Source organism: Eschrichtius robustus, chromosome 19 (genome assembly GCF_028021215.1).
Source record: "Eschrichtius robustus isolate mEscRob2 chromosome 19, mEscRob2.pri, whole genome shotgun sequence".
NCBI lineage: Eukaryota > Metazoa > Chordata > Mammalia > Artiodactyla > Eschrichtiidae > Eschrichtius > Eschrichtius robustus.
In genome coordinates, this window is record NC_090842.1 from 29927233 (window position 1) to 30071411 (window position 144179).

Here is a 144179-nt window from a genome sequence, read left to right on the forward strand (position 1 = left end):
AAGACCCAGGCCCCATCTCCAAGGACCTCATGGGCTGAAGGAGGGAAATAAATTATATTCCTCGCTCTGACCTAAATATTTGCATTCCACCAACTCTTTCATTGATTCTAGGTTATTTGAGGGCAAGGCTGGTCCTGATGCTGTTTATACAATGGCAGATGCTACCATCACAAGTCTGCCAGGCAGGGCAGATCCTGCTCACCTGTGAGGGCGGAGACTTCTCCCCTCCTCCATCCACTCCATCCAACCGTCGCGCCCCACTGGCAGCTCCCTTTACCTCCCCAGCTCCTGTCTGTCCTCCCCTGGACCACAGAGCTGGCTGCCTGGAAGGTGACACTGAGGGCTCCCCACCCCCAATCTGCCCCCCAATATTGCTGCTTATAATGCATTAAAGCCCATAGTTAATCATTTGTTTTAGCTACTACCCTCTTCAAGCTAGAAACCAACTAGAATATGTAGATATAAGAGGCTTCCTTTATCTTTTCTCTTTTTCTTCTCCCATTCTTCCTCCCTCCCTCTTTCCTTCTTTCCCACAAGTATTTCCTGAGCAACTATTATGCATCAGGAATGGTTCTATGAGCCAGGACTGTAATAATACAGAAAACAACTGACAAAGGATTAATCTCCAAGCTTTACAAGCAGCGCATGCAGCTCAATAACAAAAAAACAAACAACCCAATCCAAAAATGGGCAGAAGACCTAAATAGACATTTCTCCAAAGAAGATATACAGATGGCCAACAAACACATGAAAGAACGCTCAACATCACTAATCATTAGAGAAATGCAAATCAAAACTACATTGAGGTATCACCTCACACCGGTCAGAATGGCCATCATCAGAAAATCTGCAAACAATAAATGCTGGAGAGGGTGCGGAGAAAAGGGAACCCTCTTGCACTGTTGGTGGGAATGTAAATTGATACAGCCACTATGGAGAACAGTATGGAGGTTCCTTAAAAAACTAAAAATAGAACTACCATACGACCCAGCAATCCCACTACTGGGCATATACCCTGAGAAAACCATAATTCAAAAAGAGTCATGTACCAAAATGTTCATTGCAGCTCTATTTACAATAGCCAGGACATGGAAGCAACCTAAGTGTCCATCATCGGATGAATGGATAAAGAAGATGTGGCACACATATACAATGGAATATTACTCAGCCATAAAAAGAAACGAAATGGAGTTATTTGTAGTGAGGTGGATGGACCTAGAGTCTGTCATACAGAGTGAAGTAAGTCAGAAAGAGAAAAACAAATACAGTATGCTAACACATATATATGGAATCTAAGGGAAAAAAAAAAGGTCATGAAGAACCTAGTGGTAAGACGGGAATAAAGACACAGACCTACTAGAGAATGGACTTGAGGATATGGGGAGGGGGAAGGGTAAGCTGTGACAAAGTGAGAGGGTGGCATGGACATATATACACTACCAAACGTAAAATAGCTAGCTAGTGGGAAGCAGCCGCATAGCACAGGGAGATCAGCTCGGTGCTTTGTGACCACCTAGAGGGGTGGGATAGGGAGGGTGGGAGGGAGGGAGATGCAAGAGGGAAGAGATATGGGAACATATGTATATGTATAACTGATTCACTTTGTTATAAAGCAGAAACTAACACACCATTGTAAAGCAATTATACTCCAATAAAGATGTTAAAAAAACCCCACCAAAACAAAAACAAAAACAAAAACAAAAACAGATGAGGTCCCTCTTAAACTCAAGCAGGGGGAAGACTAGAAACAAATAAACAAGCAACTAAATCAGCTATCAATAGATATTGACAAAGCCTTGCAGACAATACCAGAGCGGTGGGTTAACTCAGAAAACCGGGGAAGGGCCCTTTAGTTGGGTGCTCGGAAACGCCTTCTCCAAGGCCTCCCCAATGAGACCAAAAGGTGAGAGGGACCTTGGTCGGCAGGGAGCAGGGAGGGATGACTCAGGTAGAGGAAGCACCGTGTGGGTTGGAGGGAGAGAGCAGCAAGGGGCAGTGCCTCCCAGGGGTGTGGCCAAGGGCAGGGAGAGGAAGTGGAGAGGTGGACGGTGGCCTAATTTTAATCTGCTTCTTGGCCGCCCTGAAGAGGATGGCATTTACTCAATGCAGTGAGAAAGCCATTGAGGCCTTTATACAGTGAGCAGCACAGTCAAAGTTGTATTGAAGGGGTCTGTCCAACACTGTGTGCAGAGGGGCGGGCAGGGGTGGGGCAGAGGCCTGGTCAGGAGGTCCTGGAGGCAGCGGAAGAGAAGAGGGGGCAGTGAGGAAGGGGGGCTGAGGCCTTCCTCAGAGGCAGGCGGAGGAGGACAGCAGGAGCAAAGGGTAGTTTTAACGACGGAGTCTAAATCACACCCCAAAAGAACAGTCTGGGGACATTTTCTGATCTTGAAAAAAATGTAAAGAAATACTGAAAGAGTAAATGGACCTGCTCTCTCTAGTTCCTTACGCATGTGACTGCCCCGGCTCAGAAAACTGCCTAACCTTCCCAGTCCTGCTGGGAACCCTGCTGGGCCCCTCTGTGTCTTTCAAAGTGGGCCAAACAGGCTCCATGCCCCTGGACCACCCGGGGATGGGCCGGCTCTCTGGATGGGTCTGTGAACAGGGCAGAACACAGAGCCTGGTGGTTCCTAAGAACATCCCCAAACCTCACCGTGTCAACAAAAACGTGACTTTTAGCGTGTGGGACAGGAGAAATCTCTATTCCTCAGAAACCAGTTATTGAGTTGGAGAGACTCTCATATTAATCTCCAGAGATGACATTTTTGAACGCAGAAGCGTGAGCTCTAACTTTAGCACTGTGAACTTCTTTTCTATTAATTTAGGAGAGAACCTGAATCGGCTCTTGCACATCTCAATCTTCCCTGTCGCACTTGGTACAGGGACCATTCTTTGGGCCTCCGCTTTGCCTTCTGTACGACGCGTGCAGTGTTTCCCAACGTCTACTTCTGTTCTGATGTTCTGTGTCCTTACTGAGGGGGAGTGATGAAATGGACTGAACAGCAGTATAAGTGGACGTGAAGGAGATCCCTTGCGCAAATGGTGAGCCCCCGGTCTCACTGGGTCCTGGGGTGGTTGTGAGGGCTGCTGTTGACCGGGAAGGAATCCAGTGATAGGGGAAGGCCGGAGCAGGACGGTCTGGCTGCCGCGAAGCACTCACCTAGCAGGGTGGAATTAACTTTTCCTGACTTCTCCTGTTGTGTTGGTCACCAGGGGTCTCTGGAAAGCCTTCATTACTCTCCAAGTGTCTGATTTTCTTTTTTCCATTTCTTATTTTTTCCTGTTACCTTCAGACTTGGAAATTATCTCAGTGACTCAGCCATTTGACTTCTTATTAATTCCAGGATCCCGTGTCCTATCTGCCCATTTTCCTTCCTGTTTCTCAGAAGCCTGGCTTGTACTTTAACTCTTCCCGGCAGCCACAAATTAAGGCACAGTCAGTGACTGCCTGCTACCTTCGCCTCGAAAGTATCGTGGTCCCGGCTCACTTTCCACTCGTCATAGTTCCTGTGCTGAGAGTTCTGAGTCCCATTTCTAGAGTAGAAAGAGAATTCTGAAGTTTCTGCATATCTTCTAAAACGAAACAAAATCAAACCCCAAACAAACAAAAAACAAGACCCCAAATAAAGCAGGTCAATTGAACTGTGGCTAGTAAGATAAATCACAGGATTTCTAGGATGGATGGCACTCCAGAGCCTGTCCAAAGTGATGCTTCTCTCCACCATATAATCTCCAAACGGTGGGCACTGAACGTGTGCTTGGATGCCTCCCGTGATGGAGTGCTCACTTCTTCCAAAGGCAAGCGACTCCACCTTTAGACCTCTGATTGCTAGGGGAGTCGTTTCCCTATAACTTCCACCTGCTGACCCTGGGTTTAACCCTTGGATCCTCACAAAAGAAGCTACTTCCCTCCAACTGTAACAACGGGGCAGGTATTTGAGGACAGGGACAACTACTCCCTCTCCCTCCCTTTCACCACGCCCACGCACCTTGGGTTTTCTCTTCTCTGGGCCAGGCATCCAGCCCCAATGCCTTTAAGTGTGTCTTAAGAGACTGATTCCAAATCATAGCTCCTGGAATTGCCTCTGGAATTCAGCAGCTGCTAGGGACATCAACGCTAATTGCTTAAGAGGCCACAGGGACACATTTCTTCCCCTCCCAGCCCTTGACTTTCTCAGGTTTCCTTGATCCAGTTTGTAACGATCGCATCCCAGTGAAATGCAAACATTCACACTGTTTCATTGCCCCAGAGAGACCTGCCCGTTCTCCGCACCAGAGAAGGCCATAACCCTTTGTGATCACTTAGGAAGGTGCCTAAGGGCCACTAAAGCAGCTGTGGCCACGCACAGCCAGATGTCAGGGTGGATGGTGGAAGGAGTTAACCTCTGTTACAGAGCGTCACCAACCAGTGCCTTTATGGGCCCACCTTGAGGTCCCAGTGTTTTACTTGGCCCACCCAGTGCTTCACAGATCAGGAAATTTCACATAAAAATCTAGGTCTCTGCAGAGAAAACAAACTTATTGTTATCAAAGGGGAAGGGATGTGGGGGGAGGGATAAATTGGAAGTATGGGATTGATAAGATGCACACTACCATATATAAAATAGATATACAACAAGGATTTACTGTATAGCACAGGAACTATATTCAGTATCTTGTAATTAACTATAATGGAAAAGAATAGAAAAAAAAATTCGGATAACTGAATCACTTTGCTGTACACCTGAAACTAACACAATATTGTAAATAAACTATACTTCAATTAAGAAAAAAATCTAGGTCTCTGGCTTCCCATAAAGCTTGGGGAGTTATGTCTGGCCACCCTGAGTTTTGGAGAGGGCAGGAGCTCTCCAGTTCACTCCAGACCCCTTATTTCTTGACGGCCGTACTCACTTCCCTCTCTGCAGAGCCTCTGTGGTTTTTGAGTTTGCAACCATGGCCCTCGGCCCTTCCACTTCTTTGTCACCAGTGTTGACCCTGCGATGTGGTGCTGCCTGGGAAAGAGTTATCGCTTTGCCTCTACACGGGGCTTTCCATGTGCACTGACCTCCCCAGTCATCGCTGGCCCTCTGTCTGAATTCCTACCTATGTCAGTGTTGCCAGGTGATTCCTGACCAGGTCAGGTGCCTTTGGTCCATCCTCCTGGTCTAGCATTTGAACCTGACCAGATGTTCTGCTGAAATAGGCAGGAGGGATGGGGAAAGAACCATGGGTTACCAGGCTAATCTGAGTGTTAATTAACCAGTTGCCCTGAGAACGTGTGGTCACGTGCTTCTCCGGTGGAGGCCTGGGAATCTGAAGGGCTGTTGCTGAATCTTGTTCAGCGCCATCTTTGGAAACAATACATTTACCAGAAAGGACTGTATGAATTTCCTAGGGCTGCTGTAACAAAGTACCACAAACTGGCGGCTTTAAACAACAGTTACTGTCTCATGATTCTGGAGGCTGGAAGTCTCAAATCAAGGTGTCTGCAGGGCCTTGCCCCCTCTGAAGGCTCCAGAAAAGAATCCTTCCTTGCCTCACATCTTCCTGCGTTTGAAGGTAATCCTTGGGGTTCATTGGCTTGGAACTGCATGGCTCCAATGTCTGCCACCACCAAGTGGTTGTCTTCTCGCTGTAGGTGTCTGTGTCCAAGTTTTTCTCTTCTTATAGAGACACAAGTCATAGTGGTCTTGGGCTCACCCTAACGACCTCATCTTAAATTAATTACATCTGCAAAGACCCTCTTTCCAAATAGCTGCACATTCTGAGTACTTGGGGTTAGGACTTCAACATATCTTCTTTGGGGGACCCATTCAACCCACAACAAGTACCAAGATCTCTTCCACTTCTAGCCATTGCTGTCTTCAATCCAATGGCTGAAGGGTGTCCTCAATGACAAAGGCAATTGAAATGTTGCCATGAATGACCCAGGACTAACAGTGCCCGTCAGCTACTCTGGTCCACCCAGAGGTCCTTTAAGGGGCAGACAGGGATGCCAGCTGCAGTGTTTAATCCCATTTAATCTGTATGATGCTGCTCTGACCGGGATGTCTGTGCACGCCTGGTGCTAGAGAACGCACGAGCCTACCTGGGCAGTACGAGGTTGGGTTCCAAAGCTCAGGACCCTGAGAGTTGCCATGTACTTTTTCTTCCCTAGAGAGGAGTAAATATTCTGAGTTGTTCCAGATGGAGGCTGAAAGCTTTCTGGTGGCTTCTCCTGATCGGGCTTAGGTGAAGGACCCTGGACCTCTGGTGGCGTCTGAATTGAAGGTTGGTCTTCTTTCCTTATGTGACACAGCCTCAGACCAAATACATTCAGTTCAGATGATATAACGATATTTGGATTTTTTTCCTAGTACACTAGTTATAAAAAAAATGAAAATTTGACTGCTATTGGAATGGCTTTATTCGTGGATAATGGGGACAAGCGGGAAGCCACAGCTTAGCTTTCCTTTATGATTCAAGGGGAAAAAATAACTGGTTTGATTCAAGCTCTAGAATATGATCTTGATTTTTTTTTCCAGTTTGGAGTTCTGGTTCATGTCACTGAAGTATCCCATTGGGCAAGACTGAAAAGCATGCTTGTTCTGAGGAAAGGAATTTATATTCCTCAGAAGTTGTCAATAGGGTGTTGAGTACCCAGCACATAGTAAGCACTCAACACACCCCCACTTCCCGCACCCCCAAACCCCCAAACTGCACCATCCAAACTGCATTAAGAGCTATCATTTGACCACACCTGGGATGAATCAAAGAGTGTCCCTTCTCTACTTCTTCTTGGCTGCCTTTTCGAGGGAGAATGAGCACCCGTCTCACCTATTCTCCCTGGTCTTACCTCTGCCTCTCCCCATACATCTGCAAAATGGGTGTCCCAGGGCATGAAGACAACTTAGGCAAGTTCTTTGATAAGCTCTGAGATCCTTGGGAGAAAAATACCAGATTATATCCACCTGAGTCTCCAGCTTTCCCAAAGCTCAGACAATAATGTCAACTTTCAAGGAAATTACTTTATATTTGCATGGGATATTACACTTTGCAGGGTTTTCTCTCCCTCTCAGTCTCTCTCTGTCTTTGTCTTTCTCTCTCTCTCATGCCCACTCACACGCATGTGGTCTCTCTCTGTCACACACACACTCACTCACTCACACACACTCACCACACGAGGTTGGCCTGAACTGACTCACAAAATCTCAGTAACGTTATGTAAATGAAGTAACATCACCATTTTACAGATAAGAAAACCGAGTCCCAGGGAGGGTAAGGGATGTGGCAATAAGTCAGAGGATGAACACAGGGATCAGAAGCTAAGTGTCCTCACCCTGGCATTCTTCCTCCTGCATTACCGGCCTGCTTAGTGGGCAGTGAGCTGAAGCAAAAATGGAGGGTGGGATGGGGAAGTCTTGAGCTCTAGGAAGGGCCCCTCCTGGCTTCTTTCCCATGCTGCCACACTCTGCAGCCTTTTCTGCAGTGTGCAGAAGTTCCCACGTCCCCCATCCTGCTCAAATGTGCATGGAAGACCTGGCCCCAAGCCTGATTAAGCTCTCTGGGAATAAACAAGTCTTTTCCTCCCACCCCCAGATCACTCCACCTCCCCTCTCCAAGATGACCCCACCCTAGAGACCCAAGCATCATTGCTGTCAATGGACTGGGGCTGGGGGACCTCTGCAAGAACTCATCCATAAACACACAGACCATGGCTGAAGAAGTATGGGCCTTTGGTGTGTGGCTCAAGGGCTGCCATGTGAGGGATCAAAGCAAAGGAGGTCTCCATTCAAGGTCACAGTACCACTTCTACCCTTAGGTGGACTTCACGAGCATCCTGAGCCCTCTCCCATCTCGTCGCATCAGCTTTCTCCAAAGGCACTGTGTGGTCGACAAAGCCATGATGATGATTTCCTTTTAGAGAGGCAGAAATTGAGCTCAGAGAGATGGAAGTGGCTTCTTGCTGGCGTGTGGGAATCAGAGTTGACCTATGAGTTAGGGGACTTGGAACACTAAGCCAGCTTGGTCCCCAGAACTGTGGGAACTCTGCCCCCAGAGCTGGATCCAGCAGTGACTTCGCCTCATGGGGTCTCAGCTTCCTCATTTGTTAAGGAGGCCTAATGCTTCTTTTGAGACACCGCTAGTAGGATCCAAATAGGTAGCTTCATTTTGATAGTACCTTGAGAATCATTAAAAAAAAACAACAACTTTCTGGACCCATCATTCAAATGATCTACTGATTCAATGAATGAATGGAGACAAAGTTAAGGTATATGTGTGACTATTATGAGTGAGCTCAAGGCAGAAAACAAAATCATTCTCCAAAAATGTTCTCTGAGGGTCAGGACCCATGATCTGGTTCCTTCACTTCTGAGCCATTTATGGTTTACGTTTGAATGTTCCCACAACTGTTCTGCATTTGCCAACATTTCAAGCAGGCATTGCAGGGTGATGATGGGGAAAGGGGCAGTTCTGGCAGATTTAAAAGCAGCTTACTAGCAGGTTGGGTTTCTGTTTACACAGAATTTAAACAAAGAGCCAAACTGTCACTGGGGAAAGTGACAGTGCTTCTCTCTCAGGATTTCTGTGTTTTGTTTCTTCACCAAGCAACTCTGAGGTTGAGAGTATTCAGTTACTTATTTGTCCAGAAATATCATGGCAGAGTTGAGGAGATAATGCGAGGCCTATAAATGTGGCAGAATTTGGATGAAGAGGAAATGTGCTATGTAAAGACGACACTGATACGGTATGATAGGGTTGGGGGATTATTGAACAAATGATGGATTCTACTGCAGGTTGAATCTATTGCCTGAGAAAACACCTTTGTTCAAATAAATTTCCTGTATCGGAAATCCGTTTTAGTCTCCTAAACTTTTCCCTGTTCATTTTATTTGACAAATCACTTGTTCTCCTCCGCCCTGTGCGTCTGAAAGGAAAGTAACCCTGAATGGAGTGAAAAGTGATTTCAGCAGGCCCCATCAATGCTGTTCATAAGGCCTGTGTTTACCTTTCAAAGGAACTTGCTTTTCCGTAACAATTGTGCCGAGCACAGAGATTTTGCTTCAATTATCTCAATTTAATTTGGAGCGCCTTCTAGTTTAAAACACTGACAAGCAGGTGATTGAATCTAAGAAACCTGGAAAAATTTGCAAGTTTATATTATGAATGTTTTTCAATGAAGAAAACTCTGTGTGTGTGTAAAATAAATTTAGGGGAAACTTCAGGCTTTTCTACTATAGAGAAGTGGATTACAATTCAGCAATGCTATTCAAACAACCACTTTGGAAGGGATTCTTTCCTTCCCCCACCTCCCCAAATTATCCAAATAATTATCCAAATAATAATACTCCCCAAATGAGTTCCCCAAATTATCACTCACTTGAACTTTCTCCATCGGACACATATGCTTCATCTTTCTATATGGCAAAAATGCATCCAACAACTTGTGAAGCTTTCTACTGGGAAAATCGGTCTGGGTTAAAACTTACTAATGTTAAGAATAAGAAAGTATATCATTAAGATTGTACAGACATCAAAAGGATAACACAGGAATATTAAGAACAAATTTACTGTAATAAATTCAACAACTTAAGTAAAATAAATAAATTCCTTGAAAAATGCAACCTATACTGACTCCACCAAATGCTAGTGAGAATGTAGAGCCTTCAGGGTTCTTATCTATTGCTGATGGGAATGTAAATTGGTACAGCTACTTTGGGAAAAACGTTTTATAGTCTTAATGCTTTTGGTGTCAAGTCTCAAAACTCTTTGCCTATCCATAGAGCCCAAAGATTTTCTCACACGTTTTCCTCTGAAAGTTTTATAGTTTTGCATTTTACATTTAAATCTGTGATCATTTTGAGTTATTCTTTGTATAGGGTGTGAGGTTTAGGTTGAAGTTCATGTGATACTCTGCAAGTAAATTAACTACCTGGCAGAACAAAACTCAAAACTCTGTTAAGGATGATAGCCAAATCTAGACACTCAATACAGTGGCATCTATAATGTACAGGATATAGTACAAAATTACTTTCATAAATAAATTGTACACATTTGTGTACAAAATAATTTGTATAAAGACACGTGAAGAAGGAAAATATGACCTATTACCAGGAGAAGAATCAGCCAACATAAATAGACCCAGGAATGACAGAGATGATGAAATAGGAAACAAGGACTTTAAAACTACTATTATAAGTATATTCCAGAAGGTTAAGAAATCTATGAACATAATGAGGGAAACAAATAAGGATTTCTCATTAGCCAAATATAAACTAAGAAAAGAACCAAACGAAAATTCTAGAAGCAAAAGTTGCAGTATCTGAAATGAAACATCTACTGTGCAGATTAGATGAAGAAGAATCAGTGAACCTGAAATAAGAGCAACAGAAATGACCAAAACTGAAGCACACTGAGAAAGACTGAAAAAATATCCCACCACTTGAGGTCCCACTCAGTGACCTGTGGGATAATCCAAGCAGTCTAACATATGTGTAATTGGAGGAGAGAAAAGAGAAACGTGAGGGGCAGAAAAGTTATTTGAAAAATATAATAGCTGAAAAATTTTCCAATATGATGAACTCTAAACCTACAGATCCAAGAAGTTCAATAAACCCCTAGAGGATAGCATGAAGAAAATCACACCAAGGCAAATCACAAAATTTCTCAAAAATTTCTCAACGGTAATAAAGAAAAAATGTTAAAAGTAGCCTGATGGTGAAAATACATTATATACAAGAGAGCTATGAAAAGAAATATTTCTAACTTTCATCAGAGACAATAAAAGGAAGAAGACAATGGGATCTTTAAAGTACTGAAAGGAAAAAAAAAGTTAACCTAGAATTCTGTATCCAGCAAAAATATTCTTCAAAAAGGAAGGCAAAATAAAGACATATTTAGACAAAAGAAAGTTGAGAGAATTTATTGTCAGGAGACTTGCACTACAGGAATTGTTTAAGGACACTCTCCAGGCTTAAGAAAAACGATGGAAAGGTGGAATTACAAAGAGAAATAAAGGGTGCCAGGGACAGTAAATATGTAGATAAATAGATCTCTTTTTCTAAATTTTTAACTTGACTATTCAGAGCAAAAATGATAAAAGTGTCTTGTGGGATTTAAAACACATAGAAGATATATTACAATAGCACAAATGATGGGATGGAGTGAATTGGAAGTATATTTGTAAGGTTCCTATGTTATAAGTGAAAAGTATACTGTTATTTGAAAGTAAACTATATTAATTTAAAGATATATATTGTAAGCTCTGGAGCAACCACTAAAAATAAATAAGTACAGCTAAGAAGGCAAAAGAAAATAAGATAATAAATTACCAAAAAATATTGATTAATCCAAAATAAATCAGGAAAGGAGGAAAAAAGATCAAAGAAGATCAAAGAAAGTCAGACAAGATAAAAAAGCAAGACCCAAACAGACCACAAAACACTTATTTAAGAGATGCATATTAAATATAAAGTAAAAAGATAGGAAAAGGTAAACATGCAAACACTAAGAAAGTTGGTGTGGTTGAAGTGGATATGTTAACAGAACAAGTATTACTGGAATTAAAGAGGAATATTCATGATGATAAAAAGGTTATTTTATCAAAACTATGTAACAATTGAAAATGATTATAAACCAATGGCAAACTCCAGACAAAATGACAGTTGCTAAAACCACAATTACAGTTGGAGATTTCAACATCCCTCTTCAATAATTAATAGAACAAGTAGACAAAAAAAACAGTAAGAATAAAGAGGACTTACACAACACTATCAAATAACTGGATCTAACTTATGTTTCTAAAACATTACACCCAACAACTGCAGAATACACATTCTTTTCTAGTACACATGGGACATTCACCAAGATATATCATAGGCTGGGCCATAAAATGAGTCTCAAAACATTTAAAAGAATTGAAAGTTTTAAAAAAGTTATCAGAGGAGGATTTTTTCCCCCAACCTAGAACCCAGGCCACGACAGAAAAATTTCCTCATAGTCTTCCTTTACCAGAAGATGAATTTTCGCAGTTCATTCTTTTACTGAGGGTGTAGCCCTTCAAGTGTCTTTTTTTTTTTTTTTCCTCCCCTGAGATCTCAGTTCCAAATCCCCACATCATATAAAAACCTTGTAAAAAAAAAAAACAAAAACAACCTTGTCTTTTGTTTCCCATAGCCACAAAATATAACCCTTTTTGTTACTAAGACTGATGAATGTCCCCAGGTCAACTGTAACTTACAGTTTTGTGGCCAGAGGGTTCTCAGATTATCTAGTTTCCACGTTTCTGGAACCTGAAGCTTGTCATATAAGTTTTTACTTACTTTATGGGTTCAAGTTACCTTGGCCTAATCAAAAGTCCCTTCACTTAGAGCCAGGCAGCCTTGGGTTTGAATTCCAGCCCTGGTACTCACCAATTATGTAACTCTGAGCAAGTGACAAAACCTCTCTGAGCCTTATTTTCTATATTAGTTTTAGGGATCATAGTCCCAGGTTTTCAAGTTTGTTGTAAAGATGATCTCTATTCTAAATACAATACAAGGCACAATAAGTGAAAGATAATGTTATCATTATTCATTCTTCAAATACTGAGCATTCACTGTCAGGTACACCCTCTAAGTGCAATGAATAACAGACAATAAATACACGAATAATACATTATATAAACATATTTTAATATATAAATATATATTTGTTATATATATATATATATATAACAATAACAACAAAAACCCCAGAAGTTTAAGTGCACTACCAAAAAGGATAATGGGATTGAGACTGCCCATAGAGACAGAGTGAGCTTTTTGATTAGGTGATAGGAGATTCCCATTTGATGGTGTGACATTTGATTTAAAATCTGAATGAAGTCAAGAATAAAAAATTTAGATGAGAGGTGATGGTTGCACAACTCTGTGAATAATACGCTAAAAAAGCTGAATTGTATACTTCACACGGGTGAATTGTATGGTGTGTGAATCATATCTTGATGAAGCTGTTTTTCTTTTTTTTTTTTAAGTCTGAAGGAAGAAGAGAAAACAAGGTGAAAATCTTTGGGAAAGAGCACTCCAGCTAGAGGGAACAGCAGTACAGAGACCATGAGGCTGGAAGGGACTTTCATCAGTTGGAGGAAAAGAAAGATGGGGTGGTGGGAGTTTAGTGAGGGAGGAGATTGGAGTTGGTGGAGATCTAGACTATGGTAGGGGACAGACCAGGCAGGGCCTTGTAGGTCATGTTGAATACTTGAGATTTTATCCAAAGTGCAAAGGGTAGCCCTTGAAAACATTTAACTGGAGAAGTGATATCTGGTTTATGCTTTCAAACAATACTTGTGCTTTCTGTATGGCAAGAGGATATATAGGAGGGCAAAAAATATAAGCAGGGAGACCAGCAAAGGGAATGCTTCGCAACAGTTAGAACGAAGGTCCTAAATATTGGAATTCTGGCTTTGTCCTCGGTCCCTCAGACTCTCCTTTATTGATCATATACTTTATTCTGAGATGGAATTTATGCAGAGATGTGACGGAAAAGGCTACTGCAGCAGAGGGACCCATGAGAAGTAGAGAATTCATGCTCCACCACTACCCACAAAGGAAAAAGGTTACTGTAGTACCCTGGCATTCACCTCACCTTTGGTTTACAGTAACTTGGACTATTCCTACAGGAAAGTTTCAGGGTTTTCAGCTGACTTATCCTGGGCCACAATGAAGAGGGTCAGGAGGGTTCCCTTTTCTAGGCTGGGGTTGGCCAATCTTTTTCCCCATCTCAGCCACTGCTTGGAACCATTCTGAACTACCTCTGTCTCTCTTTAAGAACTAAGTCAAGGACTCCCCTGGTGGCACGGTGGTTAAGAATCCGCCTGCCAATGCAGGGGACACGGGTTCGATCCCCAGTCCAGGAAGATCCCACATGCCGTGGAGCAACCGTGCGCCACAACTACTGAGCCTGTGCTCTAGAGCCCGTGAGCCACAACTACTGAGCCCCCGTGCCACAACTACTGAGACCCGTGTGCCTAGAGCCCGTGCACCTCAACAAGAGAAGCTACCGCAATGAGAAGCCTGCGCATCACAACGAAGAGTAGCCCCCACTCGTCACAACTAGAGAAAGCCTGCGCGCAGCAACGAAGACCCAACGCAGCCAAAAGATAAATAAAAAAAAAAAAAAAAAAAAAGAACTAAATCAAAATTTCCCACAAGTAGAAAAATACACGGGCAGATGCTCAATCTATAAATTTTATAAATCAGGCAGCTTTGCTGCTTTATATAAGTGATTAGAAGCATGGCCTTTGGAATCAGACAAAATTAGGTTTAATTGCAAGCTCCGCCACTTAATGAGTAACTTAGGGAGAGTTCTAAATTTTGTTTAGTAAAACTAGGGACAACAATACCTATGCTTCATTGAGTGTTTAAATGTGTTGATGTCTGTAAATCACTTAGCACAATGCCTGATACATAGTAAGGATGCCAGATTGGTAGTATTATTATTATTACTTATTGTAATAATTAGTAAGTCTGTTACTTTTACAAAGGGGAAAATACCTTCAAAAAGATGAAGTCTACTTACCTTTAAAAGACATGAACCTGTTAACTACTACATGAGGTTAAAACTATAGAATCAAAAATAATAATTTCAATTTTTTCCTGTAATAAAATTAGTTTAAAATAAAGTTAATAATTATAAAATCTTTAGCCAAAAAACTTTTCATTTTGGAATTCAGTAAGTATAAATAAGCCCCTTAGCAAACTATTCATAATTATAAACTATTATGGAGTATGGAGTTGGTTATTTTTAACAGTCCCAAAATGAAAATCAAACTCACAGTTTCAATATTTGAAGAATGATCACATATATTATGTTATAGCTATCTGAAGGAATATTAGGTATACTTTAAAAAATTTACATTTCCAGGTAATTTTAATGATACTGGAAAATGTTATATGGCAAGTGAAAAAGCAGTATATAAACACCCTCTACATTGTTTATGATATGTATATGTGATATGTATGTTGGATATATGTCAAGAACTTTGTGAGGGCCTTTGCCTCTATCAACTCACAGCATGGCATCGATGGAATACTCTGGTATAACAATTTACCAAAAATGGAAAAGTCCATTCAAGTGAATAGAAAAGAAAAAAAGAATTATAAATATGTATGCTTTCCTAGTGAATGGTTTCTTACTAGTGTCTTTTAATCCTCTTTAGGGATTCCTTTATAAGAATTCCACAAGGACCTTTGTGGTCGAGAGCCCACTTGTTCCAATACAGTCAATGGTGTATCAATTAACTGCCATCAGCTATCCACCTTGCATCTGTAACAGTCTGAAAGGGAGAGCTCCTGAGTCTGGGAGCCAGATATCTGTACTGCTGTGCCTCATGCAGACAGCAGACCATGTGTCTTCTAAAAGGGGCTCTTTTAAATATCCATTAGAGGTAGCACTACTAGCGATCACACTCAGCCTTCCAACACTCTAAAAGCATTGGCAAAGGAGAATTAAATATGCATAATGCAAGCAACTTGTTCTATAAGCATTCAGTATGTCGTTATCCTTCAATAGAACTGTTCTGATGGAAATTTTTATGGTGTATAGGTCTTAGGATCTAGTATTTCTCATTTCAAAGAGTAACCTCGTTTTTTCAAACTATTATATAAAACCACAGTGCATTTAACTGACTTAGTTAAATTTAATTTCTTACTTTAAATTCTAAGAGGAGAAAAAACTCTTTGAAGGAAATCTTTGTTTAGATGGCATAAAAGTAGAGGCCTAGTTGGTAGTAGTACTGACGGTCATGACTTGTGTTATTACATACACCCTACCAGTCAAAAGTCAACTTCTTTAGGAATAATAACTATTGCTGCTTTGGTTAAAATTTGAGTCTTTCACATTAGAGTAAAATTATGTCTGACATTTCATAAGGCTTAAATGCAAACAAAAATGATTAATCACATTCATAAATATACAAACTTACGTTCAAACCACGATATTAAAAAAGGTATATTACATTTGAGACAAAATGGCAAAACCAGAATTTTTAATTGCCAAGAATTTTATGTAGCAAGTTTGTTCAGTAACATAATAAAATAGGAATATTACATTGGCATAAGTGGAATTAAAGAACATAAAATATTACTTTAAAACAGGAAAACAATGGGATCACTTTCAAGAGGCTCACAGAAAGCTTGTAATTTAAAATGTTACTTTTTCATGATAAATGGGATTAATATGTGGGTTTTCTATGATAAAAATCATGGTACCTGAGTAATACATACATTCAATTGCATATGAGAACCAATATTATAAAGATGTACTTTCCTAATTACTTAAGAAATTGTTTTCAGCTTATTCAATGCTTTGTCTAAATAGCTTAAGATATGTAAAAAGCAAACAATCATACTGTTTCATCCTTCATACTTAAGGATGAAACTTTTTAGTAAGCATGCGTGACATATGATAAAATGGCACTTGAGGGAAATTATTGCTTAACCTAAAGGAAAAAAATATCACTGTTAAATTCCTGCCTGGGGGTTAAATTGTGGTCTTGCATTAATAAAGTAGGTTTTTGGATTCCTTAGCTTTTGGTGATACTTTGGAACCTTTCGTATTTTCCCTGTAGATATTTCAGGCAAGCTCTAAAATTTGAGAGGACACAATAAAACTCCCACTTAGATGATAAAATATATTAATTCTAATAATATATAAATAAAGTAAATCTGATTCATTTACTGGGCAAGGGCTACATTCTAAACTACCCAACTCAAATTAAACTAAACTCTGTGGCAAACAATTTTTCTCATTAGGCAATTAATGTTACCTTCAATAAGGCAATTCCCACATAGCCTTTGGCCATAGCTGTTGTCTTTAAAACAAAGTTCTAAATCTGTAGATCATGCAAAAGGTTATGATCTCCTTAGCAGGTGGTTAAGGAAATCTACAATAGGGATGCATGGTCAAGAGAATATGAGTTTTTAAGAAGTCTCATCTAATTAGCGGAGCTCTCCCTTCCAATCCCCCCATGTTCAGTGATCCAAGAAACTGAAATGCAAATGGAAAAAATGAATCTGTGAAGTTAAAGGTATAAAATTCTGCAACGTTCCTCAGACTCTTCATTCTTATTTCTAGAATGGGAAGGGATTAAAGCTAACCTTATTTCTTTAGAGGAAAGTAGATGAAAAATTATTTATACTTCTAAAACTTTTTGCAGCATTGATTAATGCTCATCAGTAAATAAGGGAGACCATTTCATTCATTTGGATATGCAAATTAACCTGGAAAATCCATAAAAACATCTTTATCACCAATAAGCCTATCAGTATAGCAAAATATAATGTAAAAGAAAATGAATATTACTTGATAAACACATGTGAATAGAAGCATTTCAGTAAGAAAATCTATCTTTTTTTATAAAAAAGCTTTCTATTTTAAACATCATTACTCAATCACAAATAAAATACTATCAATAAACGCCTTTGAAATTTCAAGTAAAAGCCACTGCATTTTCCTTATTAGGAATGTTTGCTTTCAGTCGTCCTTTTTGTCTGAGGTACTCTCTTCATGACTTTCAGGGCTGACTTTATTACTTACGACTGAGGGAGTTGCTTGGACTTCTTTTGGTAATGAAAACACATGGCACGTCTGGAGGTCTAAGTAGGTTGTAAATATCTTAGCATATTCTGGATGCTTTAGGGCAAAACTTTTAAATTCCTCTAAAAGAGGAGAAAAAACAAAATCCAATAAATTGAGGTGAATCTTCTTTTGGCATGATGCAGATTAACATATGATCTTAATAATACAATGATTGCAAAAGTCTATTACCCAACCCCTATAAATTATACAACCACTTTGGGAGATAGTTTTTTCCATTATCTAGTCAAGTTGCAGACATGCATACTTTATTCCAGGGTATATAAGCGAGAGAATTTGTGCATATTGTGTTCTGGGAGACATGTATGAGAATGTTCACAGCAACATTATTCATAATAGGTAAAAAATGGAAACAATTCAAATGTTTGTCAACAGTTGGAATGGCTAAGTAAATCATGGCATATTCGTGGAACAAAGTGCTACACAGCAATGAAGATGAATGAATAGTTGTGTTGTAACAATGTGGATGAATCTTAAAACCATAATGTTGAATGAAAAAAGCCAGATGCAAAAGAACACATGTTGTATGAGACCATTATGTAAAGTTCAAAAACTTAGGCAAAACTATAATATATTTAAAGATGTGTACTTTTGTGGTGAAATGCTAAAACAAAGCAGGCAGAGATTCCTTTTTAAGTCAGGTCAGCAGTTCCCTCCTTTAAGACCGAGGAAGGGGTTCTATTTGGGAATAGGCACATGGAGGCTTCTAGAGTTATTGAAAAGCTCTATTCCTTGACCTGAGTGGTAGTTACACAAGTGTTCATTTGTAAAACTTTGTTGTGCTCTATGATTATGTTTTATTGTTTTATGTAATTTTATTATTTTTTTGTAATAAAAAATGTTAACAAAATTTATTACCCAGGACTCTCTATTACTGGCTTTTAAAACTATTTTAACCTTTAACTCTGGTAAAGAAATAAACCATCTTGAAAAGCTGAGCCCTGACTTATGACCAGTAAGGGCGAGTAGAGTGTACAATATTCACTAATCATATCACAAGACCCCTGAGTAGTAGGCCTCCTTTTATCTCAGATGTTTGAGATTTAGGAAGTGAGGTAGAGTATAGCAGGCTTACAAAATTAACCATAAGAATTTGAACCCCAAGCCTCCGGTAACCTGGAGTTTCTGAAATATGATGTTACCCTCAAGTTTGACATTTCTCTCTCCTCTTCTGTTTGGATGGAGAAAACTTTATTGAGCTTATATAGCAAAGCGAGCCTGGTCTTCGAATCAGCTTGCTATTTGACTCTATAATAAAAGGCTTTTAACCCAATATCCTATTTCTATCCATTCACTAAAAAAAAAAAAAAAAAATCCTCCGATAACCAATTGTCTACTTCACGGCACATTAGACTATCTAGCAACTCTTTAAGATAAAAACAGGTCTTAGTGATGAGGAAGTCACCAGATAGAGCCCAGATCATTCTTTGCAATTACAACATTATTTTGCATTAACAGAGCACTTTATATTTCCAAATTAGGCAAGCTATTAATTGTTCTTTCTTAACATCCAAAATAAAGATTTATCTGCATGAGTCTATTTCAATGACGGAGACACAGAGGACGTAAGTGACTTCTAAGATACGTGGGCAGGAGTGTTGATCTACTGAAACCACGAGCTTTAATTTTAAGACTTGTGCTCTGGTCAAAAGATCAAGGCTCTCTATCCTCTTCGGGGATGCTAGTGGCATTAAAGAGTAACTCATTTCTAGAAGTGCTGAGAGCTGGCAATAAGTGGAATTTGGGCATTAATTTGGCTAAAGGAAAACCAAGAATGAAAACAATTTAAACAATAACATTTAAATAATGTAAATGTAAACATACATGATACATTTCTATACCTATTCTTTCATAAAATCATACTTAAATACCTCAAACATTCCTGCAAAAAAAAGTGGGCTTGCATAATATTGGGGAAAGGGAGATATTCTGTGTATTCTAAAAAGAAAAAGGTTGAACTCCAAAAAACAGAGTAGATTTCCCTAAAAACATATTAAAACTGACAGGTAAAAATATGACTACCTACAAATAATTCTTAGTATTAGCTTCCATTGAAATAGTTATTCCAAATAGTTTTTCAAAATTTGTAGTTTGGAGTAATACAGAGTATTAACTATGCAATGAAAATGGTCAGAGAATTAGTACGCATGGGGTTTATGACTCTTAAGTTTTATATCAGTATATACTTCCCATTTTATCCTTTCTTTTTTTTTTTAATGAACTTAATAGAGTAAGTGCCCTAGGCACTTAATTACCTAAAATAGAATAAGGACAGCCAAAATGACAGTAATTAAAAACAGAAGAGTAAGAGAAGTCTGTGAACTAATTCCCCCATCCCATGAAAGTTATCAGGTTGAAACTCTTTGAACACCAGAAGGAAAAAGGCATTCAAGAGGAATCCCCCTCTGGCCCATGAGAGAAGACTGGGGAAGATAAGCCACGCTGACATCTACGATCACATCAAAGCTAAGGCAGGGGCCTCTCCACTGAGGTGTGTTTCCCAAGGACACTGTGAAACTGATGAACCATCCCTTCAGCCCTTAGGGGACTTGTCTTCATGTGTGGACTCGAGCCATCAGGAGAAAGGCTGGTCACTGGTGGACGGACCTGCCATTGGCCACAAGGTCTTCCTCCACGATAGTCCCTACCTCACAGGGGTGCCATCAACATGATGTGAGATAATGAACGTGAAAGCTCATCTAAGCCACTAACAGGAAACATTAATAGATGGTTTAGCTACTGTTATTACTGTGGGTCCCTCAGTCCATATCCCTCTACCGTGGCTCCAACTCTGACATTCTCTAGGAGATGATCTTAGGTAAGTCACTTAAATGCTTTGCATCTCAGTAACATAAGAATAATGAAGAGTACTGATCGAATAGGCTTGCTATAAAGAATAAATGAATTAATATATATAAAATGTGTGAAGAGTGCTTAGCATATGGTAAGTCCTCAATAATTAGCTTCTACCATTACACCACTACTACTATTATTAGTATCATCATCATTGTTACTATTAATTCTATTGTTAACATATTAGTGGGGGGAAACAACACTCTTGTATGAGGGTCAGTCATAGTCTGGATGTACGCTGTACACTGTACAGTACACCGAATCAGGAGCCAAACTGCCTACTCACCATACGAAACAGAATCCCCCTGGGCTATTTCCTTGAAGAGACCAGAAACATCAAGGTCAGGCACTCCAAGGGAAGCCTGCAGAATGGTGGCGAACTCTTCCTCTGTTATGAAGCCATCCTCATCAACATCAAAGAGCTGAAGGAAAAAGAAAATAAAGTCTAAGAATGAGCTCCTCCAGAGCAATGGTGGTATGGAATAATCTTAAAAAATAAACTCTTTAGTAATTCAGACATTCATTGTGCCGAGGGCTAGGGATATATGTCCATAAGTATGGTATCTGATGCCTTCACAATACTTATAGTTTAGTGGTAGAAAGAGACAGGATTAAAATAGGGGCTACAGGGACTTCCCTGGTGGTCCAGTGGTAAAGAATCTGCCTTACAATTCAGGGGTTGCGGGTTTGATACCTGGTCAGGGAACTGGGATCCCACATGCCGCAGGGCAACTAGGCCCATGCGCCACAACTACTGAGCTCTCGTGCCTCAACTAGAGAGACCCCATGCCACAAACTACAGAGCCCATGCACCCTGGAGCCTGTGCGCCACAAGTAGAGAGAAGCCCGTGCGCTGCAACAAAAGATTTTGTGTGCTGCAGCCAAAAATAAATAAAATAAATAAATAAAATAATAAATAAATCTTTAAAAAAAATAGGGGCTACAACCATAGTAAGTACAAAAGCACATGGAAAAAATAGGCGCTATAACCATAGTAAGTACAAAAGCACATGGAAAAAATAGGCGCTATAACCATAGTAAGTACAAAAGCACGTGGGAGTCCTGTGTAGAACAAGATGAATCCTACCTGGAGAGATCAGGGAAGGCTTTATGACATTTGAGTTGGGTCTTAAAACATGAAGAGATATTCCCAGAACATACAAGGACTGGCAGGCAATTGCCTGGGGCTCAAGTCAGGAGAGAGAAAGACAAGCAAGGATCAGATCATGATGGACATACAAGGCCTCATCTACCCCTGCAGGATTATGATGGGAAGGGCTGTGGGGTGACTGCCTGTGAACTGAGGGAGCTCTCTGAGGCAAAGTGTGGAGGATGGAGAGAGGGCAGAAAGTTGAAAAGACTAGAGGCAGGAAAAACAATTAAGAGTCTGGGGTGGAGAAGCAGGAAGGGCAGGAAGAGACAGAATTTATAAGGAAGCAAAGACAGGACTTACATATCAATTAGAGGTCTGTAGTGATGGAAAAGAAGGAGCTAAAGACGGCTGAGGGATTCTAGCTTGGGCAAGTGGGTGAAAGTGGGTTACGTTACCAAGCGTGGGAAAACAGGTTCCCAATGAGATCAAGGGTTAGACCTGGAGAGCTTAAATTTGAGTCAGAAGTGCCAGGAGGAAGTAAGATTCAGCACATCAGCTCAGGAGAATGATGACGCTTGAGATATGAATTCAGGTAAGGATTGAAGTGAGTGTGTTTGAGCTTCTCTGTGGAAAATGCACAAAGTAAGGCAGAGCCCTGGGAACAGCAAGAGTTGAGGTGTGTTCAGGGAAGAGGAACCGGTCAAAAGAACTCAGAAGCAGCAGCCAGAGAGATGGAGAAGCAGAAAGAAAGAGCATGCATCTTGGAAGCTAGGGAAGGTTTTCAGGAAAGAGGAAGAAACTCTGACTGTGGTAATGGCCAACAGAGTAAAATGGCATAGGAAGGCCAAGCAAGAAGCAAGAAGGTTTGCTGGATTTGGCAATTAGGAGATCCTGGCGACGGATGGTAACGGGAATCAAGCAATGACTAGAGAGGTGAGGCATGGAGGCAACAGGCATGGTTCTTCTTTTAAGAAATTATGGAATAAAGCACAGGAGATAAATGGGGTAATAGCCACGTACAAAAGGAGGCTGCCTTCAGGAAGGGAGAGACTGAATATGTTTATAGGCAGAGGGAAAAGGGTGGGATAGACTGAAAGTCAAGCAGCAAAGCAGGGGTAACTGATAGATAATTAATATGCCATATTCATAATCCTCTCCAGTGTATTAACATTTTTTCATGATATCAACACGGACTCTTTGCAGGCACTGAACCAACATGTTCAAATCACTTTACACACTCATTTAACCCTAATAATAGTCTTATGTAAGGGAGGTGTTGTTATTAGCCCTATCTCACAGATGAGAAAGCTGAGGAACAAGGAAGCCAGGTAACTTTCCCAAGGTCACACAGCTTGTAAATGGTCAAGCTGTCGCCCAAATGCAGGCAGAGATCTACAGTTCCTGCTGTTAGGGTATCCACTTCTGACCAAATACACGATCAAAAACAGGCATTGGATAAGGTGTGATAATCATGAAAAGAACAATAAGCAAATACTGAATAGCGTTTTAATTGTCCACTAGGGTGGGAAGAGAAAAATATAATTCGAACTTGTGATTTGCTGCCCCCAGATAAGAAGGCACAGGACTCTTAGTCCATTTTCTACTACTCAGCCCCTAAATGGACGATAAGATAGCTGGAAAGTGCAAAGTGAATTAGCTAGCATTTGTTTTCACAACAGTAGCCCCGGGGCTCTTTATGGGCCTTGGACTTCAGACATTAACTGCCAGGATTCAGTCACAACCTCCCCCCACCTTCTCACAAACTCTAATTTTTCTAAAAAAGTCTTCCATTCCTAAAGAATTCTCACCAACTTATCCAATCATCTAAATCTGGTGCTTTGATGGCTCTTCCTTCTGTATAAGTTTCCTTCACACGTCCATCCTGGGGACTTTTACTTCCTCTCCATTTGTCCTTTGTCACAACTACCCCACAAAAACCCCTCCATTTCTCTCAATTCCTCATCGCTCCCAATAGCCTCCCTACTACAGAGTTCCCAGATCTAAGGTAAATCTCATGCTCTGGGCTCTGGTAGAAGGTTTAACACCCCACTTTCCTTGGAGAATGGGGGAGCGATATCTCCCCAGTGCACGGAATGCTGTGGCACTCTGCATCAAAACATCCTGTCTTTCCTAGCAAGCACATGGTCCAAGACCGTTTGGACTCTGCCTGGAATTTGAATGATGAACAGCGTTGGAGTTTGCTCACTCTAACGGCAGTGCCCAAGGGAGATGTAGAGCAGCTCCCGCAGCTGGGACCTCTGGAGCTGCCTGCTTTGGAGTCTTCCCTGGAGCCTGCTTGCTGTCCTCACAACTGATTCCTCCGCCAGAGTCTATGCCTACTGCTTACAACTGAAGAATGCTGACTAATATTCTACCGCTAAAGGTCACCGTGATGATGAAATATGATCAAAGATGGGAAGTTAACTGTGAAGTGTTATCCAAATAAAAGGGTGTGAATGCATTCTGTATATATACAAAATGATACTACTAAATGAAAAATAGAAGCATGCCAAAATAATTTTCAAAAACATCATACAGGGACTTCCCTGGTGGCACAGTGGTTAAGAATCCACCTGCCAATGCAGGGGTCACTGGTTCGATCCCTGGTCCAGGAAGATCCCACATGCCATGGAGCAACTAAGCCCGTGAGCCACAACTACTGAGCCTGTGCTCTAGAGCCCGCGAGCCACAACTACTGAGCCTGCGAGCCACAACTACTGAAGCCCACATGCCTAGAGCCGTGCTCCGCAACAAGAGAAGCCACCGCAGTGAGAAGCCCGTGCGCCGTAACGAAGAGTAGCCCCTGCTTGATGCAACTAGAGAAAGCCTGCACACAGCAACGAAGACCCAACACAGCCAAAAAATAAATAAATAAAATAAATAAATAAAATAAAATAGGCAAATAGACACTTAAACAAAACAAAACAAAAAACCCAAAACATCATACACGCCTGAGAAGGTTAAAAAAATAACCAAAGTAAAACATGACACTTGCTTTACTGAAAAAAGAGCTAATTATAGTTTTAGGTCCTTCTTTCCTCTCCCTGTCCCCCCTCAAAACCAAGGTCTAGGCTAGAGAAAAATCTCAGGACTTCTTTAAAGACAATAATTACTATGATTAAGGGCCAAATTTTCTATCAGGTCTTTCATTGGTAAACCCAAAGTGACCACTTGCCCAGCTGACCTTGTAATCACACAGACAATCCCAGAACAGAAACAGAAATGTCTGGGTGGGAATAAGTTAGCTATGCGTATAATTTTAGGTTTTATGATGAATAAGTCTGTAAATGTTTTCAGCTTGGAAAGAGTTCTGGCCCTTGCCTTGAGACCATCTGCTAAGCATCAACCTCTCAGGTTCTTTATAGACCTAGCGGTTAACTCAGTTGAAACCAATCTGAAATAAAAAGTCAACCTGGGGACGCCTCTGTCAAGGATAGAACACATGGAAATTCGTGAGGCTATCCCAGGTGGCCTCCAAGACGTAAGAAAGGACTCTGGGAGGAAGAGAGTCTTTCTAGATGATAGAGGGGAAAACACTTGTTGAGGACACAGTGGGATATTCTTCTCAGAGAAAATCAGGAAGAAATAAGAGTAGGAAAGAGGCATGCGGAAGGTCCTCAGCTGTTATGGTGGATGAAGCAGAGACTCAAAGAGCTGTACGATAAGATTCCACATACACAGCTTGGTAAGTGAGATCAAGTTTTTGTTTTCTTCAGAGCAGATCATGTAAGATTAGAATATGGAAGGGAACATCCCATTCAAATACTAATTAGATAAAGCACCTTTCATCTCCAAAGAACCAAAACACACTTTGGGAATGTATTCTTCCCTCTCCTTTTTGCATATGTAAGTGATAAAATGGAATCTGAGTTCTCATAATTCAAACCTCCATTAAGTTCTGCTAGGGATGGGGGACATGGATTTTATTCATCTGCCCCTCAACCCCCCATACTGCTGTGACAATATATGTGATATACAGGAAAACACAGAGGGTGGAAACTTGAGACATTTATGATGGTATTCACCTGACACCACCACAACAAAATAAACTCCATCGGGAAAAGATCGCCTAAAATATCTCTGACATACAGAGTGAGAAAATAAGGATGGATCAGAACTTTCTGCCTGGTGAATTGGGATGACTATAGACAGGTGGTGTTTATTTATAAACCTCACTTTGGGGCTCCAAAATGGGGAGGCTGAAAAGAAATAATTTTTAAACTAATTTATGAAATCACCTGCTCTTCAATTTTAATGCTGTTAACTAGGCTGCTTCCAAAGACTTTCTTTTTGCTTAAATGGATGCTTGCCTTTTCTTTATTCTCGGTAGTGATTGTCTTAATCACATTGCCCTCGTGTACATGTCACAGCAGATCTATAAACACTCGTAATAGATGCACTGATTTTCAGATAATACACTTAGAGTCAACACTTGTTTACGAGACAGACCAAGATGATTTCAGTGGGGCTGACAGTACCTTAAATGCCACCTGGATGATCTCCTCTGTGTTGGCAGGGTTACACAGGACAGCCAGGCCAATTACATACTCTCGGAAGTCAATACTGCCATCATGGTTCTGTGAAAGGATGGGAGAAATCAGTTAGCAGGGCCACTGGTTGAATGACTATTAATCACAGCCCACAGGGCGAAATTCAGACATGCCACGAAGCTCAGCCTCATCACGCACTGAGCCGATTTGGAAAAAGTTCGCACTGAGATAGAACAGCTAGTGAGTGGCCCACCCATTCCCAACTCAGAAGGAAGAAAAATATATTCCTGTTGAGCAATCAATATAAACATTTTATCACTGAGGCTCATTTAGAGTGGCTCTATGGCACTCATTGTGGGTTCCTGAGCTCAGCCTTGATGGGAACCTCTCTGGGAAGCAGGATGGGGGATTTCATCCTAGGTGGGACTGAAGCCTTCATTCCACCATCGATGGTGGGCCTGCCATGATGGCCAACACCAGTGGGTCATCACTAAGAGACTCTCTCCATGTAGGAGATAGAAGGGAAAGGAAAGGGGCAAATTGAGGCAATAATCACAGCTACATTCTTTCACCTTTCTGTGCTTACTCTGCAATAAAGCAGGAGAAAGTAAGCAAACCTGAGCAACTTCAAGGGCCCCTTAGTGATATTGGGCCCTGGAAGATCCTGCACTTCTAAGCCTTGGAAACTAAACTTAATTTGTATGATGTTTATATCTATACACTTCAGCAGGTATTTCCTGATGGTATTATAAAAGAAGGGGTTGATAATTCTAATCCATGCTGACCGAATACAGAGTTTTTCCCACACATGAACTACTCACCTAGATGGGAACACTGAGAAGATGAAATGGGGAGAAAGGAGAGAGAGCTTAAGGAAGAGAGGAAGAAAGGGAGAGAGAGGCAAGGCAGAGAAGGAGGGAGGATGGACGGAAGAGACAGAAGAGAGAGAACAAGAAGGAAAGGGGAAGAGGAGAAAGGAAAAGTGAGGTGGAGAGTGGAAGAGAAAGATGGAGGGGGAAAGAGAGGAGGAGGAGGGAGAAAGGAAGAGAACAATAAGCACAATGATTATAATCCCAGGTGTGGAATCATTTTGGCAGCAAGATCTTCATGTTGCCAGATAAACTATGAACTAGTAACAACAAAGCTAAGTGTGATACTTGACAGGTTAGCAGACGTTTGGCACTGATAAGAGCGCAATCTTTAACTGTGACTAAGTGTCTACATTTCAACCATCAAGAGTTCCTCTAGGGCAGGGATTGCCTTCCTCTGTGCAGTGTATTCCCATTGCCTAGCACACACAGGTAGGTGCTAAAAACGATGCTACCTTTTCCTCACCTACCCTTACCTACTATTGATACTTTGGGTTCACCTTAAGACACTTTGGCAGTGTTTTTCACTGGGGTTTCATAGATGAGCTTGAAAGGGAAGGCTGTGAAGCCCCTGAAAGGGTGTGCCTTTTTTTTTTGTTTTTTGGTTTTTGGCCGAGCCACAGGGCATGTGGGATCTTAGTTCCCTGACCAGGGATCGAACCCGTGCCCCCTGCAGTGGAAGCGTGGAGTCTTAACCCCTGACCAGGGATAGAACCCGTGTCCCATGCAGTGGAAGTGTGGAGTCTTAACCCCTGGACCGCCAGGGAAGTCCCAGCCCTTTTTATATGTACATTTTTCTAGGGAAAAAAAATCTTGTAGCTTTCCTCAGCTTCTCAAAGCAACCAAGACTCACTGTCACCATACTACTTTATCTTGCTGCAGGGTGGGAACTAAAAAGGAATAATTTACCTTCACTTTCTCATCGGAGAAAGTAGAAACAGAGGATTCAAGATTTCCCTAAAGTAACAGGGTTTCTTCCTGGGATTTAAAACTCAGGTCATCCGACTTCCATTTTTGTCTGATTACCAGCCCCTAAGACAGCTGTTTTCTGCCTTTCCTTTAATCGACTTGATTGAGGTATCAATTACAGTCAATAAAAAGCATCCATTTTAAGTGTACAGTTTGATGTTCTTTGAAAAAATGCAGACACCAGGGTAACCACCATCACAATTGATGGCTATGATATTTTCATCCCCCCAGAAGTTTCAGAGAAGGTAGAGTTTTAAGGGACATAATTTTCCTTGTTGTGCCACTAACGTTTAAGTTTCTCCTATACTATGGAGGGATGTTGTTCATTAGGCCTTAGAGGCTGAACAGCTTATTGAACCGTGAATATATGCTCAATAAAGGTAAATTTATTCTGCAATTGGTTTTCTCCACTAAGCAACATAGAAGTCTTGAATAGAAGTTCTGAAGTATAATGAACTGGTTTGCAGGGCAGAAATAGAGACACAGATGTAGAGAACAAATGTATGGACACCAAGGGGGGAAAATGGAGGGGAGGTGGGTGGTGGTGGTGGTGTGATGAATTGGGAGATTAAGATTGACATATATACACTACTATGTATAAAATGGATAACTAATAAGAACCTGCTGTATAAAAAATAAAATAAAATTCTAAAATTCAAAAAAAAAAGTTCTGAAGTATAGATATAAGAATGACCTATGGGAAAAAAAAAAAAAGAATGACCTATGAATATATTCAATATCCTGTGATAAACCATAATGGAAAAGAATATGAAAATAAGTATATATGTGTATAACTGAATCACTTTGCTGTACAGCAGAAATTAACACAACATTGTAAGTCAACTATACTTCAATTAAATAAATTTAAAAAAAAGAATGATCTATGGACACTGAAGATACGGTCATAGGTAGTATGATTGGAAATACGCCTTTGATTTATTGTGAGGCATCCAATTTTTATCTATATTACCGGACCCTATGTATAATACAGGTCAAGCATTATAGCTTATTTTTCAGATGGAGAAAGAGAAATGTAAAAGACCCTTAGTATTACTGCTATTCACGAATAAAGGTAATATTCTGGACCCCTGGTTTTCTTTAACAGTTTTATATGAGTGGCTTTGACCGACAAAAGAATATTAAAGCAGACTCTTGATAATCAATCACATGGGAAACTATATGTAAGTTTTCATCCTAGTAATGTGAAGGAAAAAAGGCAGCATAGAAATTATTCTGAGAGATTTCATTATAGGACTAATAAAATAATACATTTTAAGGTTCCAATTTCAGAATAATAAAATTTAGAACTGGAAGGAATCTTAGAAATCATCCATTCAACTTCTTAATTTTTACTAATGAAAAATTGAGATGTAAGTTTTACTTGAGGTCACAAAACTCACTATTGCCATAATGACAATTAACACTTAGGTAATCTGACTCCCAATCATTCAACTTAAAGCAGGCAAGTTGATAAAATATATTCAAAAACAGATAATAAAAAAGTATACAGCAAAATACACTCCTTTAAGTTTTCAAATTCAAATCAGTCCCATGGTAAAAAATTATTCCTCAAAGCTGTGGTTCTTTCCTTTAAAAACCAATGGAAGTCCTCAGGAAGAGTATTATTATTCAAATTCAATAAATTCTCAGTTATCCAGGAGAGTCCGGGAAGAGGTATTCTGTTTACCTCAATATTCTTATTAAGAGCATATTTCTACCCACCTGCATAATTGTATTATCAATTTTCTAGGAATTAAATTGTTTTAATACACTTAGCATTAAAAATAGACATTAAAAAAAAAGTAATTCTGAAAGCACTTCAAGATTAATAGGTACATTAAGTATCAGTGCCCTGCAGGTGCCTCAGCAAATATTTTTTAAGGCCTAACTATGGGTTAGTTGTGCAATATTACTAATGAAATTTCTGATTGAAGTTGAAACATAAATCAACTTTTAAATCACATGCACTATTACTCAAAAACTATTTTAAAAGTGACCTTTAAGATGATATACAAATTTTGAATGTTTTTGGACATCTGCTGTTCTTAGGTACAGAACACACAGTTCTTTTTCCTGCTATTATAGGTTATAGAAGTCAGTGTATTATATCAAGACTAAGGTGTTTTTCAAAATCATATGGGATATTTTGAAATTTAAAAATGTAGATGTATAATTTCACATTTAAACAAAATCATTATTATTTTCAACTTACCACATTGATTGTATTGCTTTTAGAAATGTGAAAATGAGATGGAGTTATATTAATGAAAGCCCTTCATCTTAGGCTATCAGTAGTCTTCCATGTAGAAAAGGCAACATTTGAAAAAAAATTATCAGGTAAATACTCCCTCTTACACTGAAGATGTGCCTTTAAAACACCAACTAAAACAAACAAACAAACAACAAAAAAAACCCATTGGATGGAAATTAAGAAATTCAATCACTTGTTAGGCTATTGGTTCTACACAATGCCAAAGGTTTGTTTACTTGGAAAAATCCAGACTTTGGACTAAATTTTCTGGGATCCACTCTAGTGCCTGGGGTTATTTGTCAAATTTTACACAAATTCAGAAAAGAACAAAAGAGAAACTTAGGTAACTTCAGGATGTTTTGCCCTGCGCATGCAGGAGGAGAATCATAAAAGTAGGTAATCCCTTAACTAGAAGAGCAAGACAAATACTTAATACCACCCCTAGTGTGAGATAATTGTCTAAACTTTCATAAAACACTTAAAATGAAGTGAGGGGAGAAAAGTGGGGCTACATTTTCTTTTCCCCAACCATCATGTGGAAAGGTTAAATTATAAACTTAATATTCTGAGACCTTAAAAGGCATCTTGGCAGATTTCCCCTTCCCTGGCTATATTATTACAGCCATGCCTAACAGACTAGTGGCCATATTCTAAAACAGGGATCCTGATATTAATGTGTGGTTGCTGGCAGCAGCCTCATCCTTATATAACCACACCTGTTTTAAGTAGCTCCCCAGACCAAGTTTAAATTACAAGTCCCTTGAGGAAAGCGGACGTGATCTCTGGGCTTGGCTCAATTCAGAATTACACGCATGTGGTATTTCATAAATATTATATGATGGTGATAATGGTGTCCACAGAGGCTAAATGCCAACCTCTTCTATTTCCACTGGGGATCTCTAACAGGCAGCTGAGGGCTGTTAACAGGCCAGTTACATCATTTCAAGAGTTACAGCTTTCCTCTAAATGAGTCAAAAAGGAAGGATTTATCTTCAAACTCAGGATGATCCTCCAAAGTAGAATGGGAGAGAGGGAATGCATTAAAAACCAGAGAAGCAGGAGGGGTAGAAACCAATTAAATAGGCAGATGAACAGAGCACTTGAAAATGCAGCCTGTCTAGCTGAGTCTACTGGCCGGGAATTCCTGGATTCTGTTTGCCCCGTTATCACCACCTGAATCAAAATGAAAAAGCCAAACCAAGGGCCGTTCACAAGAAAGGCACAACTACCCCTGCTTTTTGGGTGGCAGTTTCTCCATACTCCTATCTTCTTTCTTTTGGAAGCTGGCAACACTGACTCCTGTGGGGGGGGGCCTCAGTTTTCAGCTGAGACTAATATGAAAAATACAGTGAGACAGCCTAACCTTAAAGCTGTGGCTGTCAACCTTGGTTGCTCTTCAGAATCACCTGGGGAGCTTTAAAAAATACTCATCTCTGAGCCCCACCTCTAAAGATTTTTATTTAACTCACGTGGAGTGGGACTCAGCTCAAGCACTCTCCCGGTGATTCTAAATTGCAGTCAGGGCTGAGAACCACTGCAATAAAGACGCAGCAACATTTACATATATTTATACATCTCTCTATCGCTTTAGATACCAAATAACTGGTTATGATTTGTGTACATTTTCTTTGTTTACTTTTTTTCCTGTCTGCAGTTTTCAAACAAATGAAAGAATATTCTTTGCTCTGAGGCAGGGCAAGACATGACAAGAGCTGGCTAACATCAGCAGGGCATGCCTGATTTTGTGTGAAGTACATGTAAGAGTGATCACTTTGATTCATTAAGGCAACCAGAGACATTTCAACTATAAGTACACTCTTTCATTCCCCAGTGCCCTGATCCTCTTTACAATTATATCAAAACAAAACTGTTACATGCTTATTTTGCTAGAGAAACGGGACTAAAGAATTCTAGATTTTAGATAGTTGTTCCACCATTAAAAAAAAAAACTACCTTTTATAAAACTGCTTAATTTCACATTTCTGAACCTGTTTCTATACAGTTAAGCAGATTTCCAGGAAAACACTTTTTTTTAAATAAATGTAATAGAAAGACCAGATGTGAATTGAGAAAAACAGGTTTTGAATTTCCTGCCTCCTCACCTTTTTTAAAGGAAAAAAATATATCTCCTGAGAGCTTTCTTCATTTATTCCAGGATTTTTTTCAAAATTTCATTCTTAACAATAACAACAACAGCTTTCCTGCTCTTTGGAATTCATTCACCAAATAAGAAATGACCTATTAAAATCTACTCCATTAGAGCCTGCCCTGCACTCCCATCACATAAAGTCCATATAAATCCCGTGTCTCAGAAAGCCGACATACAAACCACTCAGAACATTTTTCATGAAAAATCTGTTTAATTTAGCAGTAAAGGGCAGCACAAGTTCAGAAATAGGTCGGGTTATGAAAGAACTCAGCAGGAAATGACAGCTTTGGATGGGGTAACCGCAACCGTGCAAGAGCATGGCTAAGCTTCCAGCACTCCTGTCCCCGGGGGTAGTCCTGACTTAGTGCCCACTTTAGGAATACATGGTCAGCTGCAGCCATTCTTGGGTAGACACCTGAATCAGGCCATCCGCATCTCTATCCAGGGATTTGAAGGCACGAAACATGGCATCCAGGCGAACCAGGCAACCGATGAAGTTGTTAAAATCCGTACTTCCATCCTCATCGGCGTATCGGCGGACAATCATTTGGTAAAGTTGTTCCTTTAGCTGGAAGCCTGCTGCCTGCAGAGCCCCCCGCAGCTGAGAACTTCCCAGAGACCCAGAATGGTCCCTGTCATATTGCTTATAAATACGCTGCCATTTCTTGATGTTGTTCCAGAAATACTTAAATTCTTCGAAGCCCAGCTTTCCAGTTGCGTCATTGTCCATGATGGACACGATGCTCCGGCAGGTGTCAAGACTAAAGCCGTCGGACTTCAGATCCTTGTGCTTAGACAGGACTTTGTTGAGAATATTCATTAGGTCAGTGGCACCTACCTCCATGTCTGGTCCAGCCAGCTGTGCAAATTGTTGCCGAAACCGCCTAACTTCCTCACTTTCGTTGGCCTCCACGTTGGTGAAATGCTGCTCAGTGGGTGGTGGTTCCGGGGTATACTGAGCAGCTGCAGCCTCACTGATAAAATTCACAAGTCCTCCAACTATCCCTCCAATATTTCCTCCTCCTCCTCTTCTCTGACCGCCTCCTCCAAGAAGGTCTCCAAGAGCTTGTCCAAGACCTTGACCTTGATCTGCTCCTTCCAATACAGCCTTTGCAAGAAACATGCTTTCGGTTTACCAAGCAAGGGTAAAGGCTGCTGAAATCTTGGAGGTGGTGTGAGAGAGATGAAATGGAGTCTAAGTAGTTTACATGTGGAAGAACTGGCTTTTCTGTACTTGCTTGCACTGTACCACACCCTGGGTGCACCTCCTACCCTAGTTGCCTGAATTCCACTGTAGTTGCCTGAATTCCACTAGGTCCTAGCACCTGCCATTTTTCAGAGGGCGTCAATAAAATACTCCTAAGTTATAGTATGTCTGACAGATTAGAAGAAATCATATTTTTAAGTGTAATATATTAAACTATACATTTCTATACGCTGTTAACTATTTTTAGTTCTCTTTCTCAGCACCTGAAAGATGACGTGGAGTTTCCTAACAGGAGAAGGTAAATGACTCAAGGATATCAAGAATTTCTTTTCTAAGGAATATTTATTGTTAGGGTACAATTGAAGAATTCCGGGGCACTGGAAAAATTTTTACCTAATTCTCTTCCTTTAGCAAAGATTTGCAGCATCCAATGTTCTTAAGAAAAACTTGGAAGGGGGATTTTTAAAATGCAGGGTCCCCAGGTCCCATCCTCAGAGATTCTGATTCTGTATAGTCTGCTGTGGGGCTCATGATTACGTTTTTGGAATCTTTTGGAAGTGTAACGTTCACATAGAAAACTGTACAAATCACAAGCATATAGCTCAAAGAATTTCACAAAATGTATATACCCATGTCATAACACCCAGATCAAGAAACAGAACACCACCAGGACTCCCGAAGCCTCTTCATGCCTCTTTCCAGTTATTCTCCTCTCCCAAGGGTAACTAACCATTGTCCTGACATCTAACACCACAGATTCGTTTTTGTACCTTAAATAAATGGAATCATATAGCATATACTTTTTTGTACCTTGTTTTTAAATTTTTAATTAAAAAATTTTAAAATTGTGGTAAAATACATGTAATGTGCAATTTACCATTTTAACCATCTTTTAAAAAATTTTTATTTATTTATTTGGTTGCACTGAGTCTTGGTTGCGGCAGGCGGCTCCCTAGTTGGGCTCCTTAGTTGTGGCACGTGGGCTCTTCAGTTGCAGCTCGTGGGCTCCTTAGTTGTGGCAGGTGAACTCTTAGTTGCAGCACGCATGTGGGATCTAGTTCCCTGACCAGGGATCGAACCCGGGCCCCCTGCACTGGGAGCGCAGAGTCTTAACCACTGTGCCACCAGGGAAGTCCCCCATTTTAACCATTTTTAAGTGTACAGTTCAGTGACATTAAGTACATTCACATTGTTGTGCAACCATCATCACCATCCATCTCCAGAAATTTTTTCTTCTTGCAAAACTGAGACTGTCCCCATTAAACATTCCTTCCTCCCCTTAGGCCCTAGCAACCACCATTCTACTTCATGTCTGTATGAATTTAACTGTTCTAGGTATCTCATATAAATGGAATCATACAGTATTTGTCCTTTTGTGACTGGCTAATTTCACTTAGCATAATGTCTTCAAGGTTCATTCATGTTGTAGTATGTGTCAGAATTTATTTCTTTTTTAAAGCTAAGTAACCTTCCATTGTATGTATATAACATTTTTTTTTATCCATTCGTCCATTGGTGGATGCTTGGGTTGCTTCCACCTTTTGGCTTTTGTGAATAATGTTGCTATAAACATGGGGGTACAAATATTTCTTCAAGTTCCTACTTTCAAATCTTTTGGTTATATACCCAGAAGCAGAATTGCTGGATCAAATGGTAATTCTGTTTTTAATTTTTTAAAGAACAACCATACTATTTTCCACAGTGGCTATACTATTTTACATTCCCACCAACAGTGTGCAAGGGTTCCAATTTCTCCACAGCCTTGCCAACACTTGTTATTTTCTGGGTGGTTTTTTTGTTTGTTTGTTTGTTTTTTGATAATAGCCATCCTAATGGGTGTGACAGGATATCTTATAGGGGTTTTAATTTGCACTTCCCTAATGATTAGTGATGTTGAGCATCTTTTCATATACCTGTTGGTCACTTGTATATCAAGAAATGTTTATTCAAGCCCTTTGCCCATTTTTTGATTGGGTTGTTTGTTTTTTTTGTTGTTATTTTGTAGCTCCTTCTACATTCTGGATATTAACCTCTCATCAGTTATACGATTGGCAAATATTTTCTTCCATTCCATGAGTTGCCTCTCCACTCTGTTGATAGTGCCCTTCAATTCACAAAATTTTTAAATTTTGATGTAGTCCAATTTATCTAATTTTTCTTTTATTGCTTGTGCTTTTGGTGTCATATCCAAAAAATCAACAAGAAATCCACTGTCACAAAGCTTTTCTCCTACGTTTTTGTCTAACACAAAACATAATAGCTTTAGCTCTTATGTTTAGGTCTTTGACCCATTTTGAGTTAATTTTTACATATGGCATAAGGTAAGAGTCCACTTCATTCTTCTGCATGTGGTTATCCAGTTTTCTCAGCACCATTTGTTGAAAAGACTGTTCTTTCCCCATTGAATGGTCTTGACACCCTTATCGAAAATCATTTGTATGCACACACACAGGTTTATTTCTGGGCTCTCTATTCTATTCCATTGGTTCATATCTGTCTTTATGCCAGTACCACACTATTTGGATTACTGTAGCTTTGTAGTAAGTTTTGAAATCAGGAAGTGTAAGACTTCCAACTTTGTTCTTTTGCAAGACTATTTTGTCTATTCAGCATCCCTTGAGATTCCATATGAATTTTAGGATGGATTTTCTGACTTCTGTAAAAAAAAAATGTTGTCGGGATTTTGATAGGGATTGCGCGGACTCTGTAGACCACTTTGGGCAGTATTGACTTCTTAACAATATTAAGAATTCCAATCCATGAACACAGGATGTCTTTCCATTTATTTGCATCTTTTTAAATTTCTTTGAGCAACACTTTGTAGTTTCCAGTGTACAAGTCTTCTACCTCCTTGGTTGTTTATTTCTATTTTATTTTTTTTAATGCTGCTGTAAATAGAGTTGCTTTCTTAATTTCTTTTTCAGATTTACTGTTAGTGTATAGAAACACAACTAAGTTTTTTTTTTAAAATAAATTTATTTATTTTTGGCTGCATTGGGTCTTCGTTGCGGTGCACAGGCTTCTCACTGCGGTGGCTTCTCTTGTTGCGGAGCACAGGCTCTAAGCGCGTGGCCTTTAGTAGTTGTGGCATGCGGGCTCTAGAGTGCAGGGTCAGTAATTGCACTGCAGGGGCTTAGTTGCTCCACGGCATGTGGGATCTTCTCGGACCAGGGATCGAACCTGTGTCCCCTGCACTGGTAGGCAGATTCTTTTATTTATTTATTTATTTATTTATTTATGGCTGCATTGGGTCTTCATTGCATGCGCGTGGGCTTTCTCTAGTTGTGGTGATCAGGGGCTACTCTTTGTTGTGGCGCACAGGTTTCTCATTGTGGTGGCTTCTCTTGTGGAGCACGGGCTCTAGGCTTGCGGGCTTCAGTAGTTGTGGCACGCGGGCTTCAGTAGTTGTGGCTTGTGGACTCTAGAGCGTAGGCTCAGTAGTTGTGGCGCACGGACTTAGTTGCTCTGCGGCATGTGGGATATTCCCGGACCAGGGATCGAACCCGTGTCCCCTGCATTGGCAGGCAGATTCTTAACCACTGCGCCACCAGGGAAGTCCCCACAACTAAGTTTTGTGTGTGGATTTGTATCCTGCAACTCTGCTGAATTAGTTTATTTGTTCTAACAATTGTGTGTGTGTGTGTTGTCTGCAGGATTTTTTTACATATAAGATCATGTATTCTGTGAGCAGAGATAATTTTTCTTCTTCCTTTCCAGCTCATATTCCTTTCATTTCTTTTCTCGCCTAACTGTTTTGGCTAGGGCTTCCAGTACTATGCTGAAGAGGAGTAGTGAAAGCAGGCATCCTTTTGTGTTCCTAATCTTAGAGGAAAGGTTTTCAGGCTCAAACCATTGAGTATGATGTTGGCTGTGGGCTTTTCGTATATGGTTTTTATTATGTTGAGGTATTTTTCTTCTATTCCTAGTTTGTTAAGTGTTTTTATCTGAAAGGATGTTGAATTTTGTCAAATGCTTTTTCTGGATCGATTGAGGTAACTGTGTTTTTTCCCCCTTCATTCTGTTAATGTGGTTTATTACATTGATTGATTTTCATATGTTGAACCACCCTTGCGTTCAAGGAATAAATCCCACTTAGTCATGATGTAAAATCCTCTTTATGTGCTGTTGAATTCTGTTTGCTAGTATTTTGTTCAGAATTGTTGCATCAATATTCATATGGGGGACTTCCCTGGTGGTGCAGTAGTTAAGAATCTGCCTTCCAATGCAAGGGAGATGGGTTCGATCCCTGGTCAGGGAACTAGATCCCACATGCATGCCACAACTAAGGAGCCCATGAGCCGCAACTAAGGAGCACACGTGCTGCAATTAAGTAGCACACGTGCTGCAACTAAAGGAGCTGGCGAGCCGCAAGTAAGGAGCCCGCCTGCTGCAACTAAGACCAAAATAAATAAATAAAATAAATAAAAAAAACAATTCATATAGGACATTGGTCCGTAGTTTTCTTTTCATGTACCGTTGACGCTTGAACAATACGGGTTTGAACTATGTGCCTCCATTTCTACTAGGATTTTATTCAATAAGTACATACTACAGTCCTACACTTGAGCTTGGTTGAATCTGTGGATGCAGAATCATGGATACAAAGGGCCGACTATAAAGTTATACGGAGATTTTCGACTGCACGGGGGTTGGTTCCCCTAACCCCTGTGCTGTTCAAGGGTCAACTGTACTATCCTTTTCTGACCTTGGTATCAGGATAACGTTGGCCTCATAGAATGAGTTGGGAAGTATTCCCTCCTCTTCAATTTTTGGGAAGAGTTTGAGAACGATTAGTGTTAACTTTTCTTTAAACATTTGGTAGAATTCACTAGTGAAGCCATCTGGTCCTGGGATTTTTTTTGTTGGGAGGTTTTTAAAAAATTACTCATTCAATCTCCTTACTAGTTAGGTCTGTTCATATTTTCTGTTTCTTCATGATTCAGTCCTGGTAGGTTGTACATTTCTAGGAATTTGTCCATTACATCTAGGTTAACCAATTTGTTGGCATACAGTTGCTCATAGTACTGTTTTATAATACTTTTTATTTCTGTAAACTTGGTAGTACTGTCCTCTCTTTTCTGATTTTGTGTGTCTGGCTTTTCTTTGCTCAAAATTACATTTGTGAGATTTTATATTTTTAATAAGTATCTTCAGAAGTCAGTCTATGACAGATAGTCCCAGATAATACTTTGAGAAACCTCACCCTTGATACTAGGTAGAGTCAGGGTACAAGCCTTTCAGCAGTCTTTGGAAGTTCTATTGGTAAACTCAGGGAAAAGTGGCCAGGACATAACTAAATCCTTATATCACTCAGCATTTTGGACCTTAATTTCAATCTGCAAACTGATGATAATAGTATCTCCCCTGCCTACTTCATGATTCAATTTCTTTTATTATGTTTCAGGACTTGGACTCAATGTTTAGGAGAGAAAGATGAAAACATCAGGATTGCTGTCCTCAAGGATCAAAGAGACCCACAGAAAACTAGGTGTTGTAACTATAATCTGAGGTCTATTTTCACATTTCTACTATTAATACTAAACTATTACATTTGTATGTAATATTCTTTGGTATATCGATTTCATAGAATTTCCCTGGAAGACATAAAAGCATTTGAAATAAGGAAAGAAAAACTCAGAGAAGTTAAGCTACTTATAAAAGGTCACACAGCTAATATATTGTACAGGATTATCAAACCAATATGGGTGCCCAAAAGAGGAACAATAAGTTCTGGTGAGGAAAGGAAAGGAGAACATTTACCTACAGAAGAGATAAGGTGTAGACCTGACTATAGGCTAAGTCAGAGTTCTCCAAAATATAAGAGATATATATATATATATATATCTATATATATATATAAAGGGGTGGTGTAGTGAAAAGATAGAGGAACTAAAGCATGTGTGGTATTCAAGAGATAATGAGTAGTCCAGTGTGATGAGAGTTTACTGCTGAGAATGATGGGAGATAAAGGCAACTCAATAGAATAGAATGAAATTGGAAAGGACTCTGAACTGCCATGTGACAGAGTCTATCTCACAGGTTACTCTGGAAAATACTAAGACTCAAATATGAAGTCAAAAGGAGGTTAAACATAAAATTACTTTATAAACTGTACAATTCTAGAATTAAATAATGATTATTCTAGTTATTATTAGGGAGAGAATAGTAGCTGGGAGACACTGCTCTGTGTAGGACATGAGAGCAATGTCTCCTGCCACACTTAGTGGTTTATAGAAAACTCTCCATCAACTGGTTTTATGGCACAATGACTCCAATAACTGGTCTCATGGGCACCGTGAAATGGTCTCTGTAAACACCAAAGGCCAAATGTCTTCCTTTACCACACTGAAGAAGCACCACAAAAGGACCTTCTTCCCTTTAGGGGATCACAAGGGGCCATCTGGCCTCAGACAGATTTATATCCATTCATATAAGCTTCTGAGGAAATTACATGGGCTTTGTTTTTATAATATTGCAAATTAACTTGACAGCATCCATTGTCATATAAATTGTGCCTCCTTATGACCATCTGAAGTGTTTTTTGCTGAAGTTTAAATCCAATTCCTCTCATTTATTTTCTGCTAAGATGGAAAGCATTTGGCTAACAGTTTCTCATAAGCCATCATAGAATAAAAGACTGTTATTAGATTAACAAGCCTCTTCTTCTCTGGACTATTTAATCCCCTAAGGCTATTTATTAGGACATTAATAGGAACTTTGGTTGCTGCCTGGGGGAACTCTACTGTGTAGCTCTGGAGAAAAAGGGTAGGGGAAGAGGCCATATTCAATGGAAAATTTAACCTCAGTTTGAGGGGGAAGAGTTATTGAACTTAAAAAGTTAACAGTGACACACGAATGCTACTAGCAACACTATTCATAATAGTTCCAAAGTAGAAACAACCTAAATATCCACTAACAGGTGAATGAATAAACAGAATGTGATAAATTCATATAATGGAGTACTATTTGGCAATAAAAAGGGATGAATTACTGATACAGGCAACGACATGGATGGTCCTCAAAAACTGTAAGTGATAAAAGCCAGACATGAGACTGTATATCGTAAGATTCCATTATATGAAATGTCCAGAAAAGGCAAATCTATACAAGTCTCTATTCTAGTCTTTATTCTAGACCAGGTCTAGAACAACGCAGGAGGACTTACTATAGTGGTTGCCTAGGGCTGGGGGATAGGTAGGTGACAGGAATTAACAGTTAATGACACAAGGAATCATAATGGGGTGATGGAAAAACTCTAAAACTGATTTATGGTGCTGGTTGCACAACTTGGTAAATTTACTAAAAAAATCATTGAACTGTATGCTTGAAATGGCTGAATGCTCTGATATGTAAAATATGTCTCAAGAAAGTTATTTTTTAAAAGTCCAGAGATGGTTTTTAGTAAAAAGAATACTGAACTAGGAGTTCCCAGTGTTGCAACTAACCAGCTCTGTAGCCTTGAGCATGCAACTTCCTCTTTTGGGCTGGAAGCTTCCTGAGAAATGAGGAAGATGGGCAATTTGACACTAAACATCCTTTCAGCTCTAGAATTCTGCGGGTCTAGATCTTCATGTGCCATGAAGTGGTGACTGCAGCTTCGTTCTTACCTTGCATTCAGTTTCCTTCTCATGCCCAAGTATTTTTATGTTATATATGACTGTAATTTAATCTTTTTCTTGGGTCTGGTTCTACAACTTTTCAAGATATACTTACATACCCTTATCCTCACTTTGACGTATTGTCTGGTTTTCAAAAGTATTCCGGTAACCTATCAAATATGTTGCTCCTCCAGACAGAACTCCAAGGTGGGGGACTGAAGCAGGTCTCGAATAACACAGGACACACAGCTCCCACTTTCAGTGAGGGCTCTCTGTCAAGTGGGGCTTTCACCTAACTGCAACATGATCTGGACCAGACCTTCCTAATTTGTTGATGAGAATGTCACGTTGGATGAAATCAAAAGCCTTTCTCGAGTCCATATAGATAATATCTATTTCTTCTTCTTTATCATCTTGGACTGTCACTCTGTCATAGGAGGAAATTAAATTGGTCTGACACAATTTGCTCCTTACAAAGCCCTGTTCTTTACCTCTTTATGCTCTTGGAGGAAGCCATTGCTCACTTGTTCCAATAAAAAATTGAGCTTTAGTCAATGCCCTCTCCTTTCTGTTTCCTCTAAGTGTCTCCTAGGTAGACTTGCATTGAGAAGCCAAAAAGAAAGCATATTAATTCTCATGCTTAAAAGGATATTTCTAGTGTAAGAACGCTCAGGGAGGGAAAATATTATGCTGGACTACATGGGGGAGTTAAGTCACCCTGAGAATTGAAGAAAGAAATGGTCAGACATATAGGCCATCAAACTTTCAGGATGACTGGTACAACTGGATAGGAATGTTCATCTAGCCCACTCAGAAAGTTATAGCCTTCTTCTGTTAATTATATCATATGAGCTTTAGAGTTCATGTAACAAATCCTGATTAATTGAGATTGGAATCAAGATGAGTTCTTTTCTCTAGCTTATGAGCGATGAGGAAAAGGAACGTCCCGTGTCATGAGGGGAAATCGAGTGTGAATCGGCAAAATATTCCTGATTTTAGAAACTCGCTTTGAAGCCGCTTGGCGTTACACCACCGTTCGCCTTCTCTTCCCCACATCTCCCACTCCCCGCTCCCGTTTTCATGTCCAATAAATGTAATAGGTCTCTACAAAAAAAAAAAAAAAAAGATGAGTTCTTTTCACATGAGCTATGAAATACTAAAGTACACATCAAACCTGAACTGGAAATTTAAAGGATATTAGAAAGGGGAAAAGGGGGGTGGAGGAGGGATAAATTAGGAGCTTGGGATTAACAGACACACACTACCAGATATAAAGTAGATAAACAATGAGGTCCTAGTGTGTAGCACAGGGAAAAATATTCAATATCTTGTAATAACCTATAATGGAAAAGAATCTGGAAAAGAATATATAAATATAACTGAATCGCTTTTCTGTACACCAGAAACTGACACAACATTGTAAATCAGCTATACTTCAATTTAAAAAAAAAGGATAGAAGACTTCACTGTCGCAACTATTCACCTCTGGCACTGTATTATGAAAGCAGCCATAGACAGTACATAAACAAATGGGCATGGTTGTGTCCCACTAAAGCTTTATTTACAAAATAGGCGTCAGACTGGATCTGGTCTATCAGCTGTAGTTTGCTGACTGTCACCTGCTGTATTTCCTAAACTGATGAAAATAAAGCATGCTGGTAAAGTTTAAGGACTGATTGAAGGATTGCACTCAGGGCTTATAGCTACCATCGTTCCACATCTGATTTAAAGGGGGTCACTCTGAATCTTTATTCTCACCAAATCTGTCTACTTCTTATTGACATCCTCTCCATTTCTAACTAGTGGTATATCATTCATCTTCACAGATGACAGAGACTGATTTCTAATAACTCAGCTATAGTCTGGCATGAGCTCACACTCTTTTTACCAAAACAATTATGCACACAACAGACCACAGGCTAAGAAAATTTAGATAGATGGTTACTATTTCCATTCTCTAAAAAATGTGAAAACTGTCCTGATTTTTCCCATTTCAGCCTTCTAACTGGCACTTAGTTCTTCTGGCATTACTATGTCCTTTGTTTAAATATTAGAACAGGAAAGGTGTGTGTATACTTTAGCACTTTGACAATCCAGCATTTTTGGCTATTCTGGAGATCTTTTGTTACTGTTTTGCATTGTGTGGAATGAATGCGTTTCTTTATCCCAAGTTCTTCCTGTCTGCCCTGTTCTTGGCATTAGTTCAAGTGTTAAATCGTGAGCAAATAATGAGCATATAATAACAAGCATTCTTGCTTGCCCTTCCCTGTTAGAGAAGGTAGGGTGCTGTATTATGCAGATTTTCATGCTGAGAGTTAGGACAGGGCACTTATGTGGCTTAAGTGACTGGAAATAAACAGAGAAATCTTTCTGAGTGGGGTGGATTAACTTTTTTTATTCAGTTGTACAAATTATACTGAAAGTTTAGGACCAAATGTCCCACAAAGTCAAAAACATTTACAATCCGGCTCTTTGTTGAAAAAAGTCTGCTGACCCCTGAAATATAGCTTTGCCACCAGCGAATATACATACCGTTATGGTGATGTGTGCCAGATGGAACATTACCCTGAATGTATCATGAGATGTAGTGTAGACGAGATGACTTGCCACTAGTAAGAGGTAAGAGGCAGATAACATGGTATACTGTCAAACTAGCAACAAAGATGACATGTGTGCTGAAATATCTGAGGACCTTGTCTCATAGGTATGTAAGATACTGCTGGCAGGGCAGCACACGGCTCTGCTCAATAACACAGCATTGAAGAATGAATGAAATAAGGTGATGCTGTGTAGATATTCTTATGACTGCTAAAATGACTGTGTTATAATTATTTCTGACTTAGCCAGTGTTGTTTCTCAGTCCCATTAAGTGTATTTAAATGCCTTCAAGAGTGTTGGCAAAAAAATCTAGTCTTGAAAACTGAATTATGAATATAAAAAGTGTTGAGGGCTTCCCTGGTGGCGCAGTGGTTGAGAATCTGCCTGCCAATGCGGGGGACACGGGTTCGAGCCCTGGTCTGGGAGGATCCCACATGCCGCGGAGCAACTGGGCCCGTGAGCCACAATTGCTGAGCCTGCGCGTCTGGAGCCTGTGCTCCGCAACAAGAGAGGCCGCGATGGTGAGAGGCCCGCGCACCGCGATGAAGAGTGGTCCCCACTTGCCGCAACTAGAGAAAGCCCTCGCACAGAAACGAAGACTCAACACAGTCATAAATAAATAAATAAATAAATAAATAAATAAATAAATAAATAAAAGAACGTGAATTTCTAAAAAAAAAAAAATGTTGAGAAGCCACTGTTTTAAACTACTGTCTCAGCTCTCAACTCTAACTCATGTGGACTTTTGACTAATCCCAGTCAGCCTCTGATTCAGAGAGTTCAGTGTACATTCGGGAAAATAAAGAAGCTGAATGAAACCTAAAGATGAAAAGGGTCTTCTTTTCCTTCTTTTCAGAGATGAGACCTCTCCGCAAAAAACTGTCCTAAACCAATGACCCATGCTATGCTTTGGATCATGAATGCCACATTTCTGTTGGACCTTGAAATCATCTGCCATCGCATATCTGACAATCTAAAGGAACACATCAGATTGTCAGAAGAAACTGAATAGACAGCACATTTTTTTTTTTTTTTTTTAGGACAGACTGAGACGAAAACCATTATGAAGTTTTTGCAGACTTGCCAGGAATGTATGTGGGAAGAAGGAGTAAGGGAACATGGAGAGATATACAGATCTCTCCCCTTCGCCAAAATACCAACCACAATTGCACCAGACTTGGGGAGAGATTAAGAGAAGAAAAGAAGGAAGGGGAAAAGGAGAATAAAGTGGGAAAGGCACATGGGAGGAGCCCTCTGCCCTGCAAAAATTTATAGCTACTGAAATGAAAGAGCAAGAGGAACACCCCACCCTCTCTCTTTCCCACCCTTCTTCCTCCCCCACCCCTCATAAGTATTGAGTTTAGCAAGATAAGCTACTCAGAGAGAAATAAACTATGACTGAACTTCTTTTGTCTTTTCCGTGGAACATTTCCCAGCTAAATCCCTCCAAGAGAGCATGGAAGCGGGGATGGGCACAGGGCATGGCAACGATTGCATAATTCAGTTTCTCAAAACAAAGCAAACCTTCACAGGCACAGACATGCAGGTATGTTAAAAGCAAAAAAAGGAAAGCGAGAAAGACAGAGAGACAAAGAGAAGAGAAAAGGAAGAGGTAAAGAAAGGCCAAATGCATTGGTTGTTAATTCTCCAGATTATTTTCTCTACCTTCCAGTATGTTGGAGATCAAATGTGTTTTAAAGACCAACTCATGGTCTATATCTAAAGCTAAGTCTATACACTATACAAAGAAGTGAAGAAAACTTACAGGTATAATTGATACGTGAGCCCATTGAAGCAGTCCATGCAGAAGCGTGATTGACCACACTGGCCACAAAGGCTCACCAGTCTCCAAACTGCTTGGAGCTAATTGTATTCTTTCGTTCAGAGTGAGTCAATCTGGCTAACTAGGGCTTATTGTAATCCTTGGTTTACACTCCCTTCCCCACTCCCAAATCTTCCCACATATCCCAGTGCTATAGAAACAATGGGGCCACTGGCAGGTATCATCAGTCATCAAAAGACAGAACTGATGTCAAAGCAATCCTGTTATTGCTGTTATGACAGTTTGACACCTGAAAGACAGGGCAACTTCTATAGAGACTATTTTTAATCTTGATTAAAAATCCTGATGAGCATAAAGTCTATGATGTGCTTTGAACTTCCCTCTTGGTCCGTTTCATGTCACTTCCCATTTACCCATCTCCTGTCCTTATTTGTATGTCCCTGCCATATTCCTTCCTGTCACCAAGTTCATATTTATAGAAACTTTATTTAAAATTGCTTGCATGGTTTCCAGAGCCATACTGAAAAATGCTATACAAACCTCACAGAAATACTAGTAACAGTACAAGTGAAAAGTGCCTCTATTTTCCCAACTTGCACTGTTACATCCCATAATTTACATCTCGTTTTCCCTAAATCTTCATTACACTTTATAGTAGCACCATTGCAGTGACACATTACCACTTCACGGACAAGGAAAAAATATTTGTATGCTGCAACAAGCACAGAAGAGAGGCTTGTCCACTCCATACGGAAGAAGGTTGCTTACCTGCATCATGTTAAAGAATAGTTCATCTAAGGGACTTCCCTGGTGGTGCAGTGGTTAAGAATCCACCTGCCAATGCAGGGGACACAGGTTCGAGCCCTGGTCCGGGAAGATCCCACATGCCGTGGAGCAACTAAGCCCGCGAGCCACAACTACAGAGCCCGTGTGCCACAACTACTGAAGCCCGCGTGCCTAGAGCCCGTGCTCCGCAACAAGGAGAAGCCACCACAATGAGAAGCCCGCACACCGCAACAAAGAGTAGCCCCTGCTCGTCGCAACTAGAGAAAGCCCGCGCCCAGCAACGAAGACCCAATGCAGCCAAAATTACAATAAATTTAAAAAAAAAGAATAGTTATCTAAGAGAATAAGTCACAGAATAAGTCATTAGGAATGTTAGTGACCTCTGGGTAAGAAGAAAAAGAAAAGCTCTGTCCTGGTTTCTGTCAGCAGGCTATAATTTCTTTGCAAAATATCTTTTCCCAGTGGTTGATAGAGACCTGGGACTTCTGGGGCCAGCCAGGATGGAATGAGCCCAGTTTAGCCTATCTCTCTCCTTCTCAATACAATTAGAAACTCTGATCGAAATACAAAAAGCACTACCTCTGGATAAAATACCATGGCAGGAGGAACTTGAAAAACAACCAGATAGGCCTGAAGGCAGCAGGATGAAATTATTAAATTGTTGAAAGGGAAGAACTCTATACAGAATTCCATATATGTACAACAAAAATATCCCTCAGGAATGAATGTGAAATAAAAAAGATCACAATCCTAAGTATTTACCCAACCCTAGGTATTTACCCACGTAAAAGGAAAACCTATATTCACTCAAAAACCTATACATGAACGCTTAGAACAGTTATATTCATAATTGTCCCAAGTTGGAAATAAACCAAATGTTCCTCAATTGGGGAATGGATACACCAAGTATGGTACATCCACCCAATGGAATACCACTCCGCAATAAAAGGAGACAAATTACAGATACATGCAATAACATGGCTGAATCTCAGATGCGTTATGCTGAGTGAAAGAAGCTGGACTCAAAAGGATATACTAAATGATTCCATTTGTATGGCATCTAGAAAAGGCAAACCTATAGGGATGGAGTGATTGCCAGTGGTTAAAGGTGAGGGAAGGGGTTGACTATAAAAGTCTAGCTACAGGGAATTTTTTTTTTTTTTTTTTTGCAATTGTATTTCTTGAATGTGGTGGTCGTTACATGCCTCTACGCATTTGTTAGAACTCACAAAACTGTAACCAAAAAAGTAAACTTTACTGTCAACTTTATATATTAAAAAACAAATTAAAAAGAGAGAACTTGAAATCTTGATGCACTTTTCCTAAGGAAACTTTGACATTTCAATGATCTAACTCCATGTACGTACATATTCGTAAGCAGAAAACTGAATCCCCACTATAAGGACAAACAGTCAAGCTTTAATTGAAAACTTTGTTATAAATAAACTAAAATCTATTTGGTCTTCGGATGTTTTTGGGGAAGTCCAGAAACCTTCAGGATAGAATAGTACCACCCGTGTCATCAATGTATGATTTTGACATAAATATTAAAATTCTTGCTAATTATGTAAACCTTTCTAATTCCATACACAAATATGGGTATATGGTCACAATATTTAATTCTGACCTGGTGTTTAAAATAAATAGACACTATCATAACTGTTGCCACACACATACACACAATTATTATTATATTACTATTATTATTACTACTACTGCTACTGCTGCTACTACTATTAAGCGGAAAAACAAAATCATGCAATTAAACTATGGGCTCAGCCTTGCTTCTTCTAACACTGACCTAGCAAGTTTTTCTAATGCCTGCCATACTGATTTATACCCTGTGGGGACTTGCGAAATAAAAACATTTGCGTGTTAAAGATTAAACTTTAACCTACCCTGTCAAAGAGTGCAAAAAGTTGTCTCAAGACATCTGAAACAGGCAGCTTCAAATACTCCGCAAATTCTTCAATTCCGATTCTTCCTCCTTTAGAGGAACTTGCAATAGCGGCATATTCATCCAAATGCTTACGAATCCCATCCCAATCTAGTCTAAACAAAGAGTTACGAAGATGTGTTATTAGCGTTTTACAATTCACATGAACATTTTGTGAGCATTGTTTTATTCATCTGTCTGAGGGAAAAATATATTCAGTGTTACATTTGAAAAGGAGAAGAAAACGAATATTTTAAGGCACATTTTGAACATGGATACAGACTTCTAATTTTTTAAAGGATATTAGCATAACTGTAATTATCCCAAATATCTGAGGGAAAGAAAAGTAACTGGGAAAAGGAGCAATGTGGTAAGATAATAAATGACTCATGAGAAGAAAAAAAGAACTCACATTTTAATCTAAATATTACTTAGTAAGTCAACAGTACTTACTGAGTTGTTAAAAAAAAATACAATTCTTGCTTTCAAGCTTTCCGGATGATAATGAACTCACATTTCACAAAATGTTGTGATGGGGGATTCATTAGACTTTGTACACTTCCTCCAATATTCGTTATAAAACACTTTAAAAAACACTGGAAAATATACTGTGGCTTACATCACATCCTGTAGAATTAAACAGGTGACAACACATACTTCTACATCCAATTTCAGTGACTATCTAATTTTTTCAAATCTATAGGAATACTGTAAAAATATAACATCAAAACATTGCTATCTAGAAGATATAAATAATGTTTGCTACATCAGTTATCAAAAAATATTTTTTAATATTGAACTTTAATACAGTAACTGGTTCTGCAGCTCCCTCCTAGGGAGGATGCCAAGGTCTACTGAGTTAATAAATTCTGCAGATCCCTGTCAGGGCTGAAAACAATGAACTGTAATCAGAGAGGGATGTGGGAGTTAACACCTTCATACCAGAAAGTTCAAAGGGAATGTTCTAAATGGTTTAAACCAGATCATAAAAATCACAATTTTTTTTTTTTTTTGCCTTTAAAAAAAAATTATGTACCCAGAAGGAGAAGGTTGATCTAGGGAAGTATTTAAAATTCAATGATGGTCAGAATTGCTGCCCTACAAGTCAATTCCTATTTCACATGAGGAGTTCTGACCACCTCGTGCCAGTACCATATAATTATGCCATCTTTCTTATAAGAAGGTGGCAGGACCAACTACTCAGCTGTTTCTGGGTAGGGAGGCAGATCTGCGCTGACCCATGTTTACTGTCTCGTTCTCCTCCCATGACCAACGCACATATTTCTGAGTTAGCTGTTCTTGAAAAAACAAAACTAGATGAACTAAGTGGGAGATAAATTCACATCCCTGGCTTTCTTAATAAACACCACGTAGGTTCTAGAGTTTGAGCATTAATGAAACCAGAGAAAATAAACATACTGGATTTCAGATCTCTTTTGGACACCTTTAGGAAAGTGTGGTAATTTTAAAATATGCTTACTTCAATTTCCGGCTGATTTTGGTAAATTCCACCAACCCAGCTTCCATAGGCAGTGTTAGCTGTCCTGCTGAAATCATCAATCTGCAGTCTTCATAGGTGTGATCTGTTATTGGAATTTTCAGAGCTCTAAAGTATTAAAAAGCAAACAGATTCAACTTTTTCAAAAAGGTGATGGTTTTTCATGAGGCCTGAATTGGTCAACAAACGACAGTAAATGGAAAAGTATTTACTACTTTTTGAACCAGTGGCTTTGGCTTACTACTGCCAAAGAGACATATTTCTCTACTTCACAGACTTATTGTGGCCCGAGTTAATCTCCTTATGTCTGTGTGCTTCTGCCAGCTAGTCATTTTTGCTCTGTGTTTTGACTACAGTGATAATAATAGTTGAGTTCAGTCCATGGAAAGTAATGAGAAGACTTAGGTTCAAGTCCTATGGAGTCTTTTACCAGCTGGTACTTAACCTAAGCCTCACTTTTCTCATCTGCACATAGGAATAATCACTTCCTCCACAGGGTTATTTTAAGGACCAACTAAGAATGCCTGTGGAAGTGCCATTTAAACAGATAAATGGCACCTGTACATATTATAAGTGAACGGTCTATCCATATTGCTAGCCATCTGCGTCTTTCCATCTTTTAAGACTGAAGATCACCTTCTTGCTACATAGCAATCTTCAAAAAATACTAATGAGGACTGATTATAAGATCATATTTCTTCCAAACCTAAACACCCTCCATCCTCAAAGGAGTGCACAGCACTGACTACCTCCCTCCTGCTCAGAGATCTACTAATAGTGAACCAGACCTGGAAAAAATACATATTAACAAGAACTTGAAAAAACACTTGAGTGACAAGAAGAAAATCTGTGCTGTACATAAAATAATTTCCTGCAGATCCCTCTTGGCTAAATTTTTATTCACACACATTCAGTGACAATCATAAAATTATGTCATCAACTGTTATTTGATTTTGTTGAATCATGGCTAAGAACATTCAATTTTCAATGAATGCAATATGAATAAACATTTTTTTCCTACCTGCCACTAAGCTGTTTTTGATTAATGACTATTTGGGTGTAAGAATATATAAGGAAAATAAAAATTAAAAACACTTCAGGAATTATAAGAGTAAGTAGTAGAACAAAACAGTTAAGAGCTTGGGCTTTGGTAATAGGAAGTGTGGATTTGAATCCCAGCCCAGAGACTCTCACTATCTGCCATGATCTGGAACAAACCACTTAGCCCTCAGAGCCTCCATTTCCTCACTTGCCTCAGAGCTGCTGTGAAGATTATGTTAGGTAACACAAGCAAACGGCCTAGCACAGGATTTGGTAAATATTTATTAGTGGTCGACCCTTACCTCGGCTTTGCTCTTTACCATTTTCAAATGCTTTTAACATATACTTTCCTACTTGACTCTCATAATAACCAAAACTATGAGAAAAGCCAGGCAAGGATTAGAATTCCCACTTTACACATGCGGAAAGGAGCCTTGGAGGGGACTTATCCAAGGTTGTACAGCTAACTGAGGTCTTTCTTACTCTTTATCCAAGGCCCTTCTACCTCCACGCCTCCAAATCCAGGAAAAGCCTGCTTAAACTAATCTTTCCTCTGTTTTTAGGCAGGTTTTGGGAAGTCAAAATATCTGATGTAAATTCTCTCAGTTCCTAATACTTATCTTCCTTCCTAAATTTTGGACATAAGCTAGTATGAAAACATAATGGAAGAGGGAAGCAAACAATCTCAAAGCAAATTTTGTAGCTGCTCTAGAAACTAGGTAAATCAAGTACATGTAGGGACACATAGTAACAAAAGTTTTTCAGCCAAACACTTAAACATTTATTCTTTTTTGAAAATAAAGTTAGTCTCCTGTGAAACATTAATATATGTAATATACATATAATATATATAATCTTGCTTATAATGCCAAATTCAGCTATGAAGCTAAATTCAGAGTTCTCATTGCATTTTTACTAAGAGAATAAATACTGCTGGCTTATTAGCTCCAAACCTACCGTTGGGCATGATTGAGGGAGGTGATGCTTGGGGAGAGGGTGCACACCTGGAGGGCTCTGAGGCTGCCTGGGTGGTGGGAATAGTATAACACACTCTTTCATTACAGGAGGAGAGGTGATTTATTTAATCAGGATAGTGGCCAGTTAAAACTCCCTTAAGTGCAGGAAAATACTTGCCTCATGTTTTGCAGTTTCTAAATCCTAAATTTATAGCCATCCCCTTAATGAGGGTGACTTTCCCCCTTTTCTATGCATCTATTGCATTCCCTTGCAAACTTTTTCCTCTTTGGTGCTATAATCATTAATGCCTTTGAAACACATGGCCTTGGCAGCTATATGGAGGCTGAGGGGATAGAAGGCGGGTCACAGCAGGAACCACTCAGACCATCATTAGCTTTGTCTGACAGCGACTGGCCAGCTTGGGAGAATTCACCCTTTGGAGGTCACTGGCTGGTTTCTCCTGGTTCATGTACCCTCCCTGTTCCCCTTCTGGCAAAGCTACGTCTCCATTAGTTTGGGGTTACGTCAGGGAAAATATTTATAGATTGTCTTACCGACCGCATTCCTAGGCACATGATTTTTCCTTACCAAAATGAGTTGGGGAATGAGGCCCTCAGAAAAAAACAAAGACTTCAAACAATGTTAAATGCCATTTACCAATAATTTAAAAACTATTTACTGATCATAATCACATATAGATACTTACTCTGCCATTAAATTCCGGACTCTACTGGCAAAAAGGACAGGATCACTTTTTTCTTCATCATTTGGTATTTGAACAGGCATAAACTGAAAGGCAAATATACCTTTCCATTACAATTGTGAGGCCTAAGACTTTAAATGCTAAATTAATTTATAAGCTGTCATTATATGAAATCCCCTTTCTAGCACACGGGTTATAGGATAGAATGTAAAGAGCACTGGGCTTGGACTCAGGAGATCTGAATCCAAGCTCTGGGTCTTTCTGCGTGTTAACTAGTATGACCTTTAACTTTTCTGAACTGTCTCCTCAACTCTGAAAGGAGGGCTATGACCACCCACGTCCCTGGTTGTGGTGAGGATGAAATGAGCCAACGTCTGGAATTCTGGAAGGTGTAAAGCTGAAACTACTCAGATCTTACTCTCAAAGCTGCATTTTCTCCCACCTACCCTCTGTGTGAAAACGTTATTAGTGGTAGTACTTTGTTTCTTGTAGTTTATCTTCTCTATCCATTCCTATATCAGCCATATTTTTATCACTTGATCAAGCTTTATGTTTTATCATTTCTTCTGCTTGTGTTTTTTTTTTTTTTTTTTTTGATGTGGACCGTTTTTTAAAGCCTTTATTGAATTTGTTACAGTAGTGCTTCTGTTTTATGTTTGGTTTTTTGGCCCCGAGGTATGTGGGATCTTAGCTCCCCGACCAGGGATCGAACCCGCACCCCCTGCATTGGAAGGCGGAGTCTTAACCACTGGACCGCCAGGGAGGTCCCTCTTCTGCTTGTTTTTGAACCCTTATATTGGCTTTCTACCATGTTTTGCTTTATCATTTTAAATTTTACTTTTTTTTCTCCACTTGATGTTCTGTGACACCTCATTTGTACTATTCTTGTTTTAAATTATAGTTTCCTAACATTAACAAGCTTTCAGTGCTATATTTAAGTCATTGTACATTTTTTGAGCACCTACTATATACCAGGCAAGATGAACAGGACCCTAATTCCTGCTCTAAAGAAGATCCACATTTTAACAGGATAGACTGACACAACACACACTAACTATCATTACCCCTAATGATAGGGCTTAAAAGCTTAATTAACTTACTTAAAATTATATGGGTCACATGACTAGGATTCAGCTCAAGGCCTGTCAGCCTTTAAAACCCTTGTTTTCCCCATTAAACCATCCTTCCTGGAGTATGAGCACAAGGGACAGGAAACGATTAATTTGGTCGGGGGCTGGGAAAAGCAACCAAAGAGGTATTATAGAAGAGCTAATACTTGATCTTGACTTTCTGAGGATAAACATGATCTTGCCAATTCCTACTGTTCATTAACTGAACCAAGCACCATGCTAGGAGTTTTATATGCATTATTTTATTTTACTAATCCTCCCAATTCTAGTCATAAGGAATTGGGGTTCACAAAGATTAAATGACTTGCTCAAGATTTCATGGCTCATTTCCATTCAACAAATACTGCTTAGGCACACTGTTATATGCCAGGCACCACACTAAGCCTTGAAGACATGACAAGGAAGTTCTGCCCTCAAGGAGTTCTTCATGCAGTGGGGAATAAATGTACGATACAGCGAGCTAAGTCCACCAATAAGGGCTACCATCCTTCAAGAACCTACTGTGTACTGGGTACTTTATAGAAGGGGTTTTATGTGCTGAACTCTTTCAACAATTTCTTGAGGCAAATTCTACCATTTCTCTTTGTTAGGTAAAGAATGTGGCTCCGAGAGGTTAAACAATATAGCTAAGCCACACACAAATGGCAAGGTCACAATTTGAAAGAAAAGTAAATATCTGTATAAATAACACCACTTTCAGACTCACATGGACCTGTTTTCAAGCTTGTTAACCATGTTTAAGAAGCCTACGGGCAATAGTGACTCAGAGATGAAGTTTAAGCAAGGGAGTGAAATGACCCGGTCCAAGTTTTTGAGCAGTAACTTTGGTGGCAGGGAGTGGATAACCAAAGAGGAAGAGGCTCGGAGCAGGGAGAACCCCTGGAGGCAACCACAATCACTCTGTGAGTGATGGTAAGACCATGAATAGAAGGAGGGAGGGAGGGTGTACAGGCCAGCATGGACCCAACTGGCATTTTTAGGATAAAATGGACAGAAATCACAGGATAATGTGCTATTTGTTGTTTTACTTTTCACACTTATTTTATTAACATCCTCTCCAAGAGGACAGTGGCATGCTGCGGAGACAGCACTAGGCCTGGATTGATGCCTTGGCTCTGCTGTGCGATCCTGGAAAAGTCATTTAGCCGTTATAGGCCTCAATTCCCTCTCTTGTCAAAGGAAAAAGTTTGAGTAGATGCCGTCTAAGGTCCTTTCCAACTGGACTTCTAACTTTTCGCTTAGTATCCAGTCATTCTTTAAGATGGAAAAATAAACTAAGCCACCAGAGGTCCCCACATCACTTATATATCCAGAGCAATGAAAAATCTTTGCAAATAAGTATTTCTAAAAATTCCCTCCATCCTGTTCTAGTAAAATCTCTTATAGTTGCTTAGGATGAAATCCAAGGAAGAAAATTATGTTAAAATCAATGTTCATAAAAACCTAACAAAATAATACAATCAATTAAAGTTTTAAATTGCCATATAATTCTTCATTAAAAAAAGCTAAATGCTCATTTATAATACACTTGATTGGTAGGTCATAAAAGTTCATACTGAAAACCCTAAAAAATAAATTGCCGTTACACTGTTAACCAAACACAATACAATGAACTATGGGTTTGGTTCCTTTTAGTGCAGGGAATATTTTCCATAAAATGATTTTTAATAACGCTCATATTGGCATGGCATTTTATTCTTGAGGAAGAAAATTCCCCTGAGAGTTCAAAATAGTTAAAAGCCTGGAGTTGATACTCACTGGTCTTGGAGGCCCCCATGCCTCCTGAGAAGCAATTCAATGGAAATTCTAATAAAGTCACCTCTCCTTGGATAAGATCTTGCCCTCTATATCACATTTCCAATTTGTACAAAGTCATTCAAGGGTCGCAGCATGAACATATCTTTTATTTGGGAAGAAAGATCAGCCAGAGAGAGGGGAACATGATTGTCATTATCTATTACTGAATGCTAATACACACCTAAATACCCCAGTGACCCCAGGACCACAAGTTATCCTTTCTACCTTTATCTTCTCTCGTTATCCCCAGTATCCACATTGATGGCCCATCTTGATTTCACACCCCTTCATCTGGCCACAGATATTTTTCTCAACTCCACCTTGGCTATGGAAAAAACATGCAATTCTAATTCCTCCTCTGACAAGTTCTTCCATGAGAGTTTCCCCTCATTATCTATTAGTGTTTACTTCACCCCTAAGCTGGTCCTGCAGAGACCGCAAGAAACTGACGGTCACCCTCAGGACCTATTGATCCCTCTCTATCCACCCCCTCCTGACAACATCTGTCTGCCTATCTACACTGGACTTGGAGAAGCAGACACTTCTCTATGACCCTTCTGTCACCTAGAATCTGTCACTTCTGCCACACGCAGGGCGCTAATCACATACTCGGTCACCTCTCCTGATCCCGCCTCCCTAATCCTGTTAGAGAGTGATGCTAACTGAGAGAAGCTAAACAAAGGTACAAAATCTTATTGGCTGAGGCTACTACAAATTCATGTTCAGTTCCTTGGAGCTGCTTGAAAAATTATGTAATTTCCCAAGGTGACCATGCTGCCTCCAAACATAAAAAAAATACTTTTCTGTTTCTGTTGTCGAAGATCTTCTTTTATCTTTCTAATCTGTGCAGGTGGGCCAAAATATGTGCTCTTAACACTGGGTCTATTTCTTTAATGTGGATGTGATGGGCGAGGATCAAGTTACTTAAATCGAACCTCACTGCTGCTTGGCAGCCCTCTTCTGTCCCTCTTTGACCTGCTGCTATCATATTTTCCTGTTTCAAACATGTTCCTTGCTTCTCAAGTTGCAATTCCACTTTCATCTCAATGATACTTCATTTTCAACTTTAGAAAGAAGACAGTGAAGGAGTTCAGGACCTGCAACTGCAAAATGTGCCACTTGGGTATATCAATTATTTTTGAGCTGTAGGCACTTAAAAACAGCACTGCAGGGAGAGGCTTTCTCTGAACTCCCCTTATCTGCCCATGACAGATCCTCCAAAAAGAACTCAATTGTCCTAAATGTGCTCCTGGGGAGTTTCATCAAACAGGGAAGACTGACTCTCATCAGAGGGGAGGAGACTAGAAGTCAACATCACACCCAGACAAACTTTATCACACACCATCATGTCTCCCATCTGTTCTAAGGGCCCACTGGTCTTTCTTAAAAATCATTTACTCTCCCCTAAGAGGCCTATGCCCTCCCTCCCCTGCTTCTTTTTTTTTTTTTTTTTTTAATTTGAAACTTTTATTTCTGCTATAAACTATGTGGAAGCTCTAATTCATCTTTTTTTTAAATTGGAGTAAAATTGCTTCACAATGTTGTGTTAGTTTCTGCTGTACAATGAAGTGAATCAGCTATATGTATACCTATATCCCCTCTCTCTTGGACCTCCCTCCCTCCCCATCCCACCCATCTAGATCGTCACAGAGCACCAAGCTGAGCTCCCTGTGCTATACAGCAGGTTCCCGTGTATTTACGTCAAACCTAATCTCCCAATTCATCCCACCCTCTTCTTCCCCCAGTGTCCACATGCCCGTTCTCTACATCTACGTCTCTATTCCTGCCCTACAAATAGGTTCATATGTACCATTTTTCTAGATTCCACATATATGCATTAATATATGATACTTGTTTTTCTCTTTCTGGCTTACTTCACTCTGTGTGACAGACTCTAGGTCCATCCACATCTCTACAAATGACCCAATTTCGTTCCTTTTTATGGCTGAGTAATATTCCATTGTGTATATGTACCACATCTTCTTTATCCATTCATCTATCGTTGGACATTTAGGTTGTTTCCACGTCCTGGCTATTGTAAATAGTGCTGCAATCAACATTGGGGTACATGTGTCCTTTTGAATTATGGTTTTCTCAGGGTATATGCCCAGTAGTGGGATTGCTGGGTCATATGGTAGTTCTATTTCTAGTTTTTTAAGGAACCTCCATACTGTTCTCCATAGTGGCTGTATCCCCTGCTTCTTTTAATATGGTATATAAGCTCTCAAATCTCACTTTTTTGGGTATTCCCTTTTTCTTCCCTGTGCTGCCCTTGTGCATACCATATTAAAACTTAATAAATCTGTATATCTTTTCCGCTGTTAATCTGCCTATTGTCAGTTTATTTCACAGACCCAGGAATCAGACCTGGGTGGGCAGAGGGAAGTCTTTCCTCCCTGACAGCATCCTGTGTAAACTTCGTCAATTCCCTTTCCCGTTGCACCCAAGACGGGCTCCACAGCTCCAGCCCCCTCCTCACTGCAGTATCCCCTCTTCCCTCACCCTGCTTACTCTGTACCGTCCTGACCCAGATGAGGAGGAGACTAACTGGCCTGTCTCCCACACCAGCATCTCTAGTTTGCACTTTTGGTCCCAGAGCCTCCTACCTCTTCTTGGGCCTTAGACTGCACACAAGATAAAGCCCAAATTCCCCCGCCTATTGTTTAAGGCTCTCCATTACCCAGAGCCAGTCCTTTACATGCATACTCACTACCAGTGAGACTGGTGTATTCGTTGTTTACTGACCACATCAAGCGCATTCCTTTCTATTAAATAAGTGATGATGAGAGGGAGAAAGATTGACGAGTGATGACGCTACAGTCAACTTTTTCTTCTTCTAAGGAACAGAAAAGGATTTTAACAGGTGAATCTTAAGAAATGTGCAGTTCTGGGAATTCCCTGGCGGTCCAGTGGTTAGGACTTGGTGCTGTCACTTCTGGGCCTGGGGTTCAATCCCTGGTCAGGGAACTAAGATCCCGCAAGCTGCGTGGTTCAGCCAAAAAAAAAAAAAAAAAAAGAAGAAGAAGAAAAGTGCAGTTCTAGTTCTGCTCATGATTCTCCTTTACAGTCTTCAAAAGGAGAAATGCAAAAGAAGAAAGGTTTTATGAACAATGTTTTATGAACATTAGCTCCTTCCTTCCCAAAAGAACAGGAAAATCTAGTTGATAAGGTGAATAAAAGTTAATGCCTAACTTACCACATACTAGCACATAAGCAACCTGATTAAATCCTCACAACCCTATAAAATAGGTATTATTATCCCCCTTTGACCAGTGAGAACACAGACTTAGAGACGTTTAAGTAATTTGCTCAAGCAAATACAGGTAAGTACTAGCAGAACTGGAACAAAAACCCCAGCTAACGCTCTTCTTATAGCACTCCATTTCTCCACTTACAAATTCCAGAATTCTACCAAGTTCCAGAAGAAATGACCTCTGTTAGAACAAGTACATATGGGGTGTGTTGTGTGTGTGTGTATGTATGTATGTATTTGTGTGATGGTTTTCTGAAAGGCCCATTTTAGATTAAAAACTACACATCATTTTAGTGCATTCGGATATTTAAATAAACTATACAAATGTATTTGAACCTTCTCTAAGTAATTAGCTTTAAGAGATTTAAAAAGTGATATATTTCTATAGGTGTTGATCATAACACTCATTATTATAATCCTTTCCTACATCAGAAATTTTTTAATGAAAAAAAAAAAGACTCTTTCTATCACAAGGCAATGAATTACCTACCATTAAGTAATGCCAGCAGCCACTAGAAGCTCACTATAAGCTTTGCCAAGGAATTTTCCTAAAGCAAAATATGTATGTCTACAGACGAATCATTTTTATGTATCTCTAATATAATGGATGGCTTTAAAGACAACATATTTTGAATGCAAACTAAGATATAGCCCATGAAGAAGGAAACTGATTGTAGAGTCAATGTGAATGTCATGTTTCCATTCAGAAACTAGTTGTTATCCACAGAGTGCTATATAGTCTGACTTTGCTTATATTCTCTCTCATGAGATAAACTAGAAGGCTCTTAATTTATGTCATATTTTGGGATGTTCCCTACTAGCTAGCTTATTCCCTATGCCCCTAAGCCATATGCTTATTAAGGAATACTTGTGGAGTAGCTGGCTGATAAAAGTGATCACTAAAAGATGCTTTAAGTACACCCACTATGCCACATTATGATTCAAAGAATAACTTTCAATAGAACCATTCTGTAGACACACATGGCATCATTGTTCAAAGATGCCACAAGACCAATTACATAGGGCATGAGGTTTGGAACTTGTATTTTTAAGATCCAAGAGTCAAGAAAATAATAACTTTTTCAAAAATAAGTCTTTGTGTTGGGGAAGCAGAGAAGGAGTGGGTAAGGAAATAGTCCTAAATATTATATTCCCTAGATTTTTAGGTATCTGATCATTTTGGTAATTAAAGAGATTGATAATCATCATTAATGAGGGGAGACTTGTGAAACTAAAGGATACAGCCTTCAACATACTGAGAAGTCCTCGAATCACAAGAACAAGTGTGTCTAAATGGACATTTTTAGTAACAATCCACTCATAGCTCATTTTAAAAACCATAAAGTTAAGGCTATATTCTTGAATAATACATCTTGAATTAGGTTTACCTAATTAATATTCAAGAAGGTCTAAAAACATATGTTAAAAATAATACCCAGGATTTCCATCCATTTTAAAGAAAAAGGAAAGCAGAGGAGGTGCTTTTGAACAACCAGGACAACTGAAATTGTAGCCACTAAATGTACTGAGACTTCTGACTAAGCTGCATTGGGGCAGCTCAAGCTGGGCCTCCTTCGACGTGGTGGAAAAGCTGGAGCCTCAGAGCTAGTGCCCAGCTCCTGAGAGTCTTGAGCCAGGGTGTGGGTATACTTAGTGCCTGGCAGGCTGCTGGGATACATTTTCCAGTTACATCCCAACAGTGGGGAATTAAAATATTCAAAAATCATAAAGTAGTTAGGAATCCCCTGGGTGGAAGGTAGACTCATAAATCTCAAATTAAATTACAGTTAAAATAAGAATACCCAATTTGAAGCCTACAAATTTCCATCTTCTTACCCTGCACCACAATTCTTGTACATCAAATCCCTACCTATTCAGCCTTTTTCAACTGGTTGAAAGCCATTTTGTGTATGAAGTTATCGAACAAAGGATATATTCTTTTCTTTGCAGAAAATATTATCCAAACAGGTCTGAGAACAGCTTGGAGAATGCAAATATTGTAATTGAAAAGAAAGAAGGACAGCCATGACATGGAAAGGAAATGTGGTAATAGTGGTCAGGGCAAAAGCATGAGGAATTTGCATACCTCTGTTGTAACACAATTTGACCACTGACACGTGTGCTAGACAAAAAAATGTACAGTTCTATGTGCATTTCCACATCTATTGCTAGATTTCATCTTAGCTAAAGAGGGGTAAATTTAGAGGAAGGAACAGCATATATATATAAATCATATCTTCCAAATTTGCAGAGAAGATAGTATGGCTGTTTTAAGTATGGGTTTTCTTATTTATTTATTTTTTTTTTTAGAGAAAGAAAACAGGGCTAGCTATCTGAGCAGCTATTCAAGAAGGAAGAGCAGTGCTCAGTCGAAGTACTTAGAAATAATAAGATATTTCTTTCTACCAGGGTTTCCCAAAATGTATTCTATGGAAACTGGCTCTAGGAGGTATCCAGAGAAAAAGGGGTTCAGTGGTCAAACATTTCAAAGGCACTGAGAAGTCTTGAGAAAAGAAATCTGATTCATTTTATTTACCCTGGTACTTCCTAAACTAATTAGGATACAGATAAGTTTTTTTCTCTAGAAACATCTACGTATATTCCAAGATCTAGTGTTTTCTGGTCACACTGAGAGATACTGAGCTGGTTTTAAAAGTGGGGAGGAGCGGCATATAATTAGTAAACAGGTATTTTCAAGGCAGGCAGACAACCTGCAAGTCTCAAGAAAAATTTCACTGAAGTTAAATTCACTTTGACATAATTTGCCCTCCTACATCATTTGGTATTGCTGACAACATCTAAATGGCTGAACAACCAAGCTATCCAACAAAATAAACTAGGATTCTTGTGACTTCCATTCCACAGTCCCGTCACCTGGAGCACTGGCCCCCGCTCAGAACCCTGAATTACATATGCAAACTTAAGGTTTTCATTACAAAAGCCATGGATGCAATTGGAAAATCCAGGCAAGAGTCTGGAGAACCACTATTCTGGCCCTCTCTCTTCAGAGGCTACCTGAGGGTATCACTAAAGCCAACGAGATTCTGAATTCAGGGGTCCATTATTCCATGTCACTCCTGGAAACTAAGCATGGTTCTTGGAATCAACCTTCAGAGTCTTAAAAATCTGGTCAGAATTTTCAGAACATTCTAATCACTCCTCCAGTGTTACAGCTGCTACTGTGACTTAAACTGAAAAACTGTCCTGTGAACGATGATATGAGTTGCCTTCACGGCTCATACAACATGATTTCCTCAGGCTTTCCATGTGCAGATTGATTCCAAAAGTGAGGGTCTCTCACTCTAAAGAGTGAGAGACCCTCACTTTTACCTCTCCCACAATCTCTCAGCTTTCACAGAACATACTTCTTCAAGAAGTTGTGGGGTTCTACCAGCTACTGTAGCTCCTTTGGTCAGGATGTGAAGGCATATCATACAACTTGGCAGAGGTCAGAACTAAAAGGATTAAAAGATAGGAACGGGTGATGCAAATCTGGCCAGCCAGGGTGGTGACATGCTGGAAGTTCCCAGAAGTTAGGAAATTGTGTTTCCTAACACAGTTCTAAGGGCTAGGGTTGACAGACTGGGTTTAGGCACACAATTTGCAAAAGACCAGGGCTTATTTTCAAGGTGGCAGATTTAACTTCCAATCTTTCTACATCTGGTCTCTCTAGACTGAAAATTCACAATGAAAGGTAAGGCCAAATCTTAGGCTCCAAGGCTACATTTTGAACCACTTACCTCAACTTCCACCTTTGTGAAGGGCTGGCAGCAAGTGAGCACACAAAGTTGAATGCTGAAGAGAAAAAAAGAGAAGGCCATCTTTATGTGGTAATACAAGTACCATCTAATATTACTGAACAATCTTTTCTTTACATACAAGCAACCCCATGTCACTCTTTGTATGTATTCTCCATTTATAAATGCCACACTGTAGCTATAACACTTCTTGGGTTTAGAGAACTCTTCTTGATATTCAAAAGTTAAATTGCTGAATGCAATACCAAATATGTATTTGTGGGTCAGAGCCGCAGCTCAGAAGACTAAACCCCAAATCTGAAGTCTTCTTGACAGCTAAGACTCACAGGCCTAGAGAAACTAACCATGGTCACATTTTAAGGTACATTAATGTGTTTATAGAAAAACTGCTGAGTAAAACATTACTAAATTCTTTTCTAATATTAAAAAAAACAAAAAACCAGTGGGCCTTTCCTTAAAAGCAGAAACTATCATCATTGTCCCAGTTATTAATAAATGTTTTAGCTATGGGGAAATTTTCTGAAAAGTTTCAGATTTCATTGTAAAGCTAGACAAAGGCTTTCTTTAAAGTGGTTATAATCAACCCTCTCCAAGATAATTTTTGAAATGGTTCCTACTTGCAGCTTTCCAGTGTATATTTAGACTCTCTGGATAAGATTTCCATGGGATTTTTATTTCGCCTCATGTAGACAGATGACCCAGAAGTCAGGCAGGGTAAATTAGACTACATGTTTAAGAAAATAACCAACCAAGCTTTTTTCGCTATTAAGAAATTAAAATATGATTTACCTGTAAAAATTGCTTGAAGGGACTTACTTAAGACAAGGAATTTAGGAATTTAAACAAGGAATTTACTTAAAAGAAGGAATTTAGGAAACAGGTTTATTAATTCCATAATTAATTATAAATTGTTAATGTGTCAGTTCTCATATCTTCTGTTTGAAATGGAAAGAATCTTTTACTATCAACTCCAAGCCACAAAGCCAATCCATATTATCTATCATTAAGTAAATTGTTCTTCAATGATTTAAATTGAGCTTTGGAATTCAATGACTTGAATACGTATTTTGTTCTGAAAACTCTGAATGCTGTTAAAGAAAAAAAAAACAAAAACAAATGAAACCACACACAAGATCTCTTTAAACTTGACTTGTCCACACTACAGACAAACCAAACAACACTTCTTAGACTAACATAAAACAGCTTTTCCAAGGCTTTCCCTTCTTGATAGTTAGTCCCTCAGTCTCCTCTCCCCTAGGACATCTGCTTTGGTGTAAAATCCCTTCCCTAGATCCTGAGTCAGAGTAGTACCTGGAGCCAGGGCAATTGAGAAAACTGATTTAGAAGTAAGAGACACAGTGCTAAATATAACATGAAGATCAGAAGATAAAGGTGGAAACAAGCGGTTACCACACATAAGTGTGATGTGGCACTTGGATAAAACAACATTGTATCTTTAGAAGATTTTGTGTTTGTTTATAAATCCTAAGAAATCTTTAACTCTGAAAATACTTTTTTTCCTCTCTTTCTTTGCTGAATTCTATTTTTCCCCCTCTGTCACACATTTCTCAGGTTAGAGCCTAGATTAACTCAATCACTCTATTTACCCCTGATCTCCCTTCCAGAAAAGCTTACTATTTGACCTTCACATCCACCAGCCCAGCTGCAAAACCAAAAAAAGTCACAATGAACCCAAAGTCACTATCTCTGAGGATTTAACTTGTAAAGGCCCCAAGGATGTCACACCTCATTTTCAGGCACTTCTTTTTCTAAAATGCTCTCATACTACTTGTTTCTCCTACTTTTCCCTTGTATAGAAGTTGAAAACCAGGAATTCGTAATTAGTAATGACAGGAAATATGTATTCTAGCCAAGGGAATAGACTGATTTCCCCTAGGGTTAAAGATAGCATAATGTCTAGATACCTTTTACAATTTATGTTGCTTATTTTTGGTGTTGTTTACTTAACTTCAACTACCAGGGACTGAAGTATAACAGGAACATAAATGTCTCATGCGTATCAATGTTTATTAACACATGTAATTGGCCCATCTATTCTGATTTAAATGTATCATTTCAAAGCAACTTACAAACACAAAAAAATGGAGAAAATAAGTATGTTGTAGTTAAAAAAAAATCTAATTTTCAGAAGTTGTTTGGATTGTCTACAATGTACTTGAAGGCAAATGGTGATTTCTTCTAAATATTTCCAAGTGATCGTCACCTACCCATCAATAATTTGAGCTCTGTGTATAACAGTATCAAGAGGCATTACTTCATAAGTCCTGGGAAAGTCCTCAAATCCAAAATATAAACAGGCTGTCTTTTTAAAATCTTTTTAAGTTTGGGGAAGGTTTATTATTATTTTTTCTCTTCTGCCACCCAAAGCCAGCCAGGTTCCTTGAGGTGAACATAGAGGGATATCGACACTCTCCATGCAGGTAAAGGACCAAAGGAGGCACGTAAACAGGCAGGGGAGCTTAACAAAAGAACTTCTTGAGAGAAAGTTAAGATTCTACATGTTCTGCTCTTTTTAAAAGGTCTATTTCACTTCAGCTAGCTTAACAGTGAAACTGTATTCTTCTCTTCAACATTTATAGAAACTGCTTATCCCTAGGCTCTTAAAATCCAAGAGTGGAAGTGAAAGCTTGGTTAGCTATTTCCTCAACTCAAATCAGACACATCACAACGATTTCAGGACATATGACTAAACTGCTCTGGACTGTTTAAACGAATACAGTAAAATAAAGATGGAGACACCAGATAATGCTAAATTTGCAATGGGAATGAAACTACAAAATTTAAGCTAGGTAGGATGCAAATGAGATCACTGGAATGTTTCTTAAGAATTGGTAGATAAACACTTGAGACCCGTTAGAACCTGACAAACAACTAGAATTCTGCACATGGCAGACACTGGGGTTTAGTGGGCAAGATAGTTATGCTCTCTGCAGAAACTTATCAGTTACAAGATTTAAGGATCTGATTAGAAATCTTTACTTTTACAAAAACAAGCCTTTTTTTTTTTTTTTAAAAAAGAACAAATTCTTTTTCTTCACTCGAATAAAATTTATATAAACTAATAATAATATAAGCGACTTACAATGTATATCCTTGCCATGTCCATGTCACAGTATCCTAGAATAACGATAGTATTTAAACTGTTAGTTCAGAGAAAAAATATCAAATAAAACAAAAATTTTATTTTGATACTGAATATACTTTCTTTCTGAATTAAAAGCAATATGCTGAAAAGTAAGACAAGCATATTATTATTGTTAAACAAGAGTGAACTGATCTATAAATTCTTGGATCACATATCCACATGGCAAAGATCTGTCTTCCATATGTAACCACCTATCTTTTTACGGAATTAAGTTGCTTTGAATTTTTTAAAAACCTTGTGCATGCTTAACTATTTTTCTCCTAATATGAACATATCTGGATAATTAATTGGCTTACAAAAACCAGAATACATCAGTTCTCAAAAAAAAAAAAAAAAAAGTTTATTTGGGAGAAAAGACTACAGTAGTGAGGTAGTGCACAGTGAAAGAATTTGAGTAAATGACAAATGCAAACCCACAGGTAGAAGTATGCTGAGTAAAAATTTGATGAAGTTTAATTTTTTAACTACAAGTGTCCAAGGTTGAGAAATCAGCTGCTGATAGAAAGTTGCACTGAATAAGAACTCAATCTTAAATGACACAGATCATTAATAATTACATCCTGCCTTTTAATGTAAATTCTCTAGTAAAGAAAGCTCCTCTCCGAAACAGAACATCCCTGCCCCTGCCAAGAAACCACTTTCTTTAGGAAAATGGTGACGCGGTCAATACCCAGAAAGTGACAATGCTCCTCGCTGCAGCAGAAGAGTATTTCCTGAGCCCACATGGACTTTCTATAGGATGTTAGGTTCTTTTCAGATATTTTCTTACTTAAGCTACTTGCCAAGTGTCACACGGTTACTAAGTACTAAGCCAGTAACTAAAACACCAAGCCTCTTCCAAATTTATCTACTACGTCAATCCTTCTCCACCAGTAATGACCATTGAATCAGGAGAAGTTTCTCCTTCTAGGCTTAATGAAAACTACAAATTTATGAGAGTTTTCTTCAAGTCCAGTCTAAGAGACCCTGAATCTGAGACTTAACCATACCATCACAGTGACTACAGGGTAGAAGCTAAGGAAATATCTTCCTATAGCTTAGTAATAGCAAAAGCAATATGTCAAATTGGTATCAAACAGTATGTGCCTGTCTTGCAAATTTTTAAAAACTGAATTGTGGCAAGGAGAATGGGTCTACCCATCTGCTCCCACCATTTATCTATTCATCTATTTTATTTATTCAAACAAAAGGGGTCCTAGAGAATTTGTGCTGTTTGGAATGTTGAGATTCTTCCCATAGTAAACTACGATGCTTACCAGCTTGTTTGGGTATCTGAGGAGAATGGGCTGCACTGGAACTCCTGGAATGAAGGCCCCTATAACCACATAGTGAAATTTTATAACATGCCCTTTATATGAACACAAGCTTTACAGTGAATTAAAAAATTAATAATAAATGATGTAAATATGTTAAATGTTTTAAGAGTACATGTAAACTGTTGGCTAAATGTTAGTAAATCCCTAGTGTTAGCCAAAATGACAGATTTTTGAATTCAGAATTATATAAGCAAAATATTAAATGTTATGCCTAAGTCATTTAAAATATTACTTATATCTCCATTTGTTTTCATTTGCCAAATACCTATTATTCAACAGGATTAAAAAAAAAACAGTAATGATGAAACCAAGACAAAGAGAAAATAAAGAGAAGAAAATCTAGTTGAAACCAAATGCTTGAGCCCTAAACTACCACACTTGCTAGAAGTGAGTTCTAACTTTGGCTCTGAGCATTCTAGCAGCCAATACAAAAACATTTTAAAGTATTAATAATTACTATGAAATGACATATGAAATTACAAATTACTACAAAATTCACAACTTCATAATATTTTAAAAAGGAGTGAAACTTAGAAGGAACTGAAGGTATTATAATGATAATTGAAGTAGGTTTTCTAACTTGATGACACAGGACCCCAAGTGTCTGTGAGGGTTATCTTTGGAGGAAAAGAAAAATCTGCTAGTGGTTTCTGCTCAAACACACACACACACACACACACACACACGCGCGCGCGCGCGGGACATTCCAAGGAGGAAGGGGTTATGATACCAAAAGAGAAAGTAAAGGACTGAGTTCTGTGGATCCACATCATTAAAAACATTTTATCAGAAAATAAGAAATGCTCCAAGCAAACTGACAAGTTAGTTTGTATATTTATTGTCAGATCATTGAGAAATCTTCCATACTACTTTGTCACAATACATAACATAATTTAATTGATCTCACCTGGTTTAAAAGTAATCAAACAGGAACGATTAGTACAAGTACCTTCTGGGAAAACTAGTATCTTGGGAGAAAAGGAATAGATTTAATATTTCAGTCTAATGAATAGATTAGCTCTTTACTTGCTTTCTTAAGACTTTGCAAATAGTTGCCAATTTTTATAAAGCAAAAATAAAATAAAAGGCTAACACCTGATTCTAGTGAAAGCTAGAATCTGATTATTCGGTTTTGCTCTAAAAGAAGTGTAGTCTGACCATTAAGATAACTAGAAAATGAATTAAAGCTTTGAAGAGAGAATACACACAGTAAATGTTTCTTAATGATGATGCTAATGATCTGAATAGGCTTCGAAGAAGATATAGACCCTGAATCACGTGCATTTGTGTGCATTTTAGGCAATATTAAATGCTTTCTTCTACTGCTGTACATCCTTAACCAAATCATTTCCTACTTCTTTGTTTCAGTTTTCCCATTAAATGATATTCCCTCTTACAACATATAGCTTTGGGACGTACTGAGAAAAAAGGAGGAAATGCCTACAATATGCTTTATGCTTACTTCAATTCATTGACATATGGAATACAATTTAATGTCCTTTTTTGAGGAGGTGTTTTTAGCTTTTAATATACTTCTTTATGTTTTCCACGCAAAAGATATGCAGTACAGTTCCTCATTAACTGAACAGCATGGCAGCTTCATTTTTCTGAAGCTTTTAGAATTTAGCAATGAGTAAATTGCTAGGCACACAAAACAAAAAAGAAAATCCCTGCACTAACAGCAGTTAGTAATGGGTATTTTATAAAAATTAGAGAAGGAAAACATTATTAAGCTAAATTGTCACAATAACAAGTAATTTGTAAAATAAAAATTGTGAATATGTGCAGTTCCATCCTCCAATTAAAAAAAAAAACAGGCTTCCTATCCCAATCGGATACAATATCAAATATGATTCATGGAGTGGATAGTCTATATACTATGAACAATAAATTAATATAGAGTAAATCATAAAATCTCAAGAACTGTATGGGGCATTAAAAGTCATATAGCATCTCTAATGCTTGAATTCTTTTTACAAAATCCCACCCAAGTGGTTGCTTAGCCAATGCCTGAACATTCCAGAAAGAGATTCCAAATCAGACCATTCTAATTCTGGACAGAAAACCTGAGATGAGCAAAATGAACTGAAATCTACCTACTTGTTAACTTTCACCCACAAGTCCTAGATACATTCCTTGGAGCCAAGAGCAAAATCACACCCTTATTCCGAATGTCATTTCTTCCCAGTGACTTTTTAAATCATTCCTTACATGCCTTGGTTTCTAAAACCTCCTGGTTGGTCATATGCCTCTTGGTACTTTTAACAACTACAAATCACCATGAGTGGCCAGATCACCTCAGGACCATGAGTTCTGCTAGAGATCACTTGTTTTCACCTGGGCAAAGATAGAGGGGTACTTATCAGAATCACCCATGAGGTTCCATTTATGCAATAAATGTTGCCCCTTCCACACCTTCAAAAAGCATTCCAGGGGAAGGAGGTGGTGGGATGGTAAAATGTGAAAAAGTTCTGCAGGTGATTCTGAGATGCCCCTGAACTAAAAAGACTATCTAAATATACTTCAGATAAACTTAAGATTTTAATCATTTTCAAAAGAAACCCAACATATTGTTGAGTATAACTGAGCTTCAGTATCTCATCTTTAAAAGGGTAAATAAATTCAGAGGCAGAGAATTACTTTTTATGAGACAAAGTAAAAACCAGTTCAAGGAGTTTGGAGAATAAAAAAGAATGATACATTTAATTCCACAGAGTATCTCATGGGGAAGAGGACTTTTTAATCCTCACTCATTTATTCTGCTTCTAGATGTCTAGCAGAGGGTGTCCCCCAGTATTGGATCTGTGGATCCTAATGAGTATGTATACAAGTGTACAATAAATAAACTTTCAATATATTTAAATAAACATCTACTGTGTTTTACCTGGGGCCATTCCCCGCCTGATGTGGCCCGCCTTATTATTTCATTTATTGTGTTTTTTCGAGAATCCGGATCTACACGGGACACCAACACTGGTTGCAGAGCCTGCAATATTCCTTTAAAACAAATGAAAAGTCACAACTAAGTCATTTTTGGGGCTAAAGCTAGCCTACAGCAATGATACCAGACAAATCATAAAACAAATTGTATGGAAAATTAAAATGATAGCAAATCAAAGAGAACAACTTAAAAAAGCCCTCTAATTCAAAGTTTATTAGAACTTAGCTTCCAGTTTCAAAAGGATAGGTGGATATTTAGACCTAAAAATATTTCACTGATTTAACAGAAGTTAGCAGCAGGAATATGAAAAGAAGCAAATGCAGTTTTCTCCCTAAAAGACTTCTTCCTCAATTGACATTAAACATTTGGAATATACTATAAGATTATCTTGTTTTATTTCAGGAATATCCTGCAAACTGATTATGTGAAGTCATAGTATACGTGGGTAGGAGGCAATTATTAATTATCTTACTAAAATTTTCAGCGCAATAGTCTTTTAAGTAGGTAGCTTCCTAGCACATGCAAAATAAACCTCAATTTACCAAAAGACTATTGCTAAACAACTTTTGGGGAAAATGTCATATTACACAAAGCAAGGTGGTTACCTTAAAAAAAAAAGAGAGAGAGAGAGAGAGAGTCTGTCTTTCTCAGATGAATGACAAAGCTGTAAGAACTACTATTATTTCTCCAGAGTACCAAGGCAACATCAGGCAGTTTTCACACGCACTTTCTCACCACTTGATGCTTGGCAATAACCTTGGGACAACTGGGAGCAGTTACTTGGAGACTAATCCCCTGGGGAGAGAGCAAAGCATCTGGTGGGAAAAACATTTCACTTGCTTCATTATTTTTTATGGCAGGAAGCGTTAATTGTTCCACATCATAATTTTCAAAGAGTTACACATTTGCCTCTCATGGAGATCTGGGCAATAATGAAGAAAACAGAGTTAGGAGAAAAGACTTAGTGCATTTATTTATCAGTCTAATAGCCTGAAGAGAAATTCACTGAAATAGCATGTAACCAGTGCTTTCACAGATTCTTAGATTAAATTCTCTCTCCAAAAAATCTACCATGTTTGGTATTTAAAAACTGTTCTTTTTGGCTATATTTAGGAGCAGAAAGAGGTGATGGTGCAGTGACAGAGTTTAGACTTAAAAAGAATGATAAGGGTACAGATAGGGAAGTCTTTATAATCTTTTTTCATAAATTCATTCTTGTGATATAGTACCTCATTAAAAAGCAAGGAAATATGTTTGAAGTGTTTCATTATTTTAAAGTTTTAAAAAAGCCTACCAATGAACTATACATGATTTTCTAAATTGAAAGCATGAGCGTGAAAATATTTTATCTCTGTTATCTTATAAAGTACTTACTGCCAATCAGAGGCACCTGCACATTCTCATGTCGAGATACTATAGAAGGTAACCCAGCCACAACACAGGCAATTCCATCAAAGAATGTTGAATGAGGGGCAACAACAAAAATTGGTGCTTCCACAGGACTTGCAATCTTTCCTTTCACGGTAACTATAAATCCCATTGAAAAGAACATGGCACGGCCTAGAAACTTCAAGACTGGCTGATTAATTTTCCTTTGGAAATAAATACAAAAAAGGACATAATTAGCTTTGCCAACTGCAGCTAACAGCAGGGTTTTACTCTAAAGCACGATGCAAAAACCAAGACAAGCTGGAGCACTTCATTTTAAAACGTGAGCTAAGAAGAACAGCTAACACTTCAGTGGAGCTCTTTCTGCCAGGCACTGTTCTAAGTAATTTATGCATATTAATTTCTTTAATCCTTAGCCCAATTTTATGAAATAGATAGCATTTATTATTATCCCCATTTTACAGACATGAAAACTGAGTCCCAGAGAAGTAATTTTACCAAGGCCATGTGGCTAATAAGTGGCTCCTTTATTCTGTGACTATAAAGTAATAAGAACGAATCTTCAACATGCATCCACCACTGAGAAATCCAGATCAGTACTGTCCTTCAAAGGAGTCACTTTGGAAATCTATATTTGTGTAACAAGGATGCTGCTACTTCCCAAAACACTTTTAGAACCGGCATGCGGAAATTGTCCTCAGAATTATTTTAGGAATAAAATTTTAAAAGTAAGCCTTATTACCTATATCATTATAGCCCTTAGACATCATCAAGAATCTTAAGAAGTAAATTTACCATCTCACTTCTCTGGAACAAAGGAATTTCAATTCCAGAAATTGAACTGTTTACTCTTTAAAAAGAATCTGTCATTAAAGATTAGTTAATTCATCAAATTGTGCCAGGAATTGTGTTGGACACACAAGACAAGTAAGATCCAGTCTCTGTCCCTGATAAACTCAGTTGAGTAGAGAAACAAAAAAATAGCCCTAGAAGTGCAAACACATGACAGACATCTCAGTATGTGAATAAGCATTATAGCTTTGCGTGAAAAATGTCTCCCATAAGACATCCAGTGGGAGTTTTAAAAAATGGGTTTCCTATAGCATTCTCTCAAAATCCATATAATAATATAGTGAGGCACTATTAAGCAACTAAATCCTGAGGAAATTTCTCTAACTTTAATTTCACGGTAAGGAGAAGTGAGACGCAGAAAACCAAAGAACTTTTCCAGAGGGCACAGGGAAATGACCTATCTCTCCTTGCCCTGTAGTTTAGAGTTGAGATCTCTATTTGTTTAAAGATAAAGAGCTCATCCTTTCACAAAATTTCCATACCTCCTATTTTTTAGTTTTAGTGACATAGACTGTAACAACTATATTCCAAAATATTCTATATTCAGAGTCATAATTGTTGATCACTGACTAAACTTTGACAAACTCTTCTTTATCTTGATTTTCCTAATATTTAGACATAGTTATTTCTTACCTCTTCCAACCAGTTATTGGGTGGGTCAGCTTTTCCGGACAGCATGCTGTTGAAATTGCAGCAAATGGCCACGCCAGTAATAAAATTAATGCAAGCAACAGGGCACGAATTGGAAGCAGGATAATTCCAAGAAAGAAAATCTGAAATCAAAGTTGATTAAAAAAATAGATGACATTATTTTAATGCTGTAGTTATCAAACAGAAATACGTAAGAGGAAAATCTTATGCTATTCATGCATTCACTCAAAGATGAATTGGGCATTACCCTATACCAAACAAGGATCTAAGCACAAAGAAAATAAGACATTGTATCTGACCTCACAAAGCCTACAAAGCAGCAAAAGAAACAGGGAAGAAAACCAAGTACTACCTGATCTGTATATCAATGAATGTGAATAGGGGCTGCTGGGGGAACAAAGAAAAGGTTTGTTGGGCTTAGTAGTCAGGGAAAGCTTCCTGGAGGAGTTGAAGCTGAAACGTCTTGCTTTAAGAAGCAAGCAGAAGCTGGCAAGGTAAGAGGGGGGAAATAGCTTCTTGAGAGCTATAAGTAGGATGAATATTAATAAAGGCATGAGAGTGTGAAGAAGTAAATGTATTATTTTATATACCTGCCAGTCCTTTATAACTAACAATAAGGAGATGGGGGAGGAAATACAAAAAATAATAAAAACTAAACAAGAATAAGAATAAAAACTAAATAAATAAGAACAGCAAATAATACTGAGTGCTTAACTATGTACCAGGCACTCTAAGCACTTGGCATGTAGTAACTTATCTGAGTCTTACAACCTTAAGCTGTTTTACATACAAGAAAGGAGTGGCACAGAGGGAATTAAGTTAAACTGCTTAAAGATCACACAGTAAGTGGCAGAACCAGGATTTGAAACCAATGTGGTTATAAAGCTCTTGCTCTTAATCCTATCCCATAATGCCTTTCAAGTGAAATAAACTATCCTTATACATCACAAATTGTCTTCTTTTTTTCTAGCCAATTACACTACTCAAACAGTGCTGCCCTTCTTGTCTCTATTGGCCCGTAATGTGAATCTGAGCATCATTAAATAATTTACGAGAAATGCCAAAAATATTGTAGGTATCAGATCTCTATCAAATTATTTGTGTACATGTGTATGACTGAATTAAAAATTACATACAAGGAAATATACAGATTTTAACTGTATAATTCAATGAGTTTTGATAAATGTGTACTCTTGTAAACATCACCTCAATCAAGATACAGAACACATCTCCCACTCAGAAAGTTGCCTCATAATCTCTTTTCAGTCAATCCTTATCCTCTTAGGCAACCAATGCTGGATGTTTATCATCATATATTATTAGTTTTGCATGTTCTTGAGTGTCATATAAATGGAACCATACATTATGCATTCTTGTGTGTCTCACTTCTTCCACTTAACATAATGTTTTTGAAATTCAACTATGTTGCTTTCGATGTCAGTAAGTCATTCTTTCTGACTGCAGAGTATTATTCCACTATATGACCACATGACAATCTGTCTATTCTCCTGCTGATGAACATTTGGGCTGTTTCCAGTTGTGGGCTATTATGTACAGCCACTACAAACATTCTTCTACAAGCCTTTTTGGGAATAGTTGTTTTTGTTTCTCATAGGTAAATACCTAGGAGTGGAATTGCTGGGTCACAGATGTAGTTTAACTTTATAAGAAACTGGCCAAACAATTTTCCAAAGTGGCTGTATCATTTTAAAGTGTCACTGGTAGTGTATGAGAATTTCAGTTACTGTACATCCTTGCTGACATTTGGTGTTTGTAGTCTTTTATAAAAATCAATTTTACTAAGGCATAATTTACATAAAATAAAATGTACCTATTTTAAGTATGAGGTTTTCAAATGCATAACCCAATGCAGACACCACTATAATCAAGATATAGATCATTTCCATCACCCAGAAAAGTTCCCTTGTGCCTCTTTGCAGTCAATATATCCTCAGTGTATAGCAACCACTGACAGTCAGTCTTTCTTTCACTATAATTTTTGCCTGTTCTATATTTTCATATAAATGAAACCATACAGTATGTACTCTTTTATGTCTGGCTTCTTTCACTTCATATTTTTGAGATTCAACCATGTTGTCATATGTATCAGTAGTATAGTCTTTTTTTTTTTTTTTTTTTTTTTTAAAGGTTTTTAGAGAGTGACTGTGGGAGCAAGGGTAGGGATGGAAGTTATTTTATTTATTTATTTATTTATTTATTTATTTATTTATTTATTTATTTTTGCTGTGTTGGGTCTTCGTTTCTGTGCGAGGGCTTTCTCTAGTTGCGGCAAGTGGGGGCCACTCTTCATCGCGGTGCGCGGGCCTCTCACCATCGCGGCCTCTCCGGCTGCGGAGCACAGGCTCCAGATGCGCAGGCTCAGTAGTTGTGGCTCACGGGCCCAGCCGCTCCGCGGCATGTGGGATCCTCCCGGACCAGGGCTCGAACCCATGTCCTCCGCATCGGCAGGCAGACTCTCAACCACTGCGCCACCTGGGAAGCCCAGTATAGTCTTTTTAATTGCAGAGTAATATTCCACTGTATGAACATATCACATTTAATCTATCCATTAATCTGTTCAGGGACATTTAGCCTATTATAAGTTTTTAGCTATTATGAGTAAACATTCATGTTTGAGTCTCTATGTGGCCATACATTTTCATTTCAAGGGGAGTGAAATTGTTGGGCCAGGATATGACAAACTGTTTTCCAAAGTAGTTGTATCATTTTATATCTCCACCAACAAAGTATGAAATTTCCTGTTGCTTCACATCCTCATCAACATTCAGTGTTGTCAGTCTTTGTAGCCATTCTAGTGGGTGTAAAATGATATCTCATTGTGGTTTTAATTCATATTTCCTTGATGAACAATGATGGTGAGCACACTTTTTCATGTGCTTATTGGTCATCCCTTTAACCTAACTGTCTGTTCGAGTCTTTAGCCCATTTTTATTGGGTAGTTAGTCCTTTCCTTATCAATTTGTAGGAGTTCTTTATATGTTCTGTTTACAAGCCCTTTTTCAATACACGTATTGAAAATATTTTCTCCCATTCCATGGCTTGCCTTTTCATTTTCTTTATTTGTTTTTTTTTAAATTTAATTTATTTATTTTTGTCTGTGTTAGGTCTTTGTTGCCATGTGTGGGCTTTCTCTAGTTGCGGTGAGCCGGGGCTACTCTTCATTGTGGTACCCGGGCTTCTCACTGTGGTGGCTTCTCTTTGTTGCGGAGCACGGGCTCTAGGTGTGCGGGCTTCAGTAGTTGTGGCACACTGGCTCAGTAGTTGTGGCTCACGGGCTCTAGAGTGCAGGCTCAGTAGTTGTGGCACAAGGGTTTAGTTGCTCCACGGCATGTGAGATCTTCCCGGACCAGGGCTCGAACCCGTGTCTCCTGCACTGGCAGGCGGATTCTTAACCACTGAGCCACCAGGGAAGTCCGCCTTTTCATTTTCTTAACGGTATCCTTTGATGAGAAGAATTTTAATTCTGATGAAGACTAATTTATCAATTTTTATTTTCTGTTTAGTTCTCTTCTGCATCCTTTCTAAGAAATCTTTATCTATCTCCAGATCATGAAGATATTTTATATTTTCTTCTTCTTCTGGAAGATATATGAGTTTTGCTTTTATGTTCAAGACTATGATCCATCTTAAATTACTTTCTGTGTAGTGTGCAGAAGGGATCAAGTCTCATTTTTATCCATAGATTTATCTAGTTGTTCCAGAACCAATTCCATCCCCCCTCCTTTTTTTTTTGGCTGCGCTGCAGCTTGCGGGATCTTAGTCCCCCAACCAGGGATTGAACCCTGGCCCCAGCAATGAAAGCGCCGAGTCCTAACCACTGGACCGCCAGGGAATTCCCCAGAACCAATTTTTGAAAAGACCTGACATTCCCTGATAAATTTTCTTGACAACTTTGTCAAAAATCAATTGAACATACATGTGGGCTCTCTATTCTGTTCAATTGATCTATTCATCTGTCCTTCTGTCGATACTACCCTACTCTCTTAATTGCTGTAGCTTTGTAGTAATTCTTGACATAAGGTAGTGTGTGTCCTCCAACTTTTTCTTTTTCAAGCTTTTTTTGGGCTAATATAGATCCTTTGCACTTCCACATAAATTTCAGAATTAGTCAGTTTCCACACAAACAAAAAGCCTGTTGGGATTTTTGTTGAGATTTCAATGAATCTATAGATCAATTTGGGAGGAATTATCATCTTAATAATGTCGATTCTTCAAACTTATAAACATGGTATACCTCTTCATTTTACGTAAATCTTCATTAATTTCTCACCACGGTGTTTTGTTGTTTTCATTGTAGTGGTCTTGCATGCTTTTGGTTAATATATTCCTTCGTATTTAATGTTATTTTATTACTATTATGAGATTATTTAATTTCATTTTGCAATTGTTTGCTGCTAGTATATACACAAAGTTGATTTAAAATTTTAATCTTTAAACATTATTAAGATGACAAAATCAATTCTGAGTAACTCTGTCGAATTAAGAGGATTACCCATTATATTGCCATTTGGTAATATGTCATCTCTGTAGGAAGCCCTTCTTTCAACACTCTATTGGGATTATTTTCTTCTCTGGACTTTCTTCATAGCACTTACTAAAACATGGAATTATATATTTCTGTACTTGCTTGTTTAACTTTTTCAGTGAAATACAAGCTTTAAATAGGCAGGGTCCTTATTTCTCTTGTTCATTGCTATGTCTCCAGGGATTAACAGTGTGCCTGGCACATAGTAGGCAACCAACAAATATTTTTGGTATGGTAAATGACCCCACAATTACAACCAAACACTCGTTTTAGTTCCATATTCTATTGAGGAAATAGAAGCTAGGCTAATTTTTTATATGCCACTATGTAGCAGACCCTTAAACGGTCAAAAAAGAGAAGGGGAGCAGTAAAGCTAAGCCCTATAATGAGACGCAAGTCACACCAGTCCTTAAGCAAGACGTTGATCATCATTTAGGATTAAATTTAGTCTGATTTAATCATATCGAATCATACTTAAATGCAAGTATATCAATCTTTTAAACTGGATAATACAGACAACATTGTTTTTCAATCATGTCTATTTAAATTTTCCTTTTACCCAGACTGTTCAAGCCACTGAAACTACTTTGGAATCTCTGGTCTACATGCATTTTTAATTTTTAAAAAAATATTGAGACTATATTCATTTCTATCCAATCCGAGTGGTAAATTTTAAGTGCAGTATACAATTGTAGATAACAAATAGCATAACTATCAATATTAAGATAAGCAAACAATACCAGATTCTTTCACACATTATCTCACTTAAATTTTAATCCCTCTTCCATGTATTATTATTCCAATTTAATAGATGAGGAAAGTGAAGTTCAGGGAGGTTAAGTGACTTGGCCAAAGTTACACAACTAATAAATGGCAGGGCCTGAGCAGGTTTTCTGACTAAGACTAGTGATCTTTCCATCATACTACAACTCTTACAGGGTTATTTGAAAGTGCTCTCAAAATGGTTGCAGGCACGCTATTAAAAAAAAAAACAACCCTCAAAAACTTAATAATTTACTCCAGGTACAATATAAATACTTATAAATACGCCACTTTGAGCCTCTCTCCAAAACATGAAGCCAAATAGACAGACATGACTTTCATTTAAGTATGACCGATTTGACTAAATCAGACCAAAAGGAATCTTGAACGATAGTCAATGTATTTATTAAGTGTTTCAGAAGTTTTAAGATATAAAGGGAATATCTATCCATTTAAAGACATGAAGATCAAAGTTTTAAACATTTAGTTTCTTTACAAAGAGGTATTACTACATTCACTGTCTTCCTCTCTCACACCTTTCTTCAACCAGACACCCATCTACCATTATTCTAACCACCATCCCATGCTGCTTAGCCCACCACTTAACCTGCTTCCATCGTAGAGAACAACAGTCTCAGGGCACACAAGTATGCCGTGCAAAAATTACACTATTTCAAATCCAAAGTAAATAAATGGGTGAGATGGACAGGAAAATATTAAAACCATTTTTTCCATGCAGAACACAAAGGACAAACGTAGCTTGCATAGTCAATCTTGTTCTCTGATCACTAACTTCACCAAACAGGAAGTCCAAAGAGCGAGTGTAAGTGCTAATGGTAAATGCAGCGTTTTACAAGAAAAAGGAAAGGACAGGAAACTTCCTTTTTGTATATAGCCGTTTTTAACAGTGAAAGAAAGTCTGGGCTGCTTCGCATCCTTGAACACTTCTGCAAGTGTTTGGGTGAAAACTGATTCAGGACCAAAAACTCTTGAATCCCTTCAGCTGCCCCATATTATCCCTTTTCTTAGACTGTGATTGCCCGTCCTGGATGCCCCTGCTCAGCCCTATCATCCCAGCCTTTCTTCTTGTTCTAATTCCAGCCCTGGGCTCTCTGCCTTCTCCCTTACTCTTCCCATCCCAAACTGACTCCTCTCCTTCCCTGCGGCAAAGCAAAAACTTCCCCAAACCCACTCTCCTGTGCTACGACGACGTCCCACTAGACTTTCACACACTCAAGTCGAAGTTCTCCCAGAGTTATCCCCTCTTCTCAGCGTGGAATGTTTCCTCCGCCAATGGCCTGCCTGCTCAGCCTCCTCCTGTTTAGGACCTTCCTCCAAGGCCCACATGTTCTCTGCATCTTCTCTTCTCACACACGCCCCCAGACCATCCTCCAAGGGCCCTCAATTCTCAGTCCCGCAGCTCTGTCCCCTGCAGACTCATGGCCCCTTCAAAAGCCCTCCCCTCTCAGATCTACATCCCTGTCTTCCTCAGAGCCTCGCTTCCCAGACTCACGCCCTCCTCAGCCACTTCCCCTTCACACCCGCACTCCCCTCTGACAACAACCTCCCCTGACAGACCCAAGCCCCCCTCAAACTGCCTCCTCTCTCAGACCCACGTCCCTCCCCTGAATCTGCGTTCCCCTGTCAGACGCCCCTCACCTGAATCTGCGTCCCCTGTCAGACCCTCGCCCCGCACCTGAATCTGCGTCCCCTGTCAGACCCTCGCCCCGCACCTGGATGCGCCTCGCCGCGCCCAGCCGTGTCCGCTGCACGAAGGGGTTGCGCACGGGCGGCGGGAAGAAGGACGCCTGGCGGGGCACTATGCGCGGCCGCAGCCCCGCGTTCCCGACGCCCGCGCCGGGCCCGGAGGCCGCCACCGCCGCCGCCTCAGCGCACCGGTTCATGGCCGAGCCCGGCGTCTCACTGGAGCGAAGAGACCAAAGCGGTCCGTGCGAGCTACCGCTGCCGCCAAGGCTTGAGGGGGAGCAGTTTAGGAGTCCGGGGTCTCTGCGCAGGCGCCAAAGTTACCTAGCCGCCCTCCGGTCTCGCCCCGCCCCCTCTGGCTCTGAACACGCCCAGGCCCTGGCCCCACCCCCCTGAGCACACCCACCCCCACCCCCACCCCTTTAGGTTGTCTGGCTTTTGCTCTTGGGATTAATAGCTCAGCCTCCTTGGGGGTGAATGTTTTTCCTTCAGAGCAAGGCACCCCCAATGAGAGACAGTTTAGGCTGAGTTCTCTGCTTTAGGGTCAGGCGGACCTGGATTTCCTTTTGCTTTTTTTTTTTTTTTAAGAAATTTATTTATTTTTGGCTGCGTTGAGTCTTCCTTGCTGCCCACGGGCTATCTTTAGTTGCGGTGAGCGGGGGCTGCTCACCGCGGTGGCTTCTCTTGTTGCGGAGCACGAGCTCTAGGCGCGCGGGCTCAGTCAGTAGTTGTGGCTCATGAGCTCTAGAGTGCAGGCTCAGTAGTTGTGGCACACGGGCGTAGTTGCTACGGGGCATGTGGGATCTTCCTAGACCAGGGCTCGAACCTATGCCCCCTGCATTGGCAGGTGGATTCTTGACCACTGCGCCACCAGGGAAGCCCCTCCTTTCGCTTTTACTGGCTCTTTGACTTGGTCAAATCAGTGTCTCCATGAGCCTCCGCTGCCCCCTTCGTAATCAGGGATAAACGGAACTTAGATAAACAACCTGAATCCAGCAATTCAAGGAGCAACCCCTGGGCTGTTCCATTAAGAGGGTTAATTATCCAGGGTGGGTTTGATTTCTGGTGTATGTTTTGTTTTTGCTTAAACCCGTTTGGGTGGGATATTTATCAGTTACCGCTGAGAGTCCGGACTAATATAGAAATTGGTGCCAGGAGTGGAATCTCTTTCACTCAAAATATGGACTGACAATGGGGAGATAGTTCTCCAAAGGAAAATTGAGCTGCAATTACTAGAAAATGACAAAACCACCACTGCCCTCTGCACTAGATGAGCAACCCGGCCTCAAAAAGGGAAGTGACTGGGGCTGTGGCTCCACTTCACCCTGAGGAAGTTCAAGGGCCTATCTGGACCTTTTGTTGGTGGGGGTTAGGGGGAGGATTTTCCCAGGACCTGAGACCAGTTGGTCAAGCCCTGAGTGGCTGAGAGGCAGATGGAGATGGTGAATGACTTGTCTTTACTGGTCAACTGCTCACAGCAGGCTGGAGGCATGATGAGAATCTGACTCTGGGCCCTGGGACAGCTGCTCCTTCCAAGGTGTCCACTGTAGAATCTCAGAATCTTCCAACCCTACCAGATAGATGCAGCCTTCAGCTACTCACTTAACCTCTCTGAGCTTGCATACTCATCTCAGGATGGGAAGACGAATTCCTACCCCATAGGATTGTATTGGGTTGGCCAAAAAGTTTGTTCGGGTTTTTCCACACCGCGCTACAGAAAAGCCCAAACGAACTTTTTGGCCAACCCAGTAGTATCAATTACGTAAAATAATGCATGTGTAGTGTTCATAGAAAAGCACTCAAGAAATGGCACCTTTTAGGTATTACGTAGTGGAGCAGCTGAATTTTCTCAGTATTTAACAGAGAACCTTAATAACAACATATTACAGCCGTGATATAAAGTGCCCCAGCTTTGGGGTCTTCAAGTAGAGGGTGGCAGACCCTTGTGGCTCTTTAGCACAGAAGGCAGTCTCTCCAGAGCCCTCAAGGACCTGAGCGATTGGGCAGGCCACAGGAGAAAAGAGGACTCCACCAAGGTCACCTCCAGAGAGACCTGTCCACTCCTCATCCCCTTCCCTACCAGCCCCACCATGAGAGGCCTGAAGTAATAGTCTATCAGAGCCAGAAAGGGCCTCTGAAATAACCCCAGGCCTTAAGTTTCTGTTCTGTAGCAGCTCCAGAATTTCTATATAGGAAGGGATTAAAAATGAGCAATCTGCTGGGGAGGAAGGTAAGGAGCTTATCATTAATAGAAGCTGTGTTTAGAAAGCACACACATTTCTCCCCTAGCTGAGTTTACTTAGAGGGTTTTGGGGGAGGTGGAGATTAATGCTGCTGAGGGAGATACTCAGCTTCCGGCTAAAGCTCCTTCTCTAGGTCATCTTTGGCCTTGACTCAGGATGTTACCCAATATCTATGGTATCCTGGGAAAATCACTTTTCTCCAAGCCTTAGTTTCCTTATCAATAAAAGTTGACTAATAATATTCTCCCTTCTTTAGGTTGCTATAAAGCTTAAATGAAGTGATGCATGTGAAGTGCCTGGCATATAGTAAGCATTCTATTAATGGAAGGGGTATTACTGTTGTTCACTGTTATTAGAATTGGTGTTATTGTCCACGAAGAAACTGAGACTCAGGAAGGGAGGAAACCTTGAACAAGGCCCTGCAATTAAATAACAAACGCTGCTGTTCCAGGGCTCTTGCCACAGGACAGAGGGACCCCAGCTCACCCACCCTGAGTCTCTTGCTGTTTATTTGGGCATCTGTGACCTTTCCAGCAGATGTTACCTGTACGCTGCAGGGAGCAGAGATTTAGACTTTCTAAGTTTCCTCTTCTGGCTGGGGCTGGGGCCCCTCTCTAGGCTCTGCTAAAACAGCCGGCCAACACGGCCACTCAATCGGTGTCTTTATTCATACTCGTTGGTTTTTCCCACGGGGAAACTGCTGAAGGGAGAGGAGGGGAGAGCTGGGCGAGGAGCCAGGGTTTGGTTTTCCTCCATCCAGTGGAGTAAGTGACAGAGGAGGGACACACTAAATAGAGTGACCAAGGGGACCATCACTACGTGGGCTGAGATGCATCGTGCAGTGACTTCAGACAACCTGAGTCCTTCTGTCAGGAAATGCAATTTCAAAGTGGAAAAATAAAAAAGATCAGAACAAAAAAAACAAAGTGCATACAAAGCAAACTGCTAATGTAGGGACGGTTCTAAGGCAGCCAGCAGTGAGAAGGCCAGGTGTCTGGGGTGGCCACCGGGCCGTGCCCCTCTCCCACTGCCCCATGCCAGGCCAGGCTGTCGGGCCACCAGTGCCCTCTTCAGACAGTCTCTGTTGGCTCCAAGGGTGCTGTAAAGCCACAGAAGGTTGTGGAAGGAGAAGAGCCTGAAGTGTGGCAGCACCAGGGCAGCCCAAGACAGGGCTGCATTGAGAATATCAAAGCATCTCTTTGGGGGTGGCTCTGGAGGGCTGGTGAGGTGTGGAGGGGGAGGGGCACCTGGGAGGGGTACAATCAGCACCTTTCTTGGAGCACAGGGCAGAGCCACTCTGTGGTTTCTTAAGTTACCAGGTGGGAGTGAGAATGCTGATTAACTACAGAGCTGAGGGCTGCCAGGCCCATCCGGGTCCTTCCCTGGTGCTCAGGGCCCGGTGCGCAGAAAGTGATAGAGAGGCAGGCCCTGGGGGAGGCAGAGCCAGCTCAGCAGCCCAGCCAGTCGGATTTGATGCTTCCGAACTTCACGCTCTTCAGACTTTGGTTCTCCAACTTCAGGTAATACGCGCCCTTGAAGAAGTAGCTGTGACCTGGGATGAGAAAGAGAAGAGGCTGTGACCAACCCATCCTCAGGCATTACGGCACAGGGAAGGTTCCTGAGAGCTTTACAAGTCTGCCTGCCATAGGGAAGAAGCTTTTAAATCACAGGAGACCCCTGTGAGGCTGGAAGAAGGGAAACGGCTGTGGAATTATGCTCTCTGAGTCTGTTTCTTCATCTTTAAGATGTGGATAACGATACCACCTCTTAAGGCTTCTGAGGATTAAATGAGATGATATATGCTATAATTAAGATAAATAACAGAACTCCACTGAGCACAAGCTCCAAACTAGGCACTTTCTTTTTCCAGAGGTGGCAAACCAGGAGGCTGCTAGCCCCATCGGGCCCACAGATTGGTTTTATTTAGTTCACACAAGTTTTTTGTTTTGTTTTGTTTTGAATAACTGGCCAACATGTAAACATCTGGAAATTTCATATGAAAATACAGATTTCTCACTTCCTTTTAAAAGACTTAGAATATCTAATAACACTGCTCCCCTTTTCTTGCAGGGCAGAGATCGCCAGAAGCCGAGAAGCAACTGTCCCCTGAAAATGAGCCATGTGCTCTCTGGTGCTCCACAGACCCCACCACTCCCTACTGTCTGCCTTGCCTGCTTCACTTATTCATGCCACCAACTTGGCCCCTGTGGGCTTTGGAATTTCTTGCTCCTAACATATATGATCTCATTTTCTTCCTTTCGAACCCTGGCATATAGTAGGTGCTCAATAGATGTTTATTTCTGAAGATAATCTTTAACCTAGCACCTGATTGTATCCTGCTTTTTCCTGGACATGTAAGACCTTTAGCCCCTTGAGGTCAGGGCCATGTGCTTAGCGTGTGATAGGAACTCAAGAAGCATCTTTGTGAAATTTAATTGAAATCTCCTCTGAAAAGCCAAACTGGACTCATTTCCAGGGCCCTAGAGACCTCCCAGACGCCTCCTCAGGAATATGGTTTCCAAACTCCAAACTCTATCCCTCGCTGGTTTGGTGTTTCATTCAGCAAGGGACCAGGGACAATTTGAGCCGATGGGATATCTCTGCCACCTCAGCAGCAGGGCCTAACAAAGTTTGTGCTGTCTCAAATGGAGCCATCCTTCTGCTAATGGGAAGCAGTCACAAGGCCTCCTGCAGAACCCAAAAGGGCCTGGATCAAACCCCAGAATGAATCCAGGGCACTGAGCCCAGGTTTCTCGCTCCCAGCAGGCCTCCCGCCCTCCCTGCTCCCTGGCTCCAGGCTCTGCAGCTGTGAGGGGCCTTTCTGGGTCTTATTGCCTGGAGCCAGCTGAGTGAGCAGAGGCCAGGGGTCTGGATGCCTTCCCAGCACTGGGTTGAAGGGGCTGGTTTGTTTTCCCGGGGCGCCGCATGCTTTCCTGCACAATAAGGGAGTGTGTGCTTGCGAGAAGCAGGGTCCTGGCTGGGGGCAGGGAGTCCTAGAAAGTGGACAGAGGCCTGGGCAGCTCACCCCCGCCCTGCAGGTCCACCACGGCATCCAGGTTATCAGGGATGGCGTTCCAGGCATCTGCGATGAGCTTGGGAAAGCCGGGATCCATTTTCTTCTTCACCTCATTGTATCTGCAAGGAAATGGCCATGGTGAACCTGTGGGAATCCCTAAAGGCCAGCCCTTCCCCAACCTGATGGGAGGGCCAGGATGATGGCTCCTGGGTGAGCCTGGGAAGCCAGACCTAGCCCTTCAGGGAGGCCACTGACTGGAGCTGAGGGGCAGGGAGTCAGACCTGGGTGAATCTTAATTCCCCTACTCACTAATTGGGTGACTTTGGACAGTCCCATGAAAACAATCTTGTGATTACTGCTCACGTTTAAGCAGTGTGTTACCCACCTTCCATATACTTTCTCAATCCTTTCGACAACCCTACGACACAGTCACTACCGTAATACCCATTTTACAGACCAGAGGCTTAAAAAGGGCACCCAGTTTCTAAGTGGGAATCCAACCCAGGCCTGTCTGGCTCAGGGCAGCAAACTGCTCTCTGAGCCTCAGTTTTACCATCTGTAAAATGGGTTATATTTAATTTAATGTATTTAATTAACATATATGTGAAACAGAGTAAAACATGCAAAGTGCCTATCCCATTATCTGGTACTGGGTAGGTATCTGGGAAATGTTAGTTCCCTTACAAACTCTGATCCCTGCTGCAGTACAAACAGCACTGGCCCAGGAGCCCAGAGACAGGGTCCTGCCCCATCACTGCCCTTCACGGCTCAGCTTGGACAAATACTGCTTCTTCATCTGTCAAGTGGAGTTGACAGTCCACATCCTGGGCGATGATCTTGGCTGGGACAGTGACGTTACAGTACAAGGTGGTGTGTGAATCCAAGCCCTGTCAGTCACAGGGTGACTTCCTGCCACCTCAGTCCCAATCGCAGTTCTCAGGGCAAGTCGTTATCTTGGGCTCTGCCTTTAATTTGTGTAAATACCTTGAGTATTAGTTGGCGTATTCTTCTTTCTGGCTAGCAACATCTGTGTCTTTTTAATTTGGCGGGAGAACTTTTTAAACGCTGGGGTTATTTTGATTCCACTGCTTCTCCACTTACACTCAATATATTTATTATTCTGTAAATATTTAATGAGCTCCCACTATGTCGCTGTGGATATTGTAATCAACAAGATAAAGTCTTGCCCTCATGATGCTGATTTTCTAGATGGATCTGTGTTTGAATGCCATCCCAGTGACAGCCAAGCATCAGCCTCATAGCTGACTCTCTTCTTCCCCACAGCCAGCCTGACCACCTCCGCCCCAGATGCCAAAAAACAGCTTCCTCTCTGAGCCCCCTTCTACAGGGGTCTTCCCCCTCTGCCCATCACCCTCAGAACTGCCAGAAAATCCTTCCTAATCCCAGTTCTGTCATGAGACTTCTTCTTGCCAAACCTAGCATGCTTCCTCACGACCTGGGGTACCAAAACCAAGTTTCCCAGCTCAAAATTCTAGCAGTCCAACCATGTCACCTGCACTGACCTCCCAAACTACATTCTCTAGAGTGATGATGGCTGAGAGCTATGTGTCCTTGAACTTGCCCTCATTTCTTTCTCACTCTACCCACGGAAGGTAGGGACAGCAGGAAGCAACCCCATTTGATGGATGAGGAAACTGAGGCTCGGAGAAGTGAACCAATTTGCTTCCAAGTTCTTTTCCTCCAGGAAGAATACAGCATGGAGCCATCAGAACATGTTGGCTCTGAACATGACCACGCCTCTTCACATTCCTCTCTGTCCCCAGAGCCTCCTCCTACAGTGTTTCCTGCTCGCTGGTACACTCTTTTGAAAGGCTTCTCTGTGACCCTCTGAACTTCTCCCCTCTGGCTGCAGAACTGCAGTGCAGAGCAGGTGTTAAGGACACAGACATTTGTGTCCGAGCTTTTTCAAAGGTATATCCTTGAGGCACTTCAGCCTCAGTTTCTATACTTAGAAAAGGGAGCTAATGATAGCATCTACCTTAAATGAGAAATAAAGGTGAAATGCACAGCCCTGGGATGTGGTACAGGTCCCGTCACAAGAGCCATCACTATTTTATTTGTATGTGTTTATATCTCTTCCCTTCACGATATTGTAAGTTCCACCAGGCAGAGAGTGACTATTTCTTGACCGCTGTCTTCCAGCACCTAGGTAATTGCCTGGCACATAGGAGATATTGAATATATTATTGTGGGCTTAGTGGAAGCTTCTAGAAGCAAGGGCTGAGCACTCCCTGGCATGACCTAGGGTTTGCCCAATCTGGAAGCAGCTGCTCGTCCTCTGTCATTCTAGAGCGCTCTCTCCTTCTCCAGAAAGGAGGCCTGGGCATCGGCAAACTCCACCAGGACCAGTGTCTCGAGCTCATTAACTACCTCTCGTGGGAAAAAGATCTGTCTCCTTTGGAAACCCCGCCCAGATCCTCCAATAGATGTTTCAGTTCTGCTGCTTTTAAGGAAGATTCACAGAACTTCCTCTGTAGAGCAGGCTGTCCATCCCAGATCCAGGCTTTGTGAGGTGGGCTTGCTGTGGAAAAGGACTGGGAAGCAGATAACTCTGCCCAAAACCCAGCAAGGTACCACCACAGCGTGAGCATCAGTGTGTCTGTGTGTGTGTGTGTGCGCGTGCGTGCGCACGCACACACACACACTATACACTCATGATTACGCATGGACACGTCTATTCTCATATGTTTACATTCACAGTACGTGCTGGAGGGTGATTATAAATGTCCTTTCAACACCATGATTCAAAGACAAGGGTTCTATGATTCTGCTCTGTGAGGCTGGGCCTCTTGCTGTGCATGATTCTAAGATCTGGAGATTCGGAGTGCCTACTGTGCCGAGATGCCCTTCCACAGTACGTGCGCGTGCCTGGGAGTGTTCCGGAGCCTGTGGGCAGAGTGCCCGCTCCGTGGTTTCCTGGCTGACTGTTTCCTTTCTTGAGGCTTGAGATATCAATCAGCTTAAGTTGCTAAGTATCTTAGCAATATGTCTGGAATTCCACCCTGCCACGGCAGCCTGGGTCATAAACAGCTCCTGAATGCAGGGCAGCTGGGGGCGGGTGGTGGGGAGGAGACGGGAGGAGAGAGGCCTTGGGAGGGAAGCAGGATTGTTCCAGGGGTGGCAGACAAAGGTCCAGATGCAGCCACGGGAGGAAACATGGGGACGCTAGGAGGGAAGGAGGAAGACCACCCCTCCCCCACCGACCCAATGACCCTGAGGGTACAGTGCAGGGGGCCCAGGGTTAGAAGCCAGAAGAAGCGGTTATAATCCTATAATCTGTGGCCAACACACTTGCCTATAAATAACTTAGACAAGTTGGTTCATTTCTATGGGTCTCAGATTCCTCATCTAGGAAATGTGAAGATTTAAAATCAAACTCCTGAGGTCCGGGCTGCCTCTCACTAACCTTTCCTGGAGATCAGGCTCCCTGACCCTCAGGCCTGACCGTGGCCTCTCAGAATCAGACCCTTCCCTTTGGATGAGCTGGAGCAGAGAGCTACCTGCTTCCACACTGGCCCCCGGCCAGCCTGTGCCCACAGCTACTGAGCCTGTGGCAGATGGGCCAGAGGGTGCCGCTGTTTTCAATGAGGCCGGATTTGGATGCTGGCTCCAGTGGACACCCGTCTCAGTTTTCATCCTGTGTTTGCCATCTGCCATCCCTGCCTCCACCACCCCCGTCTCTTGGGACCCCACTATCTCAGGTACAGTGTAGAAAAGTGAAGAATGTTCTCTGGGAGCCAGAAATCCAGGGTTTAAATCCCAGCCTGCCACTACTTGGCTGTGTGACTTTAAACTAGACACTTAACCTCTCTGAACCCCTTTCTTCACCTGTAAAATGGGAGGAATAGTAATAATAATATCCACCTCATAAAGCCTTGGGAATGGTGTCTGGCACATAGCATCAGAGTAGCAGCTATTATCTTTATTTTTATCACTCCCTTCTTCAGTGATTCACTCTAAAATATGGGGCTCCAGACCAGACGGACATGGGCCCAATCCAAAGACTTCTGAGAAGGGAAAGGAGGATCTAACCAGAATTGTACCAGTAATGTGCCCAAGAATAGTTCACCCTTTGGTGACTTTTCAGAGGGCTCATAGCCTTGGCAGATTAGAGAGCAGAGAGGGGACATCCATGGTCCACCAGCCTCCAAACTTAACCCAGGAGGCTCAAAGCCAGTGTCTTCTCTCCGTCCACGCAGCTGGAGGTGCTGCTCTCCTTCGCTCCGCCCTCCCTTACCTCCAGAACTTGTCTCCAGCGAAGATGTACGTCTTCTTGTTCTTGCTCCAGTTAAAGGCAGCATCCACTTTTTGGACATCAGGGGGAAGCCCCAGGCTGGTCAGTGGCTTGGGGTACCCTCGCTCCAGGGTGCTGGCTGAATAGACCCAGTATTCATTCCCTGGGGTGGAAGAAGAGGGTGGGCTGGTGGCAGGTGCTGGAGGCTGCTCCTCCCACCATCCATCTGCCAGGGACCCCACTGTGGCCTTTCTCAGCAGGGACACAAGTTCTGCTCAGTTCTGGATTCAGTGTCTGGAATCAGGGTCCACATATAAGGTTTTACAAATTGGTTATGGAAGGTCCCTGGCCAAGAAGGTAAGTGGGAGTGAGTCCTAGCCTGGCTCCACTCACCAGGACAGAGACTCTAAGTGCCACACCCATTGTGAAGAGGCACCTTTTTCAAAGTTGCACAAAGGTCCCCTGTGAGCCAGCAGCTGCCCTGATCACTCTGGGATGGAGGAGCTGGGAAGCCGGCTGGTGGAACATGCACCCGTGGTGCTTCAGCGCCCCCAGGAAGCCACCCCTGGGCCTCCACCGCAGCCCTTCCTGCGCCCCCTCATAACAGCCTGGTTTTCTGTCTCCCCCACTAGTTCATGAGCTTCCTGAGAGCAGGGGCTGCATCTCTGGCACATGATAGTTGCTCGAATAAAGATTAAATGAGCAGGGTTTCCCAAATGTTACCCATATGACCCTACCTTGATGATTTTTACCACTCATAGAGACTCCTCATATTACTTAACTCTTGAATTAACGTTTTGCTTTGAAGGAATTCATTTTGAAGTCTATAGAAATAAATTTAAACATTAAAAATGAAAACAAATAGGTGTTTAAAAATTTCTAATTAAAATTGTCATCTGCCAAAGGCACTAGCATTAGGAAGGTGTTAAAGACACCAGAACTAAAGTGTCATTTTCCCTCTGGAAAAGGAATCAGAAGGATTGAAAAGGAATTAAAAGGTTATTGAAATGGTCGTTCTGTGGGCCAATGCTAGTTGACGCTGGGTGTCTGAACCCATCTCCCAGATGATGGTTGAAAGAGTGGATCCGTAAAGGAGAGGGAGCAGCCGCCAGTGCACAGGAATCACGGTGCAGTGCCGCCCGGGGCCGAGGGCCGGGCAGCTCCCCTACCACACACCTGCAAAGAACACAGCCTTCTCCTCCTGTGGGGCCTCGTATACAGCATCGATCTTTTCCGGGAGCTCAGGCCAGAATGTGGCCACCAGCAGGGGCCCCATGGGCTTGTCACGTGGTGTCACTGTTCGCCAAATGAACCTGGGTAGGGGAAGGGGGCACAGGAAACCACACCTTCAGTCACTCTGCAGTTGTAACCGCACATGCCTCTATAAGCCCTCTCAGAAACATCCCTGGATGATTCCCTGGGAGGGGGAGAGGTAAGATCAAAGAAAGGGTGGAGAAGGACTGGAGAATGGGCAGAGCCCCCTCTGCAAGATGCCAGGGCTGAGAAGCAACCTTTTGCTCGCCCTCCTGCTCCCTCCTCCAGGAAGCCTTCCTTAACTACTTCTGTCCCTTACTGTGTTCTCCCTCCTCTGAGCCTCTCAAAATCATCAACACTGAGTGCCCAGAAGAGTAGTTTGATTGTTTGTTTTTTTAAGTGTCTTATCTTTCCTGTCAGATTCAAAGCCAATTCAGGCAGAGGCTGATGGCACTCAAAAGTATTTCCTGAACTGAAATGATGGATTCAGGCACTTTGGCAGGAGTAGTAAAGAGCCATTGTTTACTGAGGGCCTACTAAGTGCCAAGCACTTTATGTGGCTTGTAAAATGTCAACTTCAATGTCAATATTATAAGATAATATGCACTCTCAGTGGTCTACCCAGCATCTATTATCTTATTTCCCTATCATCCTTCCTCACAAAATTCCCACATATATGGCCCCTCCTTTCCTATATAGGTGGACCCAATCCCCATTCTGATGAGTTTAAGCCACCGGTTCTCAAAAAGTGTGATCTCCAGACCAACACCTGGAACTCATTAGAAATGCAAATTATTGGGCCCCACTCAGGACCCATGAATCAGACTCTCTGGGCTTGGGGCCCAGTAATCTGTGTCTTAAGAGCCTTCCAGATGATTCTAATGCATGCCAAAGTTTGAGAACCACTGATCTAAGCCTATCGGAGCTAAGCATTCCCTGGCAACTGTTATTGATTCAGCAGTGGCCATATGTCCTATGTTGGCACAATAAGATTGAACACATACACTTATATTTCACATCTGGAGATCTGTCTCTCTCTTTCTTTTCTGCTGGATGTTTGCAAGGAAGTTTATAGCCCAAGTTGCCACTGGCAGCCATTGTGTGACCCTGAGGGACCCAGCCTTAGGATGAAGTCAATGCCAAGGACAGCAGTGGACAAAGACATCATTGAATCAGTGACCCTCTTTCTGTCCCTGGAGGCAGCCCTACCCCTGGACTTTGTACCACGTGGGAGTAATTTCTTTCCATTGTTTAAGCTGGTTTGAGCTGGGATTCTCTGTTACTCTGCAGCCAAAACATCCTGATACAGGAAAGTATCACAATCCTTATTTGGCAAATGACGCTCAGAGAGGTAATGGAATTACCAGGATTCAAATCCACATCTGACTCCAAAGTCTGAGTTTAATTATCCTACAATACTGCCTTTCTTGTCCCCCGCAATGCCTAGCACCAATTTCTGCATATGGTCAGCGCTTAAATATTTACTGATTAATTCAAGGAGCCCGTTAAAACACTCATCAACTTCCTTTTGAAAGAAAGTGTGATGTGTCAGGCCAGGGATGGCTCCGACCTGGGCCTAGGCACTGCACCCTTTCCTAACTCTGTACTCAGATCCGCACGTGTGGTCAGGGCTTCTTTAGGGAGAAGTGCTCCAGACCAAGGGTGGTGCTGGGGCATGGGGCCCCTGGGCTCACCTCTTCCCCAGCCCTGTAATGGGGGCTGCAGGACAGCACTGACGTCTGTTGTTACATGTCCTGGTTTGGGCATTCATGCCCTGATGGACCTGACTTCTCATTGCGTTTTGGGTCTCACCTCGCTCTGTATTCTTGCCCTCTCTCTCCCTACTGGCATCTGCCCCCCGGCACCTAGCCCAGTGCCTGGAGCAGAGGAGCCCCTTCACAAGAGTTTTTGGAACATCTTCAGCCTCACCAGGCTCTCCCGGGATAAGCCAGGAACTTTCACATCTCTACGGCTTTGTTCTTGCAGTTCCCTCATCTCAAACACGCTCCCACCCTGCCAGCCCCATCACGTCCATCCGCATCTGCTTCTCCTTTAACGTTTCCGCTTGAGTGCTGCTTCACCTGCAGAGCTTTTCCTTCACTTGGACGTGTCCACAAAGCGTTTTGCTAATGTCTCTTGCAGTCACATCTCTTTCATTCTGCCATGTCAGTCCTCTATACCTCTGTTCCCTAAACCACGCTGGGGGTGCTCAAACTTTAAAGTGCATCAGAATCACTGGGGAAATTTTCTTTTTTTCTTTTTTGGATGTGCCACATGGCTTGTGAGATCTTAGTTCCCTACCAGGGATCGAACCCAGGCCCTCGGCAGTGAAAGCTCAGAGTCCTAACCACTAGACCGCCAGGGAATTCCCATGGGGAAATTCTCTTAAATGCAGATGCCTGGGACCCATTCCCAGAGGTTCCAGTCAGAGGGCCTGAGGGTGGGGACAGAAACCCACACGTTTAACCCTCACACTCTAGGTGGTTTCTGTGTGGGAGATCCACTGACCTCTTTTTGAGGACACCAATTCAGGCAGTAAGCAGCCCCTCCACCTCTAGAACAACACCTCGCACCCCCAGTTCCCAAAGCCTAGGAAAGGATTTGGCACAGTAGATGGCAAGTAATTATTTGTCAATAATAACAGCTAGTATACTTGAATGCACTTAGTCTGTGTCAGGCACTGTTTTAAGCACTAAGCTCACCTAATCCTTACAACAGCCCTATGAGATAGGTTGGAATATTAGTCCCATTTTAGAGATGAGGAAATTGAGGTTAAAAAGAGATACACAATTAATTTGCCTATAATCATGCAACTGGTTAGTAGCAGGTCCAGCATTCTAACCCAGGCAATCTGGCTCCAGAACTATTCTCCCAGCTATTATGCTCTATGGATGGACAGATGGATGGATGATGAATGGCTTGATGATGCATATGGACAATGGATGATGGATGGACAGATAATGGATAGATGGATGGATGATGGACAGACAGATGAATGGATTGATGGATGATGGATGGACCCTTTAACATAGTCCTAGATTCTGCCTGCCTTTAGGATAGTTGGGTGAGTCTCAGCCCTGATGGATTGAGTCGGGGCCTTTATTTATAGCACGAAGGACACCACCTCTTTCTACCCTGTGGTTACCTGCTCCCCATACATAGAACATTTTAGGTCAAGGCCATCCCAGGAGAAGGCCTGTGGTAGACTGGATTATTGTTCCTAATTCTTCCCTCCATCCCTAGTTTAGAAGTATACATCCATGTGTGTTGTCACATGACTATGCAGTACCATCCCCTAGAGTAGGTATTGGGCTTGGCTATGTGATTTGCTTGAGCCAGTGGAATATTCTCAAACATGCTGAGACTGAAGGCTTTAAATGTGCTTGTGTGGTTTGATTTGGCCTCTTGTGCACCTGCCATCTGCCACAAGTAGCCGCTAATCCCAGGAGAATGAGTGACATGCAGAGCATACCTGAGCCCAAACTGCAGCCCGAAGCCAAGGCACCTAGTAGACCCACAGACTAGGAGAGGGCACAAGAAATGCCTGTTGGGGTAGCCACCAGGATCTATCTGACACGCAGCAAAAATGGTCTCATACAGGCCATTCTGTGAAGCCCACAGTGGGATCCTTGAGCAAGAGATGGGGGCACGAGAATAACGGAGAAGGGGCAGAGGGCAAGGAGGACAAGAAGCAAGATCCCGCACTTACCGGTCCTTGAAGAAGAAGATCTCCCCACGGATCTGAGAGATGCCATCAAAGACGATGTCCTGTTTGCAGATCTCAGGAGTGATGGGGCCCAGTGTGGGCGTGGGGCCGGTGCCAGTGTCAATGTCAGGGGAGCCCCCTGGGGGAGGACACCTGACCTCAGACTCTCCCCAGCTCCAGGGGTTCTCCCTACCAGGCTGAGCCCCTAGGCTGGCCCACCCAACCTGCGAAGCATCAGAAGAATAGTATTCTGGCCTCGGTGTCAGCCCAGGGAAGACGGGGGACGAGGCCTGGACTTGGAGAGAGGAGACTGAACAGAAACCAGAATCCTGTGGCCCTTCGCCTTTTACAAATGCTCTTCCCTGACATCCTCAGAATCAGTCCTCTCTACATCCCTAAGAGGTAGGCATCATTATTACCCCCATTTTACAGATGAGGAAACTGAGGCCCAGAAAGGTTGTATATGACTTGCCCAAATATTTAAACCCAAAGCTCATGTTAGTAAGCCCACAAGAGAGTCACGGCGGTCAGAGGGGATACTCGTGTGTCTAGCACAGGGGGTGTGGCACTTCCTTCACTCCTTAGGATAACCAGCCACAGTTTAGAGATGAAGAAACTTGAGTTGAGAGAGGTAAAGACCGGCTCCATCTCTTGCAGCTGGTGAGTGGCAGAGGCAGCACTCGAACCCACAGCCTCTCACTCTACTGCAGTTCTTCCCCAAGTCCAATGTTCCCCACACTTCATCACTCCAGAGCCAGTTTCATGATTTCAGCTTTATCCAGGTACCACCAGTACTATTATATATTTACTTTTCTTTTTTTAAAATGGAGTTACTTTGTAAACTCTGGCCTCACTGTAAGCATTAATATAAATAAAATCCCTAGTTTCAGGTACTAGTTGTATTGATCCTATTACACGTTAAAATAGAAGAATCATTAGGAAGACTAGAAACTTGCACCCCTGTATCACTAAGGTCATTCCAGGCACTGGGAAACTCTACCCTGTGTTTAGTTAATTCTCCTGGATTCTAAACCTCACTTGGATGCATAAACCTGGTTGATCTTGGGCCAGAGGGTTACCTTTCTCAGACCTCAGTTGACCCGCCTAGAAAATGGAGAGCCCATTTCTGCCCCGCCTGCCTCACAGCGTGGCCCTGGGGAGCCAAGTGGGGCACAGACACTGGTGTTATTTGGAAAGGAAAGGGCTGTCCAACGGCCCCCTTGGAGAGTTGCTCTGACACCCCCAGACCAGGTTAGCACTACTGCCCTTGTCTCCTGCAGTCCTAGACAAATGGGACCTGGATGGTTCCACCCCCTGGGCCTCCATCCCCAGTGGCATGACCTCCCCAGACCCCTGCCCTGGGGACCCCAAGCTGAGGCTTACCATAGAGCTCTTGAATGCCCTTGACGTCATCATGTGATAGGCGGAAGTTCTTGGTGTAGGTGTAAATGGGGGCCATTAGGGCTCCGGGATCCTCTGAGTGCTCCAGCCCCATTGCATGGCCAAACTCATGGGCTGCCACCAGGAACAGGCTGTACCCTGAGGGCCGCAGGGAGGGGAGGGGGGACAGAAAGATAGGGAGAGAGATGAGAGAGAAGTCAGGCCTGGCCCTGGCGATGGCGACATTTGAGGACAGCCCCATGGTGGGGCTGAGAGCGTGGAGGTGACATGTACTGATTTTTCCTTCTCCCAAGAACTCTGGGGTTAACAGACCATGCCTATTGCTTTCAAGGAGAGTCAACCAAAGTCCGCTTGTCCCTTTCCAGGTGGGCTGCACGTGTGCTATAAAGGGGAGCACGTAGCATCGGCAAATCCTCTATGTAGAGTCCCATTTGTTAAAAATCCTATTTCCTGGCTCTTTGTTTCTCTATATAAAGACTAAGGACAAAACCTGCTCTGCGGGGTCTCCAAAGAGGTAACCCATGGGACCACCATTTCTGCTCCAGGGGAAGCAGTAAAAAGATTCTCACTTGCAGTGGTTGCCCAGGCTCAAGCCAGACAGTGGGCAAACCCTACTGTCACACCCTGTTGTGTGTTGAATTGCGTCCCTCCAAACCCCACGTACCTGTGACTATGACCTTATTCGGTAATAGAGTCTTTGCAGATAAATTAAGATGTAAGTTAAAATGAAGCCATACTGCAGTAGGGTGGACCCTTAATCCAATGTGACCCGTGTCCTTTTAAGAAAAGAAGATACTTAGAGATGAACATATATGGCCAAATAACAACAGAGGCAGAGATTGGAGGGATACAGCCTCTAGAGGGAATGTGGCCTTACCCACACCTTGATTTTAGACTTCTAGATGACTCCAGAAGTGCAAGAGAATAAATTTCTGTTGTTTTAAGCCACCTGGTTGGCGGTACTCTGTTATGGCGGCCCTAGGACACTAATACACAGCCCCTCAGGTGCACCACACCTGCTCTGGAGTCTTAAACCACTCCGGCAGGTGGAGAATCCCACCTTTAGGTAGAGACTGCAGCAGGTAAAATCAGGATATGTCTTAGCACGGCACTTGGTGGAGGATGAGAAAAACTCCTTTGGCCAGCCTCTGTCAGCTGGCGTTCTCCAAGTTCCATCTCATTGAGAGTAAAAAAGAAGAAAAGTAAACTTAAAGAGAGGCTGACCTAATTCTGGCTGGCCCAGGATCAGCACTCTCACCTGGCCATCTGGGGCCTTGAACCCAATGACACTGGGCCCTGCAGCCTAGAGTGGGCACAGTGCCCCCAAGGATTCTATTCATTGCAGTGACCACACAGTACAGTCATAACCTGTCTCCTGGTCACTCTCTCGCTCCAGCCTGTGAGTCCTGGAGGGCAGAGAACTGTCCCAGGTAGCTGTGTTTTCAACACCCAGCACTGACAAGGACCCCTCCATTCACAACTTGGCAAAGGACGGTGCCCATGGGGCAGGAGGGCTGTGGGCGCTTCCCCGTGCTGCATGGAGGGTGGGGAGAGCAAGGACGAGGCTCCTCCTGTTTTCCTCTCTTCTGCCCACCTGGCTCCCTGAAGGCAGCTCTCTGTTGGAGTGAGAATGCCTCGCAGGAGAATCATCTCTCTGGGGCAGGGTTCCCTGTGCCCAGCACTGAGACATTTCGGGGTTTGACAGCCCCACCTGGAGGGGTACAGATGTGGGAGGGAAAAGCAGCATCTCCTCGGGAAAGGTGGTTCCCACCCAGGAATTGGGTACTGGGATGGACGGGGTCTTATCTCGGAGGCCATGTCGCTGCCTGGAGAAACAAGGTCAAGGCAGGGACCCTGTCTCCACGAGGAACGGACAGCACCTCTGTCAAGTGGGCGGGTCTGTTGTGGGCAGTGTCTCTACCAGGGTAGGTGGGTGTCTGGGGGGCAGTGTCTGTGGCTGAGGTGGGTGGGGACTCTGGAAGATTTCCAGCCCAGTCGCGGGCGGGGCGGGGTGTGCAGTGTCTTTGCCCAATGGCCAGGGCTCCTACCTTGGTCGGGGCAGAAGCCCCACTTGCGGTCATCGTCGTAGTTGGCCGTGGTCGCGCACCACAACTTCCCATCGCTGCGGCCGGCGCTGGTGCAGCTCTCGTGCTTGTTGCCCAGGAAGGTGAAGGGGAAGACACAGGGGGCACCTTCCGAGTTCCCGCCCACAGTGGACATGGCTGTGGGGTCAGGGACATGGGTCAGAGGGCAGCAAGGGGTCTGGGGCCACCGCCAGGGAGCAATGATATGATGCGGACATGAAAAAACCAGGCTTACTGAGTACTCACTCAGTCCGGGGCACGTGGTCAAGTGCTTTACACACGCTCACCCCCTTGGCCCCCTCCAACAACCCTGTGTGGTTGGGACCCTAGGTTACCCCCCATTTCATGGATGGGGTGACTGGAGCTCAGAGAGATTAAGTAACTTGCCTGGCACATGCTGCTAGGAAGTGGCAGGGCTGGGATGCAAACCCAGGCAGCCAGATTCCAGAGCTTTAATTAGCCTCCCATGGATGGGACCACAGTGGCTAGAGGCAAAGGGGGCTGGGCAGAGCTGAGGGTGTCAACACATTTCCCGAGACCGGGAGCTCCATCACACATGGTCTCGCAGGAGACCTACCTGTGTCTCCTGCAGAGAGCAGGGACTCAGCAAATGTCTGCTGAAGGAAACGAGGAAGAAAAGAAGGGAAGGAGGGAGGGAGTCCTTATTGAAAAACAGAGACCAAAGGAGATATAGACTAAGACAAAGAAAGGCAGGCAATAGAGACTTTGAGATCAGAGAGAGGAAGAGACAATTGCCAGGGAGGCTGCGAGAGTGCGGGTCATTCAGAGGGTCCTGGGTGGACCTGACATTAGACGTCACCAACCGATTCAGCTGAACTGGCTGCTGGTGCCCAGCGTCTGTCCTGATTTTGGTGTCCGTGCTGGACCAGCTGCTAAGCACCCTGACCAGCGCCCCGGTCCTGGGGAAAGGAGGTGGGGACAGGGCTCCCGTGGGTTTGCTATCGAAGGACGGGGAGAGGCGTGACACCTACCGGTCTCGGGGCAGAAGCCGTACTTCTTGTCGCGGTCATAGTCTTCGGTGGTGCCACACCAGCGGTAGCCATCGGTTCGGCCCTCGGTGGTGCAGCTGTCATAGGATGTACCCTGGAAGCGGAACGGGAACTTGCAGGGCTGTCCGTCGGCGTTGCCACCCATGGTGAACAGGGCTGGGGTGCAGGAGAGAGGGGGAGGGTGCGAATGTGAGGGAGACCGCCCATCTGCCCACGGGCGCATCCGCTGGGCACCTGCATGGGCGCAGAGCTGGCTTGCTGCCCACCTGCCCGCTCATAGCAGGGGAGTTGTAGCGTTGGTAAAACGTTAAAAAAAACATCTATCCTGGCTGGTAAACTGCTGCTCCTCTGAGCTCCCAGGGGGTAATTACCCCTGCCTACCCGGCCAACCCCATCCTTCCCCTGGGACGTTATGGACGGCCCCTCCACACCAGCAATAAAATAGTTAACACCTGGCACACAGTGGGGCCCTCAGATCCCTGCCCCAGCCCCAGGAGCACTGTCCGCTCTGCCTGGTCGTTGCCCACATCCCTGCGGATGGCTAAATATGTCATCCGTGGTGGGCAGGATGGCAAGAGTCTCTCCATTTGATAGATCGGGAAACAGAGGTTTGCAGAAGCTGGTTCCAGAACTGCTCATGGTCATATAAACGGAAAAACTGGATGAGGGTTGTAACTGAAAACTACAAAACACACTTAATCGCAATCTCTCCCTTCCTCACTCTGTCACACACGCTCGTGCACACAGAGAAGGCTTCACCTCCTTTCAACCCCAGGCCCTTTCCAGTCCCTGCAGGAGGGAGGAGGAGAGGAGAAGGAGGGCAGGACAGGGAGGTGGTGTTTTGGGGGACCTTTCAAGACACACCCCAGGCTCCCACTCTGACCTCCCCAAGACATGGGCCATGACTGGAGAGTTCAGGGGAGACAGTGGGATTAAGAGTCTGGGCTTGTCTGTCTTGGGCTCTTCCCCTGCTCCCCCATACCCTCATCCACCCCAAAGCTACAAAATTGTGTGTCTTTGGATTTGCCAACTAGCAAAACCACAAGTGCATAACAAGGACCATCTGTGCACTACGGCGCCAGAGGTGACCTCACCAGCCCCCGTTAACTCCGCCATGGCCAGAATTGACCCAGTCCGTGGAGCCCCCATCGCAGGTCTTGGGGCCCCATTCCCTCACTGCTCCCGTCTCCCCAACCAAGTGACCTTCTCCTGCAACGCCAGGAACAAGGGGACGAATGGAGGAAGAAACACTGAGGCCAGATGCCTTGGTGGCCTCAAAGTGGGAAAGGCAATTGTTAAATATATCATCCATGGTGGGCAGGATGGTGTTAACCTCAATGGAGGCCAGTCTCCACCTCCGGCCTTCCATCAGCTGCATTTCTACCACCCAGGAAGCCCCCATCTCCTCTCAGATCCTGCCCCCAAAGGGATGGAGAGAAGCAGACGCTGACTCAGCAGTCAGGAGGGGCTGAGTAACCAGAACCTCTGCCCCAAGACCCAAACACGTGCATGTCGTGCGTACTTGCATCTGGCTAAAGACCAAATCAATGGCTAATGTTCAGGGCAGGGAAAAACCCTTCCCTAACTTATGAATTCCAGCTGTTTCCACTTCTATTATCAAGACATTCTGTTCTAAACACCGGGGTTGACACATGGGAGGGTTAACGCCATCCAAATCCCTACTGGGAAATGCAAGATACATTAAATATTTTTGGTTTTAAATATTTCTGACTTACTGATGGTCAATGCCTTGAACTCTTACTTAATACAAAGTATTGCGTGCACTTTGGTACCAAAAGCGTAAACAGGAACACAGTTAACTAGGTTTTTGTTTTTTTCCTTCTCTCAACATGGCCGGTGCTTAGGGTTCAGTTGCAATAAAGTCACAGAGATTCACAAACATGTAAAATTACAGCCAAGAAGACAGAGGCATCTATAGATCAAGGAGTGTTTATGGGATAGTGAATACTTTTAAAAAGTATTTTAAAAGGTTTTGGACTTTCTCCCCTTTTCCCCAAACTTTCTCAGCTTTCAATCTCTAGAATCATTAAACACGATGACTTGATAGAGTATGAAGTACGTGTGCTGTCCTTTTATGATTTCTGTATGAAGTGTGTCAAGGATAGATAGATAGATGAAAAAGGATTGAGTGTGTATGTCAATACCCTCACCCTTTTAAAAAACTTTTCCCTCTACATTGCTTCAAAATATCTGAAGCTTGTCTCAAGCACTGACAAAAATGCACACAAAAATACGGAGTCAAACCTAATGCCTTTGCCAAGACACAGAGATGCAGCCACAAGCAAAGACAGATGGAGACCAAGAAAGGCAGACGCAACACCTCCCAGACACCCACACCCACACCCACACACATACTCAGAGTCCAAATCAGAACCAGAAGTGATGGCTGAAATTCCCCAGGTTGGCATCCCCAAGCCAGGCTGGGTACCAGCCTTGGTGTCTGAGTCTTGCCTCCCAATCCCACTGCTAGGCTTCTCATCTACCCCCAAGCCTCTCCTCATGCCCTTGAACCTCCAATCCTGCTGGAGGGTAGAGAGTGGTTCTCTAGAGATCCGCTGGGCATTTTAATCATTCTAAGTTCCTCTAACGCATGTTAGAAAAAAATAATTAGTGCATCAAACTGGTGAGTTCAAAAATATTATTACTAATGATAAAACTTAAAGAAAAAAAAGGAATTGATTTAATGAAAGTATTAAGTGAATAATGGAACAGACGAGAGGGGCACAGTGATGGCTCAGATCAGGACATGGGGCCTGAAGGAAGTTGAGGGGACACTGGTTGACTGGCAGTGCCACGCCTGGGGAGTGTGGAGGCCGGGAAGGTGGAGGCCTGGGGCCAGGAGGACACTCACCTTCATGGGGGCAGAAGCCGTACTTGCCGTCCTTGTCGAAGTTGTAGGTGGTGGAACACCAGAGGAAGCCGTCGCTGCGGCCCGTGTCCGTGCAGCTGGTGTACTCCTTGCCGCTGAACAGGAAGGGGAACTTGCAGTACTCCCCGTCGGCGTTCCCATACTTCACGCGGACCACTGAGGGGCCACACAGGGTGGAGGGTGAACCTCTCCGGGCCTTTCTTTAGAGACCAGGATTGTGACTCACCGGGGTGTGTGACCTCCCTCCCCCTCCCATCTGAGCAGATGGAGGGGTCCGCGGTTGCCAGGGAAGCCAAAGTCCTTGTTGCTAGGTGACAGGGAGGCATGCAGAGGACCGGCAAGGAGGCTTGGGCATGCGGATGGTCACTTTCTTACCTTGCCCTTCTCCCAGGGTCCACAGCTCATCGTCATCAAAGTGAGAGTCTCCCCCAACGCCAGGGCCTGGAGCGAAGGCGTGAGCCAGAAGCCCGTCTTTGCCGTCAAAAGGGTACCCATCTCCATGCTCTGAAACACACTGGATCTCAGCTTCTAGCTACCCCGCTGGGCACTGAAACCCAAGCACATGCCATCCATGGTTGGGGCCCTTTAGCCCACCTAGCATCTGTCCCCTTCCCTTGTCCTGCTGGGTTATCCAGGACTGGGGACACAGTGAGTCTAGAGTATTGCTGACTTGATTGTCACCATCCTATGGTCTACACTACTCCCTCAAGTCTACACAGCCTTCAGAATCTCTGCCACCAACCTTCACTGTCTACACTACTGCCAATGACACTACAGCTATCCACATACCTACACTGCCGTACCAGTCTCCTCACCACCCACCCGCATTGTCCACAGTGTCTATACCATCTACCCTCAAGTCCACACTGCTCTCTCTTAGCCGTATCACCTCCCTTCATGTCACACTATCCCCAATGGCTATAACACTAACCCTCATAACCGCTTTGCCACCCAGGGCCACATGCCTACACTGTCTCCTGTGCCTGTGCCACTTACCCTCATCACATACCACTCACAATGTCTACACTGCCTACCTTCGTGTCTACACTACTGCCAGTGTTCCCACCCCAACACACATGGCGCCCTGGACGCTGGGTTCCATTCCACTTACTCTCATGTCTACACTGGTCCATCTGACCCACTCTCATATCTAGAGTTCCTCAGTGTCTCTGAGTGTCATCCAATAGAACTTCCTGCCATGATGGGAATATTCTCTGTCTAACTTAACAGTCTGACGTGGCTACTGAGCACTTGAAATCTGACTAGTGTGACGGAGAAACTGAATTTCAAATTTTATTTAATTTTAACTAATTTAAAAGTAAGTAGCCCTATGGATCCAGGGGCTACCATATTGGACAGGAGATGTGGAGCCATTTGTTTTCAGGTTCACACCACCTCCAGGGAGTCACGTCACTGCCTTCCCATCAATGCGGCTCTCCAGTGTCTGCACCTTCTGCCCTCCTAGCTAAGCTGGAAAGGAGTCCCCTGTGGCTCTCTAATGTCCGGATCGCCCCCTTGTCTCTGCACTGACCCCCCTGCTGGCCCCTCTTCTGCCTACCCCAGCGGCCAAAGTTGATCATGATGTCAGCTTCTCCATCACGGAGCCGAGAAAACCGCAGTGGAGTCACATCACTCCAGACTCGGAAGGCACGAGCGAAGGCATCGTCCACTGTCTCGGGGTCCAGATCAGGGGTGTAGCCAATAATCCTGGAGGTGGCAGAAGTGCACGTGAGTGTGTACGGGTGTGCAAAGGAACGTGAGTGTACCTATGCATGTGTGTGTGCATGCATGCAAGGGTTTGTATATGCAATTGTGTGTGAGTGTGCAAGGGTGTGTGTGTATGCAAGTGTGTGCATACATGGGAGGGGTGTGCGAGTCTGTGTGCATGTGCATGTGAGTGTGGATGCACAGGCAGACAACGTGTGTACATGTTGAGTAGAGCTCTCTGGGAGAAGAGCCCGCCCAGAGTGCCTTGAGGGCCGGCAGTGCCTCAGGTCAGCCTGTATCTTCAGGCCCTGCCTCAGGCATCTCTTCCCTCCCTCTGGCTGAGGGAGAAGGATGGGGGTGTGAACAGTGCATTACGGGACACAGCACAGAGATCTCATCCTTGGAGTCCAACGTGAGCCGTACAGAACAGAGCCCACAGCCTAATTAACAACCAATTATAACAACTCTACAATACAATAAAAAACCCAATTAGCAACCAATCATCAAGTTCCCTTTACCCGCCCCAATGACCTCATCTGATAATAATAGTGACTAGCATTTATTACACTCTTACTACATGCTGGACACTGAAAGCCCTTTATACATATGATCCAGTTCCCAAGCCGTAAGTAAGGCTTCGTTTTAACCCCATGTGGCAGATTGGAAAGCCAAGGCTCAGAGCGCTGAAAAGGAAGGAGTCCAATGCCGCACAGCCAGTAAACATGAGATTCAAGTTCTGGTCTGTCTTATTCCAGGTCCTAAGAATTCTGCATGCAAGCTCCTTAAGAGGCCAAGTCCTCCCAAGATAACTCCCGGGTCCCTGGAGCGGGGAGGCAACGCCCAATGAGACGCGGTGTCCCTTGGCCCAGGGCCCTGCCTCCCACAGCCCTGCCCCGGCACCTGTAGGTGATCTGGTTCTTGTCCCACTTGGGCTTGCGGGGGAAGAAGTTGTAGTTGGCCACATCGGGGTTGCCGCAGCGCGGCTTCCGCATGGTCTCGATGGTGCTCTGGTCCAGTTCACCTGTCTGGGGTAGCCCGAAGAACTTCTGCATCTTCTTCAGCGTGTCCTTCAGCACAAACAGGTTACAACTCTCCTTGGGGCAGCCATAGAAGGTGTTCAGGTATTGCTGGAAGAAGTAAGCACCCCGGCACAGGCAGTCACGTCAGGATGGCACAGTACTGATCAAAGGAGTCAGGGACCCAAGGGCACTGGGTGGAGTCCCAGGTTCCCAAACCAGCTCTGTCACCCACTAGCCGAGTGACATAAAAGCTGTAGAGAGCACGGCTTGGGAGCACATGTTGAGTGTTTACTATGTGCCCAGGCACTAATGTCAGCTTGTGTTAACTCACTGAATGCTCACAGCAACTCTATCATGTAGACAGTCCATCATACAGGAGGAAACTAAAGCACAGAGAGGTTAAGAAACTTGCCTAAGATCACACAGCTCACAAATGGCAGAACTGAATTTGGACCCAAGCAAACTGGCTCCAGAGCCCAGGCTTAGAACTGTACCTCTCTACCACCCCTCTTTACCTCCATCATCTCTTTTAATCCACCAAACTGCTGATGACATAGGGATTACTTTCCTCACTTTTCTTTAAAGAGATTCAAGGGTTATGTGCCTGGGCTCCAGCAGCAGTCAGTCCTGGGTTCAAATCCTGAATCTGCCATTTCCCAGAAGAAAACAGTCCTGTCCTTCAGGGCCTGTGCAGCAGACTCTGCCCCAAAAGGGAGGCCAAAACCAGACAGGCCCCTGCAGGGCATCCGGGACCAATCAGCTCATTTATTTGTTGAACAAATACTTTTTGACACGTACCAGGTGCCAAGCCCGGTGCTAGTGCTGGGGGTCAAGTGGTGAGCACGACAGATGTTTCTAGTCTCTAGGGTTCAAATCCCAGTGTGGGGAGGCTGATGGACCACAAATAAGTGAAAAATTAAATATGTGATGGGAATGGTGGGAGGAGCCAGGAGATCTCATTACTGGGGCCCTAACCTTGTTTGAGAGGGTAGTTAGGAAAGAAGAAATAAAGGGTATAATAATAATAATGATAATAACAATATAATGACTAATACTTATTGAGCACTTACCACGTCCCAGGTACCCTTCAAAGTGTCTAAGATTACCTCTCCTCGAACCCCAAGACAGGTACCATTATTGCCCTCAGTTTGCAGAAGCAGCTGAGAGAAGTTAAGTCACTTGCCCAAGATTTACTAGGCCAGTTGGTTAGTGCACCCCCAGATTTGAGGCCAGGCAGACTAAGTTCAAAGCCTGGCTTCTCAAGCCCCCGTCCCCACTGCATTGCCTCTGGGCAACATGGACTTCCATATGCTGTAGAAAGCATGGGGACCCGGGTAGCTTTGTCAGTGCTCCAAAGCTCCACCCTCGCCCTCAGCCATAGCCCCCTCATTATGCAGACCACCTCCAGACCCTTGAGAAAAATAGCCCCCTAAAAATGTAAGGTCTCCCAACCCATTTGTCCAGAGAAGGCAGAGACCTAGATGCTGGAAAAGGGGCAGGGGTGGTGTCACATCCAGGGAAGGGGCCCCCCAGGTAACCAGGAGGCACGAGGATCCTGTCCTGGGCAGTTTGGGGACCACACTGAAGGAGAATAGGGGCTTTCTAAGGTGGCTGAAGCAATAACGTGGCAGATGTCTTGTGTGCTGCAAAGAACATCTTGAGGGGTCCCCAGCCCGAGGCGCTTACAGGGTGAGGGGGAGTGCCCTTCAGCTGCCCCCATCTCTGCTTGTGCAATGTGGTGGCCTGGACGCCCCTCTGGCCAGGCGCGCGCGCGCGCGCGCTCGCAAAACAACATCTGAGCCGCAGCTCGGAGCCCCGCCAGGAGGGAGGGCTCCCTGGCCGCTCTCCGACCCCAGCCGGCCTCAGTCCGCCCCCGCCCCACGCGCCAGGGCCCTCGTGCCGCCCCTCCCTCCGCCCTGCAGGCCAATTCTCTCCTTCTGTCCTCCGACGCCTCTGGAGAAGTTCGAGGAAACTTTCTGAAGTCCAACCCTTGACCCTCCTTGACCAACTTGCTCATTGAGCCATCGGAAAAAGTGCTGTCCTCTTCCCTCCTGACCCCAATACTTGCCAAAAGGTCCCGGGGAGCGGTTTGTCCAAGGCCCCTCTCCAGATGTGTGCCAAAGGTTCCCAGACGTTTGCCAAAGTTCCGCTTTGCCCAGAGCTCCCACCCTCACGCGTGCAAAACCTTATCCAAATTGTGTGCCAAAGGCCCCTCTTCTCTAAGTCCCACAGGGGTTTAAAGGATCCTCCACCGTTTGCAAAAGAGACCCCTTTAGGATTTTTGCCAAAGGCCTAGCAGGATGCTGGCCAACGGCCTCGTTAGCCAACCCCCCAGATGTGTCCAAGAGATGTATACAAAGCCGCCCCCCTTTGCCAAATCCCGGATACTAGACAATGTCCTTGTTATTTGCAAAGGGGGCCCATTCCAGCGGTTTGCCAAAGCACCCCCCGCGCCCCCCGCTGTGTCCTCAAAGTTAACAAATTGGGCTTCTCCTCTTACCACAGCTCCCCACCCCCTCCTCCTGCGAACCAGACCACCCCGTGCTGTTTGCTGAAGCCCCTCCCCCACGCTGTGTGCCCTCCGTGGGGATGGGGGGAGGGGTGGCCCTTCCTCCACCTCCGAAGTTTGTCTAAACTCGGTTGGATGAGGCTCGCTTCGGAACTCACCACAGCCAACTCTTTGTCCGTTTTGGGGCCGACATCTCCAGGAAACTTGATGATGGGCGACGGCGCGGCGGTGGCGCGGCCCAACAGGCAGCCCAGGACGCAGAGCGCCCGCAGGGGGCCGGCCAGCGCGCCCCGAGCCACTCGCGCCTCGGTCATTGCGCTCCCGGGCCCCGCGCGTCGCCCGGGGGGTGGCTGGCTCGGTGCGTGTGGCCGCGTCGCCGCCTGGCTGGCGCCTGCTTCCCCGCGCAGCGCTGCGCCCCCAGGGGCTGTTCCACTCGGTCTCCTCGGCTTTGCCCGGCTCAGCGGCGCATGGTCCGGCCCCCAGCCCTCGCCGCCGCCGCCAGCTCTCGCCGGTCCTGGCAAAGCCTTTGTATGTTTAAAGCCCCAGATGCGTAGCTCCAGCCACCGCCGGAGGAAGTCTGGATGCAGCGGAAACAAGGGAGGGCAGCCGCCAGATGTGGCCGGCTGGGCTGGGAGGGTGCTGGCAGTGCGGCGCCGGGTGGAGGGGGAGCGCTCAGGCCCGCCCCTCTCCGCCCCATTCCCCCTCTCGCCCTCCTCCTCTTTTCTCCTTTCTTTTCCTTCCTCCGCCTCTTTTCCCCTCAGCCAGAGCTTTGGGCCTCTGCGAGAACCATCAGTGTGGCGACCTTCCAACCTTTACTCCCCAATCCGGGCGCAAAACCTATGGAACCTCTGTTGGGAAACATCTGGCGCGACCACTCTAGACACTTGACGTCCTGAGGCTGGAGAGCAGCGGTTCTTGGAGGGACACGCGGAGGGGGGCCGGACGGCCTGCGCTCCCAGGGGCGTAGGTCAGAGATGGGGAGGAAGGGTCAGGAACAGATGATCAGCTGCACCTATAGATCGTCAGAGAAAGAGATTTTAGATGATTAGAGATGGAGACAGAGAGATGAGAGAGATCGGCAGAAATGGAAAGAGATACAGAGATGGAAACAAAGTGAAGGCCCCTCCTTCCTCCCCTCCCTCCTCCCTCCCCCTCCCCTCCCTCCCTCCCTCCCTCCCTCCCTTCCTTCCTTCCTTCCTTCCTTCCTTCCTTCCTTCCTTCCTTCCTTCCTTCCTTCCTTCTCCTTCCCCTCCTTTTCTTCCTTCTATGACTATTTAAGCATTTACTTGGCCTCAGGCATAATGCTAGGTGCTAGTTAAACACTTGGAAACCCAGCAGTCCTGGTCTCTGTGCCAGAGGAATGTCCCCTTCCTCCCTCAGGAAGGAGAATTCATTAGGTGCTAAGCTGTGATGGGGAACTCCAGCAGGTGTGGGAACACCTGACCTCAGTCCCTAAACTAGTATAGGTGGTCAGGGAAGGCTCCCTGGAAGAAGGGACTTCTGGGCTGACACCTGAAGAGCTACAAGACATGAGAGTATTGGGGTGGGGGGAGGGATGTGGAAGGCACAGTCTAAGGAACAACATTTACAAAGGTCCAGAGATGAAGGACAGCAAGATGCACTGGAGAAGGACGTTCCCTCTATCTGAAAACTGGGGGTGAGGGGGGAGGGTGAGGAGATGGGACTGGGGGTGGGCAGGGACCAATTTGAGGAGCAAAGTCATGGGCTGAAAGGGTCAGCAACAATCTGCCTGTGAGGGCCTTGGAAGTCAGGGTGATGAATCTGGTCTGTATCATAAGAACCAGAAAAGCTTCTGCAGCTTGGGTGTCAGTGGGTTTCAGAGAAGTACAGGCTTGCCTGGCAGGCATGTGCTGCTGGCTGGCCAGAAGTCAACCTGAAAGGCACCCCTTGGGAAGGATTTCACTCCACAGGAGGAGCCCAGCCCATCATCCTGACCCAGGGAGAAGCCTTGGCTATTTGGGGGAGGGTGAGCCTGAGGTCAGTGGGAGAGGGGGTTGCCTCCTGGCTAGGCCCCATTTGGCTCAGGTCCACATCCTCTGGATAACCAGAGAGCCAAGTTGGAGAGCAGAGAGCTAGGAGTGAAAATGGAAAAAGTTGTCTCACTGAAGCAGGGCTTACAAACTCGTGGCCTGTGGGCTGAATCCCGCCTGAACAGCACTTTGAAACTTGGGACACTTCATCTAAATATCTGACTTTCTGGTTTTCTTTCAGAAATTCCCGCAAATCTGGCAATACTGGGTGCCAATGTCCACATGGCAACAATTAGCTGAGGCTAAACAGCAGCTGCCTCCTTTAGATGAGGCATGTACTTTGGTTTGCCACAGTCCCCACCATTCTCTATTGCCTTGCATGTGACTCAGCTCAGTTTTGCTCATTTACATCACTTGTCCCATTTGAGGTTTAACATTTTCCCGAAAACCTTTGTAAGACATTGGGCACTTCTGGCACAGGGCAGCTTTGACTGTGCCTCTTCACAATCTGTGTAGTTTTGGCATTCCAAAGGCATTGGTGCCCAGTGTAGGTGCTTGGTGCCCATTTAGAGATGGTGACAGCTGCAGAAGCAGGTGTCCATTATACCCAGCAGAGCAGTGGCAGTGCCCAGTAGTGACTAAAGCCCAGGGGACCAGGAGAGCATAGACAGTATCTAGTGGAAATGAACTTGTCGGTGAGTGCATGCGATACAGTCCAGGACCCCTGTGTATCCCTTTAGCTCTCTCTGCCTTGGCAACCTGCCATGGTCACCCTGGGAGCCATGGTAACCCCGGGAGCCCCATGGTGATGTGGCAGAACCACAAAATGAAAGCAACCAGTCCCACTGTAGACTTGGTAAGTGGAAAAAAAACTTTGACATAATACTATAAACCACTGAGATCTGGGGATACAGTTGGTATTGCAGCATCTTTCAGCCAATACTAATACAGGTAAAAATTGTGGGCCCCCCCAAAAGGTATGTTCTACTCCTAACCGCCAGTACCTGTAAATGTGCCCTCATTTGGAAATAGAGTCTTTGCAGATATCACCAAGTTAAGATGAGGTCCTACTGGATTAGGGTGGGCCCTAATCCAATGACTGGTGTCCTTATAAGAGAAGGAATTTGCACACAGAGACACACATGTGACCATGGAGGCAGAGTCTGAAGTGACACAGCTGCAAGACAAGGAATCCCAAGGACTGACAGGAGCCCCAGAAGTTGGGAGAGACGAGGAAGCATTTTTCTCTAGAGCCTTTGGAGAGAGCATGGGTCTGACAACACCTTGATTTTGGACTTCTAGCCTCCAGAATTATGATAGAATAAATTTCTGACGTTTTAAACCACCCAGTTTGTGCTACTTGGTTACAGCAGCCCTAGGAAATTAATACAGGCTTCAATTAAGTGACACCAGGATATGGCATCAGTTTCTGCCATGCATTCATTTATTCATTCATTTAGGAAAACTTTAATGAACACTGTTCCAGGTGCTGGGGTACAGCAACAACAAGATAAAATTTGTATTGATGAAGAGGGAAAACAAGGATGGGAGATACCAAACATGAGAAGACTGGGCCCTGGGGGAGGTAGTGGCCATCTGTTGTTTATTGCTTCCCAAGATCCTATCCTCCTCCTTTTGGTAGCGGCCCCTTAATTTTCCTTTGAGGAAACCTCCTCTAACCAATTCTTGGTCTATGAGGTTCAGTGGATGTGACGTACCTCCTGGATCGTGGGTCCACGTGACCCAGGCCTGGCTAAAAAGCAAATCCAACATCACTGGCTAGATGATGGTCCAGAAGGAGGCTTATGAGTCCATTGGAGCCCATGGAAAGTAATTCTGGGACATTCACTGGAGGTATTTGGGATGTAGCCTACACTTTCAGCTATAAATGGTGTGATGCAATGGTGGAGGAGCCCTTAAGGACAGAGGCTTCCTAAGATTGAAACTACACCAAAGAGAACAGAAATGGTGATGCTGAGCTCCTGCTGGCATCGGCTGAACTCCTGGATCCAGCCCTGCCTGCAGCCAAAGTATCCTGAGCTTTTTAGTTTGTGAGTCAATATAGCCTCTCCTCCTAACTTTGTATGTGGTTTGTTTGTTTTTTGCTTAAGTCTGTTTGAGTTGAGTTTCTGTTGCTTGCAACCTGAGATTCCTGACTGATACAGTGAAAGACTTAGCTGAGAAATCAGCACCAGTCAGACCCTCTGCCTGAGGTCACAGCCCTCCCTCATTTTGTCTCTGTCTCTGGTCCCAGGGACATCTGAGAAGCAGTCCTGGGTGCACAGGAGTGTGCCAACACACTCCATCCTAGAGGAGCATAGCAGGACCTTCTCTGGGGCCAGGGAACCCCAGGTACCTTTCGGTTTCCTGCTGGGACCCCAACCCTAGGTCCAGGCCTATAGATTCCAAGCCATGTCCCCTCCGTACAGTCAGGAGCCCAGGAGGGAGCAGATGGCACTCTCGGAGGAGGCTAATTCCAGGAGTGCTTAGTGAGGAAGGGATTAAATACAAAGTGTGTGGGTGGAAGGTAGGGGGGACTAATGGGCCAGAAGCAGGACCCTGATCATCTGGCCCAGAAGGTTGACCGGAGGGCGCAGTTATGGGAGAGCAGGTGCCTTTAACGAAACGACAGCCCGAGAGACCTCCTGCCGCGGGATCCAGGAATAAACACCCTCCTTTGTTCTCTTCCTTCCCTCCGCTCCTTTGTGGGGCTCCCCAGCGCAGGAGGAGCTGGCCCCAGCAGTCCGAGGGGGAGGGAGGTGGAGCGCCACCTGGAGGAGCAAATGGAAATTGACCAGCACGCCCGCCATCTCCTCCCTCCTGCACTTTTTATCTGCAGCTACGCTGGCTTTCTCTCTGTTCCTGAAAGATGGCAACCTTCTTGTGACAGCCATAGATCTTCTTTCAAGAAAGAACATGCTGTTCAGTGGCAAAGAGTCCAGTGAGCTGACTGCCTACAGTTGTAGGAATCAGCCTGAGCTTTTGAGCCTACACCATGCTCGTTTGGCCAAAGCCCCAGACGATGACTGAGCACAAAGGGTACCAGGGCTCCAGAGCTCCCCTCTGGGGCCACTTGATCTTTTTGGAGGAGCTGTCTTGGAGGCTGAGACTCTCTGCCCCATCCTGCTTCCCACTCTTTTTCTTTCTCTGGCCTTATCCTCCAAAACTCCTTGAACTCCTGACCCCATCCCAGAATGTACTTCCTGGAGGACCCAACTGACATGCCTGTCCTCTTGGCCTGCAAATCTTCTCATCTGTCAGGTCTCAGTTCAGATGCTGCCTCCCCAGGGAAGCCTTCCTTGACTGACCATCCACAGAAAGGATCCACCCCCTGTGTTTTTTCCTTCCAAGCAGCTACAACTGTCTTGAAACAATCTTGTTAACTTTAATTTCTTGTTTGATTATTGACTCCTGTACTAGAATGTCAGCTGTGGCCCTAGTACCTGCAACAGGGTTTGCATATAGAAGGTATTGAATGAATACTTGTCAAATAAATGGTTGAATACGTTAATGAATCGCCCCTAGATGTGGGGAGATGGAAGGGCAGGCCCAGTAAGCAGAGGTGGGAATGGTGTGGTGGTCCCCAAGTAGAAAGAAAGGCCAGCGGCTCCTTCTGCAGACGGGCTGCGCCATCCGGTGGCCACTCTTGGTGAAGCAGCCTCAGGGCTCGGAGCCCGCTGGGTTAGACCGTTATCTGGGCTTGTGGCTCTATCTAGTGGCATTAATGAGCAATCACACTCTATCAGCTTCAACCTCAGAAATCACCCGGGGAGGTTCGTTAAACATTCCAGGACTCCACTTTAGAACTAATGAGCCAGATTTGGGGGGCGTGATTCTGAACTCAAGGAAAGTTTAAGTTTGAGAAGCAGGACTGTAAAGGGACTTCTACCAATGTATTTGTACCTGCTCCCCACCTGTTCGGTAATAAAATCATCAACCCACTTCATATATGAGATTCTCATTTTCGCATTTAAAGGGGAGGAAACCGAGGTCCACAAAGTGGCAGTCACTCACCCATGACCACACAGCGAGCCAGCAGACATCTCCCCTCCCAGCTCTAGGGCATGTGGGTGAGCAGGAAGGAAGCATGTCTGCCATCAGGAGACCTGGCATCTGTTACCTGCTGTTTGCAAATAAATGAAGGGCTCTGCCAAGGTGAGCTGGCTCACTGTGGCAGGATCTCCCGGCCTCCGGTCTTATGATGCTGCAGTTTGTTTGTCTGTCTGTTGGATTATTACTATAACTATCTTGCTTGCCTGTTCTTCATCCTGGTTGGCATGAGGGTGGGATGGGGCACTGATCTGTCAGGGATAAGGACACAGAAGGTCTAGAATAGTAACAACTTGCATTTTGATAATGTCAGGCTCTGCCCTAAGCACCTTCTATGTATTAGTTCATCTGATCCTACAAACACGCCCCTGAGAATATATTATTATGATTATCCCTTTACACAGAGGGTTATCCCTTTGCACAGAGGAAACTGAGGTACAGTTAGTGAGCACTGCCCCAGGCAATCTGCTCTGGGCCCATGCTTTTAGCCAGGGGCCATCCAGTGCCCCAGAGCAGGCAAGGTTTGGCTTCTGCATTTTTGAGGATATCAACATCTTCTCTCTGATCATCCTTGGCCAAGCAACCTTCTCTGTCTGGGTCTCTTTGTCCTTATTTGTTTGTTTCCCTGGTAAATGTTTATTAAAGCCTTGCACTGGGCACTGGATATACAGCAGTGATTAACTACAGTCATTGTTCTCAGGGTGCTTACATTCTGGTGGCGGGGGGAACAGACAATACAAAGCAGACAAATTAATATACTAATAAACAAGGTAATGTTCGATGGTTGGAAGACCTGTGAAGATGGGATTGTAAAAGGGAAGAGCAAAATCTGACTCCATGTTGGCTCTGTTTCTTTTACTTTAACCTTTGCTTTTCGTTGCTTTTGTTATTATAATCACTAAAAGGATGCTGTCTATAGCTGTAAACATATATGATGGCCTGCCACAGGGATCCCTGCCCACCTGTGAATGGCCGCAGAAAAGAAGAAATTAACACATCCCCTCCCTGATGTGGGCCAAGCGAGGAGATATCTTGCAAGATTAATGGCCATTTTACTTTACTTCCTCTCCTCCTCCCCCTCTCTGTTCTATAAGAGAAACTGGCATCCAGACCCCCGATAAGATGGTTTTTGGGGACACTAGGACTCGGTCTGCCAGCTTTCCAAATAAAGTCATTATTCCTTGTCTCAACACCTCGTCTCCCGATTTATTGGCCTGTCGTGTGGTGAGCAGAGCGAGCTTGGACTCCGTAACAGGATCAAGATGATCTGATGGGGAAAACTTGAGAATGGGTGGGCAGGAAGGGCCTTTCAGAGAAGCTGATGTGAGATCTGAGTCCCGAAGGAAGAAAAGGAACCAGACATGTGCAGAACCAGGGGCAGAATGTTCAAGGCAGAGAAGATGACAGGTGCAAAGGCCCTGTGGTGGGAGCAGAGTGAAGGACACACGAGACACTCATGGGTTTGGTCTGCAAACATCTCCCCCCCCCCCCCCTTTTGGGGATACTTCTCTCCTTCCACTGAGGATAATGTTGCTGGGGAACTTCTCTCTTGCTGGGAAGACATACTGGGATACATGCCTTCCCTCTTCAGAAGTCACATGGGTCCTTGGTGCCTTCTTGGGCCAGGCCCTTCCTCTGGGTTCCCTTCCTCTGTTACAAGCAGGGGTGGGCTTGTGATCTGGGCTCAGCCAATGGGACACTCAGGGAATCTTGAATGACATACATATAAACAGAACACTGGGAGCCCAGGCATGCCAACTGTGGGGTCCCACGGACCTGGTGTTCCCATCTTGGTGCCTGCCCTGGTTGTCTAGCTTTTGCCACCACCCCTATTATTATTCCAATAAATGCCCACTTGTTTTAAGTTAGCCAACATTAATTTCTGTTGCTTGCACCCAAATAACCCTAAAGAAGCAGTGTAGGAATAAAGGGAGATGAAGTTGGGGACAGATCGTGCTGTTTGGCCAAGCTAAGGAGTTGGATTGTGTTCTAATGACTATGGGGATCCTGTGGATTCTTCTGACACTGCCCTTCTGAGATCTCTTGATTATGTGTAGGTGGCTTCTTACCTTCAGGGATGACCTTTCTTCTAACAGCCCTCATCCAGAATTTCTCCCTTCCCCACCCAAGCCAGGTCCCTACCCCTCTCTATCATTAGCAAGCAGCTGCCCTCAGGCAGAGAGCAGAAAGCCAATGGCTTTGAGCTTGAGATGATTTATCTGTTTCCTGTGCCCCCCCCCCCCCACCGCCAAAGGTCCCTCCATGGCTCAGATAAATGCCTCTAAGACTTTATCCCCTGCCACATTCCAGTGAAAGCAAAGTCAAGTGAGAAGGAAGGAGAAATGGACAATCAGAACATCCTACATATTATAGGATCCAGGGAGGGGGCTCAGGAGGGGGCCAGGGAGCCCGAGGTTGAGCCGAGGCCCCAAAGTGCCTCCTGCCCTTGAATTCCAAAGCAGCAGGAACCAATCACTGTATCAAACAGCCAGCTGGTGACCCCAATCCTTCTGCCCCAGCAGTAAGCTCTGGCTATTGTTTTTCTAAGAATCCAGTCAATCCCCTTTCCTGTAAGTACCACCCCATCCTTCCCCCTCGGGTCAGCGAAACCCTTCAAAGAGGAAAACCCACAGCTCAGCTTTTGTCTGCTGCCCTCCCAGCTGTAGCCCAGAGACCTGAAAACTGCCATCGCAGGCTGGAGTCCCAACTGTGATGCCCAAGTCAGTCTCCAACTCTGGAACTTTCCCCATGTCCCATCTCCACTCTCATCAAACTCAACTGGTCCTTGGCCTCCCACTTCGGTGACCAGCACTGAGGGGTTGACAGGGAGGTCCCTGCCGACTCCTTCACCTGGTGGAGGCTCATTGTCACGGAATCCAGGAGAGACTTAAGGGCGGAATTGCAGGCAGGCGGCTAGGAGGGATTTCAGGAAGGCCTGGAAAACGGCTGGGGGTTTCCAAAGTGCACGTGTGGGCAGTGCCCCAGGCTCCTGAGGGAATATTCATTTTTCAGGCACATCCAGCTGTGCAGAGTAGAGGTGAGGGAGGCCAGCCTCCTTTCTGAGCCTCTAGGTTCCCCTTAATTCTGATTCCCAGAGGACCCCACTCCACACCTCCCTGCCCTTGGAGGAGACTGCGGTCTACTGGGGGTGGCTGCCAGGTGTCGAGAGACCCCCAGGACAAGGCACAAGCTGATGAGGGGGGACTCCCAGGGCGTCAAGGGGCTTGGTCAGGAGAGGGGGTCAGGGAGGTCTTCCCAGAGGAGGCATTGAAGGCCGAGGAGGAAAAGCATTCATAGCTGGAGACAAGGGTCGGGAAAGCCTGGGCTGGTTCAAGTTCTGATGGATGTCATGTTTCATCTTGAACCAGGGGCCCTGGCTGGGGGTTGAGTGGGGCTCACATCCAGCTAAGACAAGCCCCTGACCTCCTGTGTCTGCCCATGCCTGCTGGAGGAGGCTGTTTCTAATTCCCATGGCAGCAAAGCTAGGGTGGCAGAGCAGGATCCAGCTCGAGAGCCCACCCCAAGCCCTGTGACCACTGTCCCCTGAGCCACAAACGCAGGGCCTGGAGGGAGCAGGCTGTCTGGAGGCTGGGGGACCTGTGCAGCCTGCCTGAGGGCTTGGTGTGTCCACAGAATGTGCAAACCGTGTTGGAACTAAAATGGGAGTGACTTCAGATTAAAATGCTGGGGGCTTCAAGCTCCTGGGTGTCACAGCCTCAGACATACGGAGCTGGGGGTCTAGGGTAAGGAAGAGATGGCTGGATTAGGGTCTGCTGAGTGCAGTTACTACAGGGGGGGAGCTGGGTGGAGGCTGTGGGAGCTGCTTGAACAGGGAGCAGGAGGGCCTGGTGGTCATGCACTAGTGGGGGATCCTGAGACCACGGTGGACTCCACTGTTGGCACAGCCTCCTGTGGGAAGGACAGAGCAGGTGGCAGTGTGTGAGATGTTCTTAGGTCTTCCCTCCTCTGCCCCATCCAGCAACTTAGAACTGAACACTTTTTGATGCTTGCTGAACAAGAAATGCTGAGTATTGAGTCTCTGATCCTTCCATTTTGGGGGGTGGGGTAGGGGGAGACATCAGCACAGAGTTCTTAAAAATACAAATTAGTTACTGTATCAGTTAGCTATGGCTGCCTAACAAATAGCTCCAAAACTTAGTGGCTTAAAACAACAAACATTGATCATTTTACATTAGTCTACAGGTTGGGGGGTGGTTCTGCTGTTCTGGGCTGGGCTTTCTCTTTTTCCAGAAGAGCTGGTGGCTCACTGGAGCTGGTCTGGTCTAGGTGGGCCAGGATGGGATGACATGGTTCCACTGCACGTGGTCTCCATCCTCCGCAAGCTGGCCCAGGCTAGTCCTCAAGGCCACTTGAGCTCAGACGCAGAACAGACACACGTTCCTTTCTGTCACATTCAATGGGACATAGCAGGTTCAGTGGGTGGGAAATAGGCTCCAACACATGACGGGAGGTGCTGGGGACTCACCCTGTGACGGGCCTGCATAAGGAAAGAGATGGGGCTTGTTTGCAATCAATCTACCGAGTTGCTGCTACTTCTAGCTTCTCTTAAGAACTCGGAGATCTGGTTCTCCCTGTCCACCGTCGACTGGAGCCGAGTAGCGGTCACCCCTTTAGATAGAGTGTGCTTTCTCAGGCTTATACAACCTCTCCAGGCCTGCATCGCTCATATCCATTACCCGCCTGGCCCCTGTAGACAAGTGATTGGTGACATCTTCCCCCAATACCACCAACTCATGCTCCTTAACCATCTATGGCTCCCCATTGTCTACAGAAGAAAGTCTAAGCTCCTTAGCTGGGCATTAAAAGCTCTTCCCTGTTTCTATTCCAAGCCTACCTCCTGCCTCTAACCCCTCTCTCCTGTTCTTATTTATACCCTAAGCCCTCATCATGCAAGCGTTTGCAAACACAAGACACTTTATTTGTACACCTCAGAATCTGTCTCCTCCAGAGGCTGTTCCTTCTGCTGGGAATGCTTTTCCACTGCCTGGAGTAACCTACTTGTCCTCCAGGGCCTGGCTCAATGTCATGGCTACAAAGTGTTGCTTGATCCTTTTGGGCTTCCCTGATGTCCCCTCCCCATCCCCATCTACATGATTAATTCCTCCTTCCCTTTCTGTGTCTCGGGGACTGCTATAAACACAGCCCTCCCACCCCGCTTAATGCCACTGGGACATGCACACTGCCCCCCACTCTCTCTCCAGTGAGCCTGTGAGTGCCACGTGGGAGAGAAATGGGGGGCCTGGGGTGACAATATAAACATGGGAGCTAGACAGATCTGTGGTCAGGTCCTGGCTCCATCACTCAGGAACTCAGTTACCTGGGCAGGTTGCTTGGTGATCTCTCCAAGCCTCAGTTTCCCCATCTGTAAGACATGTTTACAATTTTGCGACCTCAGGGGGGTGTTCTGAGAGTTTTTATTGCGAAAACACACAGAATGTACTTAGTACGGTGCCTGGAACCTAGTAGACGCCCCCAAAAATGTTTGTTGCAGAAACAAATGTAGCCCAGTTCCAGGTTCTTTGAAGCTCCTGCACCTCCCACCCCACCCTCCTTACCAACATCCACGGGACTGTCTCCATTTCTTCCCTGACAACAATATTTCTGTTCTTTGATCCACATCAACTTCTTAATCACTTTGCAAGGATGGGAATGAGGGAAGTAAAACATGCCCGCAAAGTCCTTGAAATTATTGCCATTCAGGGATCAGAAGACGAAGATTAGTTGCCTGTCTCTGTCTCACAAACAAATTAACCAAGTGGCAGCTTTTGGTGCCAAATATGATTCTTGTCGAAAGGATTAGACGTAGTAAATCCAGCTACAATATACTGTGATCGTGTGTGCGCGTGTGGGTTTTTTTTAAAAGCAAATCTGCAATAATCGTACATTTACAACTAATAAATTGGGTCCTTTAATTCCTCTGCAATAAGCCTTTGAAATATAATCTGTCATTTCAGACTTACAGAACACGACTTTTCATAATTATAATTCTCCAGCACACATGACTACTTATAATTAAATTCACTTTTAAGAAATCCAAAGCTTTTTTTGTGTGTGTGGATTATCTGTTTGTCTGATGTCATAATGGTAAAATGAATGTATAATCTGTTGAATAAATTTGGTTAGTTCTTATATAAAAAACACATTCTGCTATCGATCAAAAGCTGGAAAGATAAGATGGCGAACAAAGTATACACTATTTCTCAGCAACAGGCTCAAACAAAGGCAGAACAAACCCAAGCATGTCTTCTCATCCCTGCCTCCTTTTAGGGCTGCTAACCCCATAAAAGAAGAACGTTTGAAAGAGTTGAGAAAACCCAAATGTTAAATTATGGCCAAATGATCTGCGGGAGACCCATAAATTTTGAAAGGCAGTTGAATAAAAGCCCTAGAAAACAGACCTGAAATGGCCCCAAATCAGCGAATACGTGCCAGAAACATACAGACCCACAAAAGGAAGGATAAGCACACAGGAAAAGATAAGCAGATAAAGGAAATGGGAACCTTGAGCTCAGAGAAACAGACACAGAGTGAGTATGCATTTGTGGTCTAAAGATACCATCTTGAGCTTTTAATAAAGGATAGCCTAGAAGCTATGTTGCAGTTTTGCAACTCTTGACATAAATGACTTAATGTTTCATTCTTCAGCCAAAGGCCAAGTCTGGATGCACTTGTGGAAGTGTGTGTTCCCTCCTTGTGCCTCCAGAGATGTAAAAAATGCCTCAGAGATGGGATTTCAAGAATGACAGGACAGTTTTCGCCATCAGCGGAAATGTCCTCCCAGGTTGATACCTCTGCCTGAGGTCCAGGAGATCGCTGCCAAGGTAACAATTTTTCCTGAGAGATGCTACTTGAATGAGAGTCAAATATTTAGCATGAACCTGGGTACCTTTTGAGAGGAAGGGCTCCCTGGGAGAAGAGCCAACCCAGAGTGCCTTGCGGTCCCATGGAGCCTTAGCTCAGCCCGTATCTTCAGGCCCTGTCTCAGGCGTCTCTTCCCTCCTTCTGGGGAGGCATTTATGGAGACATTTCTTGTGGCTATGGTCCAGGCGGGGCACAGGGAGGAAGTTGTGGCAGATTCAGGCAGGTGAGCCTGTTAAGACCAGCTTAATGGGTGAGCCTATTAAGACTCAGGTGACGTCAGCACAAAGGTCAGCACAAAGGTTAGCATTGGCCTTGGGCCTGAAATGAGGTTAAGGACCAGACCAGAAGACTTCCCTGGTGGCACAGTGGTTAAGAATCTGCCTGCCAGTGCCGGGGACACGGGTTTGAGCCCTGGTTGGGGAGGATCCCACATGCTGCGGAGCAACTAAGCCCGTGCGCCACAACAACTGAGCCTGCGCTCTAGAGCCTGCGAGCCACAACTACTGAAGCCTGCGCACCTAGAGCCTGTGCTCCGCAGCAAGAGAAGCTACAATGAGAAGCCGGTGCACCACAATGAAGAGTAGCCCCTGCTAGCCACAACTAGAGAAAGCCCGCACACAGCAACAAAAGACCCAACGCAACCAAAAAAATAAATAAATAAATAAATAAAATTTATTAAAAAAAGAAAGAAAGAAAGAAACAGACCAGAAATGGTCACAGGTGACAGCTTCAAGTATCAAAGAAGATTCTCCAGCTTGTGCTATGGGAAAGAAGAAGCCTAAAGAAGGGAAGGCATGAGCCCAAGGTCACATGCAGCTTAGGAGCCAGGATAGGCCTCAAGAACTTGACTTTTGGGACTTCCCTTGTGGTCCAGTGGTTAAGATCCCTTGCTTCCAATGCAGGGGGCGTGGGTCCGATCCCTGGTTGGGGAACTAAGATCCCACATGCTAACTTTTGATCCTTGGTCTGTGCTTAAAACACACACACACACACACACACTATTATTTAAAACCTATATCTGGCTGCCTCTCTCTGTCAAGTCAAGATAAGACCAGAATGGGGCTGGAGATAAGATTGGACTTGGGGGTAGACTTATTTCTGTTTCTATCACATTCCCTTATACCTGGGAGCATTACTGAATATTCACTGGATGGACGGATGGATGCACAGATGGATGGATAGATGAACAGATAAATGAATAAATGGTTGGATGGATAAATGGATGGATGGACAGACGGATGGATAGAGGGATGGATATTGAAATTAACGAAGGGACAAAACTGAGACCTAATAGTTGCCTCCTAGGACTGAAGGCCAAAGTTCATCCACACAAATGCTTTATTTTGGTCATAGAGGTGACCCACACAAGGGCTTTAAATATTTAAAAATGTTAAATATTTAAATAATAAGTAGCCAATACAAAACCAGGAGATTTCACATTAAAAAAATACAGACTTCTGGATTTTCTTGAAAAAAAATCAGAAGATGTGGTGACACCCAGCTTGCATCCCACATATAAACAATCCTGAAGCTGAGTAGCAGCTGCCCCTCTCAAGGGGAGACTGATTTTGAGTTCACCACAATCCCCACCACTCCCTACTGCCCTGCATCTTCCCCACATCCTCAGTTATGTCCCTTGTCTAGACCCATAGGTATCTGCATTTTCATCTTCTGAGTTAAAAACATCCCTGTGTCACTCCTGTTTCCCTTGGTTCACCAATGCTGCCCCAGTCACTCTGAGGTTGTGTCTTCTCACTTTCCTTCCCCCTGCTCTTCCACCCTGCCCCTCATTCTGCAGTTCTGGGCTACGTACCCAGGTGATGTTAATCCCTGTCTTCTAACTCAGGCAACTCAAGATACAGGGAAGCCTCAAGCAGGCACCTGCAGCCCACCTCCCTCCAGTCTCCCAAGGGGATGGTAAAGGGTCTGGACAAGGGCTCCCCCATGGCAGAGAAAAAGGGTGGGTCGAGTGTCTGCCCTGAGTGGACAAGCAAGCAGGCTTGAGGGAAGGAACAGCCAACCATCCAAAAGTGAAAAGGGAATGATGCCTGAAAAAGTCCCCAATGCACCTTTGTATTTCATTGACATTTTAATTAAGACTGGAGCACTCTTTGGGGAGCTCTGCTCTGAAGTTGAAATCACTTTAACATGCTGCCCTAGTATAAAGCTGGAGATGAATGGAAGCCTGAGGTTCTCATATGTTTCATGGTATTTAGCAATTCCTTTTCACAATGCATTATGATGTTAAGACGGTATATGAGTTTCTATTGGCTAAGTGCGTCCATATTACATTATAATTTTGCTCAGTGGATTTTGCTCTAAGAAGATTAAAGGGCACCCAGGCCTTCTCTGGTGGAAAGGAGGTCCTAGGTTCACCTCAAGCTCAAGGCAGGCCCCAGGAATTAAAATTGTTGCTGTAAAGGATGAGGTGGACTCTGGTGTGTGTGTGTGTGTGTAGGGGGAGGGGGGCAGTGGTGTGATCATGACTGTAGAATCACAACCTTAACAGCATGTTCCTGAAGCTGCCCTCACATGAGAACCTCCTGAACCCTCATGTTACAAATTTTTGTTTATAAAACTATGCACTATTATGTCTCATTTTGGTATCCAAGTTTTTTTCTCTTGGTGGCTGAAGCCTGAACACAATCAGAGGTTCATGATAGGAAGTATTCGCACCAGGCATCAGTGTGATGCAGCTCTCTGATGGGTATATGTTTACAGCCCTTGTTCTGTACCAACGTCGTTTTATTTTTATCACCTAAATTTGGTGCAAATGACCCCCGCAAGCATGGTGAGTGATATTATCAGTCTGAAATAATGACCTAGACTCCAAACAATAAAATAACTGAAGAAAGCTGAAATAGAAGCTGCTACCAAGGTTTGAGAATTTCAAATAAGTGGGGAAAAGATGGTTTCTTTAATAAGTGTCTTTGGAATAACTGGATCCTCATCTGGAAAAAAATAGAAAGTGGATCCCTACCTCACAACTTACACCAAAATAAAGTTCAGATGAATCAATGTTTTTATGCATTCAATAAAACCTAAAAGAATTGGGAGAAGATAGGGGGAAACTTTAAAATGATCTCAGAATGGGTAGGAGTTTTCAAAATATGACTGAAACACCAGAATCCATAAAAGAAAATATTGATCAATTTGCCTACAAAGAAATATTTTTTAAGGCTGCATGACAACAATGACAGTAGCAACAATAAAAACATGAAAAAGCAATTTAAACGTGGGAAACTATTTGTAATTTGTATCATACAAAGTTGGATTTACTGAATATATAGTTTCTATAAATCAATAAGAGTCAAACAAGTGAACAGAAAAATGTTCTAAGACTATGAATAGGCAAGAAAAATGAGATACTGTTTTTCATTGATTAGATTGGCAAATATGACAAAGTTTGTTAACATATTGTTTTGGGGGGATTCTGGAGAAATAAGTGGTCTCATTGATATATGCTTTCCTTTCTCTGGATGGACTCATGAGAAACTAAAGTCATTGTCTCTAAGGGGAAAAACTGGGTGGCTGGGTGATGACTGTAAGAGAGACTTTTATTACCTTTAATACCTAATTTTTTTTTTTAGTGTATGCATGTATTACCCACTATTGTAGATCTTGATCTTGATCCAGATCTGCATCTACATTTACCTCTATATCTACATACTGCTAGCTGATTTTTTTGTTGTTGTTAGTTTCTGCTTTATATCAAAGTGAATCAGCTATACATATACATATATCCCCATACCTCCTCCCTCTTGTGTCTCCCTCCCACCCTCCCTATCCCACCCCTCTAGGTGGTCACAAAGCACCGAGCTGATCTCCCTGTGCTATGCGGCTGCTTCCCACTAGCTATCTGTTTTACATTTGGTAGTGTATATATGCCCATGCCACTCTCTCACTTCGTCCCAGCTTACCCTTCGCATTCCCTGTGTCCTCAGGTCCATTCTCTACATCTGTGTCTTTATTCCTGTCCTGCCCCTAGGTTCTTCAGAACGTTTTTTTTTTTCTGCTAGCTGATTTTCCATGAATCGTTGCTAATATAGGTTCTAGCTCAAGAACAAACATTTTAGAGCCAATTATACCTTAACAAGTACTGTTCTCCCTTCTCCTTCCTCCTCTGCCCTTCAAACCCCTCACAACCTCAGGCCTAACAGATAGTAGGAACTCAGTAAATGTAGAATGAATGAATGAACATGACTCCACCTGAAGACGGACCAGGAGGAACACCTTCCTTTCCACTTTTTTCAAGGGTAGGAACTGAACACTCGTTCTCCCCAGTTTCAGAAAGAGGAAAAATTGGGTAGAATCAAATGACAGGCCACCTGGGCCAAAGGATGGCAGGAAGAAATGGTCAGGTCTAGCTGTGCCACTTTGGACAAGTTACTTAAACTCTTTGAGTCTCTGTTCCCTGGTCAGTTCAATGATTATAATAATAACAACCTCCTAGGAGATCAGTAAATGTGAACTGAATTGAATAGAGTTTTTATTAGCAAAGGGAAGAAAAACTTCTGGTCACAACTGAGACAAATAAGCGTGGGGGACAGGATAAATGGCCGATGTGGTGGCCCTTGGGTGGGAGATGAAAAAAAAGAGAGTAGAAAGATTGGAGGGAGGTAGGGAGGGCAGCTTATTTGATACATGGCTTAAAGATTTGTGGCCCAGGGAGCTTTTGATACTTTTATGTAAAGTTGACTCAAGACAGGGGTCATGTAAGGCCTACGAGGGTTTGTGACTTTGGTGGCTTTTAGATCCATCTGTTTATTTATATCTCTAGATATCTGTATTTCTAATAGTATGAGTACGTGTGGGTGTGCTGCAAGCATATACATGTGTGTTTCGTAGAAAAACTTCTGAACTGGGACTCAAATTCTGTCCCAATTCCACTACTTAGTAGCTGGAAAACCTTACATAAATGTTTCTTTAGGGGGAAGGAGCTGTTTTTTCCATTCATAAACGGACATAATTTTCCCTCCTCGTTTTACTCCTTGAGTTTTTTTTTTTTTAATTGAAGTATCGTTGATTTACAATATTGTGTTAGTTTCAAGTGTACAGCAAAGTGATTCATATATATATATGTATATATATATATATATACATATATATATATATTCTTTTTCAGATTCTTTTCCATTATAGGTTATTATAAGACATTGAATATAGTTCCCTGTGCTATACAGTAAGTCCTTGTTGTTTACGGTTTTTTATTTTTTAAGAATCTAATGAGGTGATGGAGGAGAAAGTGGTCTGCACATTGGAAAGAGTTATGCATATGAGTAATTATTAGGGCTTTCATGCCTTTGGCTGAATTCAGGCTTTGGGTCCCGTTCAAAATGTCAACTCCCTGGTCCTTCTCCTCTGTTGTTCATACTTCCTCTGTGCTTCATCCTTTGTGCCTCAGGGTAAATGAAGAAGTTTGGCCAAGGAGAATGTGGGTAAGAATAAATAATAGTAGGAGAAATAATAATAATAACAGTAACAACAATGATATTATTATTAGTGACATATATTCCTTGCTAACTCTGTGCTGGTCTCAGCAGAGGCCTGTCTTGAGGTGTGAGAGGTACAAGAGAAGAAAAGATAAATTGTGGGTCCTTCAGAACAAACATGCTGATGGAGAGCTCTGACCCCCATTCATGGTGTGTGCATGTGTGTGTGTGTGTGTGTGTGTGTGTGTGTTAGATTGTGGGCTGCCCTCACCTCTTGCCCCTTCAACACAGCCTGAGGGTGAGGAAACCTGGGAAGTGGGGAAAGGGCTTTGGAGCAGGCTCTGTTGAGCAGCCTGGGGTGGTTGGAGCCCTGGGGATTCAGTCCCACCCACCACCTATTCTGGCAGCCTGGTGGTGTCATAAAGGGACCCAGAACTGTGAGACATCTGGGTCAGTGTCTTGGCTTTCCCAGTGCCTGACTGTGCGATCTTGGCCAGATCTTGCCTCCTCACTTAGTTTTACCATTCCCTCTGCTGAAATGAGGTGGTTTAGCTAGATCACCATTGTAGCTGACTGAGTCTGTCCTCAGTTCCAGGTGGATATGTAACCTTGACCACTGTGATTGACTCCGGAATGGGCAAGTGACCCCATCAGAGCCATAGAGGTGCCCAATGGCTTTTTTGGTGACTTCTGGGCAAAAGCAAAAGCTGTTTCCCAGGGGTCCCAACCCCAGAAACACATAGGGTTGGAGCTCTGGCAGCCATTTTGCTACCATGAGGGAAGTGTCTGTTTGAGTATGAAACCAACACAATCAAAAGTGAAGCAGAGAGATAGGAGAACCTAAGTCCTAGAGACATAGTCAGAACACCTGGATCCATTTGATCCTGACCAGACACCTCTGTACTTTTATGTTACGTGAGCTAGGAAACTTGATTTTTAGTGCTATTATTTGCTTAAGCCTATTTGACTTGGGTTTTCGTCACTTAGAGCTGAGCGTCTTGACTTACGCAATGATCATTATGGGTCTTTCAGTTCAGGAATCCCAAAGTGTTATGGCTTCTAGGAGCCTTCCTATAATGAGCAGGGCTGGCTGAAGGAAACTGGGTCGCAGGCCTCAGCCATGGCTGCCCCACTTCATCACAAGACACAGTTGGGGGTCATATGCATTCCTGCCTCTGCCAGCATGGTAGGGACTGCCTGCCCTGGGTGCCCCTTGGGGAGAGGAAGTGGTGAGGCATCCTATGATGCAGGGATATTCATGAGTTTGACTGTGACATGCTGCCCTAGGCTCCACTTGGGAGGGTCAGGTAGTAAGTGGTAGCAGCACCATGTAATCTTTTTAAATCTGAAAATTTCTGAATACTGAAATACATCTGGCCCCAGCAGTTTCAGATGAGGGTTTGTGGTCTTCTAGTGACCTCTACTCAAAACCAGGACGTATTTTTAAGGTTAACGTAATCTATGTCCTGCAAACAGATTGTACATTTTTCTTCCCCCCTGTGCTATACAGTAGGCCCTCACCAGCCATCTACTTCACACATAGTAGTGTACATACATCAATGCCTATCTCCCAAGCCATCTGCCCTGCCCACTTGGTGTCCATATGTTTGTTCTCTACATCTGTGTCTCTATTTCTGCTTTGCAAATAGGTTCATCTGTACCATTTTTCTAAATTCCACATATATGCGTCAATATACGATATTTGTTTTTCTCTTTCTGACTTACTTTGCTCTGTATGACAGAGTTTCAGTTTAGGAAGGTGAAAAATTTGGGAGATGGATGATGGTGAGAGTTGCACAACGATATGAATGTATTAGTGCCACTGAACTGCACAGTTAAATATGGTTAAAATAATATGTTTATATTATGTGACTTTTACCACAATAAAAAAGCGTTAAAAAAACCCCAGGAAAACTTTCACATAAAACTCAATAGTTCCAGCTTCCTCGAAGGGGTGGCAAGAAGGAATTCCTGGCAGTCCAGTGGTTAGGACTCCACACTTTCACTGCCGAGGGCCCAGGTTCGATCCCTGGTTGGGGAACTAAGATCCTGCAAGCAGTGCAGTAAGGCCAAAAAAAAAAAAAGAAGTGGTGGAAGGAGGGCCAGCCTTTCCCCACAGTGCCATTGGCATGCACCCCTGGGGTGACAACTGTTGAACTCTGAGAGGCCCCTTCGCCCTTGGAAGGGGCCTGCCCTCTGCATTCTGGCCTGGTCCCCACTGCTGTGCACCCATAGCCCAAGATCAGCCAAGGATAGAGAAGATTCGGACAATCCTCTTTCAAGGGTTGGTGGTGGGGTGGTGGTAGGGACCGCGGCAGCCCGCAGTTTCCTAATGTCATTCCTGGGTACCTCTGTGTCCCTCAGGCCCACTGTTTGTCATCCCTGTGAAGCTGTGGAATACTAAGAGCAGAGCTGGACAGTCTCTTCCACTCTCCAGCATCAGCTCATATCACTGTCACAACAGCCCTGGGCGAGCGTTATTCTGTCCACTTTCAGGTGAAGAGACAGAGGGTCCAACATACTCTGTGTCTTGCCCAAGGCCACGCCCTTAGGAAGCGCCGGGGCTGGACCCGAGAGCTTCCCTTGACCATCATCTATGGGTCAGTCTGGAGAAGTGACTGGAGCAGGGGACCCCCTGACCTGGTCCAGGTTTGAAAGGAGGGAGAGGAAGAGAGTCAGTGTCAGGAAAGCCCAAAATTAGAGTAAATGGAGGATGTGAACGTGAGGAGATTTCCGGTCATTTGGTTCAATGCTCTTGCTTTCTCCATGGAAGAAATGGGGGAGGTGGTTAAAGGAGACACAGCAGGCTGGGAATAGAGGAAAGGGTCATCGTAGTCGTAGTAGGGACCTTAACTCTGGACTTTGCCATTTAATATCCCCCTCCCCCTGCAACCTCTTTAACTTGCTTAGCTAGAGGGAGGGGAACTCTGGTCTGTCCATCCGTCCAACCATGCGTGCCTGGGGGTCTTTGTTCTTTTGCCCCCTCCTCCAGAGCATGCCCATGGGTGATCTTTCCATGACACTTTCCCTCTTTGGATTTTGAGAAGTAAAAACTGAGGGCCCGCTGTTGTGCAGTCACTCTTGAGCCTGGAGGAGTGTTAAAATTCAGCTGGAGAGGTGCCTAGTGAGATAGAAGCATAGATTAAAAAAAAAAAAAAAAAAAAAAAGGGATTTCAGGCAAGAGGAAAAAATAAAAGAAAGAGGCAAGACTTAAAATGTCCTGTGAAATGGGGAGCATTGGCCCCTCAGCACAAACGTCCGCGGGAGATGACTCCTTTGGAAAGTGGTGAGTTTTGTGTGAGCACAGATGCATTTTGTTTTCCTAGGAGGAATCGATGATTAAATTATCAGAAACCAAGCTCAAAACCAGGCTGCTTGCATATTCCCCCATACCTCCCCAGTGTCTCCTGCTTATGAGGTGCCAGCTTTATCTCGGAAGCTTTAGTTTAAATGCCCAACACATCTTATTAATGAAAGTAATAAGCTGTTGTTTATATATGTCATAATGGGGAATATGACTATTTAATATAAATCTGACATTTAAATTCCACTTAGTTCTGAGATGTGGACCATATCAAGGCGTAACTCTTTACCCTGGAGTAAAAACTCCCTGGGTCTGCATTTTCCAGCATTGAAGTTTTCAAAGTAATCAGGTTCCTTTTTTTTTTTTTTTTTTTTCCAGAGGAACCAAATTGTGAAGACATCTGTTCTGTTATTAATTTCACATAAATCTTAAGCTCCTCAAGGCCAGAAATGAGGCTTCATTCACGTCGAATTAATGAAACATGATTGTAAGTCCCTTGCATGGAAATGCTGTCACACAATTCTGAGCTGCTTAGAGCACTGAATAATCTCAGAAACTGCCAGGGGACAGCCACGTGAAATCCGCCCTCCCCTCCCCCCAGCCACCCGAAGACAATATCTGAAAATATCACAACACTAACCATATCCTGAAAGATTAATAGAGAGATGAAAATTTCTGGGAAATGAATCAGACTTTCTCGGTAAAGGATACACATATCCTGGGCAAAAGCAGATTGCACAGTGTAAGAGCTCTTCAGATACAGTTTAATAACTGTGCCCCGGGAGGCCCTATGTACACCCGAAAGGAGGGGGGTTCCTGAGATGCCCTGCAAAGATGTCTTTGGAGAGGATGTTGGAGATATGGGTCAAATCTAGGTGGCATAGATTTGAGATGGGAAACCTGGGCTGGCCGAAGCATGATACATGTGTTGGGTGTGAGAATGTGCGTGTGTATGTGTGTTTATGTGTGAATGAACATGTGTGTGAGTGCGTGTATGAAATCAAGTTTGTGTGTGAAAATGTGTGCGCTGTTTATATGAGTGTGCATGAGAATATGTGTGTGAGTGCCTGTGTGCAGGAATGTGGGTGAGTTTGTGTGAGAGCGCGCATGATCTTGTGTGTGTGTGTGCATGTGTTTGGTGTACGTGTGAGGGTGTGTGTATACAGAATGTGTCTGTATGAGTTGGTGTGTGTGTTGGATGTGTGAGCATAAGTGGAGCATATGTCCGGAGAGCACTGGTGTGTGTAGGTGTGTGAGTTTACACGAGTGTGTGAGTGTGTACATAGGAAACTTCTCTGGATGGACATGAATTTGTCAGTGGGAGATGCATCTCAAAAAGCTCAGCACATGGGGCTTCCCTGGTGGCGCAGTGGTTGAGAATCTGCCTGCCAATGCAGGCGACACGGGTTCGAGCCCTGGTCTGGGGGGATCCCACGTGCCGCGGAGCAACTGGGCCCGTGAGCCACAACTGCTGAACCTGAGCGTCTGGAGCCTCTGCTCCGCAACAAGAGAGGCCGCGATAGTGAGAGGCCCGCGCACCGCGATGAAGAGTGGCCCCCACTCGCCGCAACTGGAGAAAGCCCTCGCACAGAAACGAAGACCCAACACAGCCAAAAATAAAAAAAAAAAAAAAAAAAAAAAAGCTCAGCACAATCTTGTACCCGGCTGAGCTATTCTTGAGAGAAACTTGCTTCTGAAACTTGCTTCTGGGCGTTTGCATGTGTGGGGCATGATTTTTTTTGTCAAATAACTGAGATTTGCCAGCAGAAAGAGTGTCTGGAGGGAGACAGGGAAGGGGGGGGGCCCTGAGATTTCTTAATCAAACTTCCAAGTGTTGTTTTTGGTCTTCCGCTGAGCTGGGACCCCAAAAAAGAATCTGCATATGATATTTACATCTCAAATCTTCAGAGCCTCATTAGCTTTGATATTTATTTATTTATTTATTTGCAGAAAGGAATTTAAATCAAACAGAGAGGCACAAAAGCAAAACCTTTGAATACAGGGCAAAATTAATTAAAACAGGCAGCCAATGGGTAGAGTGGAATACAACAGAATTCAGAGAAAGGACAATGAAAGTAATTAGACTCTGATGGGAAAAATACCTCATTTAGAATCTCCTTTCTACCACCTCCCCCCACCCCACAGCGATGTTTTAGTGATCATCTACTGGTAATGAATAAATCACCAATATTGATATTGGAAGAAAAGTTCAGAATTTGAAACCCTGTTTTTCCAGAAGTTTCCTTCTTCATTTCCCTAAGACTCTGGTCTTCCAAACTAAGCCAGTCAAATTATTGGAGGTTGTGTTTATTATGTTTTGGAGAAAGCAGTCTAGTCTGTACCAGCAACCGTCCATCCCCAAAATAGCATGTAGGTGGACTGAATTTAACTGACAGCAGAGAAAGCCACATTCAAACACAAGGGATGTTGAACTCCAACAGTTAGCATTAACCCAAGTGGTGGAACCAACTTGTGTATATGAACAGATACAGTCCCAGCCACATTTTGCCCCTGGATGTTTTGAGGTTTTGTTTTACCATCCATGCTTTGTAGATCTGTGAAAAACATTTCCATCCATCCAGTTGAAAAACCCTTGACCAACAATACAAGAAAGACTTTTAGCTTTGTTTAGCATAATACTACATTAAGGGGTCTGGCTTTCTTGTCGGAGTTCTTTTGAATGAAATGGTCAGTTAGTATTTCTGCATTTTGTCCTTCTGTATTATGCAATAGCACAAATGTACAACTGTCATAGTGGGACAATTCAACGCATAGCCAGGCTGTCACAAAGTTTTAAAGTTGGCCACATGTGTCTTTGGCAAGTCCTAGGTCCCCTTTCAGCTTCATTTAGAATCTCCTTTCTACCACACCCCTCCCCCCAAGCCCAGCACTTAAGTCTCTCAGGTTGACTCTGGGTCATTTCCAGCTTGAAGAGAGTGGACTTTGAGAAATACCATGATAAGCCTTAGTTCAATTTTAAAAGATGGCAAAAATGCTAATGGGGAAATTTTAGGCTTTGTGGTTGTTGGATGAAAGAGATGTTTTTGAACAAAAAAATCGTTCCAACGATTCCTCAAAACAATTATTCTCCAATGCATAGAGATAGGCTTGTTTTGATAAGTCAGTAAATTAAACCAGATCTCAGTTTTCCTCTGTGTAAAGTGGAAGGAGTTGAATTGGAACTAGAATGATCTTTAAGATTTCTCAAAGCAGGTATGATTAGTGATTCTGGCACACACACATACACATATATATGTATGTGTGTATATACACATATAAATTACATATATATAAATTACATATATATATAAATTACATATATATATATATATATATATATACATACACACACACACACACACACACACACAGAGAGAGAGAATAACTTTTCTATGTACAAAGAAAATCAAGGGTCTCACTTATAAGTGGTATATGGATTCATTCATTCATTTATTCATTCATGTGTGTCTGTTCCCCGTGGGCCAGGTCCTGTATCCCACAGCTCTTCTACGTCATTTCATTTAATCCTACAACAACCTTTTGAGCTGGGTTTTCCTAATGGGAGTGATAGTCAACCTATTTAACTATCAATACACTACAATAGGGGCCAAACAGAAAGGACACCGAGCAAAGCCCTTGTCTGTGTCAGCTGTTCATTGCAAGATGAGAAGAGGTGTGGCTTTGGAGGAGGTAGTGGGAGCCAGGGTGGCTGGTAAGATGGAGGGGGGCTTGGGAGGCTAATTAACAACTGACCTGGGAAGGGCTTTCAGTTTTAAACAACCAGGACGAGCTGGACCACTCACCATATCTGCATATGGTTGAACATCAGCCCTGATTTTCAGTCTCCAAATTCTGCATTGGACAGAGATGAAGCTCTGGGAGGCCAAGTAACCTTCTCAAGGACGACCCACTAGGCAGTGACAGGCCTGAGTTGGAAGCCACTTTAAGTCTTTAAGACCCCAAAGTTCACGTTCTTAACCATTGTGCTGACTGCAGAGATGTCTGTAAGCTGACCTCAGTAAGTCCCAGGGTGGCCCAGGGTTTCTTTCCCAAGATCCCAAGGAGGTGTTCCGGAATCCAGTTTGAGTCAGTGTAGAGCTGCCAGATTTAGCAAATAAAAATACAGGACACTCAGTGAAATCTGAATTTCAGAGAAACAGCCCTAATGTTTTTGCATATTTTAGCATATTGCACGGTACAGAGTTATACTAAAAAATTATTCATTGTTTATCTGAAATGCAAATTTAACTGGACATCTTGTATTTTATCTGGCAAATCTAACTGGGGGGTGAGGGAACAGTCACAGGGATGCCAAGACATTTCAGGGCAGAAATATTTTCTTTTCTAGGAGATCCCTTCTCAGAAGCTGTTAGGTCTCAGGGCAGTAGGAAATCCTTCTAACCTCACTCCTTGTACCTTCTTGATTCTGAAGTCAAAATGCCAGGGCAGAGGTCATGTAAGCTAAGACACTGCCTCTTCCGGTCCTCCCTCCACACAAGAAGTCAGAACCCACGGCACAGTGGCTTGGCTTTGAAGCCAGGGAACATTGTCCACGAGGCGTGTCCTCCTTTCCGAAGCACATGGAAACTATTGCCTTCCAGAAGGTCTTCATGGTTAGTCTGCTGCAAGCCTCATGGTTTTTCAGCTGCAGTTATAATTTCTGTAGCACCCCCTGCCCCAGCTCAGATGGTATTTATTAGAACACATTGCTTTTGAAAAGAAAACTGCATCTTAATTAAAGGTTGGCAATCCAAAGCCTGTTTGCAGATGAGAAAAATTAAACAACTACTATGAAGGGGGCAGCGCATCTCCTCTGTCGGTTAAAACCCCAGTCCACATGCTGAGGCTCTCCTGCGTTTCAGGCCATCCCCTGGATGGTGTATGTACAGCAAATAGAAATGAACCACAGGGCTAAAGGGAGGAGCTTTCAGAGCAAAAACGGGCTTGTCTTCTCTGGTGATCATTCCCCTTCAGGGGCTGCAGCCCAAACACAATGCCTGGGGTGGGAGTGGGGTTAGGGAAGGTTGTTTGGTGTCCAGAAATCAGCCCCATTGTGCACCCCAGTGCATCGGAAACTGAACCACTGGTGTGGATAGTGGGCCGGTTTCTGGGGCTAGGTGGAGGCTGGAAGGATCTGGCCTTTGCCTCACTTCTGAACCAAGACGGACATAAGCTGGTGGAGAATAAAAATGCCCCTTCTCTGGGGTGGAGGGTTTCTTAACTTGGGTCCCATGGAACAGAAGCCCCTTAAAGGATCCATGGGGCAGAATTCAGGGAGTCTGTGAACTTAGATGGGAAAAATTTATACACACACGCACACATACACACACATACACTTTTTTTTTCTAATTCCTAACTGAAAGTTAGCATTTCCTCCAATTTTGAATGTAGGTAACAAACCATAACCCTATTGGCACTACATGTGGCTTCTGTCATCAACAGAAATCACAGATATTTAATGTCACATTTATAGTTGCTCTAGGATATCTTAAAATAGACTCATTATATCTTGAAATTATAATGACTATTAGATCCACCTCTATGTCTTGTTATTTAAAGGTTAATAGAAGCACATGAATTCCTATATCTTTTAAAATTATTTGAATAACTGTCATTTAATATGTTTTTTCTTTGTAATCCTATTTTTAAATTTTATGCCTGTAAAAACATGATCTGTAACAAACCTTGAAGATGTTAAGTGAAATAAGCCTGTCACAAAAGGACAAATACTATGTGATTCTACTTATTTGAGGTACCCAGAGGAGTCGAATCACATTCAAAAAAAGACATTGTTCTGTAAAGGGGTTCATGGGCCTCACTGGATGGGTCCATGGTACAAACCAGGCTAAGACACTCTGATTCTGGGGGAACTGCCCTTCTTCATACCTGTATATCTTCCCAAGCTTGCTCTACCTGGACGAATCTTCCTCCCTCCTCAGGGCTCAGCTCAAATGTCACTGGCCTGTGGCTCTTGTTCTGTCCCCAAGGCTCACCTGGGGATAAATTCTTCATATCCCTCCAAGCATCCCTCTAGCATCCCAGCTGGACCCTGCTGCCTACCAAGAGCCTGAGGCTTTGCTCTCTGCTTTAGTTAGGGGTTATTAGGCAAGTATCAGAGAAGTGTTCAAGCCATGTTAGTACCAAACTAAGACTCCTCCTTGGTGCAATGAGGAAACTTGCTTTATGAGTCGATATCACTTAATGCTTTGTCCACATACCATCCACATACATCTCAAGGTAACTTCCCACATTTTGTGAGACATGACATAATCTTAGTGAATCTATAGATCCTAGGAGGTTCGTACTATCAGGAACAGCATTTTACAGAGGAGGAACTAAGACTCAGAAAGGTGAACTTGTCTGACCCCAGAAATTTTTTGCATCGAACATCTTTCTGTAACGATGTTTCTTAGGAGAAGCCCAGGGCTGCATTAGATGAAGATCACTTCTCTTCAGAGAATCTGACTTTGAACCTGACAGAGAAAAATGACGGACTAAACAAACAAGGATTGTCAGATCCTCAGAGTGGGAAGGGCCATCTAGTTTGTCCTACCTGTTTTAGATGAGGACACTGAGGCATGGGGAGGGCACACAGAAGAGCTGAGGCCAGGCTGGTGAGCCCCAGTGCCCTGCCACCAGCTCAAGTGCTGGTCCAGGCTTCCATCCTCACACAGTTTTATACAAACTATGGTTTCTTCTTCAATCTGCATCCTGGTGATGGAGGGAATGGGAGAGAGGGTCTGGATTTGGATCATGTCCTGCTTCTCAGAACCCATGTCACTTCTTGGGTTGACACCAAAACCATAGTCACAGTCACTGTGTTAACCCCTTGATGTGGGTTTTCTCAATGATTCCAAACTTCCATCACTTGTGGCTCCCTTTATAACTTTGGCCATATATGAGTGTCATTGGAACTTATCTACTTAGTGCTCCCACCCCCCTTAAATGGACCTGCTTTTATTAAAACTTAAATCCATTTACTTACAAAGTGAAATTTGTATCACCAGTGTAAATAGAAAGCCAATAACCATATAAATTACTTCCATCAAAAATTTGTTCTTCAATTCCACCTCGGTATTGCTGCCTAGAATAGACTCAGCACCTTAAGTCTTCTCTCTCTTTGTTAAAACTCAAAGAAAACATTTGTTAGGTGTTAAAGACACACTAGCATCAAATGGAGACTTTCTTGATGTAATTAGGAGGGTCAAAAGGGAATTTACAAGGACATAACTTACTAACTGTGTGAATCAATGATATTTACTGTCTTCAAATACTCCATTATCCCAGTTCCTCTTCGAAACAACCCTATGCTGTTAGTACTAGTACTAGTTAGTATTACTAGTAGTACTAGTAGCAGTTAGTACTAGTAGTAGTTAGTTAACACTAGTACAAGTTAGTACTACTAGTAGTTAGTACTAGAACTAGTTACTACTACCCCATTTGATGGATACAGAGAGGCTGCTCAGTTAGCCTTAGGTGGCGTAGCCGGCAGGGACACCCCTGCTCTCTTTGACTCTGCAGCTGGGTCTCCTCTCCCCCAGGCTGCCTGACCACAGTGGTGTTCTGTTCCATGGCTACATCTGCCCAGGAAAAGAGCATCTGGCAGCATCCTGTGACTCCTCAGGAGCTGCCTAGGCCAGGCGTCCATCCAAGCACAACCTCCACTGTACAGGGCCCCGTGCTGAGACAGAGTGCCTACCCGCAGCCCTGCCTGTGCAGGACAGAAATGCACGTGCACAATGCTGGACCTCCTCAGACTTAGCGAATGAGGATGACACTGATGCAGGAGAGGAGGAATGGACAGAGGGGGAAGGAGATGAAGGCAAGGGATGGAGAGGAGGAGAGGAGCCTCAGGGTCTTCATCTGGAAAACAGGGATAATAAATCCTACTTCAAGTCTGTTCTCTATGTCTGTGAGTCTGTTTCTGTTTCTTAGATAAGTTCATTTGTGTCATACTTTAGATTCCACATATTAGTGATATCATATGGTATTTGGCTTTCTCTGTCTGATTTACTTCACTTAGTATGATAATCTCTAGGTCCCTCTGTGTTGCTGCATTTGGCATTATATCATTCTTTTTTACGGCTGAGTAATATTCCATGGTGTATATATGTACCACATCTTCTTTATCCATAATGGAAAAGAATATGAAAAAGAATGTATATATGTATAACTGAATCACTTTGTTGTACAGCAGAAATTAACAAAACATTGGAAATCGACTATACTTCAATAAAATAAATTTAAAAAACCTCCCTACTTCATAGGATAGGTGATTGTCGGGAGGATTTGAGCACATAGTAGGTGCTTCACTCTCCGTCTTCCCTCCCTTCCCCTCCCCTCCTCTCTCTGCGTACACACAAAACACACACATAAGTGTGTATATTGTTTTAAGTGAAAATAGGGATTTTGTAGTTGAGCACATGAGAATAAATGTGACATGCGGGACAAGAAAGACACAGGCAGATATAGCCCCTTGAGTTTCAGGGCAACCTTACCAGAAGGTGGAGTAAGGGGTCCCTCAAGAGGGATCGTCTGACATGGACCAGGAAGTCCCTCATGGCCAACAGCCTGTAATTCCACCATTGGAATCTCACGCCTTTGAGTTTGGCTCTGGCCTCGCTTCTGTAGGTTCCCTAGAGAAATGCAAGAGCCAACACATAAAGCAGAAATGGGTGTGTCAGGTGCCTTCTTTCAAAAGCGACTCTGGGAAAGGGGGGACCCCAAGAAATGGAAGGAAGGGGCAAAGGACTGGACCTATCCAAGGGGCTTGCCTTTCCCTCCCCCGTGGGCTGAGAGGTCCTGAGGCTTCGCACGTGCCTAGGAGTGGGTTGGGTGGCCAAAGCCCGCAGATTGTAAGAGGGCAGAGGAAACCATTCTCAGGGTGCGGGGTGCGTGCTTGCACGTCAGTTTCCTCCACGCCGGCCTTTTCTCTCCTGCGGGCAGAAAGGCGAGGCTGATGCGAAGTGTCGATTACACCCAGACCAGGCCTGCTTCTCATCGCTGGCAAACCACTTCCTCGGGCTCCCTTGAGCTCGGCACATCTGGCAACCTGGTGGGCTTTTTCTCGGGACCAGGGAAAACAAACACAGCGGCGCGGGTGTGCACGCTGTATAAATACAGCCGCGGTGTGCCAAGAAGGGGTAGAGGTTGAGCCTGGGATCAGATGTTCTAAGTTGCTCTGTGTGCTGCAGTAAGCCTGTCTCCTCCGCGGGGCCTCAGTTTCCTGAACTGTAAACTCGTGGAGGGGCGACAAGGCTAGTTGATGTCTAAGAACTCTTCTTGTTCTTAATGATATGGATACTGCTCTTGGATAAAAATACAGATACACAAGAATGCACAGAGAAATCCTCGTGAATTTTAGTGCGTACTGAAGCCCCATCTCTGCAGGGCCAAATACCTAGACAGTAAGAAAAATCCAACTCGACAGAATCTCAATTATCAGCCAAAAGGAGGGAGTCATGCAGATTTAAGGGTCATATTTTTTTGCTCTGAGTTAATGAGCTTAATCTGAACCCAGACATCAGAGTTCAGCCAGCGGAGGCCTTCTTTCTTTTGCACTGTATGGTATTTTTTAAAACCGAGTAAACATTTGAATAACAAGATTTCCCATGAAAATTCCAATATCTGACATCTCTACAAAAATCAGCGGATCTGAGACCATCAGCTGGAACTGAGTCTGCCTGCCACGGCCATAGTCTGTTCATCTTTGTCCCTACTAGGTGACATTAATGTCACCTACCCGGCCTAGGTGTTTGAGTTTGAGACTTTGTTTTACAAGGAGAGTGTCTGATGCTCAAGGCAGAAAGACAGACACCCCGGTTGGAAGTGTTATTCTCTTCCCTGGTGACCGGTAAGGGCACAGCCCTGAGTGTGTTCCGCCTTAACCTGGTGGGCTTACCTGCCTCATCCCAGAGCCGGCCTTGCCCAGTCCCCTCTCCCTTATTGGCTGTGAACAAGGCTGGGGACATGTGGCTGTCTGAGCCCTTTGGAAGACTGGCTGCCCCGCCCCTCAGAAGCAAGTATCAGCCTGAGCAGGGCTGGGGCCCATATGCGTGTCAGAAACGTCCCAACCTCCCATTTGATATGGGTTTCCTGCTCAACCTTGCAGCACCTACTGCCAACTCGTGGCTTTCATGTCTCCTGCCCAGGGCCTTTTTCCAACGTGTGAAATTGCATTCTCTTTTTTTCCTCAGGTGGGTCTCCATGCTTGCTGAAGGGGTTTTGAGATTGAGGCTTTTGCAAAAAAATGACTTTCTGGGTTAAGGCTTTTGCAAAAATGACTTTTCGGAGAGACTTTTCCCTCCCTGACTTTCAAGACCCCTCCTACCTCGCCTGTCTTAACTCTCCAGCTCTGTCCCCAGCTTGCTGTGCCCCAGCGGGGGCCGGAGAGGGACGGCTGGGGGCGATAGCCAGAGAAGGCTTCCAGAGGAGGGACTGCTTGGCCATGGCTGTGGGTCGACTGCTAAACATGGCAGGTGAGTCACGTGAGGAAAAGAGAATAACCTGTGGCAGGTCACGGAGGTAGGAAAGTGTCAGGCATATTCTGCGGAGCATGTGGTGGGAGGAATCTAAGGCACCTGCGGGCATCTGTTTTAGGGGGTTACGGCCTAAAGGATGGTGAAGGAGGAAGAGTATGCAGGGCCCAGAGTGCCAAGGGCCGTGGATGTCATGCTACACTTTGTCCTGCTGCCAGTGGAACCATTGGAGGTTTAAAGCCACAGAGCAGTGCAGTCAGATCTGGTTTTTGGAAACAACAATGGACCAACTGGAAGAGAGACAAGAAAAGCAGAGAGAAAACAGCAGCAAGTGTCCACACAGGAGACAGTGGTTGAACTGGATGGTGGTGGCCTGATGGCGGGTGGTGGGTGAGGACACCCACTTGATTGGAGGGATACTTCTCTGGATCGAGTGTGGAGGAGGAGGAAGAGAGAAGAGTTGGAGGTGATCCCAACGTGCCTGACCTGGGCTCCTGGACATCGTGACTCCAGTAAGACTAAGGAGGGAGAGTAGCTCAGGGGAAAACCCAGTGAGTCTGGTTTTACACTTAGATAAGTAATTCATATATAAAACAGAGATGCAGTTTTGGATTTGTAGTACCAATTTGCACACTCTCCAAGCTATTTATGGGCGTGCATGCGTGATTTTTGAACTCATGAAAGATTCATGCTGTGTTGGCACACAGAGCACTTTGGTGTCAAGGAAAAGTCCTCTTCTTTCTGCCCTTGCTGCTAGGGAACATCACTTCAGCCTCCCAGGCCTGGCTAAAATGTCATCTGTTCCAGGCAGAACTCCTCCCAGGTTCTGATTTCATAGCAGCCCTCGTTCCATGGACCTAGAGTTCACTGTCCCCTGACTCTCTCTCAGTGATAAGCATATTGATTTAATCTTTAAACCTGCCATCTGGCACAGGGTTAAATATATAGAAATTGTCACTAAAAGTTGAAGAATGAATCTATGATTTTTTTTTATATCCTTCTTACCGCTTTGGATTCAAGGCACAGAGAAATGCAGCCACTGGTCCCAGATCACACAGTGATCTTAGACCAGATCCCCAGGGACTTTTCTCCAGCTTTGGTCTTTCCCAGTGACTTCACATTCATGTTTTACAAAACACTTATCTGCCCCACACAGTTATTCAAAAGTTAGAGCCCACATAGAAATTGGGAGTTCTCACAACTAGGTCTGAATTTTTTGTTTCTTTGGATAAGTCAGACAATCTGGAGACATTGAAAAGGCTTCCTCTTCCCAATTTTCCACACTCCCCACCATTCCCCAAGATTCCCCCAACACTAGGGAGGGAAGACAGTTGCTATGTAGTATTGCGCTTGTATTGTTGTTGTTGTTGTTTTTTCCTGCATAGAGGAAAATTATTATACAGTCATGGCCTTAACAAATGTGGATGCAAAATGAAGCTGGAGTGGGCCTTGTGTTTGGAGAGGATGAGAGAGGACATACATATTTTTTGGTGGAAGTAATGACTATTTCTATGTGCTGTCTTTAATATGCAAATGACCCCCTATTTCCCTCACTTTCACTGTTACCCCTGTGCCTAAGGACCCAAGCATCAAGGCCCCTCCCACAGAGGCAGTTGGGCACAGTGGTTAGGAACGTGGCTTTCTGGGTGACCTTGGGCAACTTCCTTAAACTCTCCCTACCTCTGTTTCCTCATTGCAAAACGGGGTGATGATGATAATCGCACTTCCTGGAGGTGGTTGTGAGGACTGAATGAGTCAAGAAGTGTAAGGCGCTCAGAAGAGCCCCTGATCACTAGCAAGTGCACAGAAGAAAGGAGCTATTTTTGTCACTGTGATGCGTGGTAACATATTGACATTCACTTACTAGTTAATTGGCTTGATAAACATCTATTGGTAGATGCTTTTGAAAAATGCCAGACTATAAATTTTAAAGGTTTCTTGGTCTAGGTCTGTAACTCAGTGGTTCTCAATCATGATGTTCATGGACTCATCTGGAGAATTCTGGCAAAATACTGATTCTGGGGCCCCACCTAAGACCACACAGCAGATACCCAGGAGGCAGAATCCATGGCTCCCATATTGATGACAAACTATGTCAAGTTATGGTCAAGATAGGGCACTGTCTTCAAGCCAGGGCCAGGTCGTACATGACCTTGATAGTGGGTACTTCCTTAAATTTTGCACCCTGGTGCCTCATCTGCCTCGCCTGATCCTGGCCCTGCCTCAGACCTCTAGAACGGAAACTCCATGAGGGCAGGGAATTTTTTTTTTGGTCTATTTTCTTTTTCCTGCTCTATCCCCAATACCTGGAAAAGCAGCGAACACATAGTATGCCTTCAATAAATATTTATTGAAAGAATAGATGAATGAATGGGCCCATCATCCTAAAGTTCGAGCTACAGCTGCCTCTTTGCTGGAGACAGCTGCGTCTGCTCTACACAAACCAGAGGAGCATAGTTCGGATGCTGAGTGTTTCTAGAGGGAACCTTGGAGGTCAGTTGGGACAGGAGTTCCCAAAGCAAAGGCGTTCGGTCTCACTGTCAAGATGTTTGCCTTACCTGCATCCCTCTTGAAATATTATTTCTTTACATCAATCCATGTTTACTTATCTACGTTTGTCTGATAAAGAAGCCTTAAAAAATCAGTTCTGTAAAGGAAAAACTATTTTTACTTGCCATATATGGGTAACTGTAAAAATAAGGACAAAAGAAAGAAATCGTGTTATTAACTTTAGTTGGATGCCATTGCCTGTGGAGGGATGGGAGCCTGAGTCCTCCTCTCTTATTATTATGAAGGGAGGTCTAAGAACATAAGAGAGGTGTTCAAGACATACTAGTTTTGGACTGGCGACTTTCTCTTGGGGGGAAGCAGAAAGCTTGAAAGAGAGCTCAAAAGTGATACCTTTCTCCCTCTGTGCCTCAGTATGATTTAATGCTGTATTCATGTTTATCACCCAATCCCATCCATATGGTACCCAACCATCATTGTACCCATCCCACTGGGGAAATCCTCCGTTAGTCCAACCCTCTCATTTTACAAGACTTAAGCTCAAAGAGGAGAAGGGTTTACCCAATGTCACATTCATTTATTCATCCATGCATTCATTTGACGTCTATCTACGGAATACCTCCAATATGCCTGGCACTGTGAACCAGACAGGCCCAGTCCCTGTTGGGATGGAGCTACCATCCTAGGGCCAGAGGAGGGACTCTATCCCAGGTCCCCTGATTCCTTGTCTAATGCTCCTTCCCTGCCCCTTCCCATCCGGTAGGAGGTGTTTTCATAATTCCCGTCCATACCCTGCCTACATGGATGACTTGGACCCTCAGTGTTGCATTAAACATCTTTTCATTTTAATAAAGCAGCTACATTTTCACTCCATCCTGGGCTCCCCACCCCTGCAACACACACTTTGAGAACGCTGCTAATTTCAGTGTCTGGCTTCCAGACCCAGACGTCAAAACAACTACCTTTCATCTCAGGTTTGTAACACAGAAAACCTTCAATATTGGGAACAGATAGCCTCGAAGGTGGGTTCATATCTCTCAGCAAGATTGCTGTAACTTAACTCTCCCGCGCCCGATCAAGGCTTTCTCTCTGCCTCGTAGGTATTTTAATACAAATGTTCCTTTCATTTGACTGATTGAAGGTCTTCAACCTGCAGTAAATGAAACATCTGATCCCCTTGAATCCAAATCACTTTTTCTTTGATTTTCTTTTACTTCTATTTCTTCGTCCTTTGTTCTACAGCTCGAGTCAAATTTCCCTTTAGAAATTGAAAGAATGTGTGTGGCGTTTGCCTGCCTTTAAAAAAAAAAAAAAGCAACACCAGGCTCTAGTGAAACTGCAGGCTCATGGACTAGAATATTAAAATCGGATTCAATGGCTGCCTGTCGCCACAATGTGCTTTACGTGCCGTTGTCCCCCCAGTTTCGGGCAACGGCCACACACATTGGCCTCTGTGTAGGAGTCACCAAAGCTGACTTCTTGAGTAACCCCTAGGTTTGGGAGAAAATATGACTAAAGATTTGTAACCCTGCTCAAAGAGCTAAGTTATCCGTGCACAAAGCCCTACATGTTGGCATCTAGCTATGGAGGTGAGCATTTAATTGCCTTTATAATGACTTATCCCATCCACATAGTAACGGGTCCCCAGTTTCAGGCAAAGCATGCTCGTACTTCGGTATGTCAGCAGCTGGAGACGTTCACCTTCCAGCTTTGCTGGCAACATGAACAACACTGACAAGTACAAGTTCAGGCAGGTGCCAAATCCAGGTTACTCTGATATCATTTTCAAGGAACATTTAGGCTCAACATGACTCTGCTTTCACAGATGGCCCACATGGCCATTTTAAGATGAATGTGTGTGGATATTATCTGAAAGGGCTCAGGCTTTAAAATCAGACAGCCTTGGGCTGGACGTCGGGCTCCATCGCTTTGTAGCATGTGGTCCTCGGACAAGTCAACTAAATTCTCTGAGCCTTTAGTTCCACCATCTATAAAATAATGACAGTCGAATTGTTGGGATATTATGATTTTTAAAAAATCATGCCATAAAGGATTCAACTAAGAAAAGGGATCTTACTTCATTCCCCTCTCTCTGGAAGGAAAAAGCTACTGCGATTTCTTGTCTGGATATATTTCTTCCACGGTTCCTAAATAATTTTTGGTGGCAATGTGGTAAGTGAAGGCAGGAAGGTGTTTCAGTGCTATAGGACCTTTGATCTTCAGTTGGTACCTTGGAATGGCCCAGAATTACTAGTGCTACAGGATAAGCCCAAGGTGATTTAGACAGAAATTAACTACCCACCTCATTGTAACAAAAAGTTTGAGAGAATGAGAAAGCGAAGAGAGAGAAAGAGAGATTGACTGGTGCTTCACTAAATGCCACCACGACTGGCACATGTCCCAAGCTGAACCACAGATACCTGAGTTGGGCGTGAGGATATCAAGGTATATTTACAGACCCAGCGCCATGGCTGGTGGAATTGACTATGTGAACTGGAGTCTAAACTCTGGCCGGTGGCAGCATCCTGGCCCTGGGCTTTTAGAAATCCCAGCCTAGGGAGGAGGCCTTGGCGTCCCCATCCTGAATGGGCCCAGCTGAGCTGCAGGAAGGCCCGAGCTCAGGCTGATTCCCCTGTTGATACATCCCTAGGAGCTCAGCCCAGGGTTGTGTTGGGAGAGTGTTTGTAAGCTCTTTAACACATGCTGTTGTTAGTTTTAAAGGGTCTCGTTGTCCTTCAAGCTCTCTCAGCCACCATATCTCTCTCTTCCTTCTTTGCTCCCTTTCTCGGTTTTTCATCT

At 43.3% G+C, this 144179-nt stretch overlaps 3 protein-coding genes across 4 annotated transcripts; all 3 read right to left on the bottom strand.

Moving 5' to 3' along the window:
* Nucleotides 1-16028: 16028 nt before the first annotated feature.
* Nucleotides 16029-79990, bottom strand: LPCAT2 (lysophosphatidylcholine acyltransferase 2). Of its 2 annotated transcripts, none has more exons than XM_068528343.1 (14): nt 79671-79990; nt 72612-72751; nt 71112-71329; nt 69681-69793; nt 67704-67764; nt 66737-66795; nt 65418-65452; nt 62297-62351; nt 52380-52462; nt 49658-49783; nt 48140-48293; nt 26020-26118; nt 20735-20870; nt 16029-17657 (listed from the first exon to the last, which is right to left on the bottom strand). In XM_068528343.1, the coding sequence occupies exons 1-14, from the start codon at nt 79839-79841 to the stop codon at nt 17473-17475; spliced, it is 1635 nt and encodes a 544-aa protein (XP_068384444.1). In that variant the 5' UTR covers nt 79842-79990; the 3' UTR covers nt 16029-17472. The 2 variants fall into 2 exon arrangements, with proteins under 2 accessions (XP_068384444.1, XP_068384445.1); XM_068528344.1 differs by lacking the exon at nt 79671-79990 and adding an exon at nt 74962-75097 and having other exon boundaries at nt 16030-17657.
* Nucleotides 32483-33392, bottom strand: CAPNS2 (calpain small subunit 2). The gene has a single exon (XM_068528791.1). It carries the CDS (start codon nt 33390-33392, stop codon nt 32643-32645), a length of 750 nt encoding a protein of 249 aa, XP_068384892.1. The 3' UTR covers nt 32483-32642.
* A 2539-nt stretch (nt 79991-82529) lies between the features above and the next one.
* On the bottom strand, nt 82530-107384 carry MMP2 (matrix metallopeptidase 2). The gene is made up of 13 exons (XM_068528303.1): nt 106894-107384; nt 104108-104334; nt 103059-103207; nt 101876-102004; nt 101483-101656; nt 98593-98766; nt 97565-97738; nt 95499-95654; nt 94119-94254; nt 90332-90468; nt 89159-89318; nt 84910-85019; nt 82530-83436 (listed from the first exon to the last, which is right to left on the bottom strand). The coding sequence occupies exons 1-13, from the start codon at nt 107047-107049 to the stop codon at nt 83333-83335; spliced, it is 1986 nt and encodes a 661-aa protein (XP_068384404.1). The 5' UTR covers nt 107050-107384; the 3' UTR covers nt 82530-83332.
* Between the last annotated feature and the right edge of the window lie 36795 nt (nt 107385-144179).

Bases quoted from the DNA above. Each gene is read 5' to 3' on its own strand.
- CAPNS2 (XM_068528791.1), bottom strand. From the start codon at position 33,392: ATGTTTCTTGCAAAGGCTGTATTGGAAGGAGCAGATCAAGGTCAAGGT.
- LPCAT2 (XM_068528343.1), bottom strand. From the start codon at position 79,841: ATGAACCGGTGCGCTGAGGCGGCGGCGGTGGCGGCCTCCGGGCCCGGC. The intron at 26,119-48,139 runs GTAGGTTAAAGT...ATCCTTTCACAG, and splicing joins TTTTTGCACTCTTTGACAGG to AACCATGATGGCAGTATTGA. The intron at 17,658-20,734 runs GTGAGTAGGCAG...CTCCTCTTTTAG, and splicing joins GGGGGATTCTGTTTCGTATG to AGGAATTTAAAAGTTTTGCC.
- MMP2 (XM_068528303.1), bottom strand. From the start codon at position 107,049: ATGACCGAGGCGCGAGTGGCTCGGGGCGCGCTGGCCGGCCCCCTGCGG. The intron at 97,739-98,592 runs GTAGGTGTCACG...CTGACCCCACAG, and splicing joins CGGCTTCTGCCCCGAGACCG to CCATGTCCACTGTGGGCGGG. The intron at 83,437-84,909 runs GTGAGCTGCCCA...TTCTCATCCCAG, and splicing joins GGTGGACCTGCAGGGCGGGG to GTCACAGCTACTTCTTCAAG.